We start from the raw sequence: 139,130 nt of genomic DNA, 5'->3' as shown, positions 1-139,130 counted from the left end.
TCTGAAATAAGAACTTTGGGAGGCCCCAGCAATGCAAGTGGGCTTTTGCTCCCGCTGCCTGGAGTCGGCCTTCAGGTGCTGAGGATGGGCTCTCTGGGCAGGAGTTGATGAGGTGGGGGGGCAGGCGGGGTTAGAACTCAATTTGCCATTAGTCTGAGCTGCTTATCCGAGGCAGAGTTGACAGCAGGAGTGACTGATGCCAGAGACACATCGCTTTGATGGGCTGCCCGTGAGAGTCTGTCCTCCCGTTAAGCTCCTGGCTAGTGCCCTCCCAGGGAACCTTGTTGCTTTGTCCACGGGGGACTCCCAGAAAGTACTGGCAGGTTGTAATGCACGGCAAACCCAGCCTGGAGGCAGTCTTCCAGGCATTTTCCATCTAACCCTTGTCAAGCTCTCACACACCCAGAGGTGCACATGACCTGTGCCGAGAGAGCAGGCATGGGGAGAGGTGAAAGGTCTCGCCCAAGGTCACATAGGTAACAAGCAGAGTGAAACCTCTTGGTTTAGGATCAAAGGTGACTTGCAAAAACAATGCTTTTAGTTTGGGAGGAGCTCTGGCCCAATTTCCAGTGGGACCCGGGTCACTTTTGGCTCACCTGGATGAGGCCAGTGTGTGGCAGCTTCAGCCCCAGGTCACTGAGGCCGCACCTTAGGCCCTTTCTGAGAATGGTGACCCAGTTATTCCGCAAATAGTGAGGGCTCTCCCATCACCCAGCCTCCTGCTAGGCAGGAAACAAGGTCACCTGGCTTCCAGCATCGTCCTGAGGGTGCTACAAGGGACCGCCTGCCCCCCTCAGTCCAGCCTCTATAACTGCCAGGACGGCTGTTATACCCTCCCTGGAAGAGCTCATTCACCTTGCCCGTGCTCTGGAAATGATCATCAGAAGTCTCCTCGGCACTTCTGGTTGCCCCTGGGGGTAAAGCTCGTAGCTGCCTGGGGTCAGTGCAGGTGTCTTTGAAGAGGAAGGTCAAAGTGCTGGACTTCTTACCGGTCAGGGGCTTTCCCACTGCCTTCAGACAAACTTTAGATTTAAATTAAACACAAATGCTGAGTTTAGGCCCCCTTATTTACTTTCCAAGACCTAGGTATTGATCTCAGGACAATCACAAGTTGGTAAGTTAATTAACATTGTTCTAAAATGACGTATGCAGGTTTTAACATCCACAGGTATAAGCCTTCTGCTTTGGGACACTTCCTGTACTAGACAGAGAAGTCTTTTATTAAAAGTAGCAGTTCAGTCCAGCCGATGTGGCTCAGTGGTTGAGTGTCGACCCATGCACCAAGAGGTTGCCAGTTCGGTTCCCGGTCAGGACACATGCCCAGGTTGTGGGCCCAATCCCTAGTGGGGGGCATACAGGAGGCGGCCAATTGATTTTCTCTGCCATCGATGTTTCTATCTCTCTCTCCCTCTCTAAAATCAATAAAGAAAAAAAAATGTTAAAAAAGTAGCAATTTAGCCCTGGCCGGTTTTGCTCAGTGGTTAGAGCATTGGCCTGCGGACCATAGTCCCAGGTTTGGTTCCTGCTAAAAGCACATACTTCAGTTGCAGTTTGTCCCCGGCCCTGGTTGGAGTCGTGTGCATGGCAACCAATTGATGTTTCTCTCTCACATTGATATTTCTCTCTCTCTCTTCCTCCTCTCTCCCTCCTGCTCTGTCTGAAGATAAAGGCAAAACTGTCCTCCGGTGAGGATAAAAAAAAAAATTAGCCCTGGCCGGTTTGGTTCAGTGGTTAGAGGGTCAGCCTGCAGACCAGAGAGTCCTGGGTTCGGTTCCCACTAAGGGCACGTACCTCGGTTGCAGTTTGTCCCCAACCCCATAGGGTCGTGTGGGTGGCAGCCAGTCGATGTGTCTCACATCGATGTTTCTCTCTCTATTCCTCCCCTTCTCCTTCCAGCTCTATCTGAAGATAAATGCAAAAACGTCCTCTGGTGAGGAAATAAATAAATAAATAAATACCAATTCAAAGAAACGGGAAGGGAAGGGAAGAAGGGAAGGAAGAGAGGAAGAAAGAAGAGCGAAAGAGAGAGAGAAAGATAAAGAAAGAGAGAGAAAGGAAGGAAGGAAGGAAGGAAGGAAGGAAGGAAGGAAGGAAGGAAGGAAGGAAGAAAGAAAAGAAAGAAAGAAAGAGAGAAAGAAAGAAAGAAAGAAAGAAAGAAAGAAAGAAAGAAAGAAAGAGAAAGAAAGACACAAAAAAGGTAAAACAAAAAGAGATAAAAAGAAAAAAAAAAGTAGCAATTCAGCCCTGGCTAGTGTGGCTGAGTTGGTTGAGCATCATCCCACGCACAGAAGTCACTGGTTTGACTCACTGTCAGGGCACATGCTAGAGTTGTGGGCTCCAGCCCCAGTAGGGGGTTTGCCGGAGGCAGCTAATGTTTTTCTCCCTCTCCCTTCCTCTCTAAAAATCTACAAAAACATATTTTTTAAAAGTAGCAATTAATTGGGTCTGCTTCAGAATGTTTGCTGAAATACTGTTTGGCCAGGTTTGGGTGCATTTTTTTTTAACTCTCTCAGCGCCCCCCCCCTCCCCCCCGCCTCTCATCCCATCTGTTTCATCACTCGTATCCATCTCACATCCATCTGTCTGTCTCTATGGCTGACGTACACAGGCGCACAGACACTCTGTCCCCTAACAGTTGGAAGCCTGACTCAGCTGGTCCTTCATCTTTCAAATCTTCCAACATCACTCCTTTAACCCCACAGACTGATCTTTCTCATCATCCGCTTCTCCCTCCCCCTCCCACTTCTCCTCAGATGGAATGATGTTCACATGACCCCTCCATTCCCTGAAAGGAGGAAAATAGTGGAAGGATTTAGGAGGGGTGGGAGTGGTCACAGATGGGGCTGTGGAGATGTCTTCAAATTACCATGGGCCATGGTCAGAGCCAGAGGGAGGCAGTACTGGGGCTACTGTCTTGGTATCCCCAGCAGCCATGGGCCCACAGTTGCTGCTCTCTGGGCTGGAATTACCAAGATGTGGGCCTGGGGTTGCCTGTGCCTGTGATGGGATGAGTCTTGCATGACCACAGAGCGAGAAGACGTCTGATGGCGTCTTTCAGCAACAGGACAGCCTCTCTCCCTTGGCTCCTAAGGAAACCTGCCTTCATTGGTTTCTGGATCGTTGGTCCCTAAACCCTCAAAGCAATGACTAGGAACTTTAACATAGATCTGAGAGGCTGCCAAGCTCCTCAGTGGATAGGAGAAGGAAGAAGCGTTCTTAGGGGCAGAAAGTGATACTAATGTGACAATCCCAATGATCCAAGGTCAAAGCTCGCTGTGGGTAAGTTGCTGAAGGGCAACTGTTATTAGTACAGGTCTACAATCTTTTACACATCTCACAGAGCCAGATGTGATCCCGTAATTCAGAAATGTTCTGATTTTAGAAGGTAATATGATATGTTCATTATCTAAGACCCCTAGTAGGGTCTGGGGCCACCTTATGTGATCAAATGTATTGTTAAAGAACAAAAATTCAACCAAGTAAATGTGAAGATCTAATTGGCTTTTTTAAGTGATTCATGAACTGGACAGCATCCCATCTAACAACTAGGGAGGTGCTTTAATGGAGGTTTTATAGGCAGAAAGAGGGTGGGTTGAAGAAGTTAAAAGAGGGGATTATTTCAGGCCAGGGCACCTAACCTTAGGGGAAGGCTATGGGGGAAGGAGTCTTATCAGGCAGATTATACCTCGCTAGTGTTGATCAGGAATTCCAGACTAATCTGCTTAAAATTCCACTCCTGGGAGAGGCTGAAACTGCAGTTTGGTCAGTTATTAAGTTTTGGTCTGATGACCTGGCTTAGCAAAAGTGACTCCATTTTGGCCTGTTGTCCCTTTATTAAATAGTACTCATATTTTTGCTGTGCAGTCTGTGAATATCCACAGAAAATGGGACACAAACTATAAAAAGCTTCACCTCAATTCAGATTGAACATTGGCACTAGATAGAGAAAAATTTGGTTTCCAGATTTTTCTTGGATTTTAGATAAAGGACAGCAAGCTTGCATTCCCTGTTCCCTCTCTTCTGCCTTGGGAGGTGTTGAGGTAAAATGCCCAAATCTGTGGAGAACTTCTATAAGAGTTTACTTGAATCTGGCTGGTGTGGCTCAGTGGTTGAGCATTGATTCCCGGTCAGGACACATGCCCGGGTTGTGGGCCAGATTCCCAGTGGGGAGCATACAGGAGGCAGCCAATTGATGTTCTCTCTCATCAATGTTTCTCTCTCTCTCCCTTTCCCTTCCTCTCTCTCTCAAATCAATAAAGGAAACAAACAAAAAAAAAGAGTTGACTTGAGCTGAAAATGATGACAATTACCAGGATGTAAGATCACAAATGCTCCCCAGAATGGCAGTTTTCAGTTTGTTTTATTCATTTGGAATTAAGGAGGGGACACAGGAAGATTACATGAAGATAAGAGAAAGCAAGAAGGAGAGGCATGGCCCTGGCCGGTTTGGCTCAGCAGTTGGAGTGTTGGCCTGCGGACCAGAGAGTCCTAGGTTCAGTTCCTGCTAGGGGCACGTACCAAAAAAAGAAAAAAGAAAAGAAAAGAAAAAACAAGGGGAGGCATGGAAATTACAGGATAGTTAACGATTATGTGCTCTCTTGAGGGTGGTTATGCCTTCCAGGGGTATTCTGGCATTTCAAAAGTCTGTGTACATAGACGCAGAAGAACAGGGCTTGTTTAAACACCTTTCACTAAAGACCTGGGGCATGCCCTAGCCGGTTTGGCTCAGAGGTTAGAGCCTGCAGTCTGGAGAGACTCGGGTTCGGTTGCAGTTTGTCCCTGGCCCTGGTTAGGTTGTGTGGGTGGCAAACACTCGATGTGTCCCTTTCACATAGATGTTTCTCTCTCTCTCTCCCTCCCACGCTATCTGAACAAAATATAAAAAAATGTCCTTGGGTGAGGATAAAAAAAAAGACCTGGTGCATGACTAACCAGCAGGACCTGCCCAGTTAGGAATTTATGGTCAGATCACCCCCTACTTTCCCTTTTTTGTCCACTGAGGTGACATTTTTTTAAATTGATTTTGAGAGAAACATCGATTTGTTTTTCCCCTTTTTTCTGCATTCATTAGTTGACCGGAGATCAAACCAGAAACACTGGCTTAAGGGGACGACACTCTAACCAACTAAGCTACCAGGCCAGGGCATTGAGGTGGCATCTTGAACAGTCTGTTCTTCCAAGGTAGGAGAGGTGTGGTCATAGCTCCCTCTTGTGATCATAAGGGACAAGTCCTGATTTTTATTTATTATTAAAATGATGCTGTCACTTTAAAATAAATTAAAATGCTGCCCAGCCAGTGTGGTTCAGTGGATGAGCGTCAACCCATGCACCAAGAGGTCGCCGGCTCAATTCCCAGTCAGGGCACATGCCCAGGTTGTGGGCCAGATCCCCAGTGGCGGTCAATCAATGCTCTCTCTCATGGATATTTCTAACTCTCTCTCTAAAAATCAATAAAGAATAAAAATATAAAATAAATTAAAATGCTGAAAAATGTCAGCATGTCTTCCTCACTCCAAACAACCCCACCCTTCCCCCATCAGTCCCCTGGGATCCCTTCTAGTACACACATACATATGAATAAATGGTTGGTTTATGAGTGTGTTTTTAAAAATAATTTTTAATTGATTTTCTAGAGAGAGAGGGAGAGAGTGTAACATCAATGCACTCAGCCACCTCCAGCACGCCCCCTACTGGGAATCAAGCCCGCAACCAGGACTGGTGCCCTGACAGGGAATCAAAGCAGCAACCTTTTCGTGCAGAAAGGATGACACCAAACCAAGCCACACCGGTGGGGCAAAGATGTTGTTGTTGCTTTTTAACATAAATGGGGTCATGCTAGATATTATCATTGCCCACCTCACCCTTTGCTTCTCCTTTTTACTTTCCTCTATATCTTGGGGCTCTTGTAGGTCAGAACCCACAAATCCCCCAGGTTCCTGTAATAGGGATGCAGAGTCCTCCAGAGAAGGTGGGGGTGTGGGGTGTAGATGTCTTTGCAGGGAACCCACTGAATCCCTAGGAGAGGATCTCTGATTTTTAAGAAAGGATCTTGGGCCCCTTCAGAAACAGGCTGCTTAAGTGTACAGGTGGTTATCCCCTCCCCAAATTCTACCTTCCTGGGGTTCTGGGGCCTTTTTAAGGGAGAAGTTTCTAAGGAAAGCCTCCTCCATTATTTAAACACATTTCAGCCCTGGCTGGTTTGGCTCAGCAGTTGGAGCTTTGGCCTGCGGATCAGAGAGTCCCGGGTTCAGTTCCTGCTAGGGGCATGTACCAAAAAATAAATAAATAAAAGTAAATAAATAAATAAAGATAAATAAGTAAACACATTTCAGATGAGACAACATTAAATAGCCTGTCTCCAGCTCCAGCCCCAAAACAAGCAGGGGAATGACTGCAGTAGAAACATCCTCAGAGCACAGCCAGGGAAGTGGCCAGGTGCCAGGGGTCCTGCTGCTCCCCTGGCTGATGGGGATGGTTTGGACTTACCATTCTAGGCACACATCTGGTCTTTTTTACCATTAACTGGTGAGCTGCCCTCAGAGCCCCTGTCCATAATGGGAGCTGCTGATGTCCTTGCCATGTCCCCTTTATTGACTGGTGCGCTCAACCTTGACCTGTTACAAGTGTTAGCCGCAGAGGGTTCACAGCTGCCCCCCTCCCCCAGAGAACCTCCCTCAGATGAAAGGAGATGCCTGAGATGTTGTGCCTCATTCTCTTCCTCTCACCCTACGGTTGCCAGATAAAATACAGGATTCCCAGCTAAATTTCATTTCAGATCAGTGAATACTTTTTTAGTATAAGGATAGCCTAATCACTGTTTATTGAAACTCCAATTTAACTGGGCAACCTGTATATATATTTTTCTTGCTAAACTGGCAGTCAGTGACTGACTGAGGGGAATATGAAGGCTTGGCCCCCTTACCTACAAGGCTGGACGTTTTCTCCTATTGTTTATGCCCCAAGGCTCCCATGGGATCAGGCTGAAGCTAGACTTCAGCTGAACCCACACCTTTGTTTAACTTCTCCCCTTGCCCCATCCTGCTTCCCTCCTCCTTCATGAGAGCTTTCCCCCCAGAATCACTCCCACAAAGATCCCTGTCTCAGCTTGGCTTCTAGGGATTGAGAAGCAGTGCTGCTTTTCAAAACTTCCTGTTTTGGTAATAATGCTCAAGGTTACGTCAAAGTCTTACCAGACCAAAGTTCATGTGCCCAGTGCTTCGAAAGGCCAAAACTGAAGATGTCAGGATTCAGAATAAGGAAAGGTTTGTTGATTAAGAAGATGGGAGACCTAATAGTGCCTCAAATCCATCTTGCTCACTAGACTAAGTTAGGAGTTTCTAAGGGGTTAGAGGGGAAGTACTGGCGGGCAAGTTTTAACTGGAGAAACTTGGAACTTGGCCATTTATGGTAAAGGGGCATCAACACTGGATTGTCCTGGACAACAAACCCTTGGCTTCTTTTTTTTTTTTTAATTTTTTCCCCTTTATTGATTTTAAAAAGAGAGAAAGGGAGACAGAAATATGAGCGAGAACATCAATTGGCTGTCTCCTGCATGCCCCCCACTTGGATTCCGGTGTTCTGGTGTTCAAGTTCCGCTTATGTCCAGGTCCTTTGGTTCCGTGAGTGTGAGCGTGAGTGTGTGTGTGTGTGGTGGAGGGGCTTTGGTTCCAGGTGCAGCTGGAGGTCAAAGTTCTCTCCTCTGTGCATGGCACAACTAACTGCATGACTTGTGATTTTGGCCTGTTGTCTCTGAAAAGCAAGGCAGTATTGCACTAAGCAGGATAGGACCATTTCTGAGCTGGTTCTGTGGCTCCAGCATTTTAGGTTCTGGGGCCTCTCATCACCTTAGACAATGACTTATCCTCTTTGAGCTACTTTTTCCTCATCTGGGAAAGGCAATCATAACAGTGACATCCCAGAACAGATGATGGCAAGTGGAAACAGCTGCACAAGCTTTTAACTTCTGGTCATTTTCATTTCCTTTGTCCTGTCATCACAATCTGCTGACATAAGTGGATACGATTTCCATGAAGAATTGTGGTTGTGAATGTTAGGGACTGTCATCCTCCTTGGGCCTCTCTCTTGCCTTTTTTCCCTCCAAGTTGTGAATGCTCCTCAACTTTAGCAAAATCCATTTGGCACCAGTTCATAAGACAGGGAGGGGAGCTGGACGGACAGCAGAGGGGGAGGAAGTGTGAACTCAACTTTCTTGGCTGCCATAGCTTCCAGGAATGTGAAATACTAGCAGATCTGCCCCAAAATGTTGCTCTGAAATGTCAGATATAGTGTCTGGAATGGGCCCTCTTGAGCCAACTGACTCCACCCAATGTAATGCTGGACAATTTTCATCAAGACTGAGAGCGTTATATATTTTTATTTGGAGTAATATTAAGATATACTTTTAAGAAGGGACAGCCCCCTTACCACATTTCTGGAGGACACTTAAGGAACTCATACCAGTGGTTGCTCAAGGAGAAGGTGTGGGAGACTTACTCTTCATTGCTTATCCCTTTATACCATTTGAAAAGTATGCCATAAGCCTAAGTCAACCAACTATTGTTTTTATCCTTCAAAGGTGTCCCTTTTATCCCAAACTCTGAAAGCACTGAGAGAATTCAGGCAGTTTGGAAGGCCCTTCATTTTCAGGGTTTGTTGCAAGGCAGTGGAAATTATCCAATTCTTTGAAATACAAAATACATGATTACTCTGGGTTTTCTCGGTTTCAGCCTGGCAGGATGGGTTTGCCAGGCAGCTGGTTTAGGGAACTCTGTCCCATTCCAGAGTGTTTCCCTGGGTGCCAGATACTTTACAACTATTTTTTCATCACATGTGTGAAGGAGATGATACTAATCTCTTTGTGTGGCAGATGAGGAAGCTGAATAAGTGGCAAAGATGGATTTGAAGTGAATTTTGGCAGCTTCTGAAGCCCAAGCTCTTTTGAGAAAAATGCCAGTGTCTCTGAGTCTGTGATGATTTCCTCTACCTTTCTTGAGTTTGGAACAAGTCCTTTCTCCTCTGAGAGGTGAAGGAAGGGAAGCAGAAGTCGCAGGACTGGAGAACATGGCCACAGCCAAGGGCTAAAGCTTCAGGAAATAGCAGACAATGGGATTTTGAGAAAGGAAATGAGACAGAAGGTGCCCCCTGGCTCAAGCTCAGCTGTGCGAGGCAACCCTCTGCACCCAACCCAGGCAAAATCAGCATACTCATTTATAAACCACTGCTTTCAATAAATACGTGGAGTGCCCAGCAATGGAATGCAGTGGTAAGCCAACACAGACAAGGTCCCATCCTCAGAGGGTTTACACTCAAGATTTGGCAGCCCCAGCCTCTTCCCATGTCCACCCTGGCTCTTACCACACAATTGATGATGATAAGGTGCAGTGTGGAGGGCACCATCTCTGATGGCCTGCTCCACCACTTATAACTGTGTGATTTTGGGCAGGTAACAGCCTCTCCCGCCTCAGTTTCCACCTCTGTAAAATGGGTTTGGTCACAATGATAACTACCTTAGGATTGTGTGAGAGTTCCATGAGATGACATGTGTAAAGTTTTTCTGCATAGTGCCTGCAACTGAATCAACTTACACTTGATAAATATTAGCTGTTACTTTTAAATACAAGCACTATGTTTCCTGAGAACAGCAGCCGTATCTTCTTGATTTTCACCGTGTCCCCAGTACCCAGCACATAACAGGGGCTCAGCAAGTAGCTAATGAGTAAGTGCACAGACAATGTGCTGAGAGCCGCAGAGGCACCAACAGCGAGTCCTGACCTTGGGGAGCGCTGGACACAGGAGATGCTCGGAGAAGAGCTGCTAGCAATACATGCGTTCAATGAATGCGTGCATGGACAAACGAATGACTCCGAAGCCCGAATAAACATGCCTCGAGTCCCGTACCCGACGCAGGCATCTGCACGCGCGGCGTTCTCCGAAGTGGGCACCAGAGGGCACTCGGCGGGTCTCATCCCGATCAGGGTGCACGCCTCGGTCCTCAGGCCTCTGCGCAGTGACGTCACATCCGCTCCTTGCCGTCACATCCGGGGCGGGGGTGGGCCGACGAAAGCCAAAAATAAACATCCCCGGAGTTTCTTGGGCCCAGGCTCCGGCCTCTGCAGAGCGCGGCAGGCCTTGGGCGGATCCTGCTGTGACCAGGAGTCAGGGAGGCGCCCGGCCGGGCGGGCGGAGAGCGGGTAGCGGAAGCCCCCGGCAGAGCGCCGGCTTTCCGGGAGCGGGCTCGGTCGGCCGCGCGGGTGACGCAGGACGTGCGACGCAGGCCGCCTGCGCAAGGCGGGAGCGACGGCGGGCGGCGCGCGGCGAACCGGGCACCTCTCGGCTTCGGCCGAGGACGCGCGCCGGGCGGTGGGCGAGGCCCCGCCGCGAACCTCCCCGGGGTAAGCGGCGGGGGCTGCGGGACTGCGCGGGACCACGTGTGCAGGGCGCATGCGCCGCGCGTCAGGCTGGCACTGAATACACAGCTGTTTGTCGAAGAGAAGTGCTTTTTAAGAAGTCACGGATTTAGTTCAGACACTAAACATTGAGTGAGGCCCTGTTTTAGGTTCTTAGGAAGCGGCGAACAGGGCAGATCCTGTCCTGTGGAGTGCACATTCGGTGGGCGGGGTGGGGGAACACAGTTGAATGAATTACGTAGTTATGCTCGACGTGGGCGGTGCTGTGAGTAGAGTGGAGCGGGTGCCCCGGGCCTGGGGAGCTGCCGTACTAGATGGTCACTGGACCAAGTCGAGGGGTGAGATTTGAGCAAAGCCATCAGGAGGCGAGGGAGTGAGCCGCGTGGCCACCGGGAGGAAGAGTATGCCCGCACGTGGAAACGCTAGGAGCGAGGCCCAGAGCCGGGAGGGAACTGGTGTGTGAAGAGCTAACAGGCCTGTGCGGTGGCAGGAGTTGAGCAGGGGAAATGACAGGAGATGGGGGACTTTGACTTACTGAGTGACATGGTAACCGTTGCAAGGTTTTGAGCAGAGGAATGGCATGGCTTGAATAGGTTTAAAAGTTCACTCTGGCTGCAGTAGAGGCTAGTTTGGGGAGGGAGGGCTATTACTAACAGAAGAGTTAAAGAGCATCCTTGCAGGCAATGAGATGGCTAACTTCAGAGGTGATGAAGACAATGACTGCAGAAATGCTCACAGTTTTGTTAGCCTGGTGAATATGGGTTTCCCAGGAATCGACCTTTTAAACCTCAGGACAGCCTTTAGAGGGCAGTATTTTCAATGACCCGGAGGCTCCCGCCTGTTCAGCCAGAGGTGACTGCTCAACACTTGCTTCTTTTTTTAATAATTTTTTTTTATCCTCACCCGAGGATATTTTTACATTTTATCTTCAGCTAGAGCGGGAGGGAGAGAGGGGGAAAGAGAGAGAGAGAAACATCCATGTGAGAGACACATCGAGGGGTTGCCACACACACCACCCCAACCAGGGCTGGGGACAAACTGCAACTGAGGTATGTGTCCTTAGTGGGAACCAAACCCAGGACTCTGGTCCTTGGGCCAAGGCTCTAACCGCTGAGCCAAACCGGCCAGGGCAATGCTTGCTTCTTAAGTCCTGCTTTTTTTTTTTTTTTTTATTGTACCATTAATTGGCGTTAAGTACCCTCACAACTATCATCACCACTACTCATTTCCAGAATACTCCCTAAGCCCCAGGCCCAGTTTGGTTCCTCTACTTCAGGCAGCCAGCTTGATCCAGGCAGTCAGGAATGCCTAAAAACACCTATCATGTGCCAGTCGGTGAATTAAATAATTGAGGGTTCTGTTCTCCCTGCCCTTTAAAAAAAATTTTTTTTTTCTTTTATTGATTTTAGAGAGAAAGGAAGGGAGAGGAAGAGAGAGATAGGAACATCGATGAGAGAGAACATCGACTGGCTGCCTCCTGCATGCCCCCCACTGGGGATTTGGTCCACAACCTGGGCATGTGCCCTGACTGGGAATCAAATCGGTGACCTCTTTGTGCATGGGTCGATGCTCAACCACTGAGCCATACTGGCCGGGCGTTCCTGCCTTTCTAGTCAGGGGAGAGTAGTGATTGGGAAAGAAGCACCAGATAACCATTGCTGCAGTCCTGACACCAAAGATACTCTTGAACATAGAGGCCTAACACTTGCATCGTTCATCCAGTCATGTATTAAGTAAGTGTTGTATACCTACTCTGTGCTGGACACAGTAAATATTTATGTTTGTCAAATGGGTAATTGGATGTAGCTCCTTGACCCTGACTAATTTTCTCTGGTGGTTGGAACTGAGCGGGACCTACAGAGGTTTTGGATAATGCTGGTCTATAGCTTTGTGACTTTCAATAAATCCCTTTCTTTGGTTGGGCCTCAGTTTCCTGGTCCCTTTAGTAGGGGAACCAGGTATTAAATGCACAGTGTTAAGAGATTGCATAACAAGGGAACCTAACTTGAACAGGGTGTCAGAGAAGGCCTCCCTGAAGAGGTGAAACTCCGGGAAGAGGTGAACTCTAAGCTAAAATTTGAAGGATGAGTAGGAGCTATCCAGAGGGAGAGTGAGGGAGGAGTGGAGCCAAGGACAGGAATTCTGTACATGGACATCAGCATGTTTTGAATTCTTGAGAGTTTCAGATCTGTGAGAAATCGCATTGGGTACCCATTCCAGGAATTCCTCTTCTCAACCCCTTGCTGTTTAAGCTCATTTAAATATGGGCCTGTCAAATAGACCGGCGCCGACCTAGCCTCCAGACTGAGAGGATTTGCACATCCAGCATGGGAGGGGACAGCAGAACTACCTACTTCCTCTCTTCCTCCTGTTCATATTCTGCATTGACTGACTAAACAAGAAGAGTGCCTGCAGATACCAGATTTTACTTCTTTTTGTTTGTTTTTTTTAATTATGAGGCACACCAGAGTGGTCTTGATGGCACTCAGAAGTGGTTAGAATCTCTGTATGCCCTTGGGCAGTTGTTACCTATTTTTGCCAAACCTTGATGTCCTCTTCTCAAAAATGGGAATAATAATAATAGCTTTTACCTCATAGGATCATTTTGAATTTACGACCTAAGACATGTGAAGCATTTAGCACAGAGCTGGGTACTCAGGAGGGAAAAATATTAGGTGGGATTATATTAGAATTAAATAAGACAGTATCTGGCATATTATAAGATATAGAAACTTCTTTGTGTCTGCCTAAGTAACCTTAGTTTGATCAAAATTGGATGAGTTAATGTTCTTAGGAGTTCTTTTAAAAATTCAAATAGGTCAAATTCTCATTTAAAAAGTGAAAAACAGCATGTACCTCGCGAACTTCAAGCCCTCTCTACTCTTTTTTTTTTTTTTTTTTTTTTTTTTTTTTTTTTTTATCCTCACCCGAGGACATTTTTCCATTTTTTTGTTCAGGTAGAGTGGGAGGGAGAGAGAGGAACAGAGAGAGAGAGAGAAACATCGATGTGAAAGGAACACATCGAGTGGCTGCCACCCGCACGACCAACCAGGGCCGGGGACAAACTGCAACCGAGGTACGCGCCCTTAGCGGGAACCGAACCCGGGTCTCTCAGGACCGCAGGCCGACGCTCTAACCGCTGAACCAAACCGGCCAGGGCTCTCTACTCTTAATGTAGGTGTAATCAGCACTGGAAAAGATGCCGGCCCCAGCTGCCACATATGAAAGAATAGTTTACAAAAATCCCTCCGAGTACCACTACATGAAAGTCTGCCTGTAAGTTCTGTCTCCTAAGTTCTATTTTTTATTATTTTTGTATGAATCCGAAGCATGAAATTTAATACAATGTATTTTTTTTTTTCAATGTTTTTTATAGAGAATTTCAAGATCATGGGTTTGGACTGAGTGTTGCACAGTTCAAACAGCTGCTCATTTCAGCCCTGAAGGACCTGTTTGGGGAGGTATGGAATCACCTGCTAGATTGAACACTCCTAAGATCTTTGTAATAAATACTGAAAGAACACTTTTTCAAACGTTTTAAAACTTTGAAACCAAAAATAAATAAATAAAAGACCAAAACAAAATTTTTAAGGCCCTGGCTAGGTAGCTTAGTTGGTTGGAGCGTCATCCCCATACACCAAGGTTTGGGGTTTGATCCCTGGTTGGGTCACATGCAGGAGTCAATCAATGAATGCATCAATAAGTGGAAAAACAAATTGATGTTTCTGTCTGTCTGGCTCTCTCACTAAATTAATTAATTAAAAAAAAAACAACTTTAAAACCATATTTGAAATTTCAGAAGTAGATTTTTAAAAATAATATATATATTTTACTTTATCGATTTTAAGAGAGAGAGGAAGGGAGAGGGGTTTGGCTCACAACCTGGGCATGTGCCCTGACCTGGAATCAAACTGGTGACCTCTTGGTGCATGGCTCAACCATGGAGCCACACTGGCCAGGCAGAAGCAGACTGATTTTAGTGCAGTGCTACTCAAAGTGTGCTCAAGACTGACAACCTACAAACTGTCCTTTTGCCCATTTTGAAGCTTTGTGGCTCACAATAGAATATAAATCAGCACATCACTTCCTTTACTGAGAAAGCCTCCTTATGAAGAAGACTGAGTTGAACTAAACAGCGTGCTTACTGATAATGCTGATGCACTTTCTGATGTAGCTCATATCTTATCACAGACCAGCACTTTGCACAGTCTTGTTTTAGCATTCACTTGAAACAGGTAGTTTTGAGAGAGAACTAAGATGATTTTCAGGAATTTCTTTTAATTCTTTTATTTTATGTTTTTATTTATTTTAGAGAAAGGGGAAAGGAGAGGGAGAGAGAAAGAAATATCAGTGTGAGAAAAACATCAATTGGCTGCCTCCTGCATGCCCCCCACCGGGCATCGAGCCTGGAACCCTGACATGTGCCCTGATGGAATTGAACTGGCAACCTTTTGTTGCATGCGATGATGCTCAACCATCGGAGCCACATGGCAAGGGCCAGGAAGTTATTTCTTGATTCATATTCTATGAAATCAAAATCTGCTAAGCATCTTGTCAAAGTTAAAAACTTTTATTCCACAAAAGACCCAGTTAAGAGGATGGAAAGACAAATTATAGACTGAGAGAAAATATTTGCAAACCATGTACCTGACAAAGGACTAATTTCTAAAGTGTAAAAAGAACTCTCAAAACTCAAAGGATTTTACAAATTTAAAAAGACCAAACAATACAATTAAGAAAATGGGCAAAAGACATGAATAGACATTTCACTCAAAAGGATATACAGTTGGCAAAGAAGCATATGAGTGAAAAGATGTTTATCATTAGCCATTAGGGAAATGCACAATAAAAACACAACAAGCCCTGATCAGGTAGCTCAGTTGTTTAGAGTGTCTTTACAATACGCCAGGATTGCGAATTGGAGTCCTGGTCAGGGCACATACAAGAATCAACCAATGAACGCATAAATAAGTGGAATAACAAATCTATGTTTTTCTCTCTCTCTCCCCTTTCCACTCTCCCTCTCTCTCTCCTTTTCTCTGTTTCTAAAAGCAATTTTTAAAAAAACACAATGAGATATCACTACATACCTATCAGAATGACTGAAATAAAAACCAGTGATAATACTAAATGCTGGTGAGGATGCGGATAAACTGAATTACTCATACATTGGTGGTGGGAATGTAAAATGGTATAGCCACTTTGGAACACAGTTTGGCAGTTTCTTTTTTATTTTGAGAATACCTTTATTAAAGCTGGGGCAATGGAACAAGGAAGGGCCTAGGATAGAAGAAGCAACAAGAGAGCCTAGGCATGACTGCTTTGGCTCTCTAGAAATGTTACAGGAAAGAAATGAGCCTAGAATGGGGCAGCTGCTTTGGCTCACTGGAAAGTCAGAGAAAAGGAGGCCTTGGAGACAGGTTCAAAGGGTTAGCCTGGGACAGACCGCTGCTGCCCATTGCTCTCTTGGTTGCAAGTCTTGGCACTCTTAGAATTTAGGAGATATACACCTGAAAGGGAAGAATGCATGGGTGTACTCCTGGGAGGGAGAGTGTGCCAGCAGTTTCTTAAACAGACTAAATATGTACCTACCATATAACCCAGCAGTTGCACACTTGAGTATTTATCCGAGAGAAATGAAACCAATGTTCCCACAAAATCTCGTATATGCATGTTTATAGCAGCTTTATTAGTAGGAACCCCAAAGTAGAAATAAGCCAGATGTCCTTCAATGGGTGAACAGTTAAACTATAATACTATCATACAATGGAATATACTCAATAATAAAAAGGAATAAACAATTGATACAATATCTTGACCAAATCTCCAGAGAATTATGCTAAGTGAAAAAGCCAGTCCCAAGTGGAACATACTAGGTGATTTTATTTGTATTATGCTCTTGAAATAACATAATGATATAATCTGGAGAAAGATTAGTGATTGCCTGGGGTTAGGGATATGGGGAACAATGGTTTCATTTCTCTAGGATAAATGCTCAGGTGTGGCTTTAAGGGGGTGAAAGGAGAGGGCCTGTGGTGGTGGTGTAGCTCCTGATTGTGGTGGTCACGTGAGACTGCCTTTGTGGTAAAATGCATAGAACTGTGCATATGCACACACACAAGCAAACATATGAGTGCATGTATAAACTGGTAAAATCTGTATAAACTCTGGCTGAGCAATTTCGGTTTCCTGGTTTTGCTCTCATACTATAGTTATACAAGATGTTAACATTGGGCGAGGCTGGGTGAAGGGTGCATGGAACCTTCCTGTACATTTCTTTGCAATCTCCTGTGACTCTAATTTTTGAAAATCGGAAGTTTAAGAAAATACTTGGGTTGGTAAACATACAATATACAGAGAGTGTATTATAGAATTATACACCTGAAACCTGTATTATAAGTTTATTAACTAATGTCACCCCAATAAATTCAATAAAAAATAAAATGATTTTTTAAAAGTTCAAGGAAAAAAATCTGTATCTTCTCTGCTGGGTATAAGACCTGGTTCCTAGGGATATAGCTATAAACAAACACATGACCTCTGTCTCATGGACTAATGGTCTTGGTTGTGTTTCACAGACAACTGTTTTGAGCAGTTAATGGCAGGAATGCTGAGTATTATGAAAGAGGAAACATGTGGGTCCTGTATGAGAGCATAGCAAGTATTGAGCTTAATCTTGGGGATCAGGTAAGGAACAATATAAATGAAGTCTTAAAGGGTGAAGAGGCATTGACAATGCGAAGTATTACAGGAAGAACATTCCAGGCAGGGGAGAGTTATAAATAAGCAGGCCCGTTACTCCAGTATCATTCAATAAAATACTGCTTTTTTGGAGGAGAAAAGCAATTGTCAGGATTAGTTATTAGAGTTCAAGATTGATGATGATAATAGTCTGCTAACACCATTATTTCATACTTAGGTGGATGCTGCCTTACCCTTGGACATCCTAACCTATGAAGAGAAGACCTTGTCAGCCATCTTGAGAATATGTAGCAGGTACAACAAACAACATTTCTAGTATAATGAAGCAGAAGGATGGCTGGGGAAATAGAGCAAAAATGCTCTTTTCTGAGAATAAGAAGAGCTTTATTATTGTTAACTTAGCAGCTTTTGGAAGTTTAAACTGAGGAGAACATGAACATTCGTCTAGCAGGAGCTTGTGCCTTGTGATTTGCGTATAGCCGTAGTGTTTCCCAACTGATGGTCACGGTTGCAGACTCAAATATATATTTTAGAAACATTCCTAATTGAGGTTCATTTTAGCCTCTGCCTATGATATATTATGCTTTAAAGTTTTCGCATTTAAATTAGCTTTTTTGGACAGTCACAAATAAAAGTACTAGGGAAATGTTGCAGGGACACATCTTTCTTTATGCTTTCTTGATTTTTCTACAGTGGTCTTGTCAAATTGTGGAGCTCTTTGACCCTGTTAGGATCCTATAAAGGCAAGAAATGTGCTTTCAGAGTGATTCAGGTAAAGAAAATTCCCTCACACATTCCAAACAAGGCTGAGTGGTGGATCAAACTACTTTTTAGTATGTGTTCCATTTTTTGTGTTTGCATAAATCTAGTTTGGTTAGCATCATCCAGCTTGTGGGGGAGGGGGAAATCCAGGACTTCATTGTTTCTGGGAACATGAGACAAAGCACTTAAATTTTAGATGGTATGGGAGGAGTTTGGGGATAAAACTTAGAACCTTGTGGGAAGTCTTAACTTTTCATTTATTGCATAATGCCTAGTGTCTTATGTATTGGAATGCTCTTTCTGGGATAATCATGATCACTTGTTTATCGAAGGCTACCTCTCAGGATGCTTGTTAGAATGTTACTGCATCAGGTTGGCTTATCCTATAAACTAGGAATGTTTCTACATTGCCCTGTGTTTCAGTGTAATTTTCTCCTGATACTTTGTTAACATTTTGCTTTGTCTTACAGGTTTCTCCCTTTCTCCTTGCATTATCTGGTAATAGTAGGGAACTAGTATTGGACTGAATAGTCTTCAGTTTCAGAAACATATCTTTGCTCTCAAAAGTACTTTTTGTTGCCAGCAAACGTTTGAAGACTGAAGCAGGCCAAGAGCTCCTATTGATGCAATTGAGGATGTTGAAGATGTTCGCAGTAGTTTCCAGCCATCGTCTTTGGTGGGGTGGGCTTCAGAGGAGAATCTGCCTGAACCAGCCAGTGCCAAGCAGGCAGCGCTTTCAGCATGTGCACATCCGAGTTGGAGACCGGGCTGAACTCAGCAGGGCCTTCACACAGAAGGATGTGGTTGCCTTCTCAGAATTAACGGGGGATGTCAATCCTTTGCATTTAAATGAAGATTTTGCAAAAGACACCAAGTTTGGAAAGACAATTATACATGGAGTTCTGATCAATGGACTTATTTCAGCTGTCCTAGGTACTAAAATGCCAGGGCCAGGCTGTGTATTTCTTTCCCAGGAAATTAAATTTCCAGCCCCTTTATATGTTGGAGAAGTGGTTGTAGCTTCTGCAGAAGTGAAAAGGCTGAAGCGGGGCATTGCTGTCATTGCTGTGTCATGCTTGGTAAGAGAGAGTGAAAAGACTGTTATGGAAGGCTGGGTTCAAGTTATGGTCCCAGAAGCTCCCAAGCCCTGAACTAGGGGCTTCAAGAAGCAAGTTTAGGCATCAATGTGACTGTTTTTGAAGAGCCTCTGAGGAAAATGGATTTTTGCTCAACAAGGAATGGCCAGCAGACCCAGTAGCCCATAGTTGGGGATGGGAGCAGGTAGTGAGGTGTTCACATGTCCACTTTCCAATTTGGCCTTATACTTCACACAGAAGTGACTATTTATCCTCTAAGTTTGTAAAATTGAAAAAAATATATTAGGAAAGTTATCATTTAACTTAAGGTCCTACTTTTGGGATTTCAGAGTTAGGTTTGCATTTGGATAACACAAACCTACCTGTATCTGTATAGAATAAATTTCTCATTGAATTTATAGCTAGCTAGCATTCAATTATCGAAGGTAACAATAGAATTTAGCTCATCTTTGAACACCTATCTTTTACCAGTAAATATTCTTAGATACTGTTCTTCAGCAGTTTCTCGGTCAGAGTTTTTTGTACTTTGTTACTATTTATGCCAAGATGGTACCTTTCTTAACCTTAAAATGGTACTTACCTATCAGATGGTTTTCCTGTTATCAGAGAAAGTGTTAGACTCACTTATGTAAACTCCTGGTCTAATCTATAAAATGGGATGATAACAGCTACAACACAGGCTTGTTGGAGATTATAGATACAAATAGCAAAGCACAAGGCCTGGCTTGTAAACAGTAGCTATTACTATTGTTTTTTCTCCCCTGTGAATGAGGTTAGAGGACTAACTGGCCCACAGGTAAACAGGCCATTCTTTCAGGATGTCAACCAATCTCTTGGTATTCTAAACCTGGAATAGATCTTGAGTGCAAAGTTTCTATTTTAGCAATCCAGATTATTTTATCCTTTCCTTAAAAATATTGTGGGTTCCCCCTTTATATAAATAATATATTCTTATTGTAAAAAAAAGTTATAAGAAATAAAAGTTAAGAAAAACTGTGGAGGCCAACTTCTTAAGAGTTAGGAGCATTGAAGAGAAAATGTGCCTAATATATTAGTATTCACTGGACACCCCCACCATAGCTAACCCTTCTAAGACGAGAATCTCTAATGGAACACACACGTGGTCCACCTGTGCTCTGTGGCTTTAGGTGGTACTCTGACCTCAGCTAGATGCTTTGATCAGGAAGGTAAGATCAAGTGTAATTGGTTGGATCAACTCACGTTTTCTGGGAAAAGTTTTTTTCTCCTGCTAGTAGATTAGTAACTAGATTTTTATTTTATTCTTTTTACATTAAGGGGATCAGTTAAATGGTTTACTTGAAAGAATTTATTCTAGTCACTAGAGGGCAGTGATGTGCATAAAGTGAGTATTTTAAACCTGTTCAATATTGTACCATAATCTAATTTGTGACCGGGGTGAAAATAACCAAAATCAACGTGAGAAACAAGGATGCTTTTCTCATGCATTTCAGAATGGGCAGCATTCACAGGTTCAGATCCACCGGAAGAAGGCTTGCTGATAGGTAAAACACACATGTTGAAAATTTGATATAATGTTGAAAATATAGGGCACTTGCACAAAATAGGAACTTGAAGCCATATTCTAATTCTCCTATAGAACTCATTCTTTGTGACTTAGCACCAGTCTTGAAGCTATAAATGGAGTGTGATGATAATCATCAATACTAAAGCTACCATTTTTTTCAATACCTGATGAATCAATTTTCTTCATTAACTAATCTTTTGGACACCTTTGTGAAGTTAAGCTCATGTTGTCCCGTTTTAGAGGCAAGGAAACAGACTCATGCTGTGTGATTGGCCCAAGGTTGTACAGGTCGTGTGCAGTAGAGCTGGCATTCCAATAGGCCTGCCTGGCCCCAAAGCATTTCTTTTTTTCATTACCTTGTGTGTCTTACAGTGTTCCCATTACTGGAGCACTGTCAGAAACTATAGTATCTTTTAAAGATATTTGGAAACATTCTATAGAATTCGTATTCATAATGTTCTAGATCTTACTCTCTGCTACATTTGTAGCTTTTCCCCATATACTGTTACTTTACGGCTTCTACACATACCTATTCCTACCCTCTTTCTAAGTTGACATTCAGTGATTATTTGTCTCCAGAGCAGAATTACTGAAAGGGTTATTCTAAAGATGAAAAATTATGTGCAGGCCAGGTAATGGGGGCGGGGAGGAGGTAGTGGTGTCAAAACTGGTTGTTACCTGATTTATACTGTGTAACTCAAAAGTATTTTCTCAAGCTCATTTCCGTTATTTTTAATCAGCCCTAGGTGTCATGGTCTTTGATCTCTGTAAATCAGTAAAAAAGTTGAATAGGCAAGTAGGCAAGAAGTTAGGGATTCTTCTCTGTAAATGATGACTTATTTTTACTCCAAGCCAAGATTCTCAAACCATCTTTGTTAAAGCTGGCAATAAGGAAAACTAGTGGGTTGGCTTTTTCATCTTGAACCCTGTACGTATGAGCTGCTGGGAAGAATGAGCTGCATGGTAACCCTCAAATTAGGAAATCCTCTCCCAGATACCTGAGAGGTGGCCTTGACTGGATGAGGTCACACATGGAAATGAGTACAAATGACTGACCAAAATAGCAGGCCAAATTGTACTAGTACTTTCCACATAGGGGCATTATAAGACTAATTTATGCAATGTTTGATTTGTCACAGGAAGATAGACTCATCTTAAGCAATTTCAGCCTAATGTACTGGAAAATTGCTTAACAGATTTTTATATTCTATTAGAAACATTTCCATATTGGTAAAATGCCACTTGTGTCTTTTTCTGAGCAGCACATCTTGAGTAACAACAGGGAGAAAGCCTCACCACAGCCAGCATTCATCTTGTGAACTTGTATATTTGTCTAGAAAAACAAGAAATTCCTAAATGAACACCAGTACCTCTCAGGTAGCCACAGGTTTTCATTTTGTGCAAAATTATTAACCTTTTAAAAAAATGTTCTTAGAGTATGATTCAGAGACCAATTTACTCCCAAAGGAAATTGCTGTTAAATTACATCTATTAAATTTTTATATTAAAACATACTCTACCAAGGGCTGACTGTCACTCTGAGCAGCTGTGCCACTCTGAATGCCTCATGTGTTGGCATAATTTATTAACTGACTCTATCTGAACAGAATGGGAACACTGTGAAATTACTCTTGGGCTACACTTGAAAGTCTCCTAGGCCCCAGATGTTTTACTTCCTTTGTTCTTGGCTTGTCTTCATTTGGATTACAGACACAGCAGAAACAAGAATTCTCAACATCGTCAGTGAAATTTCAGGTTGGAACAAAATCAACCAGAAGAAATTTAAGTTCAAGTCACAACTCCCCCCTCCCCCCCCAAAAAACACAAAATTCATGTTGACACTACATAAATAGAACTGGATTGATAGGTGATCCCATAGTCAATTTCTAGGTGGCTCTTAGCTAGAACACTGTTCATGTGACCTTATAAACCTTGGGAACATTCCTCTACAATGTGATGGACAATATCAACACAAAAGAGAACTAAGAATGATCAAATTTGAGTTGAATTGTGTTTTTCTGTCCAGATCATGAATATTTAAAGAAAATCATTTTGGTTTGGGAGGCGATATTGCTTAGGAAGCACTGAGTTTTCTACAAGCTTCTGTGATTTGATTTGTGGAGCAGTTGCCAGGTCTAGAAGCATCCTCACTAAAACTCATCTTCAGCCAATTTGGCCAAACATCAAGTTGTTCGATAGCCTGGGGGTCATCTAACATTTGACAACATATGAGAATATAAATTCTTTTTCTTGCTAGCCCTGAGTAGTAGTGGATGTGGCAAAAACTAAGGCACTGCATACCTTGTTAGCTTTGCCCAGACAGACGAAGCAAAGCTGATTTGATTAAGCTCAGCACTATCTGGGGAGGGTTTTCCCCCATGCTGTGTGAGCCACTTCAAAAGCCAAACAGATGTTGAGGCTATCTAGGGTTTAGGGTCTGGTCTCCAGTAAATCTGGGGATCCAGTTAAGTCCAAGGTCCTCAGGGGATCACTGACAAGGCACTGATTTGAGAAAATGAAAATTAAATTATAAGGTTCAGTGGAGTATTTATTCTGAGGGTCTTAGTTCAGGCAAGAATTTCCAGAGGAAGGTAAAGGCTAGATTGAGAGTTTCTGGCTTCACTCCATCTAGTATCTGATTTCTCACTTTCAGTTTCCTTTTCCTTGTAAAGACTAGACAAGGTTGTTTCATGACTCTTGCAACTCATATTTTTCCCCTAATCATACAGGTAAAATATCTCCATTAGAGACATTTTGAAAAACACAAAACAGCATAAAAATGGAAAGCCTTGTGCTAACACTTTCTAGAGACCCTAGGTAATATTTTGGTGTATTCTTTTTTTCGTGTTTTTCCTATAAATATAATTTTAAAACTTAGGGTCACACAAGTGCATATATCAGTTGACCCTTGAACAATGCACGGGTTAGGGCACTGACTCCCATGCTTTTGACTCCCCCAAAACCTAACCACAGTCAACCCTTGGTATCTCCAAGGAGTTTTGGTTCTAGGATCACCCCCCCCACACACACACACACCATAAATACTCAAATCTTCAGATGACCAAGTCTCTTAACATTAAATTTCCCCCAAAACAGTATTTTTGATCCACGATTGGTTCAATCTGTGGATGCAAAACTGGAGATACTGAGAGTTGACTGTATATTTATGAAAAAAGACCCACAGATAAGTTGACCCACACAGTTCAAACCCATGTTGTTGATAAGTCAACTGTGTTACTTTTTTCACTTACTATTATATGAAGAGCATTTTCCAACATCATTAAATATTTTTTGTTAATCTGATTTTTAAAAATATGTTTTTATTGATATTTTTAGAGAGAGGAAGGGAAAGAGAAACATCAATGTGAGAAACATTAGAGAGGTTGAGTAATTTCTTCAAGATCACACAGCAGGTAAATGGCAGAGCCTTGGAGATCCTGGTCATCTAATTCCAAGTCTAACTCTGCATCATCTGGGATGATCCCTCAGAGAGAGCAGTGTGGGTGGGATTTCATGTTTGTGTGTGGGGAGGGTAGGGGTTGTAAGGGGTGCCAGTATTGTGCGTTGGGTTCAGACAGACTGTGGGACAAATTTGGGGCCAAAAAGTTGGGCACAAAGTTCTCTGGCTCTGGGTTTGAGGTTCTTGGAGCTGGTGCAGTGGGACTGAGGACCCTAAGTCTGAGGGATCTTGTTTGAGGGTTCTCATGGTTGAAGGCCTGTGGACTGAACTAAGAGCTGGGGCCAAGTGTAGAGGCTGGGAGTCCCTGGACCAGTACCTAGTTTTTAGGGTTCCCAGTTAATTCAAAGAGCTTGGGTCTGAGAGTTCTGGAGTCCAAGGGCTCCAATTGTGTGTTCTAATTCTGAGGACCCTGCTCTTAGGCTCTTGGGTCTGAAGAGTGGGGTGCAAAAGTTTCTGTAAAACCTGAATTTGAGGGACTTATGTTAGGAAGTCTCTGGATCTACAGGGTGCAGACTGAGCGTCCCATCCTGAAGGCCTTTTTCCTGGGTTTTAGGGTCTTTGGGTCTGAAAGGCCAAGGTCGAAAAGGTCCAGTTGTAAAGGTTTCAAGTCTGACAGTCCAGCTTCTGAGGGCCTGATGTGAAAATCTAACATTGAGCAGTGTGCTTTGGGAATCTGTGGGTCTGAGGGTTCCTGGATCACGGGGCTGAGGACACCGTCTCTTCGAGTCTGAGGATCTCTGGAGGTGATGGCTTAGGGTGAAGTGTCCGCGGGTCAGAGAGCTGGTGCTAGGTGTACCGGGTGTGAGGTGCATCTGCAAGGACCTTGGAGAAGAACTTGTCCAGGGCTGCGCCCAATGCGGGAGTTTGGCACTAGGACCCCGCGGGAGGCAGCGGCGCGAAGACCGGCCAGTGCTGACAGCGCGGCGGTGGGGCGGCGTTAGGACCCCGCGGGCCGGGCGGGTGGCGGCGGCGCGTGGGGCGGCGCGTGTTGACAGCGGCGGCGGCGGGCGGCTGGAGTCGGCGCCTGTGGTTCCTGCCCCTGGTCCCGAGGCGGTGGCGGACGGGCGTCCCGGGATGGCCTTCATGGAGAAGCCGCCGGCCGGCAAGGTGCTGCTGGACGACACGGTGCCGCTGACAGCAGCCATCGAGGCGAGCCAGAGCCTGCAGTCCCACACGGTGCGCGGCCCGCCGGGCGGACGGACGGCGCGGGGCCGCCCGGGGCCGAGAGGCTGCGGGCGGCGGGCAGGGAAGCCCGGGCGGGCACACGGGCAGGGGTCGGCGGCCCAGGCCGGGTGGCTTTGGGCTGGCGGTGGGTCTGGGACTGGGCCCCGGGGCCCGGGCGATCTCTGAGGTCCGGAAGGGTCCGAGAGTGGGGATCGCAGCCCCCTGGGCCAAAGAACGGGAGGGGCTCGGCGGCGCCCTGGAGGGACTCCGAGTTGGGGTGGTGTTGGGTTCCCGGGCCCACCTTTGGCCGGCCCGGTAACAGACCACTTAGGACCCTCATCCACTTATGTCCACCGCCAGCCTTCTCCTTGGGGCCGCGGAGTTTCCCTTCTTCCCGCTGGGGATCTGAGTGGTGGGGACGAGGGTGTGCAGGGCCAAGTGGAAACGGGACTCCAGAGCCTACTTGATGGGCCAGCAGAGCGAAAGTGGCTGGGGTCTGCAGCCCCGGTTCCAGTCAGGTGCTTGCTTGGCCGAGGCCCGGGAAACCGTGAAGCAGGCTGTCTGGGGTCCTGCTGAGGCAGGTGTATGAGTGTGCTCCCTCCCGAAGCTAACCTGCTATTTAGTGGGCAGTGGTAGCATTCATTAGAGTTTAAAATCCACTGGAGTAGCATAAAGGAGTAATAGGTCCTCGTAGTAAACACAAGCAGAGTTCATTTTTGTTACTTACACTGTCTTTTATGTGGCTTTAAAACCATGGTTGTTTTTATTTGCCTGTACCTTTTTTGGAAAAGCACACTATGCATTATAATTTACAAGTAATAAACCCAAGAACCAGGAAAGAAAACAGGAGCTGCCAGCCAGTGGGACTTTGGGAAATAATGAATGGGAAAAGGGAGATTCCTTAAATTGTAATGTTTTGTTAGGTCACCAAATCAGATTCCCAGCTCAGAGGCTTGTTTGTTTACCATTGCAGTGTGTTTGGGGTTCATCATCTGGAGGCTAAGGCCCCACAATAGCCTTCTGTTTCTCTTTTTGTTCAAGCTGTTCTGGTGACTTCAAAGAGACCTTTCATTCTGTTGTATTAAAGTGGGACTTTTTGAACCTGTTTCCTCTTCTGACAGCTATGCTTTGTAGGGCTTGGATTGTTCATCATTCATTTCCAGTTAGGAAAATGATCGTGTTTTTTAAAAGTACATTTCATTTCATTGTGTATATCTGTAATCCTGTTCCACGGACTTGTGAGAAGGCAAAGTATAGGACAGAATTTGTTAAACCCTCTGTAATTTGTGCTAAGGTAGTATGAGTTGAGGGTTGACATTTAGGGCAGGGAGTCAAGAATAAATTCCTTTTTTCAAAATGTTTTTAAATTTTTAAATTTATTGATTGATTTTAGAGAGAGGAAAGGAGAGAGAGAGAAATATCGATTTGTTACTTGTTTTTGCATTCATTGGTTGATTCTTGTATGTGCCCTGAGGGGGGGTTGAACTCGCAACCTTGGGGTATCAGGACAACACTAATCAACTGAGCTACTGGGCCAGGGCCGAGAATAAATCCAGCAATTAAATTAGATTAAAAATATATTTTTTTCTTTATTGATTTGAGAGAGAGAGAGGAAGGGAGAGGGAGAGAGAGAGAGAAACATCAATGAGAGAGAACATCAATTGGCCATCTCCTGCATGTCCCCCTCTGGGGATTTGGCCCACAACCTGGGCATGTGCCCTGACTGGGAATCAAATGACCTCTTGGTGCATGGGTTGATGCTCAACTGCTGAGCCATACCGGCCGGGCTAAATTAGATGTTTGACTAGTCGGCTCCTTTTTTTTTTTAACTTATCTTTATTGTTGAAGGTATTACAGATGTCCCCCATTTTTTCTCCCATTGATCTCCTCCTCCCCAATCCCCCATCCTGCCTTCCCCACACTATTGTCTGTGTTCATTGGTTGTGCATATATGCATAGAAGTTCTTTGGTTTATCTCTTCCCACCCTCTCTCCCCACTTCCCTTTGAGGTTCAAACCCACAACCTTGGAGTAACAACCAGTTTGTACTTATTAATTTCTTTATCTTTTTCACCCCCCCCCCCATTCTGGTAAGCAACAAAAAGTTCTCTGTATCTATGAGTCTGTTTCTGTTCTGCTTATTCATTTTGTTTGTAGGTTCAATTGTTGATAAATATGTATTAATTGCCATTTTATTGTTCATATTTTTATTCTCCTTCAAGAAGACCCTTCAACATTTCATATAATACTGGTTTGGTGGTGATGAACTTTAGCTTTTTCTTGTCTGGGTAACTAGCTTTTTCTTGTCTGGGAAACTATATGGCCATCGATTGTAAATGATAGTTTTGCAGGATAGAGTAATCTTGGTAGTAGGTCATTGCTTTTCATCACTTTGAATATCTCCTGCCACTCCTTTCTGGCCTGCAAAGTTTCTTTTGAGAAATCAACTGACAGTCTTATGGGAGCTCCTTTGTAGGTAACAAACTGCTTTTCTCTTGCTGCTTTTAAGATTCTCTCTTTGTCTTTAACCTTTGGCATTTTGATGATAACGTGTCTTGGTGTGGACCTCTTTGGGTTCATCTTGTTTGGAACTCTTTGTGCTTCCTGGACTTGTATGTCTGTTTCCTTCACCAAGTTAGAGAAATTTTCTGTCATTCTTTTTTTCAAATAGATTTTCAATTTCTTGCTCTCTCTCTTCTCCTTCTGGCACCCCAATGGTATGAATGTTGACACACTTGAAGATGTCCCAGAGGCAACTCTATCATCATTTTTTTGGATTCTTTTTTATTTTTTCTGTTCTGATTGGGTGTTTTTTGCTTCTTTATATTTCAAATCGATGGTTTGTTTCTTGGCTTTACCACCTCTACTATTGATTCTTTGTAAATTATTCCTTATTTCAGTTAGTGCATCCTTCATTTCTGACAGGTCCTTTTTTATGATGTTGATGTTCTCACTAAATTCCTTGGAGTTCTCCTTAAGTTCCTTGAAGTTCTCACTAAGTTCCTTGAGCATCCTTATGACCAGTGTTTTGAACTTTACATCTGATTGATTATTTATCTCCATTTTATTTAGTTTTTTTTCATGGAATTTTGTTATCTTCTTTCATTTGGGACATGTTTCTTTGTTTCCTCATTTTGGCTGCCTCCCTGTGTTTGTTTCTATGTATTAGACAGAATTGCTATGTCTCCTAGGCTTTGTAGGGTGGCCTATTGTAGGTGTCCTGTAGGGTCTAGTGGCACATCCTCCCTGGTCACCCCAGCTGGGCCCTCAAGGTTCACCCCTAGCGTGGACTGTATACCCTTCTGTTGTAAATGAGTCTTGATTGCTGTTGGCACGTCAATGGGAAGGATTTACTCAGGCTGATCAGCTGCAAGGACTGGCTGTGCCCACTGACCACTGGCCTCTGACTACCCTGGAGGATCAGCTGTGTAGGGGCCCACCACACAGAGCAAGACTTACTTCATCAGGGCTCTGGTACGCACTGAGTCCACTCATGGAGTGTATCACTTGTGGAGGTGGTTAGATGGTATTGTTTTGATGTGGTCTGAAGCTGTTCACTGGGTGTGCTGGCTCTGGGGCAAGGTCAGCCACTGCCTGTGTTCTACCCAGGGCCACCTGGCATAAGCTACAAAGTGATCTGCTGATGGCTGCTTCTTGTGCTGGGCTTGGAGGTGCCCAGGAAAAGCCAAGTTGTGAACCAAGGCTGGCTGCTTCTAGTGCTAGGCGTGGGGCCATTTAACAAGAGGTATGGGGCTCGCTGAGACCAGATGCTGCTTGTTTGAGAGATTTCAGGAAACTCTGAAGCAGGATCCAAGACAGGCCAATCCTATGGTGAAGCCATGGGAAACAGTTTTGGTAGGCCCAAAAGTTGGGTGGGACAGGGCCTCAGGGAATCACCAGGGCCAACAGTGTGAACCAGGTTGTTGGAATTCCAGATATGGCGGCTGGAACAACAGCCTCTCTGACAGCAAGTCTGTCCAGGAGAAAGCTGCCCCTCCAGGTCTCACCTCATTGCCAGACAACTCAGTTCTTCCCCGTATGTCTCTGGTGCCTTTCAAACTGCCTCCCCTATGCTGGAGCCTAGAGGGTGTGAGTCCGAGTAAGTCCATGTGTGGGTCTTTTAAGAGGAGCTGCCTGGGGCTCCACCAGCCTCAGTTCCCACTGTTTTTTACAGCCAGAAGGTATGGGGACTTCTCTCCCTGGCACTGGAACCCTGAGCTGGGGGCCTGGTGTAGGACGGGGACCCCTCAGTCCTCAGGGAGGACCTTCCCAGCCCAGGTATCCTTCTGATTTTTATCCGCCACACTTGGGTGTGGGACCAGCCCATTTGCGCCTCCGCCCCTCCTACCAGTCTCCATGTGGCTTCTTCTTTAATTTCGTAGTTTTATGACTTCCATTCAGCTCAATTTCAGGCAGTTCTGAATGATGGTTGTTCTATAGTTTAGTTGTAACTTTGATGTGGTTGTGGGAGGACGCAATATTGCCCTTACCTACCCGCCGTCTTGACCTGAAGTCTGGAGTTGAGTCTTTTAGGTTTATTTTGTACTGGGGTTAAAGAGAGAGATGCTTATACATGCTCACAGATCACTTCTTCCAGGAATAATTCCATGATGGTTACTGCCCAAGCCATGTGCTCACCTCCACCTTCACATTGATCAGTTTATTTTGTAATTTGTTAGTTTTCCTCCTGACCAGGCTGTGAGAGGAGGGACATTTTGTATTCATTTTTTTAGCCCCAGGCCCTGGCATCTGATAGGATTTCATATGTGTTTGTTGAATAATTAATATATGAATTGCAACTTTACTTTGCCTCTCCTTCTGTTTGTGTAAAATGGTAGTGATGAAAATTGGACAGCATGGTATTTGAGGCACTAAGTTAAGAGGTCAGTGCTGCAGCAAGGTGAGGAAAGGTATAATAGAATCCCTTTTCTATTGCAGAGCTTTTCTTTAAGAAATAAAAAAAATAATCGAGGGTAGAGAGAATGGCAGTTCATATAATGATGACTGAATACAAAAGATAGTGACTCACAGGAGACTCATAGAGGCAAATGTGTTGGAGTAAAAAAAAGTGTAGCATTGTCTTGCATAATTTTTGACTCTTGTGTTCTTGTCATCTTAGCTGTAAAATCAGACTGAAAAATGTTGCATTAGCCTTGTACTTTATTGAGAAAGTCATGCTGATGCAAGTCTTTCGGACTACTAGTGCCCTCTGAGTAAGTTTCTTTAAAACAGGAACTGTTGGAAATTATTTTGGAAAGAAATAGTTATTGAGGGTGGTATATAGAAGAAAAAGGCATTGTTTCCTGTGGGAAGGTTGAAGATGGCTTTCTGGCTTGTCAGCTGAAAGGAGGTGGTGTTCCAAAAGTCAGAGGGGCATCTTCTCTTTGAAATGCTGAATCTCTAGGAAGTTGGTCGTTGGCTATAGGACAGAAACATACAGAGAGTATATAGTAGACAGCCTTTGGGTTGGAAGAGGCAAGATCTTAATAGGTAGGGGTTTGGACTGACACTTGCTAGTCATGTGACATTGGTTGGGTAAATCACTTAACCTTTTTGATGTTTAGTTTTGTCATCTGTAAATGGGTTAATAAATGCCTTCCCTGCCTGCCTCTCAAGGTTGCTACCATGCACAAATGAAATAATCTTTATGAAGTACTTGTAAAGTGCATTCCTTCCTTCCTTATTCTGTCTATTCACTCCCTGGTGATATACATGCAAAGGGTTAAACACATTAAAATGTTAGTATTGCAAGTAAACTAATTTCTGCCCATAGTTCCTTTCATTTATCAAGATTGGTTAGTCTTGGGGAACAGAATTTATAGCAGAAAATTTTAGGTGACATATAATTTAGGCTTTATGGACTGGAGAGGGGAAAATGTTGTCAATTGGAAAATAGAGATGCCAGAAGGATGAAGGGAACACATGGTCACCACCAGAAAGGCATGTTGGGATGCCCTGGCAGAAAGGGTGCAAGCTGGTAAGTGATTCTTTGCCTGACTGGTTTGAATGATTTTATTTTTACTTTTATGGAGCACAGTGAATTTAGCTTCAGGAAATAGACAGGGCCTCTGCCTGGTCTATAAGGAAATGAAGCTTCTATAAAATCAGAAAGGACAGTACTTAAGGAAAGGGTGCTTTTAACATTTAGAGGGTAAGGAGAAAAGGGAAGGATTTTCCAAACAAAAGGAATTCTGGTAAAAAGCCACATGGGTAAATTGTGGGAAAGTCTAGGAGGACTGAAAGAGAAGACAAGGAAAATCTGTAAGTTCTTGGCTACATGAAAAGGAAAACTTTTAGTCAGTTGGCTGAGAAAATGCTTACTTAGCTGAAACAGAAACCAGAGGACACTGACAGTTTTGGAGAGGGTTGTTATCAAATATGCACATCCAATTTTTGCTGATCAGTGTATGGTGGTGTGAGAGCTCTTAACCTCAGTGTTCTCCTTGTTAAATATTTTTCTCTGAGGTTCATCTGAATCAGGGACCTTTTTCTCTGCATTTGGTGCATTTTGTTCTTGAGAAACAAAAGATAATTTTAGTGATATTTAAGCATAACAGAAAAAAATTTAAATCTGTGGCAAAGATAATATTGTGTTAAGATCTTGACTGAAAATCGATCTCTCCTTGAACCTTTGACTTTTAGAAACTGCATTCCTGCACAGTTTATTTATTCAACAATACTTACTCATCTAACAGAAATGTATTGAATGCCTGCCTATTACGTGCCAGGCACGTGCTGGAGACATGGTGGTGAACTAGACAGCTCCTGCTTTCGTGGAGCTTTTATTCTATCAGATTCTGAGGTCTTCCGTTTTACAAAGTGCATACAAGTCAATCAGGATCTTCACCTGTCACAACACAGATGTTTTGAAGTTCCTCTTGTGGCTTGGTTTATTGAGCTTCAGCTTCTTAATCAGTGACCTTTTATAATAGTCTTTAAAACTTTATTCATGTATTACCAAAATACCTATTCAAATGTGATGCCAAATTAGGAGACATCACTGTCTTCAGATGCTTTAAGGCAATCCAGTGCTCAGTAACAGAATCTGTCTGGTCTTCCCTTTGGGATGCTACTTGGAAGTTTATAGTTCAATTTATACTGAATACTTAAAAAGTTTTTTGTGAAGATGTTTGGAAACAGCCACCCAGTGTATACAGTTTCCATATGGATTGTGATCCTGAGATAGTTCAAATGCAGATAGTATGGTAGTTAACTTGTAGCACTTCCACACATCATAATAAAATAATAATCGTTATTTTCTGGCAATCAATCGTTTTCAACTTGAATATGTATTTTTCCTTGAAACCTGGGATGGATGCATTCAGAAAACTGAGTTGAAAGCTTTTAGAGACTGGTAATTTAGAAATTGTAAGTACATAATCTCTTCCTATGGAAGAGGATAATTTTTGCAGCCTGATTTAGGGTCTGGTGATTCATAATCCTCATATATCACCTCTGTTGAGGGTTATCACATTAGAAGGTTTCCTGCGGTAGAAGTACAAATAAGAAGCTGGCTATAGTTACTAGGAGAAAACATAGGATTCTGGGGCTGAAGTTTTTTTTATGTGAAAAGATAGTTATATGCTTTGCTCTCTAGGGGAATCCTGGAAACAGCCACCCAGTGTACACAGCTCTCATATGGATTGTGATCTTGAGATTGTCCAAAATACAGAGTTTTGATTGAAGGTCATTTGGAGCAAGTAATACAAACCCACTGCAAGCAGGTAGTGGTTCCTTTTCAAGCTGCTAGAGGTTTCTGGCAGCTTCACATGCAATGAAACTCCTTTATGTTCCAGCTTTTGGCATCCTAAAAATTGGAGACCTGGCCCTGGCTGGTTTGGCTCAGCAGCAGAGCTTTGGCCCGTGGACCAATGAGTCCCGAGTTCGATTCCAGCCAAGGGCACGTACCTCGGTTGTGGCTCATCCCCAGCCCTGGTCGGGGTCGTGCGGGAGGCAACCAGTTGATGTGTCCCTCTCATGTCGATGTTTCTGTCTCTTTCTGTCTCTCCCTCTCTCTCTACCTGAAGATAAATAGAAAAATATTCTCAGGTGAGGATTAAAAAAAAATTGGAGACCTGGACTGAACATTGTTTTAGAACTCAGAAGTGCTTAAGTGTTTGGAAGTGTGGTGGGAGAGAGAGCAATAGGCTTTTCTCATTGCCCTTTCCCCTTCCACTGGAAGTCGTCCTTGTCAGTGACTTCTTCCTTCACTAGTAGCACGCACATGGTAGGGGGAAAGGAAGGTGTGACTGGGGGCTATCGTTTTTAATTTGAAACTTTTGACTAAGGAGTATGGGACAAGCTCTTATTTGGGGTAAATACTTGGACTTCAGGAGGGGAACAATTTGTGCAGATTGACCATTTAGTCTCAAGCTGTCCTTGCTGACTACCAAATTTGTGGTTAAGTCTGGCTGCTTCTGGCTGAAGATCAAGATATCGAGTTGCTTCCTGCTTACTAAAAGGGTGCAGTTGAAAGCAAAAGGGAATTCCATTGTCATTGTTGTCTTCAGATAATCAAGTAGTTGTTTTTTGATGGCCAAGAGAGTACTCTTCTATTAACATGTTAGTTTGGGGAATTCTGCCTGGAAGGTTTTTTTTTGTTTTTTTTTTTAACAGCTTTGTATAATGAACATACCCTTCATTTTACTCATTTAAGGTATGCAACTCACTGGCTTTTAGTGTATTCACAGAGTTCTGTATCTTTCACCATAATCAATTTTATAACCTTTTCATTACTCTGAAAAGAAACTTTGAACCCCTTGGCTTTTACCCTGTAAGTTTTATAACATTGCAGGAGGCTAAACTCAGGATATATTCTAAGTGCAAGTTCTTTAGCTCTTCAGATCCAGCTCCTTTACGGATCTCGCCAGAGGAACAAATTCTCCATAAACACTCATATACGTTTATGTAAGCTCTCAGAACCTCCCTGACCTACATCCTACTCTTAGGCTGTGGATCACTGTTGGAAAAATTGTTAAGAACTGTAAACTTGGAGAATTACTTATTTTAGTTGGTGAGATATGTGTATCGTAATGCGGTACACAACCACAGACACCCTATTTTACAAAAATTCTATACTTAGAATAATAGATGAATTATGTCCTGTTAGTGTGAAAAAAATTGCTATAGGTTGCAGCTTGCCTAGTGCACTTAGGTGTGTGTGCCCAGCTGACTTATTAGAGTGCCGGAAATCAGGGTGCCTGAGCCCCCGCCAGGGTTCCGCCTGCTTATCACAGCACCTCTGTTTATGAGAGCTAAACAAGGCTGCCCACATTTCTTTGACACGGCTCATCAAAAACAGGTCATTTCTCTCCTCATTAATTCAGTTGAGACTTTTTTTACGGTAGTGGAAAGAGGGGATGAATGGAGTGTTGGTATGGCAGAATCCTGGATGTAAAACTAAGAACAACCTGCAGAGGTGAAAAGGAAAGTTGTGTTCATCCAGGGCCTTCCTTTGAGCCTGCCCGTCCCCCAGGTGACAAGTGATTCCTGGGCAGGGACTCATTGCACTTTAGTCACGCACACGTGCATTCACACATGCACCTATGCTTTCCTGTTGGCCCAAGCAGAAGGAAATGAACCCTGAACTGGGCCTGCTCACACTAGACCTCTAGTGTCAGACCAGGAGTCTGGCCAGCTTGGCAGCACCCAGTGACCCACCAGAGCACAGGGAATGGCTGGGTGGCACATTGCCATGCTCTAGGCATCTCTGCATGTGACCATGTAGATCTCCACATTCACTGGCAGCCTTGTGCTCACTTATTCCATGAGGACTTCTCGAGCTCTGACTCTCTGGTGGGCGCTGTGGTTGGCTCTGGGGACACAGTGGTGAGCAGCCCTGCTCTATGCAGTCGGGCTGCTGAGGGTGGAGAGGTGGGTCTGTGCATGGAGGGCACACTTCTGCCCCTTCCCACTCCTTAGATGGTGAGCGCCTATGGGCACCTTGTTCACCTCTGTCAATGTCTTTCTCTGGGATATTTTTGTTTTTACTCTAAATCTGGCCTTTTACGTTTATGTTTTGATTCCTAGTTTGATTCAGTTTCAAACTAGCACAGTCCCTGGCACATAGATAGTAAGCATTCAGTCGATATTTGTAGAATGAGTGAATCTGATGGGTGAATGCAGTTATTTGAGGTGCTTCCTGTAGACTGGTACCTACTGTTTTACCTACCAGCTGGAAATTGTTTTCTTGCCTCTGAAGGTCCCATTCAGCTTTGGCTGAAAGTTGCAAGCATTTTCCACAGCCGTTATTCTTACTGCTCTGTTTTCTATTTTGCACACCCCTGTGGCACAGGTGATACTAAATAACTGGAGGAGAGACGGTGCCTTAGTGACCTTGGACACATTGCTTAATCTCTCCGGCCAGTTTCTTCATCTATAAAGTGGGAATAGCATGGGCTGCTGTGAGGATTAACTGAGCTCATTTACGTGGAGCATTCTGAAGGAGCTCAGCACATAAGAGCAGTTGTTTTGTTGTTTTTACCTTTGTGTTTGCCAGAGCACAGGCGGCTTTTTAGTCACTCAAGTATGTTGCATGGAAGAAGTTTGTCTCACCATCAACTATGAGCACTTTTGCTAACAGATGGCAAAAAAGATCAGTGACATCTCAAAGGGCAACCCCTTCCCCTAGTTCCCCCCAGAGGAACACGTCTGGACAGCCAGGCTCAGAGGGAGGCAGCACAGGTGTCCTGCCCCGCCTGCCTGGCTGCAGGGCTGGCTGTGGACGTCAAAGGCTGCGGAAGAGGTGGGAGAGGCAGGTGGGCCGGTGTGGGCCCTGCCACCGAACTGGCAGATGAGCTCCTGGAGGCCAGGCCCGAAGAGAGGAGGCCACTGGCAATGCCCGTTTCAGCTCCTCACCTCCCAGCTTTTGTTCATTGTGGAGAAACCCTGGCATTGGGGCATACACATTTGACCTCTGGCTGCAGAGAGAAAAATAAAGTAGAAAGCCCTCTACTTTGTTCTTGCCAAATGACCATGCTGACATTTGTGAGGTGGGGGGGTGGGAGGGCTAGAGGGGTGGCTGACATCTTCAGAGTGCTGCTACCTGAGAAAGGCACTGTGTTCTCTGTAGCCCAGCTGACTTCCTTTCCCCTAAGTGGACGTGCATGTACCCTGGAGGTGCACACAGTTTTCTCTGTGTCTGTGTCAGAAAGCCTCTGAGGTGCTGGGAACATGAGCAAGCACCTATGACAGTCTCCTGTGTGTCAGGCACTGTGCTGTGTATTAAGATAAAACAATGAATGAAACTGGAAGCTTACATCCTTGTAGAGGCAGTAGACACCTAAACCAAAGGTGAAGGAGGGTGTTGAAAGTGCCACTGGTGTTCCTGGGAGCAGCGAGGTCACAGCTCCCACTATGGGGTTTACGTCCACCCAGCTCCCTGTGGGGTTTAGGGAACTAGGAAAGGCTTAACAGAGCAGTTCAGAGGACGTTCTAAATCCCACTCCCCCTGTTTTTCTTTAACTTATAGACTCCTTTCACAGTAATACAGTATTGAATTGTAAAAACCCCTCTGGAAGTAATTTTAAATCAAAAGTATTCTATTCAGATCAGTGCATTATTAAAAATTATATTAATCTGTGGGGTCTGAATTAAACTGGTTTTTGCAATTTAGAGACAGTAAGAATTGTGATAAAATGACTACAATGTAAAGCACTGATAAAGAGCATTTCAGACAATTTGCAGAATTACCACTTTTATGATGATTCTACTTCTCGTATTTCTAACTTCTCACTAATTCATGTTTTACTGTCAGCATTCCTTAGGCCTGCCTTTAGTCATGGTCCACTATGGGTGTAAATGAAATCATATGTGACAGAGAGCAGAGTCAGTTAAAAATCTGCATAATGGTCAAAACCATGATAAACCAGCTAAATCATAAACCCACTCGTCTGATCTCTCTGACACCTCCCACACTTCCTGAGTGTACACTGTTCTCAGTTAAAGGGAGAAAATATAATTATTTTACTGATAGATTAAAAAAAAAAGTAGAAATAAAACCCAAGCCTTATAGCCTTTAACACATAAATCCTGAAACACTTCCAGTGCTCCTGGTTGTTCCTCTGTGTAAACTGCTGCGAACCCCAGAGGCAGATGCGGTGACCGTTGTCAGCTCTCCCGCCTCGGCCGCACGGGAGTGGGGTTCATTACCTGTAGTGGAGGCCTTAGGGCAGTGCTGTCCAGTGGAAACATAATGCAAACCACGTACATAATTTAAAATTTTCTAGTGGCCACATTAAAAAAGTAAAAAGAAACAGGTGAAATTAATTTAAATAATATCTACTTAATCCATTATATCCAAAATATTATCATTTCAACAGGTAATCAGTTTTAAAATTATTAATATGTTTTATGTTCTTTATATCATACAGAATTTTTGAAATCATGTATATTTTACAATTACAGCATAGCTCAATTTGGACCAGTGCTCAGTAGCTTGAGACTACTATATTGGACAGCACAGATATAGACATTAAAATTAATGTCCAGATCACCCAGCTGGTGTAACTCACTGATTGAGTGTCGACCCATGCACCAAGAGGTTGCCGGTTCGATTCCCAGTCAGGGCACATGCCCAGGTTGTGGGCCCGATCCCCAGTGGGGGGCATGCAGGAGGCGGCCAATCAATGTTCTCTCTCATCGATGTTTCTATCTCTCTCTTTTCTCCCTTTCTCTCTCTCTAAAATCAATAAAGAAAAATGTTAATCTCTAAAAAAATAATATCCAGATGTATGGTTATTAATATGGAAAGAGATTCATGTTATATTTTAAGTGGAAATAAAACAAATCATGTCCCGGCTGGTTTGGCTCAGCGGTTAGAGTGTCAGCCTACAGACCGGAGAGTCCCGGGTTCGGTTCCGCTAAGGGCACGTGCCTCAGTTGCAGTTTGTCCCAGGCCCTGGGTTGGGGTCATGTGGGTGGCAACCACTCCATGTGTCTCTCTCACGTTGATGTGTCTCTCTCTCCCTTCCTTTATCCCTCCTGCTCTATCTGAAGATAAATGCAAAAATGTCCTTCGGTGAGGATAAAAAATAAATAAAATAAATTTTAAAAAAATCATAGCACAGTGTTTAATATTATTACATTTTTATAGATATCTATGTTTATATCTGCAAATAAGTAGTCTATATTTGTACTTTTCGGTACTGTAGCCACTAAACTTCTTTAACCAAATAAAATGTAAAATTCAGCCCCCTTAGTGGCACAGGCCACATGTGAACAGTAGCTGCCATATTGGTCATTCCTTTCTTTTTTTTTTTTATCCTCACCTGAGGACATTTTTCCATTTTTTGTTCAGGTAGAGTGGGAGGGAGAGAGAGGAAGAGAGAGAGAGGGAGAGAGAGAAACATCGATGTGAAAGGAACACATCGAGTGGCTGCCACCCGCACAACCGACCAGGGCCGGGGTCAAACTGCAACCGAGGTACGTGCCCTTAGCGGGAACCGAACCCAGGTCTCTCTGTACCGCAGGCCGACGGTCTAACCGCTGAGCCAAACCGGCCAGGGCGGTCATTCCTTTCTTTAAACTGCTGAACTGATTGAGGAAGGCTGAGCTATAGAGAGGACCTGCTAGTCCTGCAACTAGAGGGCTTTTAACAGTAAGACACAGGGAAGAGGCTCAGTTATTGTGCAGCTGTTGTTAGATTTTAACAGGAGCTTAGTATTGAAGCAAAACAACCTACTCAAAGACCCCATTCCATTTTGGCACAACCGAAATTAACTGCCATTCAAATTGCTGAGTACTCCATAAACCTAATGTCTACTTTAGGCATGTTCATATAAAAATGCTCCTTTCTGCTTCTCCAGAGCCTGCCTAATGTTCATGGTGGGGCTTACTGAACATGGTGAAGAGAACATCGTTTCCTTATGTGTGCTCAGCTTCTATGCAGTGCCCAGGTCACATTCAGCCCAGATTTAGACAGCAGTTTGTGTACATGTAGTAAAAGGGGGGTTATGTGGTGTGGGGACATTAACGTCAGGAGACTAGGCTGGGCGGTGTTCTGAGAGCTTTACAGCTGTATTAGCTCATGTTACCCCAGCCTGGGTTCCTGTCTGCGCTCTGCCCCTCACTCTCTCCAGCTTCTTCCTGACTTGATGGACTGGTTCTGCCTGTTCAGCTTACCTCTGTTCATCAAAATGAGGGGGTGTATGATGTGAAAGCATTCTGCCCAATGCTGCAGAACAGAACTGTAGGAACTGCTTTGCCGTGGGTCACACAGGCCCATGGTGAAGTCCATTCTTAACACAGCAGAGTGTACTTGTTTGAGGCATGGGTGGTTTGAGCCTTGGGTTCTTGTAAAAGAGGGATAGTGACACCACCAGGTGTTGCTGGGAGATGCAATGAGCTAAAGGCGCAGAGTTAAGTACTCCATAAACAGCAGTCGCTACCTTGAGCGCTGAGGATATATACAGCAGCATGGCATGTATAGTCACAGGTTGGTTATGAATTGGAACTGGTGTCTCAGGAGAACACTGCGACATTTTTATCTTATGTAGAACAAATTTATGTGTCGTCAACCTGCTGTTATCCTTAGCGATGGTGACTGGCTCTACTATAAATTATTGAAACCAGTAGGGACACTTCTTGCTTGACTTCAACTTATACTTTCAAGCCTTTTTCCCACCAAATGCCGTCCCACCCCTGATGCCAGTGGAAGGGTTAATTTATTTGACTTTCATTTTCTGGTTTCCCAGTTTCCTCAGTGAAAGTGCTGATGAGTCATAAAATGACTAAAAGTTCCCTTGCCAAAGGAAAAAAGCTGATAATTTGCATTTCTCATTGATAATATACTGTGCCCTTACCAAGAGCAGATCATCTCAAACCTTATCATTCAGGATTCCTATGTTAAAGTACATTTTTAAAAATTAAATGTGTAGCAAACCAAGGAACTTTTTTTTTTTTTAATTTGTTTTTCCTGATTAGAAAAGTAATATATGCTCACTGGTCATATCCTGAAAAATATTGAAAAATTAGCTAAGAGAATTTAAACCACACATATTTTATCTCCAGAGACAACTGCTGTTATCTGTCAAAGTTATCACACAATTTTTATCCTTTTTTTATATTTAACATTATAGCATACACCTTTCCCCATGTAATAAAAAATTACTTTAAAATACCCTTTTAAAGGCTTGCATATTCTTCCACTAAAAGGATAAACCATAAATAACTGACCCATTCTCTTATTGTTGATATTCAGGTTATTTTAGAGGCAGGCTTTTTTCTTAAGAGGGAGAGAAACATCGATGTGAGAGAGACACATCGACTGGTTGCCACCCACACAACCCCAACCGGGGGACAAACTGCAACTGAGGTATGTGCCCTTAGTGGGAACTGAACCCAGGTCTCTCTGGTCCGCGGGCCGATGCTCCATCCGCGGAGCCAAACCGGCCACGGCTGGGCAGACTTTTTAATTAGCTCACTTTGATAGTGGGCTAGAAGCTGGGACAACAGAGGCTGGAGTAATGGCACCCCCTGTTAGAAGTCAGAGATGGACAAGCAGATGTTCAGAGAGAACAGCTGCTTTTTATTTTCCTTCAGTGCGCTTCGCAGTGCTGCTGTCCCTGTGCTTGCTTAAAGCCGTGATACAACCCCTGGCAGACACCTGTGTTTGCTGATTTCTTAGCAGAAAGTTACGAAGCTGGTGTTTGTGCCCGATGCTCTAAATATATGACTCATCTGATCTTCACCACCCTGCTGGAAAGGTATGAGTTTGCAGATGAATATTCTGAGGCTCGGAGAAGTTAGGTCACAAAAACTAGTAAGTGGCAGTTGGGTTTAGCTGTACATGGAAAGCTGGTGCCCTTTCCTCTGGGGACTTGTGAGGTGCCATGGGGGATGGTGCACATTGTGGGTGGTCATCACACAGTGACCGGCTCCTCCTTCAAGCTCCAGAAGGACCCCTCCTGGCCTGTCTTCGGGGCAGTGGCAAATGGGCAGACGGAGAAGTGGCCCCAGGAGGAGGAGCACTTCAGTCCCAGCAGGTACTGGGGTTGGTGCCAGCTGAGGGCCTGAGGGATGGGGTTGGCCACCTTAGCTACCAGAGCTCACATAAAAATCAATATTTCCAACTAGATTGGAGTTTGTGTGTTGAACTGTCTTTTTTAGCCAGTTAAATATGTGGTGGGTGGTTCTCTGACGTTATGTTCACTGCATCTGTTTCTACACTTTTAGGGTGTTGGCCCAAGGGACAGGAAGATTGTTGAACAAATAAAGGTTATATTTCATTTTTAATTACTATTTAATTGAGCCTCTTTTTTTTAAATTGATTTTAGAGAGAGAGGAAGGGAGAGGGAAAGAGAGACAGAAACATCAATGAGAGAAAACATCGACTGGCCGCCTCCTGCATGCCCCCCACTGGGGACCAGGCCCACAACCTGGGCATGTGCCCTGACTGAGAATCGAACTGGCGACCTCTTGGTGCATGGGTTGACCTTCAACCACTGAGCCACACCGGCTGGGTAAGCCTCATTTTTGAGGTTTGTTTGTTTGTTTGTTTGTTTATTGCTTTGATGTAAGATGGAATACTGGGTTCCCATCTTACAAATTATATAATTTGCTTTGGCATCATTTAAGGGTCATTGTACTGTGGAATGCTACAGGAACTGCTATTTAAAATGCTGTATCCATTCTGTAGTCATGTCTGAGGTCAGAAGGATTTGTGTGCTGCTTTGCAGTATTTCTCCTCGTTGGAACATTGGCTGTCTTTGAAGTTGTGGTGGAGACTAGCTCCCCTGGTAGGGCAGGAACCTGGCCCACAGAGAAGAGTGTTGACTTCAAAAGCGGGGAGAAGGGCGAGGACTGAGCCGTGGCGGGTAGGGCCCTGCCTCACACTGCAGGAATCCAGGCAGGCTTGTGCTGTGTTCCTGTCCCGTGTGTGAACACAGAGTGGAAAATGGAGAATTTGTTTTGCATAAAGATAAAGCACACAACTTCTGTGATCCCATGAGTTAGATTTTAAATGAAATTTATTTCAGTCGAAAAGGAGATACACTTGGCTTCCCTCACCTGCCACAATGTAGGTCAAGATAATGGTGATTCTTCAGATGCTTTAAAAACCCTTAATGTTTTCATTAGTTTGGGGTGGGGGGTTGCACATTATTGGATTACACAGCAATTAAAATAAAACAAAGGTATATTTCAGCACTGAAAATCTGCAGATGAGACAACAAAAAATACTGAATATTTAGCAGAGCAAGGAGTGATCATGAATTCTAAGTGAGATATTAAGGACTGAAGCAGCCAGGCAGGTGGCCAGTGAGCTGAGCACAAACAAGTCCTGCAACACGGAGAATTTTCCCCAGAGACCTTGCTGCCCTTCAGGGTGATGCTGCCGTGAGCTGCAGCTGTTGTGCTGTGTGGTGCTGTGGGTTTGAGTATTGAGTTTAGTCTGAGGGCTTGGGAGATCACATGGAGGTGGCCTGGAGAGTACTCTTTGACCTGGATGGAGACACGTGAAAAAGAGCAGGACGGTTCCTCCTCGCCAAAGGTGCAAGCGTCAGTCAGCAAATGTTCATCAGTGAGTGGTTGTCATGCTTCTACTATTGGCCTGACCTTGTGCTGGCTGCTGTTTGGAATACAAAGAAATGTGTGATTCCAGCCAATGAAGAACTTCATCCGGTTGGAGAGATTCCCCAACACAGACAGACATGGGGCAAAAATAGCAGTAACATGATTTAAAGGCTGAACTTGGTTTTGAATAGGCAGAACAGTAAAGTAAGGGCAGTAAGAGTGTTTAGATACAAATGTCTGACTGGGTAGAGAAGGGTTGGAGTAGAAAGAAAGAGTTAGGACAGTGTGGTCAGGTGGTAGAAGAACATGGAAGCTAGGCAAAGGAGTTTGGGTTTTATCCTGTGGCCAGTGGGATCCCTGGAAGGTTCCTGAGCAGGGAAATAGCATAGTGTTGGATGCCCAGCAAGGTCACTTGTGCTCAGCATTCTTTTGGGGCTTCTGTTGGAGGAGGAAGCAGGTTTGGGAATGAGCCGGAGAAGTGGTGTAGTTAGTGGATCCTGGAGACACACCTGCCCTCCTGGCCCAGCCTACACTCTCCAGTCAAGGATCTGTGCTCTCTGAGACTCATTTCCCCAGATGTAAATGGGGTAACGGCTCTTCCGTGCTCACCTCAAAGGGTCATTGACAGACTGGGTGAGTGGTGTCTGTGGAAGCCACTGCTACAGGGCCCAGGGTGGGGGATCCCTTGAGGACTTGGGATAGATACTTACTATGCCAGACAAGACAGGAGAGCGGAGTTCTCATGAAGAGGCAGGGAGGTATGGGGGTAGAGGAGCTGAGGTGTGGTGGGTGCTTGGTTCATTTGTTTCCTTCCTCTCATGAGAAGGTTTTTATTTTTGTAGTGTGAAGGTACTTCCTATTTAAGAGGCTTCAGAACCATGATTCTCACCCCTGGAGTGCAGTAGAATCACCTGGGGAAGTTTTAAGACCTACTAATGCCTGTGCCTCAGCTTAGACAAGTTAAATCAGAATCTCGGGACAGTAGGGTCTAAGTAGGTTTTTTTTTTTTTTTTTGATCCTCATCTGAGGATATTTTTACATTAATCTTCAGATAGAGCTGGAGGGAGAAAGGGAGGAAGAGAGAGAGAGAAACATTGATGTGAGAGAGACACATCAGTTGGTTGCCACCCACATGACCACAGCTGGGGCTGGGGACGAATTGCATCCAAGGTATGTGCCCTTGGCCGGATTCGAACTTGGGACTCTTTGGTCGAGGGCAATGCTCTTACCGCTGAGCCATACCAGCCAGGGCCTAAGTAGGTATTTTTATAAAAGTTCTCTAGGTGCCCTGGCTGGTGTGGCTCAGTTGGTTGGAGCATTGTCCTGTACACTTAAAAGTTGCAGGTTCCATCACAGTCAGGGCACATACCCAGAGGCAACTGGTCCATGTTTCTCTCTCACATCGATCTCTCTCAAATCAATAAACATTTTTTAAAAGTCCTTGCCCTGGCCGGTTTGGTTCAGTGGTTAGAGCGTCGGCCTGCAGTCCAGAGAGATCCGGGTTTGGTTTCCGCTAAGGGCACGTACCTCAGTTGCAGTTTGTCCCCGCCCCTGGTTGGTCGTGTGGGTGGCAGCCACTCGATGTGTCCCTTTCACATCGATGTTTCCCTCTCTCCTTCTCTCTCCCTCCCACTTTATCTGAACAAAAAATAGAAAAATGTCCTCTGGTGAGGATAAATAAATAAGTAAGTAAGTAAATACCAGCTACTGTGCAGCAAAATCTTAACTATCTTTTCAGAAACTCAGGGACACTAAATGCCAATAAGGATGCTTACTTGGCAAACAGCCTGTGTTGGGAGCGCTGATCAGTGGGGTGGCAGACAGCCCTACCCCCACATTCTCAGTTCAAGAGTCCATCATCTACACCATTGGGGATGAACCACCCGTCTTCCACTGGCTAGTGAGGACCCCCGTTTTTCATGGCTACAGAAGGGCTCCCCCAGGGCACTGGGGAGTTACCAGCCACTAGCAGATTGGAAGGTCGTAGAGTCAGCCACTTGGGTTCCAATCCCCAGGCATCTGCTTCCCCACTGTGTGACCTTGGGGGGCTTACTTTATCTCGCTGAGCTGAGTGAACTGAGATCTCCTCCCTCTAGGTGGCTGTGAGAATTGAATGAGAGGTATTGAGTAAGGAACTTAGCAAAATTTCCTGGCACAAAATCAGTGCTCATTTTCCATTAATTCTTTTACTTACGTCAAAAATCACATGGTCCTGGTGCGTTTCCAGTTCAAAGAACTTTAGCATCAGACCATACTGACTTGCCAAAATGCCCACATGCTTGGGCTTGACAAGCAGCCACCCTGCCCCTCCAAGTCAAGGGGTGTGGCGTCCTGAGGAGGATTGGGAAGAAGGCCTTTGGGGAAGTGGCAACAGATGGCGCATTTTAGGGGCAGGCCCAGATCTGTGTGACTCAGGGCTGCCCTGAAGGGCTCTTAGCCCTCCCTTCTGTGCCTGACGGACCTTGGTGGTTTATACACACGCAGGTTCTGTTCCTCATCATAGAGGGTGGCAAAGATGGGAATGATCCACTGGGGGGTTCAGGGATGCTGACTCCAGCTCAGGAGGTGGAGGCCTGACTTCTAAGGTGGGGTTTCTCCTGGTCTCCAGGCCCTCTTCTCTCTGTGTTAGTAAGAGCTACAGTTCAGTTGTCAGCAATGGACAGCTATACTATGTTTTTCAGTTTATAGCATTGGAGAGAAAATATTTTCTTTTGGTCAGGCTAGACAGTGGTGTTAAGCAAACTAAAATAATTCAAGTGTTTTATATTTAGGGAATAACTTGCCCCATTGAAGTGGAATAAACATATTTCTGAACAATATCACCTTATCTTATTTCCTGTTGTCTTTCTGTGTCTGTAACCATAGGGTGGCAGATGGCATGGGGTGGGGTCGGGGGCTACTACACTGGAGCCTCATTCTTTTTTGTTGCTATTAGTCCTCACCAGAGGATATTTTTTCATTGATTTTTATGTAGAGTGGAAGAGAGAGAGAGAGACATTGATGTGAGAGAGACACATTAATTGATTGCTTTCCACATGACCCCAACCAGGGCTGGGCATCAAACCTGTAACCCAGGTATGTGCCCTTGACTGGGAATCGAACCTGAGACCCCTCAGTCAGTGGGCTGACTCTCTAACTGCTGAGCCAAATCGACTAGGACTGGAGCCTCATTCTTTTTTTTTTTTAATCCTCACCCGAGGACATTTTTCCATTTTTTTGTTCAGATAGAGCGGGAGGGAGAGAGAGAGAAACATCGATGTGAAAGGAACAGATTGAGTGGCTGCCACCCGCTCGACCAACCAGGGCCGGCGACAAACTGCAACCGAGGTACGTGTCCTTAGCGGGAACTGAACCCGGGTCTCTCTGTACCGCAGGCCGACTGGAGCCTCATTCTTAATGTGTTTTACAAGCAAAACACAATGGGTGGTGCTTTGAGGCTGCCGGTAACTAAGGGCACCTTCTAAGCGGATGTGCACATTACATGTGCTTTTGTGTGTGGAGTCCCAGTGGGCCGAGGCCAAGGGTAGATGAGGAAGTAACCCCACCAGCACCCCACATCCCAAGCTCCCATGGACTAGGATGACCTGTTGTACTCAATGCACTTGAACCTGGGTTTCTCAACCTCTGCACTTGGGGCCAGAAGTACTTTGCTGTGGGGGCTGTCTTGGGCTTTGTAGGTATCAGCAGCATTCCTGGTCTACTAGATGCCAGTAGTCACCCCCCACCCCTTCCCTGTGGCAATCTAAGATGTCTCTAGACACTGCCAGTTGTCCTCTGGGGACACAATCACCCTTTTTGGAGAACACTAAACATAGAGTGTCTTCTCAGAAACACTAGTTAATGTGTTGTTCTGGGATATTACGGTCTGACACCAGCACCCAGCCAGGCCCTGTCTTGTAGCTACTGCTTCCTTTCTGCCAAATGCTTTTTCCAAACACTATCCTGTGCTGTTTTATAGCCAAGTTTAAAAGAAAAATCTAAAATAGGTGTCTACACAGGGAATCAATGGAGTTAATTCCCAGCATGAATGAAGCACAGGGGTTAGAACATGGTAGGTGCTTAGTTGATGTTTGCAATTTTGGCAGCAACATCTCTGTAAAACACAGGTCCAAACTTTAAACTTTAGAAAGTATATAAAGTATAAAAATACATGTAAAAGTATATAAAGCAGGACAGCAGATATTTATTTAGCACCTATCGAGTGCCTACATTAAGCTGAAATTTTAAAAATTAATATTATTCTTCTGGCAAATCATAGTGAAGCAATGAATGAATGCTTCAAGTGGTTTTTGAGAATTAGCATTTCCCCCAACTTTAGACATCAAAAAAAACTTGTCTATGCGTTGTTGCTTGGATTTACTTAATTATATGTGCTATTTCATCTCTACTATTAGGATATAAAAGCCCCCAAAATTTGCCAGTAAGACAATTCTGAGGAAATTCCAAAACTAAAGGACTGATCCCAAAATATAAGAATGTCATGTTTTTAGCATTTTGTCTTTACTATTCAGAAATAAGTGCATCAGCATATTGCTTAAGAGATTTGCCACACTACACAAATCCATTTTGAAATACTTATTTTATAACCCACATGAAACCAACTAAGCATGGTGCCAGGCTCATCATCACTACTCATAATTGAGTGGATATTGTTGAATGTATTATCCTTAACATATTCCAGAGTGAGCTAAAATTCCCGTTTATATGGGTTTTATCAGCCTTTGCTAAATAAACAGAATGGAACAACTGTGCAGTGAGATCTATTTTTAAAGCCAATGCTTATTTGGCTTTATTTTCTAAATAACCTATTTAAATTAATTCAGTAAACAGGATTTGTTGAGTACTGCGTTGATAAGCATTTATTGAGTAGTGACTATGAATAGTGCCTAAATCATACCATCAATTGATATTAAAACAATTCTGAGCATTGAAGGAAAAATGTTAACAATTTTTTTATTTTTCCTCACCTGAGGATATTTTTCTATTTATTATCAGATAGAGTGGGAGGGAGGGAGAGAGAAAGACAGAAACATCAGCTGGTTGCCTCCCACACAGCCTGACCAGGGCTGGGGATTAACGAAACTGAAGTACGTGCCCTTGACCGGAATCGAACCCATGACTCATTGGTCCTCAGGCTGACGCTCTAACTGCTGAGCCAAACTGGCCCGGGCAACATTCTTTTTTTTTTTTTTTTTTTTTTTTTTTTTTTTTTAATCCTCACCCGAGGACATTTTTCCATTTTTTGTTCAGATAGAGCGGGAGGTAGAGAGAGGTAGAGAGAGAGAGAGAAACATCAACGTGAAGGGACACATCGAGTGGCTGCCATCCGCACGACCAACCAGGGCCGGGGACAAACTGCATCCGAGGTACGTGCCCTTAGCGGGAACCGAACCCGGGTCTCTCTGTACCGCAGGCCGACGTTCCAACTGCTGAGCCAAACCGGCCAGGGCCGGGCAACATTCTTTATATGATTAAATCTATACCCTTGTTGCAGTGAAACAGCACCAGGTATTAGACCAGTAGAGTCTGACCAGACCTTGATTTAGCAACCTCAGTACTTGAGTTCTGTCTGGTTAGGAAAGAATTCAGAGCCAAGACTCAAACTACAAGAGAACATTTATTTAGAAAGTCACAGAAGTAGAAGAAATGGGCTCAGGAAGCAAGTTACCGAGGCAAAAACAGGGTCCTTGGAGCTTAGGAGAAAGATGCAAGGAAAACGAGCTTGCGGGAAGGGGGAGGGGAAAGGCAGTGCTCCATGGAGAGAGCCAGACTGGGTCCCGTCTTAGGATGTTTATCTGGAGGTCTCATGGGAGGATCCCAATAGAATATTCATCCGTTTTCCAGGTGTGCCTCCTCAGGGTCATGGTATCTACTGACTGGTGGGCACCAGGGCAGGGTGTCATTACTCAATGCAGCTGGTCCTGAGGTCAGCCATGGTGTCACTAGTCTGGTTTTGCTGCTTTTCTGAGCCTGGAACTGAAACTCAACTGAGGCCTTGATGTATTTGATGTTAGGACCTCATTGTCCCAAGGGCTTAATGCTTAAGGGCTCTTCGCCAGCCCCTTGTTTGTTCGCTCTCTAAGGAGGTCTAACCCACAGGACAAGCAACACACCAGGGGAGGAAAGGTCGGGGGAGGGTCTGAACTGAATGACCAGTGATATGAAAGGTCAGGGGGTCTGACCACATGACCAGCAATATGCTAGGGGAGGAAAGGTTACCCTGGGGGTGAGGTCCTTATTTTCCCAGTTTTTCCCACTGCTAGGCACCCAGGGCTTTCCACCCTGGTGACCTTCTAGCCTGGCCCATCTTGCTCTGCTCTTGTCTAACTGCCTACCACACCTTCATCATAAACTGTGTATATAAGTATAAGGCTGGACTAGGTTTGTGTTTCCTGCTTACTTAAGAAGTACCTGGCCCTGGCCGGTTTGGCTCAGCGGTAGAGCGTCCACCTCAGACCAAAGAGTCACGGGCTCGATTCTGGTCAAGGGCACGTACCTCGGTTGTGGTTCGGTCCCCGGCCCCAGTCGGGGCCATGTGGGAGGCAACCAATCAATGTGTTTCTCTCCCGACTCTCCCCTCTCCCCATCTGAAGATAAGTGGAAAAATGTATCCTCAGGTGAGGATTTTTTAAAAAGTAAAATAAAAAAATAAAGAATTACCTGGGGAGGCATTAAAACTAATATTTCAGAGCAATTCCATATATCCATTACCCAATTTCTTTCAATGATAATATCTTATAAAACTGTAGTACAATATCACAACCAAAACATTAACATCAATACAATCAAGAACATTTCCATTGTTGGGGAGAAAAAATTTTCTGTACCCTTTAAGGTTCTTTTGGCCGGCCTAATAATCAAATTGACATGAGACACACTAGCAGGAGAAAAACAAGTTTAAGTTTAATAACTATGCTGCCTGGAATACCAGGAAAACTGAGTAACTAACCAAAATGGCAGAAGCCATCACCCTAAATACCACCTTCAGCTAAAGACAAAAGAAGATGTGAGGGTGGGGAGTAAGTTGTAGATGGTGACAGGAAAAGCCCAGTATACAAGGGTAGATTGTGACAGATTGAGGCCCATGCCTTCCCACTGATTGTGAAGGCAGGCTGTACAGTGAGGGAGACCCTTACCCGTGGAGATTTCCCTTACAAATGTGAATGTGCTTTACAGAGGGTAACTTCTACTTGGTTATTCAGAGCTGCTCTCGTCTGCTCTTTCTTAAAATTAACCAGCCTAAAATAACCAATATCCCAAAAGAGGCATATTTTAGGGTGGCAAACTCTTCTCCTTCACCATCAATCCAAACATCCCTCATGCCTTAGTCCGTTCAGGCTGCTGTAACCGCACCATAGACTGGGTGGCGTATACACAACAGACATTTACTTCTTAGTCTGGATGCTGGAAGTCCTAGATCAAGGTTCCAGCATAATCAGTTTCTAGTGAGGGTCCTTTTCCTGGTTCGTAGCTGGCACCTTCTCGGTGTCCTCCTGGTGGAAGAGACAAGGGTCCCTCTGGAGCCTCTTTGCTAAGGCACTAATGCCATTATGAGGATTTCACTTTCATGACCTTAGTACCTTCCAAACGCCCCACCCTTAATACCATCATATTTGGCAGTTAGTATTTCAACATAAAAATTTGGGGGGACATAAACATTCATTCATTCATTCATTTATTTATTTATTTATTATTTAATCCTCACCCGAGGACATTTTTCCATTTTTTGTTCAGATAGAGTGGGAGGGAGAGAGAGGAAGAGAGAGAGAGAGAGAGAAACATCGACGTGAAAGGGACACATCGAGTGGCTGCCACCCGCACGACCAACCAGGGCCAGTGACAAACTGCAACCGAGATACATGCCCTTAGCGGGAATCAAACCCGGGTCTCTCCAGAACGCAGGCCGATGCTCTAACCGCTGAGCCAAACCGGCCAGGGCAGGGGACATAAACATTTAAACATAGCACCTCACTCTGCCCTTCTGTTATCAGACTAAAGGAAGTGGTTATTTTTAGGAAGTGGCCCTCGCCCAGAGTTACAGGTGAGCTAATCCTCAAAGCCCTGGCTCCTCCATGGCTGCCAAGGATAAACTGTACGGGGGAATCATTAATCATGGTGACTAACGGAGGCCAGTGTAGTGATCTCTACCGATTGGTGGGTGCTAGGGTAGGAGGTCAGGGGTTTGTTGATCAGTACACCTGGTCCTGAGGTCAGCCATGGTGTCACTTCATCTGATTTCACTCTGCTTTTCTGGGCCTGGAACTAAGACACAACTGAACATTTGATGTTATCTCTAGTTTGACTGAAACTCTGTCTCTGGGGTCAACAGACACGTGGCTTTGTTCCTAAGGTAATTGATGGTGACCAGAACCTCATTGTCCTGAGGGCTCAGTGATTAAGGGAGTGGGTGTGCACGGAGAAGAAAGCAGGTGAGTCAGGATGGGGCCAGTTTGAATCAAAAGGCAAGAAAGGAGAAAAGATCATATTAAAGAAATGCAGTTTCTTCATGGTTACACTTCTATAGCCACACACATTTCCCTCCCATATGTATACCCTGCTATCCCACAGCCTTAATTCTTGACAAACACTAATCTGTTCTCCATATCTATAATTTTGTCATTTCATTAATGTTATATCGATGGAATCATATACAGATGCTTCTCAACTTATGATGGGGCTGCATCCTGGTAAACCCATTCTAAATTGAAAAGATTGTAAGTCGAAAATGCAGCTAATGCGTCTAACCTATCAAACACCATAGGTTAGCCCAGCCTACATTAAACATGCTCACAATATTCAAAAACCGCTGGCAACGTAGTACATTATAGAGTATCTGTTATTTCCCCTGGTGATCCCGGGGCTGACTGGGAGCTCACAACTGCAAGCCAGCATCATGAGAGAGTATCACACCGCATATTGCTAGCCTGGGAAAAGATAAACATTTAAAGTTTGAAGTAGGATTTCTATTGAATACTATTAATTTCACACCATTGTAAATTTTTTTAAAAAATGATCAATTGGAGACAGTCTGCAGTTTATAATCTTTTGGGATTGGCTTTTTCACTCGGCATAATTCTCTGGAGATTCATTAAGATGTTGCATGTATTAACAGTTTATTCCTTTTTGTTACTGAGTAGTATTCCATGCTATGGATGTAGCAAGGTTTAACCATTCACCTGTTAAAAGACATTTGGTTTGTTTCTAACTTGGGGTTCTTAAAGTTGTTATGAACATTCACGTACAAGTTTTTGTATGAACATAAGTTTTCATTTCTCTGGGATAAATGCCTAAGGGTACAATTGCTGGGTTGTTTGATAGTTGCGCGTTTAATTTTTTAGAAAAATGCCAAACTGTGTTTCAGAGTGGCTATATTATTTTACATTCCCACAGACAATGTATGAGTGATCCAGTTTCTGTGTCCTAGCCAGCATTTGGTGTTATCATTATTTTTTGTTTCAGCCATTCTGGTAGATGTATAGTGATATCTTATTGTGGTCTTGATTTGTATTTGCTTGATGATTAGTAATGTTTAACATCTTTTCATGTGCTTATTTGCCATCGGTATATTCTCTTGAAAAGAATGTGTATTCTGTTGTTGGATGGAGGGTTCTAAAATGCTAAATAAATCTGTCGGTTGAAGGTATTGTTGAGTTCCTCTGTATTTTTACTAGTTTTTTATTTAGTTCTATCAGTTGCTGAGAAAGGGGTGTTGACACCTCCAGCTATAATCATGGATTTGTCAGTTTCTTCTTTAAGTTCTATCAGTTTTTGCTTCACATATTTTGCATCTCTGGTGTTTGGTACATACACAGTTAAGATTGCCATGTCTTACTGGTAGATTGTCCTTTCTTCTTTACGTATGTCCCTCTCTGTCTCTAGTAATTTTCTTTGCTCTGAAGTCTGATATTTTCACTTATTTTTGATCCTCTGATTTGGGGTATCTTATACATGAAACTCTTTTTCCCCTCTTTTTTCTTTAGGAATATATCATTCGGGTGCAAAGAGGAATTTCTGTAGAAAACAGCTGGCAGGTAAGTATTTTACCATTATCATTAGAAAAGTTTTAAACTTTTAAATAAAATTCTGACTGTGGCATCTAAAAATCTAGAAAAATGGGAACATGCAAAATATAAATCATATTTCTTTTAGATATAAATCTTTAGCTTTAAGATGTATGTTATAAAAGGCATTTCCATTGCCAGTTATTTGGTTTAATTTGTGTATGCTGTTACCATGGAGAGTATCTAGGACTTTGTGCTCTGGGTAGACCCAGAGTAAGTAGGATAGGCAAATTACTTGGTTTGTTCCTAGTAATTCAGACCTCATCCTGTGCAGCCTTGGTTCGGGTAGGGGAAGTTACAGTTCAGTCCACCAGGTGGAAAGGTGAGACAGTGCCCTAGACTTCATACAGTTTGGACACTGCATTTCAGGACTTCCAAGTTCACTCATGGGCAAGTTCTGGTGCTGGTTCCCTCACAGACCATAGGTGGGGCTCTGCTTCCCTTAGTGGTAGCCTCAGAGATAAAAAAAACTTCCTGCATAGATCCAGAGGTCCTTCCGGTTGACTTGCAGGGGGTGGCTGAATTCTGTATAGAGGCTATTTCTTTCCTGTTTCAGTAATTACAGTTACCTTCCTCATCTCCATCTTACCTTGTCCTTCACAGCCCAGCTTGAACCGTACCTCTGTTAAAGAACACAGGTCTCCCGGCTGGTGTGGCTCAGTAGATTGAGCATTGTCCCATGGACTGAGGTCCAGGTTCGATTCCCCATCAGGGCACATGCCCAGTGGGGGGTGTGCGGGAGGCAGGTGATCTCTGTCACATTGATGTTTGTCTCTCTCTCCCTTCCTCTCTCTCGAAAATATCATGAAAAACATTTTTTTTAAAAAAAGAACACAATTTCAACTGAGTAAATTTGAAGTCCTAATTGGCTTTATTAAATGATTTATGAATCAGGCATCCCATTTAGCAACTAGAGAGGTACTCTGATGAGTTATACAAAAAGGAAAGTTTTTTGTTTTTTAATCCTTACCTGAGGACATTTTTCTATTTACCTTCAGATAGAGTGGGAGAGAGAGAGAAACATGATGAGAGAAAGACACGTCGACTGGTTGCCTCCCACATGACCCCCTACTAGGACCAGGGACAAACCACAACCGAGGTATGTGCGCCCTTGACTGGAATCGAACCCGCGACTCTTTGATCCAAAAGCTGACGCTCTAACCACCGAGCCAAACCAGCCAGGGGAAAAAAAGAAAGTTTTCATAGGCAGAAAGAGGGTGGGACTAAGAAATTGAAAGAGTGGATTATTCCAGGCAAAGACACCTTTCCTTAGGGGAGGGCTGCAAGTCTTATCAGATAGATTATCTCACTGATGTTGATTAGACAATTCCAGACTAACTGGTTTAAAATTCCATTCCTGGGCCCAGGCTGGTTTGGCTCAGTTGGTTGGGCGTTGTCCCAGGTCATGGGTTCAATTCCCGGTCAGGGCACGTGCCTGGGCTCAATCCCAGTAGGAGGTGTACAGGAGGCAGCTGATTGATGTTTCTCCCTTTCTCTTCCTCTCTCTCTAAAATCAATAAAAACATATTTTTTTTTTTAAAAAAAATTCCATTCCTGGGAGAGGCTGTAATTGCAATTAGGTTAGTTATTAAGTTTTGGTTTGGTGACCAGGCTTAGCAAAAGTGGCTCTATTTTGTTTTGTTTTGTTTTAATCTTCACCCCAGGATATTTTTCCATTTATCTTCAGATAGAGTGGGATGTGGGGGGGAGGCACAGAGAGAGAAACATCAATATGAGAGACATACATCGATTGGTTGCCTCCCGCATGACCCTGACCAGGGCCGGGTCCAAACTGCAACCCAGTTACTGGCCCTTGATCGGAATCAAACCTGAGACTCTTTGGTCCTCAGGCTAATGCTCTAACCGCTGAGCTAAACCGGCCAGGGCTCCCTCCCCTCCCCTCCCCTCCCCTTCCCTTCCCTTCCCTTTCTTTCCTTTTCTCCCTTCCTTCCTTCCAACACCTCTCACCCTAAGCAGTCTTTGACTGCAGTGGCCCATCTTTGGTCTTTCCTTTGCCTGAAATTTCAAACTACTGTCTGTTTGAATAATTATAATATTTAACATCTATTGAGCATTTATTGTTAGGCACTGGTTGAGGTGCAGTAATTCATTTAACCCTTTAAAAAGAGTTTTATATACCCTGGCTGGGTGGCTCAGTTGTTTGGAGCATCGTCCCATACACTAAAAGACTGCGGGTTTGATTCCCAGTCAGGGCATATTCCTAGGTTGCAGGCTTGATCCCCAGTTGGGGCGCATATGGGAGGCAACTGATGTTTCTCTCTCACATTCATATTTCTCACGCTCTCTCTTTTCCCTTCTTTCTGTCTAAAATCAAGAAACATTTTGACAAGCAGGGCCAACAGCAGTGTTCTACCAGAAAAACCAGCCCTTGATGGTTTTCTAGATTCATTAGAATCCCAGGAGATAAGTAACAAAAATGTAGACTCTTGGGCCCCACCCTAGACTTATGGAGTCAGATTCTCAGTGGTGGGGTCCTAGGTGATCTCCAGGTAATTCTGCACATTAGTATTTGAGAATCATCAACAATGGTTGAAGTCAAACTATTCAAAAGTAAAATAATTTCTTACCCAGAGCCTGAAGAGCTAGTAGAAGTTGGCAATGGCCTAATCCAGCGATTTTCAACCAGTGTGCTGCAAGAATTTTTAAAACATGCAGTACCTGACTATTTAGTCAAGGGCACTGACCTCTGACAACAGCCAACACAACAATAGCCATCCAGTGTGAATGAATCAAAACTATACCTTTTTTTTGTTGTTGTTGTTGTTTTTGCCAGATCAGCAAAAAATATAATATGTTTTTTGGTGTGCTGCAGAATTTTGGTAATTAGTTTGTGTGTGCAATGGGATGAAAAAGGTTGAAAATCGCTGGCCTAATCAATGGCATCAACATAACTAAGAAAGAATGTCTAGGCAATGGAAGGTGGACTGTCTGCCAAAAGGGGAACTGGGAATCAGGGGGCGGGTGGGCTGTCTGCCTGCAGGTGCGGACCAGTCTCCAGAGGGGTGGGGCCTCAGCTGGGGAAAGTTTATCTAGTCAAGGATGAAATGGCCTCAAAACTGGCAACCCCCTTTTACTTTGATTTTATGTTCAGTAAAACTTTTTTTTTTTTTTTTTGGTAAAGCATTAAGTCATCTTCCAGGTGTCTGATTAATAAGAAAGATATATAAATGGAGATTTACCTTTAAAAAAAAATGTCATCACTCTCTCTTACCTGTTAGCATCTTGTGAGTTTGGCTGGTGTTAACCAGCTTCCTGTGGCCCAGCCAACTCTGGCTCACTGGTAGGTCTGTTTTCTGGGCCTGTCAAGTTAAGCAAGCTAAGGACCAGGTATAAGCCCTCCTATCCTTAGTGCAAGTGCCTTGGCTCTAGAATGCCAATAAATATTAAATTAGGAAATGGGAAGAGATGGTCTTTGCTGAATTAAAACACCACTGTCTTGTCTCTTACAGATTGTTAGGAGATACAGTGACTTTGATTTGCTGAACAACAGCTTGCAGGTAAATATTTTAAAACACGAATGATACACACGGCTTGCTGGGGGTGTCTTAGAAACCAGTTGGAAATGGCACTAATGAGAACAAGAAATTAGCAAATTTCCCTGGCAAAGGGAACAGCTGATGTGTTGCTCTAAGTATGAACTTTTGGGGACAAACATGTGAGTTACAGTAGTGACCCTGCAACCATGTATCTTTGTGCCCTGCTGCATCCTCACCGCAGTCATGGGATGGGTATCCTCTCCTCTTTCCAGGTCAGGAATGAGGAGGTGGGTTGCTAGAGCTGCTCACTTCAGTGGAGCTGGAACTCTCTCAGATGCTTCCCACCAAATGAGGCTGCATAGTCAGCACTGCAGATCAGTGTTCCGCAGTAACTAGAAATTTTTTTGGTGTAACTTGTTCTCTTAATACATGTTTCTAAATCCCTTTGACTTAAATGTTCCGAATGTGGTGGCCATAATGGAAAGAGGGATGAACTGCAAAGTCTTTTTCTGGAAACACAGCCAGTACTGGCAATGACTGAGGGGTCCTTAGAGGGGCTTTAGTACTATGGGAAATAGTGGCAATTGGTAGATTGGTCTTCAAGTGCCATGGATCACTGAAGACCACTGGGCTTTGTCATAGTTCAGATTTGATTGGTCATACAAAACCCTTGAAACCTGAGCCAGAGCACTTGGCTTCTTCCCAGCTCAGCTGGGAAGTGAAGGACCCCTCCCTTCATTGGTGAGCTAGCCATTGTCACTTAGTCTGAGTGACCTCTGGTCCTGTCCATAAAGGACAGGAGGACTGCTGTCTGGGAGGGAGCATAATGCTTCATTTCCATCAAAAGGCCATGTTTTATTGACCAGACTTTGGAAAAGAACATTTGTAGAGTCCACACATAACATTATTTACAACACTGCTAAAAGTACAACTGTCTTGTTTTCTTTACATTAGAATTGGCCTAAGTATCTGCAAACCTTATGTAATTGCCATATGGCCATGCATTTGTCATATGCTTTTATTTATTTTTTTGTTTTATTTTGTTTTTAATCCTCACCCGAGGACAATTTTGCATTCATCTTCAGACAGAACAAGAGAGAGAGAGGGAGGGAGAGAGAAACATCCATGTGAGAGAGACACATCTACTGGCTGCCACCCACATGACCCCAACCAGGGCCGGGGACAAACTGCAACCAAGGTACATGCCCTTAGCGGAAAGTGAACCCAGGTCTCTCTGGATCGCAGGCCGACGCTCTAACCGCTGAGCCAAACCGGCCAGGGCCATATGCTGTCTTTTAAAATATTAATTATAGTGTCACCAATTTAAATCTCCAGATAGAATATTGGCAGAGATTGAATTCTCCTCATAGATGGGTTTAGTTGGTTTCATATATGGATTTTAATAGCATATCCTTTACTCTAAGACAAAAGCTGGGCCTGTGATGACCTTGTAGACAAGGCACCAATGTGCAGTTCGTTCCAGCCATGGATAGTCCCCACAGTCCCCCCAGACAGTTCCACAGTGGGGTGAGCATTTGAGAGTTAACATCGAGCCTACTGTGTGTTTTCACCTATATTCGCAAGTGAACCTTTGCCCAGTTTTAAAGAAGGAGTCATCATCTTTGTGAAATATTTTTCAACCAGGGCTGAGTAGGAATAGTGGGAGAAATATTTCTCAAATTGAAATTGCCCAGCCCCTAAGAATGGTGGTGGGGAAGAGGGTTTTATCTCCTATTTGTTCTTACTTTGGGGATATAAAGTTGAATCTCTGTGACTATTTAATTATGGCCTTTTTAATATCATAGAATTTTATTTTTTGCTTCAGTGTAATTTTTCCTTTTAAAATGGGAACTTTCAATGTGCATCTTATTTCAAATGCAAATGTGTATTGATGTTGGCTTGTGTTGGGCAGGATATGGCCAGACATCATTTCAAGTGGGAGGTGTTTCTGGATCCAAGTAAACAAACAGGAGAAAGTACATACAGCTTTTTGGCAACAAAATAATTTCAAAGCAGCCTCTATAAAACAGACCAAAAGTATTCCAAAACCACAGAATAATACTCTGACCATGATTTTCAGTGTCTGATTACCCTTCTGACAGATAATGAGTTCCTGCTGAAGAAAGAGAAATATAATACACATATTCAGAGTTGTCTTGAGTTCAACAGGAAAAATGCCTGAGTGGAAAAAAACAAGATGTAAAATTATACATGCAACATAATATAATTACATGAAATGTTTAGGAAAAAAGACTGGAAGGACATATGCCAAAATGTTAACAATGGTGAACCAAGGTGGTAGGATTATGAGTTATGTTTTTTTCTGATTCTTTATACTGTTCTGTATTTCCCAAGTTCTCTACAAACAAGCACATGTAAGCTATATAAACAAAAGAAAGAAAGACAAAAGCTGCACTCCCCTACTTTTTATAGTGAGCATATTTTGAGGAAATAAGGGAAGAAAAATCACCACCTTATTTGAAAGGCAACATCAAATTAGTGATCATTGAGGACAGCGATTTTCAACCAGTGTGTCACAAGAATTTTTTAAAAATATGTTTTTATTGATTTTTTTAGGGAGAGAGGAAGGGAAGAGAGATAGAAACATCAATGCATGAGAGAAACATTGATAAGCTGCCTCCTGCACACCCCCCACTGGGGATTGAGCCTGTAACCCTGGCATGTGCTCTGATCTGGAATTGAACTGGGATCTCTCAGTCTGTGGGACAATGCTCAATTCACTGAGCCATACTGGCCAGGCAAGAATATTTATTTATTTATTTATTTGATTTTAGAAAGAGAGGAAGGGAGAGGGAGAGAGAGATAGAAACATCGACAAGAGAGAACATCGATTGGCCGTCTCCTGCATGCCTTCACGGGGATCGGGCCCACAACCTGGGCATGTGCCCTGACTGGGAATCGAACCGGTAACCTCTTGGTGCATGGATCGATGCTCACCCACTGAGCCACACCGGCCAGGCACAAGAATATTTGAGAGAGAGGAAGGGAGAGAGAGAGAAACATTAGTTGGTTATCTCCTACAAGCCCCCGACTGGGGATTGAACCTTCAACTCGGGCATGTGCCCTGACCAGCAATCACACTGGGGACCTTTCAGCACACAGGATGACACTCTAACATCTGAGCCACACCGGCCAGGGCTCCATAAGAATTTTCAAAACATGCCTCACCCAGCCAGTGTGGCTCGGTGGATTGAACGTTGTCCCTTGGCCTGAGAGGTCCCAGTTTGATTCCTGTTCAGGGCACATGCCTGGGTTGTGGGCTCTATCCCTGGTAGGGGGTTGGTGTGTAGGAGGCAGCAGATAGATGTTTCTCTCGCATCGATGTTTCTATCTCTCTCTCTCTAAAAAAATCAATAAAAATGTATTTTAAATTTTTTTTCTCACCCTGGCTGGTTTGGCTCAGCGGTTAGAGCATCGGCCTGCGGTCCAGAGAGACCTGGGTTTGGTTGCCGCTAAGGGCACATACCTCGGTTGCTGTTTGTCCCTGACCCTGGTTGGGTCATGCGGTGGCAACCACTTAATGTGTGCCTTTCATGTCGATGTTGTGCTCTCTCTCTCTCTCTCTCTGTGTCTCTCTCTTCTTCCCACTCTATCTGAACAAAAAATGGAAAAATGTCCTCGAGTGAGGATAAAAATAATGTTTTTTCTTTATTGATTTGAGAAAGAGAGAAAGAGAGAGGGAGAGAGAGATAGAAACATCGATGAGAGAGAACATCAATTGGTTGCCTCCTGCATGCTCCCCACTCTGGGTTGGGCCCACCACCTGTACATGTGTCCTGACTGGGAATCGAACCGGCGACCTCTTGGTGCATGGGTTGACGCTCAACCACTGAGCCACACTGGTTGGGCACTATAAAAATGTATTTAAGCCCTGGCTGGTTTGGCTCAGTGGTTAGAGCATCAACCTGTGGACCAGAGAGTCCCGGGTTCGGTTCCCACTGAGGGCACGTACCTCGGTTGCAGTTTGTCACCGTCCCGGTAGGGGTCTTGTGGGTGGCAACCAGTCAATGTGTCTGTCTCACATCAATGTTTCTCTCTCTTCCCCCCTCTCCCTCCCGCTCTATCTGAAGATAAATGCAAAAAAAAAAAAAAAATGTCCTCGGGTGAGAATTTAAAAAAAAAAAGTATTTAAAAATAAATAAATAAAAATAAAACATGCTTTACTTGACTAGTCAGGGTCACCGACCTCTTTTTTTCTTACATTGTCAAATTTAAAAATTACAACAGCCAACACAATAATAGCTGTCTGATGTGAACGAATCAAAATTATTATACCTATTCTTTTTTGTCAGATTGGCAACAAATATATTTTTTGGTGTGCCACAGAATTTTAGTAATTAGTTTATGTATGCCATGAGAGGAAAAGGTTTGAAAATCACTGATCTAGAGAGACAGCATACAAGAAGGAACAAGTAGGAAGCAGGAGTTGAAATGATAGGAACTAGGTAGGGAACCCTTAGCCTTGGGAAGGAATCCAGGCTCTGCCCTTTACCACCTTGGGTTAGTTATTTTCCTCTGTGGCTTCTCACTTTCCCCATCTGAACCAAAGGGTTGAACCAGATGACTTCTCAGGTCTGTTGGAGCACAAAGGTTTTGTTTTTTGAACTTTACTGCTCATTGTTGACATAGGAGAGACTGTTATATGAGACTCTGTTGTATATACTGCAGGGAAATTGGGAGAAATTAAGGCTCTGTTGAGAGTTTAGAATTCCCTAGAATATTTGCTGGAATATGGTTGAAGGCAGTGTGTAGATTTTTCAGATCTGATACCGGAAGTGAGAGATGAACAGATTCAGAGATGAAGGTTTTCCCTCCAGACAAAAGCTAGTTTCCTTGAAACTGTGATATAGTTTGTTACATAATTTAGAGGTTTCTACTAGGCTAGCATGGGGCAGATTATGGGCTTTAGACCCCATTTTGTGAACATCTTCCCTTTGCATTGTCTCTCTGCAGGTGCTATGAATGGAATTTGAGGGACTTCTCTGCTGGCTTTCTTGTTCTCTTTTCCTTATACAAGGAACTCGAGAAGTAACCCACAGAGGACGCTAGAGAGGAAGGCTGTGGTAGAGGGACGATGAGGTGTCATGGCTTCTAGGAAATCACTGGCTTAGACCTGATCCGTGTGCTAGTGTTCCCTTTCCCTCCCTTCTCATTAGCCACCGGAGTTCTGAATTTTATATTCTGAGATTGGTAAGCATTTTAGAAATTTTAGCAGAAAGCTGAAAGAGGAAATAATTGTCTCTTGAATGCTGACCTTTTTTAAAAGACAGGATTTAACAATAACACACACATTGCATAGTGTCGGTACTGCTAGAGGTATTTATTGTGAGATCTTACAGTAGGCAGGAAAAGACCTTAGTGTGTCTGACAGGCTGACACAGCAGGGACACAGTGATTGCGGCTGCTGGCCAAGAACTCTCCGTTTACCCATGACTTGGAAGAGCTCATGGTATGTGGGGGCAGATCGATACATTTTCCTAAAGTGAAATGGAGTTTGAAAAAATAGATTAGTTGAGGCTTGGAGGCCACAAAGTTTGAAACAGATACCTTATCAAATTCATTTTCACATCCCCACTTTGAATGAAAAATAGCCCCACTGAGGTTTGAATCCAGTATGATGTGACTCTATTCTGAGAGATGTGGAAGTCCCCTGGGTTTGCTGTTGGGCAGGTAGTACAGGCAACTGTGCTGATATTAGTTAATGGCATTTAAAAAAATCTTTGCTGTGTATACGATCAGCTATATAAGCAAAAGGTTTCTCTTTACTTTTTTCATTGAAAAACAATAATGAAGTAATTGGCTTAGATGTATCATTGGCCTAGTGATGTGCTTTCTTCATAAGTATGATTTATTTAGCTACTAAAGTCTAATTGTATGAATGAGGAAAACAACCTGAAATTTGTGTCTTTTCTGGCAGTGAATTATGCCGTGGTACAAAATTCACTCTAAACGTCCCCCTACTTACTTTCTTTTTATTTTATTTTATTTTTTTTTAATCCTCACCAGAGGACACCTTTCCATTTTTTTGTACAGATAGAGTGGGAGGGAGAGAGAGGAAGGGAGAGAGAGAGAAACATCGACGTGAAGGGACACATCGAGTGGCTGCCACCCGCACGACCAACCAGGGCCGGGGACAAACTGCAACCGAAGTACGTGCCCTTAGCGGGAACCAAACCCGGGTCTCTCCGGACCGCAGGCCGACGCTCTAACCGCTGAGCCAAACTGGCCAGGGCCCCCTACTTACTTTCATGGTTGGAGAAACAAGCAATTTAGAATTGTCAGGCAACCTTTCATCTTGTCCATTGTCAAGTTCAAGGTCTTCTTTGTTGCTTGAAAAATACAGAGTGGAAAAGGCTAAGTTAGGTTTGCCCACATGGGTGGTTTAGATTACAGCCTTGTCTGAATTCTCTTTAGACCTTTCTCTCAATCAATACGCATGCCACTTGGACTGCCCTAATTGAAGCACAAGTGTAGACTAGCACTGCTCTTTGAAAGTGATTTTACTCATTAAATTAAGATACTAATCTGATGCTTTGTTTTTTTTGTTTTTTTTTAAATTGGAAATATAGACTTCAAAGTTTCAAATCATCTGGAAATGCTAGTACCTTGAGCACCTGCATTTATTTTTCTCCTCTTTTGAAGCCACTCTTAAACAGTAAATTGGTCTTACACACTCACACACACACACACACACGGACAAATAGGAGAGGAGAAAACTATATATAGCAAAATATTTGAAGTTGAAAATTCAGTGGATGAGATGAGAGCTAACTAATTAATCAGATATGGGAAGGCATTCTGACATGGGGTGTGGATAATCCCACTGGGTCCAGTTTATCTCACAGAACCTCCAAAGTTTTTTTTCTTTATTTTTAATTTTATTTTTGTTACAGATATTTCTCCTTTTTTTCCCCATTGGCACCCTCCTCCTCATCCCCCCACCCCACCCCATCCCTGGCTTTGTTTTCTGTGTCCATTGATTATGCTTACATGCATATAAGTTCTTTGGTTTATCTCTTCCCCCCCCCCCCCTCTTCTGAGAGTTGTCAGTCTGTACCCTACTTCCACGTCTCTGGGTCTACCCTATTCCTCAGACTGTTATATTCATTATATTCCACAAATAAGTGAGATCATGTGGTATTTGTCTCTTTCTGCTTGGCTTGTTTCACTTAGGATAATACTTTCCAGGTCCCTCCATGTCGTCTCAAAGGATAAGAGATCTTTCTTTCTTACAGCTGCATAGTACTCCATTGTGTATATGTACCACTGCTTTTTTATTCATTCATCTACTGATGGACACTTGGGCTGTTTCCAGATCTTAGCTATTGTAAATAGTGCTGCTATGAACATGGGGGGCACATATTTTCTTTCTGATTGGTGTTTCAGGCTTCTTAGGGTATATTCCTAGAAGTGGGATCACTGGGTCAAATGGCAGTTCAATTTTTAACTTTTTAATGTAACACCATAGTGTTTTCCATACTGGCTGCACCAGTCTGCAGTCCCACCAGCAGTGTACTAGAGTCCCCTTTTCTCCACACCCTCGTCAACACTTGTTGTTTGATGAGATCTCCAAAAGTTTTAGCAATTGACATGACATGTAGCTGCCTCCAGTGTGTGGCAAGGTCAGGCTAAAATCAGGAGCTGAAAGTATATTGAAGAAGCAGCCAGATCCCCAGATCTTCCCCACCTGAACAACTTATGCCTGCCCTTCTCCCTCCAGCAGAAAACTGGAAGTTTACTTCCTGGAGTGGGCAGAACAGCCTTTGGACTGGAGAATGCAGGCACGGTTGAAAATATTCACATAACAAACAGCTGCATGGACCTCAGCCCCAAACCCCTCCTCCCCTCCCCAAGTGCCTTCTTCCTCTCAGCTCCCAGAATACTGGCAGTTAGGCTTAGACCTTCTAGGCAGATACTGGAAGACTCTTTGGAGGGATCTGCCCAGCCTAAGAGGAAAGAGCTAAAGACTCTTTCTCAGACTCAAGAGCAAGGCCACAGGTTCTCCCACTGAAGCAGCTGAGTGAGGTCATGCGCTACAATCAGGCCCACAGCAGACAAGCCACAACCACTTACCCAGAGCTTCTAGTCAGCTTCGGTTGCTCCGCTCTTACGTATGAGCAGACAACCCAGGATCACCAGATTTCTAAGGAACACTTTTAATAAGAAAGATAACGACCAAAACAAACAGGAGAACAAAAGAACCTTCAGGAAGCAGAATGTGTGCAGTAAGAACATTTCAGGCACTTCAGAAAAATCCTTTCATAATCTTCGAGATAGAAGAAATTGCATTACATTCGGGGTGTTATTAAGGGTGGGGGAAGAAATGCCCTGGCTGGTTTAGCTCAGCGGTTAGAACGTCTTATTGGCCTGTGGGGTCAACTGAGGGGTCTTGGGTTTGATCCTGGTCAGGGGCACATACTTGGGTTGCAGGTTCAATCCCTGGCCCCGGTCAAGGTCATGTGGGAGGCAACCGATCGATGTTTCTCTCTCACATTGATGTTTCTATCTCTCCTTTCCTCTCTCTTTAAAAAAAAATCAATAGAAAAACAGGTAAAGGGAGGGGGAGGGAAAAGAGTGCTTAGAAATATAAAAGATAATAGGAGAAATGAAAACTCTTTAGAAGGGCTGAAAGATCAAGGAAATCCAGAAAACCTTTCAGTAGGAAAAAAAAAAAATGTTTTCCCGGCCAGTGTGGCTCAGTGGTTGAGCATCGACCCATGCACCAAGAGGTTGCTGGTTCGATTCCCGGTCAGGGCACATGCCCAGGTTGTGGGCTGGATCCCCAGTGGGGGGCATGCAGGAGGCGGCCAATCGATGTTCTTTCTCATCGATGTTTCTCTCACTCTCCCTTTCTCTCTCTCTAAAAAAATAAAGCAAGAAAGAAAAAGAAAAAAAATGTTTAACAAAGGTAGAAAATAGGAGAGAAAAGATAAGAATAGAGGATCAGCCCAGAATGTCCAATACTGGAAAATAGGAATTCCAGAAAAGGAAAGCAAAGGACATGGAGGGGAAGAAGTTAGGACCTAATACAAGAAAATACCAAAGAATGTAAGGCTATTATTGATTTCTAGATGGAAAGGGCCGAGTACTCATCACAGAGGATGAAGGTAGACCCACCCAAAGGCACATGGAATTCACAAACTGAGGTCAAAGAGACCATCCTAAAAGCTTATACAGAGGAAAAAACAAAAACAAAAAACCCAGAATCAAGAATCCTTTAACAACAGCACGGAGACCACTTATGCAAAGAGCTGAGATCTCAGCATATTGCTTGCTGCTGCCAAACAAACAACCTGGAGGACTGGCTGTGAAAGACAAGGGTTTATTAGGACTCACCTGTGCACTGGTGGCGGCAGGGCAGGGAAGTTTTCTGCAACACAGGCTTTACCAGCATCGGGATATGCAGAGTACAGAAACAAAGCAAACAGGGCATGAGGGGATGGGGGAGGGGGGTGCGGAGGGGGAGGGGTGTGCTTGAACAGAAGCTGTGTGAGCTCAAAACGCTAGCTGTTTCTCTGCGGTTGTTTACAGTCCGGGTTCACATCTCGAAGCAGAGCAGTTTCTCTTTGGTCATTTCTTGACTGAGGGGCTGGCCAGGCTCCCAGGGTTAGTCCCACAGCGCTCTTACAGATGACCTTCACTTTTTCCCACAGGGTGGGAAGGGGAGTTGGAGCTTGGGAAGGACCCATGTTCTCACATACCATACAACAATAAAGTAGTTCTTTTTATTATTTGTTTATTTATTATTGTTGTTAATCCTCACCTAAGGATCTTTTCCCATTGATTTAGAGAGAGAGAGAGAGAGAAACATCAGTGTGAGAGAGACACATCGACTGGTTGCCTCCCTCATGACCCAAACTGGGGCCAGGGATCAAACCTGCAACCCAGGTGCATGCCCTTGACTGGAATCGAACCCAAGACCCTTTGGTCTGCAAGCTGACACTCTAACCACTGAGCCAAACCAGCCAGGGCTTATTTTTTATTGTTAACAGTATCACAGATGTCTCCCATTTACCCCCCTTTGCCCCTCTCCACCCAGCCCCTGACTCACCCCAGGCCTTCACCACACTATTGTTTGTGCTCATGGGCTGTGCATATATACAGTATGCATATAAGTTCTTTGGTTAATTTCTATCCATCCCACCATCCCCCTCCCCTCATGAGGTCTGTCAGTCTGTTCATACATCAATAAAGTAGTTCATAAAAATTCTGAAGAAAAAATATTTTCAACTTAGAATGCCACATCAAGACTCGCTATCAATTAAGTGTGAGGCTAGACTAAAGACACATTCAGACACACAAGCTTTCAAAAACTTGCCCCTCTTTTAGAAAGCTTACAGAGGATATCTCCACTAACAATAAGGGGAACCTCTAAGAAAAAGGATATAGAAATGGGATCAGCAGGAGAAAGACAAAAGCGTCTCCAGAATGATGGTGAAGGGAGAAGGGAGGCCCCTGCAGGCCAGTTTTGCAGCAGGTGTAGGGACCATCAGTCCTCGAAGCAGGTTGGTGGGTTCTGGAAGATACTTCGCCAGATGAAATTAATGCAGCTCTGTATGTGAATATGTTGAGAAAAGGCGTAGGCAGAGTGTTTGGAGTTGAATAGAAAACTAAAAATATAGGCTGCCAGTTGCTAGAAAGGAAGCGTGTTAAGCATAGTAGGTGTGGCTTATTGGCCCCGTTGCGTTGTAAACATAAGTACTGCACCAAATGAAATTATAACTGTATTGGAAGGATTAGGAACAGGGTTGTATGGGGTGAGGTCAGGATAGTAAAGGAGAACCAATCCTCATTTCCATAGTAGGAAATTTATAGATAATTCCTAAAAATGAAAAATCAAGACATAACAATATCAACATTCCCCAATGCCAAACGATTGGCTAAAGAATTGAATATGGCTGTTTAGGGACTGAGAAACGAATATGTCATCTGGTATCAGGGGTGGTGGTGGGGGAATGTCATGAGACTTTGAATAATAATGCAAGAAGAACTGTTTGACTCTTGAAATTATGTTCATGTGTAAGTTTGATAAAAATAAAAACACTAAAAAATTAAGTTTTATAGTTGCTATACTTAATGCAGTATTTTATGAATTCTAAGATGCAGTTTTTTCACATTTTCATATAAAAAAATTAGTATGCGTCTTAAAATCTGTGGTATCTTTGATTTAATGAAAATGGTGGCTCAGGACTCTGGTATTGTATCTTATGTGGGAATGGTGTGAGTGTAATACTTTTTTTTTAAATTAAAGATTGCAGGCCTGAGTCTACCTCTTCCTCCCAAGAAACTGATTGGTAACATGGATCGTGAATTCATAGCCGAGAGGCAGAAAGGTCTTCAGAACTATCTCAATGTTATTACCACAAATCACATCTTGTCTAACTGCGAGCTGGTTAAGAAGTTTTTAGATCCCAACAACTATTCCGCAAACTACACTGGTAAGCAGAGGGAGCTGTGCTTTGCTGGAGATCAAATATGTGGGAGAAACTCTATTTCCAAGTGGGCAGATGTGTATATTTGTTATAGGGCATTATTCATTTTCTAATTCTTACCTGATTATAATTTACTGTAGATGTATAAAAAGAAAATAACATCTAAGATGTTTGTAATGTCTGTACAGAAAAATCTGGAAGAGAAGTTATTGTGTCTGTGTCTTACAGTCTTGTCTTTGTTCACTCCCCTGACAGAAGAGAGAGTAAATAATCCACGGTAATCTGTACAGTCATTTCAATGGATTTGTATTTAGCTCTGTTTTTGTGTTTGCAATTATACGGTGTGTCTTGTTTTTCTCAAATTATTTCCACAAAACAGTGATTCAGAAGGGTCCTCTCTGTGTTTCCAGTTGTTTGCCAAGACCCACTAGGTACAAAGCATACGGAGGGGGTAGTTGTCTTCCAAACCTTCCTGGATCGGGATGGCAGCCAGGGACAGGGTACCGATTCCACATGGAGCTGGCACTGATAACCTAAGCCTGGTGTCAGCAGAATGGGTGATTAAATATTGAATACACTGGTGTGGACTTGAGGAGACCAAAGGAAACCACTGTAGGACTGAACTAGTGATTAGAATTCAAATGATTTGTTAAAGCTAAATCATGCTTACAGTCTTTCTAAGTGGAACTCTGGGTATTATTAATAAGCTGATCTCCTTGCTAAGAGAATAGATTGTTTACATGCTACTATTTGGGTCCTCAAAATGCTGCTTTTGAAGCCATTAGAGGGAGACACTTTCATTCCTGTTTCAGAGAGAGGGAAGTAGAGGTCTGCTTGGCAGGCACCAAACTTTTCTGCATAATAGAATCACCTGGGAGCTTTCAGAACCCTGAGGCCGAGGCTGCACACCTGTCAACTAAATCGGACTCTCTGTAGGTGTGGCTCGTGGTTTTGTTATTGTTTTTATTGATTTTAGAGAGAGAGAGGAAGGGAGGAAGAGGGGGAGGGAGGGAGAGGGGAGAGAGAGAGGGAGAGGTTGATTTGTTATTCCACTTATTGATGTAGTCACTGGTTGATTCTTGCATGTGCCCTGACCGGGTATTGAACCTGCAACCCTGGTGAATTGGGACGATGCTCTAACCATCTGAGCTACCTGGCCAGGAATGGTTCATGGTTTTTAAAGCTCCCCAAGAGATTCCAATATGCAACTGAGTTTGAAAACCACAGCCCTTGTGCCTTACTACTCACAGTGTGGCCTTTTGGCTAGCAGCACTAACATTATTGGGAATTTGTCAAAAACGCAGAATTCAGGCCCCATCCCAGACCTACTAATCAGGATCTGATTTTCACAAGGTTCCAGGTGAGCCCTGGCCAGTTTGGCTTAGCGGTTAGAGCGTTGGCCCACGGACCAAAGAGTTGTGGGTTCAATTCTGGTCAAGGGCACATACCTTGGTTTTGGTTTGGTCCTGACCCTGGTCGGGGTCATGGGGGGACAACTAGTCGATGTGTCTCTCTCACATCGATGTTTCTTTCTCTCTCTCTCTCTCTCCCTCCCACTCTTCTGAAGACAAATGGAAAAATATCCTCAGGTGAGGATTAAATACAAAGCAAAGACAACAAGGTCCCAGGTGACTGGCATGCACATTGCAGTTTGAGAAGCCTCACTCTAGAATGTACCTGCCATCTTCTCACAAAAACAGGAGAAAAATGTCTTTCCAGATTGCTACGGAATGAAGGAAAGTGTATTTCAAATTCACGTTGACTACAGGTTACAAGTTGGACATTGAGTTGTTAGCAAGGCTACCATTCATCCCCCACCTGTCTTTGGTTCACACAGGAGAAGCAGCAACACAGGGCAGGGCTCGGGCACACCCGCGCTCACGGTTGCACCTCTCTCGGCTTTCACTTCTCCAGGCGGCACCTCAGTTCCCCAAATTGTCCGAGGGTGGGCCGTGTGGATTGACTTACCAAGTCAGTCCCAACCCAGCCCCGTTCATCGGTTTGTCCACCTCGTTCCCTGCTGGTGTCCTGAGGGCAGGCATCAAGGCGGAGTGCACATGAGACGTGCTGAGCATCCCACAGACCTGGCCTGTGGTGCGCTGGCGGCGGGCTGGCTGTGGGGGGTACAGGCTCGAGGGATACACTCTCCCTGCTCTCAGGGAGCTTGTATCAGAAGGACATCGGGTCACCTGGCGTCAGAGCTGGTCGGGATCTCGGAGCAGGCACATCGAGATTTACCCTCTCATTTTATAGATGAGAGCCCCTCCTTGCCCCCGCAGAGGGCAGGCCTTACCTGGGGTGGCACGTGTGCATGATTGTCTAAGTGTGTACGTCTGAGTATTTTCCAATTAAAATGCTGCTCAGACCCTGAAAGGGAGTCTGACCCCTGCATTTCCTTCTGCACCTCTCTCACATGCTTCCATTGTCCTTGATCTTCCCCTGCTCCCCCAGCAGGGTGGACAGTCAGGAGTCCAAGCAGGGGAACAGGAAGGCCACCAGAGACTCCCCCCAGAACCCAAATGCTCAAGGAGCCACCACTTGAGCTAGAGGACACTGCCCTGTAATGGAACAGTGGGGATGGCTGCTGTTTTCAGAGGTGCTGATTTACTTCTCCTTTGAGTGAAATGTCTGAACTTGTCTGGGCTGACTCACCAGCAGTCTCAGGAAAGGGAAGCCCAGGAGCCCAGGCCTCCTCTGCACCAGCGTGATGGAGCCCTTCCCCGGAAAGCCAGGCGGGCTTGTCCAGGCTTCCCAGAACTCAGCGTGGCTCATCAGCCTGTGTGGGGGTTGTGAGATGTTCATTTGAATTAGAAAGGCTAACTGAGGACCAGCTGTTGTACATGGAAAACAGGTATCTCCCGGTCATGAGGGGTTTGTGCACACGCACATACACGCACACATGCACACGCACACACATGCATGCACGCACACTCAAATATGCCCCCCACTTACTCATTTTATTAACCAGGTACTTCTGTCATGTAAATGCCTCACTACACTGTAGCCATCTTCCCACCTCAGACTTCCAGCCCCTCAGTTTAAGGGGTTTAATGTCCACATAGAAGTAGGTTGGACCAGGAATCAGGAGGTCGGGATCCTAGTCCCAGCAGCATTTCCTCTCTGTGGGCTTCAGGGTCCAGGCCTATAAAACAAGAGTCGGGGAACGGGGTAGCGGACTGGGGAGTGTTGAAGCTCCCTTCTGGCCTTAAAGCCCCAGGAATCCCTTGAACAGGTTGATAGTGGTGGGCTCCAGGGTAAAAAGAGGGAAGGGAGATAGGAGCTGAGGGATTATATTCAGAACAAGGGCGGGATGCTTTGAAGAAGTTGGAGGCTCATGTCCGGCCGTTGGATGTACAGGCCTCTGTAACGCCACTTCCTGCAGTAGCTTAGGGACCTGGAGCCAGCTGCAGGACGAGGGGTCAGTGTTTGTTCCCTGTAGCCATCCCATGGGGCTGGGATCTAGCTCAAAGGCTGCACAGTGGGAAGCACAGGACCAACTGGAAGGCTTCGCTCTGCTTTTCCTCTCTTGGGATTGTTTATCTGCTTCGACTGAGTCTGTATGTCCCCGCATGTGTCTGTTGGTGCTAAAGAAACAGGGCAGATGCCTTCCTTTTCATGGCTTTCATGTCCTAAGGGGAGAGAGCATCCACACTCAGTGAACACGTACTGAACCCTTAGTTCTCCCTACATGGAATATTTACTGAACACTTACTGTGTGCCAGATGCTGGGAATAGGACTACAGTGACAAGGGAGGAATAGTAGCCCCCACCCCTCCCCTAGGCACTTTTGCAGGGAGAAGACTATGGCAGGGTAAACATGGGGCAGCACTTGGGGGTGCAGGGGGTGTGGGGGAGCAGTAGGGTTGCAGATGATTTAGATCTGAAGATGGAGGAAGGCTTCCCCGAAGAGCTGATACCTACATGGAGATCTGAGGGGTGAGTAGAAGTTAGCCAGGTCCAGAGGCAGGAGCACTGCTCCAGGGAGGAGAGTATTTCCGTGTGGCTTCATCCAGACTAAGATGTGTCCTTCCAGCCAGAGTTTCTGGTCTAGTGAAAAGAGTAGCCCTAGTTCAGGACAGTCTGTGAGTGAGTCCCACAGGAGAGGGATGGATGTAGCACTGGTCGGGTACCAGGAGGGAGGGAGGGCTCCTGGCTAAGGGACAGCAAACTTGGACTGAGCCGCAAACTTGGACTGATAGATGGGCAAGAATGGAAAATGCTGAGGGGTGGGTCAGGCCATCTTCGGGGCCGAGGGAGGCAAACCTCAGCGTGAAGAGTGGGAGACAACGCCAGAGCTAGGCTGTGCCTGGGCTTAGAAGCTTGGTCTTGCCTTGGTAAGGAGGAAATGGGGCACCAATAAAGGCTTCTAAGCAGAGGGATGGATTCTTAGGATTAAATTGTTGCCAGAGTCTGGGTGGGGTGGGGGATTAAAATTGCAGCACAGTAGTCACGTAATTTACTTGACAATAAATCAGAGTGTAGTGGAAAGAAATGTCCTTTCTGCAGTTCCCTGGTCCCTGGGGCATGAAAAGCTATTTTCCAGTCCTCAATATATCAGCAACAAACCTCGCACATTCCATTGCTTCACAGCTGTTACCCCCTTTCTAAAACAATGTCCAGTACATAGTAGCAACATGGTAAATATTGTTGAATAATGAATTTGTGGAGAATTATGACTCACTGTTAGTTTTGAACAAACTGTCCTTCACGGTCCCTTAGAATGACATTGTATTGCATTTAGAAAATTATTTGTCATGATCGCTCTCAAAGTTGATATGAATGATCTTCACTTAAATAATTTCCTTTTAAGTTTGTTGACATTCAAGTTATTTTGCAAATGCCAAAAGCATGTTATATCAACACTAGTTATGGAGGAGCTACAGAGTTCCCAGTGTTGATACTGGAAATGCACCTGCTCCTGTGGCTCCCGGTCGGTCCCTCCAGGTGGGCTATCACACTGGCGCACTCAGAGCACATGCAAACGGAGGCAGTTTTGTATTTGTCCCTCACGGCTTTTCTTCCGTGTGGATAGACTGTCACTTTACCTATTGAGTCAGTGAACACATAGCTAGTGGGTTTTCTTCCCTGAGTATCTTAACTCATAATGTGCTGTAAAGTACATCAAAATGATACCATGTCTTGACATGGTAATTCTTACTAGGTCATTTTGACACATGGAGAGCATTTCTGCCCAATCCCCGTACCTCCCCAGTCTGCCTGGAAGATAATTAATGCAAGGCAGAGGCGAAATTCCACAGTGAATCTGCGGGATTTCTGTGCGCTTTCAGGAATCAGGAGTAGCTTCATTTACTCACTGAATTGAGGAGAAATAGCAAATTACAGATGTTGCGTTTTGTGGGAACCACAAAAGCATCGTTATTCTATAATTTCTTAATACAGTGCACTTTAAAGAACTTCCTCTTCTCATTGTCTTCTTAAAAGAAGGAAACATTCTCGTGATAAATGAACACAAAAAGAAGGATGGCTTTTTCCCGGTAAACAAGCACACCACCACTTCCCACAATAGAACCGTGTTGTCGCTGTGCGTAGATGTTTTTCTAAAATATTGGCTTTTATTTCCAGTATATATTTAAGGCTAATCACTTCTTTGTTGGTGAAAGCTATAATTCCATGAGAAATGACAATGGGATAAATATCACTTGGAGCAACACTGACTATTCTTCTACGCTGACCTTAGAACACATTTTGAATTTTGTGCTTGGGTTGGGGGCTGGTGCATGGATTGAATTCTTGGCTTACACCAGCTAGTCTGTCTACCCTTTTTTTTTTTAAGTAAACCTTTTACTTTGAGATAATTTTAGCTGTATAGACAACTGGCAGTGACAGTACAGAGTGTCCCTGTGCCCCTCACCCAATCCCCTGATGTTAGCATCTTACACAGCCACGGCGCAGTTACCAAAACTAAGGAATTAGCTGTGATATATTACTATCGACTACAGATTTTATTCAGATTTCACTAATTTTTTTCACTAATGTCTTTTTTCTGTTCCAGGATCCAGTCTAGTATCCCACATTGCATTTAGTGTGTGTGTGTGTGTAATTAAGTTGGTTTCTTAAAATATTTTTTATTGATTTTTTTTTTTTTTAGAGAGAAAGGGAGAGAGAGAAATATTGATGTGAGAGAGATATTATTGATTGTCTGCCTCCTGCACGCCCCCTACTGGGCATGTGCCCTGACTGGGAATCAAACTGGGCCGTCCCAGTCCATGGGACGATGTTCAATCCACTGAGGCTCACATGGTCGGGCATGTAATTTTTTTAAGATGGTCATAGACTATAAGAATTTCACTTGCAAGAATAATATCTTAAGCATATGATACTTTCCTGATATGTTTGACTAATGAGTTTCTAAAATGTCTTTGCAGAGATTGCCTTACAACAGGTTTCCATGTTCTTCCGGTCAGAACCAAAGTGGGAGGTGGTAGAACCGTTGAAAGACATAGGTGAGAAACTGGCATGCCCATTCTGTTTAAAAAGACACATCCCAGAACTGGATTCTTTGTCATGCTTTCCTGAATGTATCCCAGGAGAGCTCTTAAATGCAGGTGATTTCTTTTTCTTTTTCCTCCCTGTTGCTTGAGGATGCAGTCCTTAACTTTTACTACTTAGTGAATCTTGGTTAAAGCCACATCTGAGGATTTTAATGGTAGTAACTTATACTTTCAGCATGGTTTCATCATTCATTCCTCAGCTGTCTTTTTCACTAGATCTAAAGTGAAATGCTGTTTTCCTCTTTCTGTGAATAATGTAATTTATTTGCTGTTTTCTTTGTTTTCGTTTTTTTTCCATCCATTTTTAGACAGAGTAGAAAGGGAGGGAGGGAGAGAGAGAAAGGGAGAGAGAGAGAGAGAGAGACATGGATTGGCTACCCCCACACAACCCTGACTGGGGGCTGGGGATCGAATCTACAACCCTTGACCCTAAGTGCCCTTGACCAGGACCAAACCCAAGACCCTTCAGTCTGTGGGCCGAAGCTCTAACCGCTGAGTTAAACTGCTAGGGCTGCTCACTGTTTTTTTTTGTTTGTTTGTTTTGTTTTTTTAGTGCACTCTTTACCATGTCAACATTACCAAATGGTTGTTTTACTCGTGCCTGTGTAGCTATGGATAATATTGTCAAACTTAATTTTTATTAATTACTCAGTCAATGAAACCTATCAATTGGTGTAAAAATTATGTAGCTATAAACACGCTTCTGCTTTTATGGCAGGTTGGAGGATAAGAAAGAAATATTTCTTGATGAAGATTAAAAATCAGCCAAAGGAACGGCTAGTATTAAGCTGGGTAAGCTGGTTTTTTGTTTCAAATTTCAGGGACCTTAGATGGGTTAATGAAAACAGATATTGACAAGAGAATTATGAAATTATATTGTGCTCCTGAGTGATGTTATGAAGGCCTTCTTCATCAGAGGAGAGTCATTTTAAGTTACTTTGCTTATACATTTTGGTTATTTATTTATTTATTTATTTATTTATTTTGTGGTATGTGCCCCTAGCAGGAACCAAACCCGGGACTCTGGTCTGTAGGCCGACTCTCAACCGCTGAGCCAAACTGGCCAAGGCCATTTTGGTTATTTTGATGTGATTATATTTGATCAACTAATAAACATTTGGAAAGAAAGAGGAATAGCTTAAAATAGTTCTCTGGGACCCCTTTAGGGTTGGCAGTTTTGCAGTTTGTTTTAAAGAAAGTACTCGGGCATTACTGTGTTCTCTCACTTTGGGAGTTCTAGTGATACATTTGATTAATGGAATTCTATAAGATTACAATTAAGTTCTGCTTTTTGTGTTTATATTCTATCCCTCCAGAAAGGCTTTGAGGCAAGAAGACTTAGTTGGTTTTCATTCTTTGGTTAACATTTATATATTTGGATAAACAAAAAAAGAGAGAGAAAAGTACAAGGAATCTTTCTCTCTCTCTCTCTTTCTTTCTTTCTTTCTTTCTCTCTTTTTCTTTCTCTCTCTTTCTTTCTCTCTCTTTCTTTTTCTCTCTTTTCTTTCTTTTTATGACTAAAGGTAGCACCTTGATGTTGTCTTCCATGTTTTTAGGCTGACCTTGGCCCCGACAAGTATCTGTCAGATAAAGATTTTCAGTGTCTAATCAAACTTCTGCCTTCCTGTTTGGTGAGTACAAGTCCTTCTGTTCTTGGTGCTGATGACAGATTCACAGTGTTTTCTGTAGACAGAAAGAGCTGGGTATACCAAAAAAATGGAGCGGTACACTGGATTTCAGATCAGACTAAAGTTGTTGCACAGAACAACTATGGCTAGTCCCTTAGATTACAGGCCATTTAAATGGCATTTATAGTGCACAACACATGAAATGTGGTCATTTAAATGTAGACTTTGTATTTAAGCAAATATCAGAATAGAAACTAGCCACTTGGTTGTTGGTGAAGGTGTTTATATCAATGGAATTAAAGGATCTGTTCTAGTTTGAGAAAACAGAACTAATATGGATTTAGGTAAATTGGATGAGGGAAAGTCAAAATAACCCTTTTGTGGTCTGAGTTACGATTCTCACAGACTAACCAAGTGGTGTTTAGGAATACCTGGCATTATTTATGTTAATACACAATTCTAATCCAAGGCCTTTGGTGGAAAGGACCACATCAGTATATTTCTTTTTTTTTTCTTCCCCTGTATTGATTTTAGAGAGAGAGGAGGGGAGAGGGAGAGAGAGAAAGAAACATCGATGACAGAAAACATCGATTGGCCATCTCCTACATGCCCCCCACTGAGGATTGGGCCCACAACCTGGGTATGTGCTCTGAACGGGAATCGAACCCATGACCTTTTGGTGCATAGGTTGATGCTCAACCACTGAGCCACACCAGCAGGGCCACATCAGTATATTTCAAAATAAATGCAGGATGTCTTCAGGAAAAGACTGATCTGGCCAGGAAATTGGGTTAGTGTTGATGTTCTTTATCTGTGGTCTGCATGAGGATGTGGGACCCTAGAGTGAGTCAGTCATGGACTGAGCACAGTTATGCTGACCTGTCCAGTCGGGTTGGCAAGTTTGTTTTTGAAGATAAACTGCCCTGTCAAACTAGCAAAACCAGGCTTTTAATGAGGTGTGATGTGTAGCCAACAAAAATGCTGTGGTCTTTGAGTTTGATTAATTGTGTGACACAGGCTGTCAGCACTCAATTCTAAATTTCTTTTAATGGATATGCTTTTTAAAAAAGATGGTGGTGCAGACAAGTGATACATATTCATTACAGAAAAGTCAGAAAACACAAATAAGCCAAAAAAAGGAAACTCATCCCTAATTCCAACTAACCAAGAAATACATTACTTTTGTAGAATTTTATATTATTTAAATATATATATATTTTTTAAAAGTTGTTTTATTTTTGTGACTAGTATACCATGAATATCTTTTATTGTTAATAAATATACCATACCATTATTATTAATGGCTACATAGAATTATCATTGGTTGTACCTCAGTTTACTCAACAAATCTAGATATTTAGATCACCTCTCGTTTATTTTTCTTAAAAAAAATCCATAGTGAACAATTTTAGCAAAATGTTTGTATCTGTCCTTATTTTCTTAAGATAAATAACTAGAATTAATAAGTAATTATAGGGAGATATTTTGAGTCTATGTAAATATTCCATTCTTTATCAAACCCCCTAGTTTCAGCACTCACTGAGCTTGCCTGACCGCATCACCCCTCTCATATTTATTAGTTGGCATTCTACTATAAGGAAGGGCTTCCTATGTTCCTGTCTTTATTTATATCTGTAGGGACTCAAGCATTTTTATTTTGTTTTTTGGGTTCCTTTTTGGGGTGATGAAATGTTCTAAAATTAGATTGTGTGATAGTTGCACAAGTCTGAATATAGCGAAAACTATTAAATTGTACACTTTAAATAGGTGGATTGTAATGCTAAGTGACTTATATTTCAGTAAAGCTATTAAAATGTCATCAGCAACCATATTGATGTGTTGGTCAAGAGAAACTTTATGATCAATTACTATATTTTCCTGGGCACACCCTTTCTCCCCTCAACTCACTCAACCCCTGCCTCCCAAATCTTTGCATAGTTCAGCGTCCTTGCATTGAAATGTTCATGGTACTTTTTGAGCTAATGGACATCGTAACACCTTGTCTGGAGCCAGCTGGTTCATGTAACCACAATTTCAGGCCAGGATGAATACTTTCCTTTCAGTCATTAATAATTTGTCTTACTCCCCACCCAACTTGGTTGACGTCAGTCCCCGTCTCAGGAGGATACTGTGAATCATCACACTACATCTTCCAGAGAAGGACAGGAAGATTCATGCTAGCTGCTTTGGAAAACAGCCAAGATCCCCAAAATGCAGCTTTTGCTTGTTTTCTGGCTGTCATGCTCCCTGTCTTGGCACCATGAAGCAGTGTGGAATGTTAGGCAAAGCTGTGAATGAGGACACATTTACCCTGCTCCCCACGTGGCTGATTTAGGATTCGGCTGTATTCTTTACCAATTTACAGAGGCAGAATATTAAAACACTATTCCAAAAACTCAGACTTCCCTGCCTTCCATCGCACTTTTGCCTGAACTATGAGAATATGCATTCCAAAGCAGATACCCTCCATGGAGAGCTGATCACATCAGGTACCCACCCCTTTGTCAGTATTGTTGATGTCCCTTCTCTCGTTTACAGAATGATGTAAGAATTGCTCATCTAATAACTTGAAAATGCCGTGTGTTCAGAGAATATGCACACATTTGTATGCAACTAAACTACCAAGATGGTCTTGACTGTGCATGACCAGATCCTGGATGTAAAAGGACCTAGACGCTGATGCAAATAAATGTGAATTTCTCTCTTGTTTTGCCAGCACCCTTATATCTATCGGGTCACCTTTGCCACAGCGAACGAATCCTCGGCATTGCTTATTAGGATGTTTAATGAAAAAGGAACTTTGAAGGACCTGATCTACAAGGTACTTACTTGTTTTGCAATGCAAGTTCACATCGTAACAAAGTTCTCAAGTCCCTTTAGAGCCTGTAATGGACACTTGATCCCAAAGGTTCCAGAAGCGAGGCCGTGAGGATGTTACTTAAATTTTTATCTGGGATTTATTTTGAATTTAGTAATAAAAACTACCCAGTTTGGCTAAAAAGCATGTTTTTCCCCACATGAGGGAAGGTTGAACATTTAATGATTATGTTTGTGGCATTAGGTCAGTTTTAAAGTTGTGTCTTTCATTTAACAAAGCAATACCAAACTATTTCCAAGTGGGAAAAAAAAATTTTTAATAATAGTGAAAAATTCTAACAGTACATATGACTTTGGGATCAGCTAAGGCCAAGACTAGACACATCTTCACTGGACTAGAGAAGGGATGAAACCTAGGTCTGCCTCTTTCTGTCACTGCATAGCCTGTTGTATTTTTTATTTTTATTTTATTTTTATCGTCACCCAAGGACATTTTTTGCATTTATCTTCAGATAGAGCAGGAGTGAGAGAGGGAGGAAGAGAGAGAGAGAGAGAAACATTGATGTGAGAGAGAGACACGTCAACTTGTTGCCACCCACACGACCCCAACTGGGCTGGGGACAAACTGCAATGGAGGTACGTGCCCTTAGCAGGAACCAAACTGGGACTCTCTGGTCCCCGGGCCCACACTCTGACCGCTGAGCCAAACCACCTAGTATGCATGTTGTATTTTTAAAACCCACCTCCTATAGGCTGGCACCCCTAGTCTCTGTAGAGTCCTGCTGTTGGGGAGCCTGTGTGCAGATGCTAACCCCTCTGCTGCTTTCTTATGTGCTTTTTGTTTTTCTCCAAAGTCAAAACCAAAAGACCCATTCCTAAAAAAGTACTGCAACCCTAAGAAGATTCAAGGCCTTGAACTCCAACAAATAAAAACATATGGGCGGCAAATATTAGAGGTAAGAGATATTTAATTTTTAAGTTGCATTGGAATTTCACTCAGTATTCTAGTATTCTTTTTTTTTAAAATATGTTTTCATTGAATTTTTTTTAGAGAGGGAGAGATACATCCATCCACTGCCTCCTGCACGCCCCCTAGTGGGCATGTGTCTTGACTGGGAATTGAACTGGAACCTCAGTCCATGGGATGATGCTCTATCCACTGAGCCACACGGGCCTGGCAGTATCCAGTATTCTTTTGGGAAAGTTTTTAAGCAATATCCAAAATAGTTTAAGTTGTTTGACTGTTTATAAGCTGATGACATTGCCATATTTTATTCCAAAAAGCAAATATATTTGAGACTAAGCCTAATTTACAGCTATAAAAATTCCAAAAAGCTTAGCTACTAGAATTTCATGTCTGATTTTTAAGACCTTAAATGTGTGGGCATCAGCTTTTGTGTTATTTTTGGTTGATCTTTATATTTGTGCCAAGATTCTTGATTTTGTTACATCATATACGTAACCATATGGCTCCCTTGCAGAAATGTAATTAGCATGAAAAGCCTTTCCCACATCACCCTCTAAGCAGTAGTCTCCAAGATTCTGGGATTGTGCAATCCTACTAGTGAAAAGAATTTAAGCATAACCCCCCTAATGTCGTATATATTTAACTATTTCATACATGCACTACTACTAACATATTGTATACATTATAAATAAAGAATGAGATTAAAAACAAAACAAATAGAAAGAGAAGTTGTATTTTTTTCCCAGTTCTCAATGGATTGTCTTGGGCACCTTTATTGCTGGGTAAACCACTGTTTATTAAGTGGCAGCTGAAAAGTTTGCTTCCTTTTGTGAGAGTCTGTCATTTGTGTCTGTTAATAAACAGCCAAGTATATTCTAAGGTGAGATTGCCTAGGGATGTTTCAATTCAGCTTCTTTTCCTGAACAGCTGGCCACAGCACTGACTTGCTAGCTTCCTCCTCCAGGACCACTGACTTGGCCCTGAGGAGGGCTTGGCCTGTTGAGATGAGTAAGTCCTTAAGTAGAGGCTTTGGGCATAAAACTGTTAACCCCAGACAGACGCAGGTGGCTTCTCTGTTCTTCAGCAATGAGGGGGCTTGGTGTGGCATCTCACAGCTGGAGAACATTCAGCAGCACTTCTTTGTCTAAAGAAATGGAGAGAGGTGGCAACTTTCTTTAGGAGTCTCCCCAGTGACCTGTTTGATTTTGTTTCAAAATATATTGACTTAAAAGCAAAGTTTAACCTGTCTTATATCTGAATGAGTTGGGAGAGTGGGAAATGTAACCTGTACATATTTTTTTAAAGGTACTAAAGTTTCTACATGACAAAGGATTCCCTTATGGGCATCTTCACGCCTCCAATGTGATGCTAGATGGGGACACTTGCCGGCTGCTAGATCTTGAGAATTCCTTACTGGGCCTTCCTTCCTTCTACAGATCTTATTTCTCACAATTCAGAAAAATCAATGTAAGTTGCTGAAAGTAATGAAACGGCAGGTACATTTTGGGTTCTAAATTATCCCCATGGCCAGACCCCATGATCTGCCCGTGTATGAAATATGCACGAAGCAGTGATAGGTACATTTGGGGTAGGCCATGCCTGATGGCCCGCTTCTCCCTCAGAGCATCGCCATGTCTCCGAGAGGCTAAGCTGAAACAGTAGATGGGACAAGGGGGGCCTAGGATCACTGATTGGAAGACGTGGAGGGCAGGACCGAGACCTTTGGTCAGAGCAATGCCTCGTGCGTTTTCACTAGCAGTGGGCTCACCCCAGGCCTTGTTTCTCAGTGGAGGCCAAGGGCAGGGCGCTGAGATTCACAAAGCCGAGCTGAAAGAGGAACGTGCCACTGCTCTCTTCTTCCACAGACATTAGAAAGCGTGGATGTCCACTGCTTTGGCCACTTGCTGTATGAAATGACCTACGGACGACCTCCAGACTCAGTGCCCGTAGACTCCTTCCCTCCTGCCCCATCTATGGCTGTGGGTCAGTATGGGGTTTGGGGCGGGGGGGTCTTCTGGGCCCAGGTAGTCTGCACAGCTACTCACCCCTTTCCAGAGTCCAGGAAAGACCCAGTGGAAGTTGTCATGCTCCAGAGCCCGAAAGTCTTGTCCAATTTAAGAGCAAACCAGATCTGAGTAATTTACTTAAATGCTTTTCACTGAAATTCAAATGGCTTGTCCATTTATCGGGCTCTCTGAGTCAGGGGAATCTTGGTCATGGCATCAGAATCTTGAAAACAGGAGTATATAAAGAGAAGTGTGGCAGACTGAGCCTGATCTAGAAGCAGAAGTCAGGGTCAGGCCATTTGAAGCCAGTCTTGAGGGCTCAGGCAGGTGTCAGGAGTCAGACCAAGGCTGGAGCGGGACCTGCAACAACAGGGGAGCCGAGGTGGATACCTGGGGGCCAGGAGGCCTGGAGCTGGGAAGGCAGACAGGTGAGCAGACACCGGCAGCTGGATTCACGAGCTTCCAGCATCCCCTGAGGGCCCGAGGAAGGTGGGGGACGGCGGAGGTACCTTAGGAAGGAGGGATGTAGGGACGATACAGACTCATCAGGCACCTTTCATCCCCTCCGCAGCCCGCTCAGAACTCACTGCTGGAGCAGAGAGGGGAGGGCAGGTGGCTCTCGGGCCGCTGAGCCGGGGAGGAGTACAAGTCAGCCCTCCGCCAAGCGCTAGTTCTGTGTTACATGAGTTGGTTCAAGAGAACAGGCCCCGAGATTACCTTGTGTGGAGTTTGAACAGCTGAAACTGAACAGTGACCTGTGAGGAGAAAAATCTGGCTGCTTGTGTTTATATCAGCCAAGGTGTCGGATGATGAGGTATCAACAATTGGCATTTTGCGTGCTGGTTTTGATTAAAAGCAAGCAAGCAGCAAAATGCCTTTCAAATTCAGAATTTTTACTTCCGTTCAGTGTTTACTTCTCTTTTCAGAGAGCAAACACTTTTATGAATGATATCTGGAACCCTCCCTCCAATTCTCTTTGAAGTATATTTAGTTCACTGTCAGCCTGTGGTTCCTAAACTGCTTAGTGTGAGTCATTGGTGACAGTGTTGCCAGCATTCCCCTCCCCACGTGGCCATCTGTCTGCGTATGGGAAGTTTCCACACCGTCCTGATCGGCCTGCAGACAGTTGTGGCAATGGGTGTCAAACTCTTCATCACCAAGTGGACTTGCCAGCATGTTCTGTGGAACTAAAATGTGTATCTGTTCATTTCAAGTGGCCGTGTTGGAGTCTACGCTGTCTTGTGAAGCCTGTAAAAATGGCATGCCTACCGTCTCCCGGCTCTTACAGATGCCGTAAGTCACTCAGATGCCTTGGTTGTTATGTTCATCACTGGTTGAACACTGACCACTAACCCAAGTGCCTGGTACCGTAGAAAAGACTCAGTTGCAGAGTCCAAGTGACCGCTTTGCTGACAGTCACTTGCAATGTGTTATCATGACCTTTCCTGTGACCCCTCTCCTACCTTAGTCTGATTGTTCTCCTTTGACCTCAACCTCGTTTTCACGTGTGTCTCCCTGTCGATGTTAGCGTTGTGCATGTGTCCATGTGGCAGCCCCCACTTAGGCAGTACCGAAGGAGGGCCCTGTCAGGCGGCTGTCCTTCATGACCCTGTTTCGGACACCAGTTGGGCCACAGCTGTGGCTAGTTCACAAACCACTGACCTTGGAGGGTCAGCCCTCCATGAGGAGAACAGTGTGTGTGTTCAGTTTCTCACTGGGTAATGTTTATTAAACATCTGGCATGTACCGGGCACGGTGCTAGGGGCTTACAGCTAGGAAGACATTCCCTCTTAAATAGGATTATAAATAGGTAATTCGGGTGCTTGAAATAGTGCTTCGGGGCCTTCCCTTTAGGTGCATTTTCTGTCCCTTCATGGAAAGGCAGCTGGTAGGGAACAAGGCTGTGTCACTCCTGCTGCTGCTTCCACCCTGGGCCCCTCCTTGTGTCACTGTCCCCACCTTTAATAAACATACCCTCGAAAGAAGAAGAAGAAGAAGTCTGTGTCTGAGATTAGTTAGACCTGGGGGTGGACCCAGCCTCACCACATCCACCTGGGTGACCTTGGGCAAATTTCCGAACCTCTGGAAGCTGAGTTTCCTCACCTGTAAAGTGGGGATAATAATAGTCCCCATCTCACAGGGTTGTGGGGAGGGTTTAATGAGATGATTGCTAGAACAGTGCCTGACACTCAAGAAGTGCTTATTAAATAGTAGTTATGATGAATATTGATTCAGCTTTTATTTGTGAGCACCGTGTGCCATGTGATATACCCAGTGCTTGGTCTGTACCAGCTTGTTGTAAACAGATCAGCTGTACTGAGGAAACAGATAGGAGAAACAGGCAGACGACCAGCTTGAAGTGTATACAGCCAGAGTCCGGAGAAGGTAGTGGGAAGTTTAGGTTGCTTGTGGAGGGTCTGCTATAGCCCAGACGCCGTTCTAGGCCCGGGGACCCCGTGAGCAGCAGAGCAGCCCAAGCGCCTGCCCATGGATGTGACATTCTACGGTGTGACTGACATTGGCAAGTCCCTCTCTGAACCAGCCACTGTTCATAACAATGTGAACATGGGAAAATAGACCCAGTTAGGGAAAACAAAACCTTTTCACAGACTTTAGAACAGAATGCATTTGTAGTCAGGAAACAGCCTGTATCCACGTTGAGTCACTTGGGTTTGTATTTATGACCCCAGAGCCCTTACATTTGCTCCCAATCTTCCAGTTCTAAGGTGAATCCGAATATTATTTCCTTAAGTTTCTCTGACCTGTGGGCTTCAGCCTAACACTTGGAGAGTGTGAACTGTGTCCAGTTCAGAGGTGCCGTCTGGAAGCAGACGGACCTGTGGCCTCGGAGGGGAGAGTTATGTCTCCACCTCCACAGCCTCCCGAGCTCGGTGGGGAAAGGGTGACCCTGTCATTGCTCTGGGTCACGTAGTTCCTGATTTTTAAAAAGGGGAACTGTTCAAGGAACGACTCACAGACATGTGGGCACTGCCCAAACGACCGTTTAAACTCTCCGACCTGTTCAGCCAAAACAGTTCAGAATTCCTCAAGCTATTGTTTTTAATAACATAGTTTTGAATAGAGAGTAGATATACTCTAAAAGCTGCTATTTCTTTTTTTTTTTTTTTTTTTATCCTCACCAGAGGATATTTTCCATTTTTTGTACAGATAGAGTGGAAGGGAGAGAGAGGAAGGAGAGAGAGAGAGAAACATCGACGTGAAAGGGACACATCGAGTGGCTGCCACCCGCACGACCAACCAGGGCCGGGGACAAACTGCAACCGAAGTACGCGCCCTTAGCGGGAACCGAACCCGGGTCTCTCCGGACCGCAGGCTGACGCTCTAACCGCTGAGCCAAACCGGCCAGGGCATGCTATTTCTTTTTAAGAAAGCAGGAGAAACACTATTTTTCTTAGAAGAAAATTATTTTCTCGTTAGATTCTAATCAGAACAATTCCTTTCTACTAACTTGCACGTTTTTATTTTATTGAGCGCTAGAATAAATTTTATTCTTCTCTGGGACAAAAAAGAAAAACCAGTTATTTTATTTAGAAATATTTACTGCATGTATTTTTTGTAATATAATGTGAATAATAATATAATAAATAATCATTTGCAGAAATAATTCTTTTTAAGTGTAAATGACTTTACTACATAGCATGAAGGGACTTTTGCCCTTCGGTGGAGAAATAACCTCCAGTATGCAGCTGACCCAGCGCCCCTGGTAACTGGCTGGGGGTTTTCCCAAGCTTGTCCTGGGCGGCCCGTAAATGTTTTGTGTTGATAAACATGAACTGGTGGAGTGGGTCAGGCAGGGGGATGTGGGGACTGCATGGGCTAAAGATGTCTCATCTGCTTTGATCATCTTCTGAGAGTGCACCTGTTTTAAGAAAGATTTTTTTTTTCTCTTTATAGATTATTCAGTGATGTTTTACTAACCACTTCTGAAAAGCCACAGTTTAAGGTAAAGCAAATCATATCATTTTTTTTGGTTTGTGACATAAATAAGTTGACTTTGAAAGTTAATGCTTTTTTAATTAAAAATTAGAAGGTCCAGTACTTATACCAAGGAAAATTTGAAAATAATCTAAATATCCTACAATTAGGGAATAATTTAATAATTAATAGTATATCTAGTTGATAGAATATTTTTATGTAATAAAAGTAACATTTATTAAGATACTGCAGTAGCATGAAAAATGATTATTGTTTGGGCTGAGGAGGGGAAAGGGATATAAATAGAGCGTGTAAAAAATTCCTGTGTCAGACTGGAAGTATCCTGGGAAGCAGCAGTATTGTGTGGTGTGGAAAGAGCTGGGGCTTTGGAACCCCAAAACACCAGGTTGATGCCTTACTTAGCTTTTATCTAAGGAGGGTTTCTCAGCCACAGCATTTGACGTTTTGGGACAGACAGTTATTTGTTGTGGGGGGCTGTTCTGTGCATTGCAGGATGTTGGGCAGCATCCCTGGCCTCTACCCACCGGATCTGAGCAGTACGCCCCCTCCACCCCCCACATTGTGACTATGAAAAATGCCTCCGGCCCTGACCGGGTGGCTCATTTGGTTGGAGCATTGTCACATACACCAAGAGGTTGTGGGTTTGATTCCCTGTCAGGGCACATATCTAGGTTGTGGGTTCGATCCCTAATCGGGGCACATATGGGAGGCAACCCATCGATGTTTCTCTTTCTTCTCCCTCACTCCATCTCTCTAAAATCAATAAACATATCCTAGGGTGAGGATTAAAAAAATGCCTCTGATGCTGCTTGATGTCCCCTAGAAAGTGGAGGGGACAAAATCACCCCCATTTGAGAGCCACCGATCTATGGGCAAGTGCCTAATCTTTGGGTGTGGGCTTGATGAGTAATACCTGTCTGCTGTCATAGGACAACTAAGATAGTATGTGAGCGCCTCGTTTAGGGCCTGGCTGTGCTCACTATTAATGTGTTAAGTAGTAGAATGAAGGGTAATTCTCCTCCTCCTCTTTTTTTTTTTTAATCCTCATCCGAGGACATTTTTCCATTTTTTGTACAGACAGAGTGGGAGGGAGAGAGAGGAAGAGAGAGAGAGGGAAACATCGACGTGAAAGGGACACATCGAGTGGCTGCCACCCGCACGACCAACCAGGGCCGGGGACAAACTGCAACCGAGGTACATGCCCTTAGCGGGAACCGAACCCGGGTTTCTCCGGACCGCAGGCAGACGCTCTAACCGCTGAGCCAAACCGGCCAGGGCTCCTCCTCCTCTTTATAGTACCAAAGAATATGTAATATTCTTATGATGAAATTAAATTTAGACAAAAAAACCAAAACAAGGTCAGGTCAGATTATATAGATGACAGGCACTTTTCTCTGTCTTTTTTATTTTTTTTAACCAGTTAGAGGCATTCTGACAATAATAGCTTCTTTGGATCTGAAGTAGGAAAGAAAAACATTTAAATTAATTTATTTACTGAATCTCCTCAGAAAATATATTCAGCCTTGTAAATAACTATGCTCTCCTCCAACCCTGATGCTCCAGCCCAAAGATTATTATCAGACCTCAGCTTTCCTAAGCCAGAGTCCATGCGGCAGACAGTATGCTTTTAAATCCAATGTTAACTCCCGGTATATGCATTGACCTGGAAAGGTACACGAGAAACTGGCGACACTGGTTGCCTCCATGGAGGGGAACTGGGTGGGAGACGTTTTGCTGGGTATGCACCCTTTTATACCATTTGACTTTTGAACCATATGACTGTATTACCTACTCAGAACTTGATTTAAACTTATATTTTTAAAAGAGTAATAGAGATAAAAAGCATGACCTGGGTGTCCATTTTCCAGGCCTGACCTCTCACGGTTGGAAAAACAAATAAATTAGGAAAGGAGAGGCTCAGAAGCATACCAGGCTAGTAAGTCTTTTAGCAGGAATAGCTTAATCTTTTGAAATTCAGAAAGTAAATCTTTGATAGAGAAAATCCCTCTGAAGTTACCAAATATTATAATTACTTGAATGTATATGTGTTCCAATAAGTTTTATATATTTTTTAAAGATTTTTTTTCTTTATTGATTTTAGAGAGAGAGAAAGGGAGAGGGAGAGAGAAACATCGATGAGCGAGAACACGGATTGGCTGCCTCCTGCATGCCCCCCACTAGGGATCAGACTCACAACCTGGGCATGTGCCCTGACTGGGAATTGAACGGGCAACCTCTTGGTACATGAGTCAATGCTGAACCACTGAGCCACACTGGCTGGGCCATATATTTTTTATTTTTTATCATAAAAAACAATGTAAAATTTATCCTCTTAACCATTTTTTAAAAATATTTTTTTTCTTCTTTATTGATTTTTACAGAGAGAGGAAGGGAGAGGGAGAGAGAGATAGAAATACTGATATAAGAGGACATTGATTGGCCACCTCCTGCATGCCCCCCACTGGGGATTTGACCCACAACCTGGGCATGTGCCCTGACTAGGAATTGAACTGGAGACCTCCTGGTGCACAGGTCGATGCTCAACTACTGAGCCACACCAGCCAGGCCCTCTTAGTCATTTATAAGTGTATAGTTCAGTAGTGTTAAGTATATTCACATAGTTGTGTTAAATGGATCTCTAGAGCTTTTTGGTCTTGCAAACTCAACCTCTAGACCCATAGACTGACAACTGGCCATCCCCCCTCCCCAGTCTTGGCAAACATAGTTCTACTGTTTGCTTTTGATGACTCTAGCTATCCCATGAAGTGGAACCATACAGCATTTGTCCTTTTGAGACTAGCTTATTTTACTCAGTATAAAGTTAAATTTTATTCATGTTATGGCACGTGACAGGATTTTCTTTTTTAAGGCTGAGTAATATTCCCTTGTGTGTATATACCACATTTTGTTAATCCACTCATCTGTTGATGAATATCTCACCTCTTGGCTATTGTGAATAATGCTACAGTGAACATGGGTGTGCTTTGATCCTGCTTTCAATTCTTTTGGATATATACCTAGAAGTTGCTGGATCATGTGCAAAGTTCTATTTTTAGATTTTTTTGAGGGAACTTCCATACTATTTTCCATAGCAGCTGTACCATTTTACATTCCCACCAGTGGTGCATCAAGGTTCCAGTTTTTCCACATCCTTCCCAAACATATTTTTATTTTTTCCCCAGTAGTGACCATTCTAATGTGTATGAGGAGATATCTCATTGTGGTTTTGATTTTATTTCTCTAATGATTAGAGATGTTGATCATCTTTCATATGCTTTCATTAGCCATGTGTATCTCTTCTTTGGAACAATATCTATTTGGGTCCTCTGCCTGTTTTTGTTGTTGTTGTTTTCCAGCTTTATTGTGGTATAATCTATTTTTAAAATTTGGTTACTTATGTTTTTGTTGTTAAATTATAGGAATCCTTTATATGTTCTGGATATTAATCCCTTATGAGATACATGATTTCCAATCATTTTCTCTCATTCCATAGGTTGCCTTTTCACTCTGTTCATTGTTTCTATTAATGTGCAGAAGTTTTAAGTTTGATGTGGTCCCATTTGTGTATTTTAGCTTCTGTTGCCTGTGTTTTCAGTGTCCTATCCAAGAAATCACTGCCAAATCTAGTACATGAAGCTCTTCCCCTGTGCTTTTTTCTGGAGTTTTATGGTTGTAGGTCTTCAGTCCAACTTTGAGCTAAGTTTTGTATGTGGTGTAAGGGTCATTCTCTTCCATGTAGACATCCAATTTTCCCAGCATCATTTATTGAAAAAACTGTCCTTTCCCCATTGTGTGCCTTTGGCACCCTTGTCAAAGATAATTTGATCATATACATGAGGGTTTATTTCTAGGCTCTCTGTTCTGTTCCATTAATCTATATGTCTTTCTTTATGCCAGTATCACAGTTTTGATTACTGCAGCTTTGTAATATGTTGTGAAATCCAGAAGTGAGAGGCCTTCAATTTTTATCTTCTTTTCAAGATTGTTTTGGTAATTCAGGGTCCCTTGAGAATTAGGTGAAATACTTGAAACATACATCATGTCTATTTTTGTATTAATTTTATATATTTATTGATACGAAATACTAATGAGTTGAGTGTGTTGGCGATACCAAAAGTGGCCAGGACAGGATTCAAGTGGACAGCTTAGAACGGATTTTGTTCCAGATGCCCTCCTTCTTGATAACCAACAGCTCCTTCCTTAAAACCAGGATTTGGGAGAATCTCCAGCCATTTTCCTCAATAGATTCTGTACTTTCTCCTCTTTCAGATCCCCACGAAGTTAAAAGAGGCACTGAGAATTGCCAAAGAATGTATAGAAAAGAGACTAATTGAAGAACAGAAACAGGTAAATTGCACGTAGTTTCTTCTTGTCCTTCGATCTTTCAGTGTTGTCATCCTCTGCCTAGAATTCACGGTGATTTACTTTTAACTGATTGTTCAGGCCACAAACATTTCTCCCACAGTGGCTCTGAACCAGGCTCCAGGCTCAGTGCTGGGACACAGCTGAATCTTTCCCTGTCCTTCCCGCGAGGAGCTCAGCCTGTGGGGAAGCAAACAGGTCCATAAAGGGTGTTGATCCTTTATGATGGGGCAGCTGGGCCATGGTGAGCACGCCTGGTCCCCGCTCTGAAGGTGCTGGGGACCACACTCCTCTCCTGTAAGAGAAAGAGGCCGGAGGGAAGTGGGGGGCGTGAGGAAGGGCCTCACCCTCAGGCATGCTCTCTCCCAGGCATCCACACCTGCCCTGGGAGGCAAACGGGCTGAGCAGGGAAAGATTTTCCATCCAAGTAATTTGATTTGGCAAGACACCTTAGATTTCGTTAGTGAAGGATATGCTTACACTTGTGGTGAACTGTGTTCTCTTATAGATTCACCAGCATCGAAGACTGACAAGAGCTCAGTCTCACCATGGATCTGAAGAAGAAAGAAAAAAGAGAAAGATTTTAGCTCGAAAGGTAAGCCTGCTGCCTCTCTGAACTCTCTCCGTGTGAAGTAAACGTTCTGGATTCTACGTGAAGAAAGTTCTGTGTCAACGGTGCACATTTAGTTAATGACAGATTTTGTGCTATATCTCCTTGAAAGCTAAAACTGTTTGCAGATAACTGGTTTGTAGTTTTTACAAAAGGAGCTATATAATATCAGGAAAGAAATGGGCCATATAGCTTCCCGGCTTGCTGGGCTGATTTTGGCCTAATGTAACTGGGGGGAGTGATTGGCCTGACATAATAGTCAGCATGTCGGTTTTATTTTCCCCTTTGGCTTTGGCTTGTGACTTCGTCACTGTATTAAGTTATGAGGCCAAATATGATCTTGTGTGTGGATAGTTTAACTGTGTGCCTAGAAATATTTGTATTCTAACTTTCAACTTCAGTGTGTTGACTCTTTGCCCCCCTCCCCTTTATTTTTAAAGAAGTCAAAACGATCTGCTATTGAAAATAGTGAAGAACATTCAGCAAAATATAGCAACTCCAATAATTCAGGTAACTGGTAACTGGTTATATTTATAGTGGAGCCCAGCACCCAAAGACCAGGAATGGGAGTCTAGTTGGTCAAAGCATTTTGGGTTCTGGTATCTAAAGTGTGGTAACAAATGTAGAAAACACAAGAACTCTGTCCCTAATGAAGGATTACGATAGCATCCACGGCTCCCAGGACCCTAGCGCTGGAAGGGGTCTCAGCGGTTATTGGGTTAGCCAGCCTCTTCACTGATGGCAGGACTCGATCAACCAAAGATGAGCATTATCCACGGGAAAAAAACAACCCAACTTGAAATTCACGGTGTCCTGTTCTTCAGTGGAGCCTGCTTGAACAGAAGTGGTCCTAAGTCCTGTCCTCTGCTCCAGTCACCGTGCCCCATGGAGTTTAGGAAAGTGCAGTAGCAGTTGATGGAAATGTGCAGGTCATCTCCAGACCCTCTGGACTCATAAATTCAGCCTTCTCCCCGTTAAAATCTATGTTATCACTGCCAAGCAGTATGAAACCAGGATGGGTTGCGTTTTACCTCCTTTGCCGTAAAATGCCTCTTATAGTTTACAGGGAGGTGAGAGAATATTGCAAATAGTGGAAAGGAGGCGGTGTGGTTGAAGTAGGACATGTCTCCTCGGGCCCGGTGTCCAAGCCATGTCAGCAGGTCCTGTAGGTAGTGGGTGAGGGGATTGGAGGCTTCCCCAGAGCAGCTAGTGGTTTCTCTGGGGCGTGAACACAACCCTCCCTGGAGTACGGTTGACCCTTGATAGGACCTCCGTGTGGAGGAGGGGTCTTATGTAGGAACCTCTGTCTGCTCATTGGGCGACTTCCATGTTAGGCCAGCAGGATATATTCTGGGGATTCTGAGCACTAGGGAGATGGTGAGAACTTGGGAATATTTGAAATACAACGAGGTGACTGGGTACAGGAGATGCATACAATATATGGGAATATGTACATTGTTTTAATGTAAATAAGGGTATTGAATTTTAGGTAAGAAAGGCCTGGGAAATCCAACTGAATAGGCTGACCCTATCTAACTGAATGTACCCACTGAGAAAATGAGACTTCTACGTAGAGCATTGCTGGGGCACTGTCATTTGTCATTTGTTACTCGGGGATAGGGGTTGGGTCAGGAAGAGGGACTGCTACCAACTGCATAGCTGTTGACTTTGCAAAGTTGGCTTCAAATAAGCAAGCTGTGGGGAGCAGCCCAACCCTAACCCCAGCCCTGTCCTGGAGTGGAAGCCTGTGGTCATTGGTCCAGTCCCTGAATTCTCTGTCCCTCCTCAACGTTTACCACCAGGCCCACACCCTGACCCAGAGCAGATTCTCAGACAGTGGTGGGACCCAGCTTGGGCCAAATTCCAGATGTCTTTCCTGGTCCCCATGCATGTTTCTGTGTTTTCTCTTAGCAGGATCTGGGGCCAGCTCACCTCTCACATCCCCGTCATCGCCAACTCCACCTTCCACAGCAGGTTAGTGATGGAGGCACAGTAGCCTGCCTTCCCCTGGCTCTCCACGAACAGGAGGGGGAGCAGGGCTTTCTCTTCTCAGCTGGGCCCCAGCCTGTGGGGGTTAGATGGTGCCAGCCTTCTCCAGAGAGCCGGTGGGAGTGCACGGTAGCAGTGCCCCTGGGCGGGTCTGGGCCTACAGACTCGGTTTCCTGGGAATGAAATAGTTGGTGTCAGGGTCACTAACCACCCTGTACCCCAGGCTTGCTGTCTTGCTCTCTGCCGAAAGCCTCCTGCAGGGCTTCGCAGATCAGAGCTCGTCTGGGTGCAGTCGTACTGCTGCCCAGGGGCCCGGCCCTGCCTGAGCTTTCTCCTCAGGGAACCCAGCTTTAGTGTTGGTGTTGTCACAGCGAAACTGGTGAGATGCCAGGTGTGGGTGTGAATAACCGCCGATTTCCCATTTCCTGGTAACTCTTGTGGTCTTTTCTGCTCTGCGATGCATTTAATCATCTGGGTAGTCTTCTGTGGCTAGCCTTTGTTCACCTTTGTGAATTAAATCAGATACTACGAGTTTTGTTGGAAAAATGTAGGAAAAAATCTATCTCGGGGAATACTTATAAAAAATAATCTCTAAGTCTGTGGTGTGGCCTCATAACGCTCTCTTCCCTCCTTTTGTTTTGAACTGATATCTCTCTCCTAACCATTTTGTAAGCCCCATAAAAACACACTGGAGTGCCAGTATCTTCTTTGTTAAATGAACCAGATGTTTTAGATGTAAGAGGAGCTGATTCTGCCACTCAGAGCTTGTCACTATACGTGGAAGTTGCTGCAGCTGTCTGAAGGAGAGTCATTGGCTGGGGTTGGTAAGGAGTTGACATCACATTCATTAAGGTTTGAGGCGGCACCCGGGAGCTAGCAAGTACATCATTGTCCGGCAGCTCTCATGCTTCTAACTGACCTTCCTAAAAAATACAAGCAGATGTAAGGGGACCCGCTGAACAGCTCGCTCCTGGCTGGTGGGTTCATGCCTGCTGGCTGAGGACAGCTGCTGGGGCTGCGTGAGCCGGCTGGAGCCACCACCTATTTTGAGTAGCAAAGTGCCTGGCTCATGGGGATGATGTTTTTTTCCCTGTCTGACTTTGTCAGCAGATTTTTACAAGAAAGCCCCCAAATATTGATCAAGACAGAAAATAGACTTCTGTGTCTTTTGTAGAGGTGACCTGTATAGGCTGATCAGAAATTTCTGGACATCTGCTGCCTAGATCATGTTGAGCCGTTTTCTAGTAGACGGGGTATTAATTCCACACCACTTAGACATGTAAGGACATCGGAGAGAATGAATAGAGAGATCCCATGAACCCTCCTTTAACAGGCGAGGTGTCTGTTTAGCAGTGCTTGGCATGCACACTAGGTGTGGTTCTGGGGAGTTAATGCCAGTTCTCTTTTGTCAACACCTTGGGAAATTCAGTCTATTTGTATTTGTTGTTGTTAATCCTCTCATTTACCTGTGGTTTGAAGGGGGCTATCTCATACATAGCCAATTTTCATGAGGTGAAGTAACTTTTAGAATGAGAGGAGAAGTCATTAGAGTCAATGTCAGAAAAACTGTCTGAGGTGAGTGGGAGCAGTTGGGAGCATTACTGTGAATTTGATAATAATCTGTCTTGAAGGGGAGTCATAAGCATTCAGAGGGAAAACATATATGAGGCCTCAAGCATAATGCCTGGCAGACATGAAATGTTCCCAGCAAATACTAGCTCCTTTCCTTTAATGCTTTGTGGATGGAATTATCAACTGGGCCCCCCAGAGGCACTTCTCTGACCTCTGCTGGGCATTTATTGTAATGCATATCATGAAAAATGATAAGCAGCCCTTGCCTGTCAACCCCTATGTGGGGCACGCACAGTGAGTTTATTCATTCATTTACTCAAGATGCATTTATTGAGAGCCTGCCATGTGCCTGGCACTGTGCTTGGCCCTGGGTTACAAAGATGATCAGACAGGCAAGGCCCTAGCTGGCATGGAGTCACTTTCCAGTGCCTGTTGGAAGCACCAAAATGATAGACACACTTCAGCAAATGCTTTCTCTGGGGTCCAGCCATGGCAACTTTTTCTTACAAACTGTTTCCCAATTGTTCTCCTTAAATAGAAAATCCACTTGAAAAACGAGTCCACCAACAAGCAACATCTCAAGCTTCTGTTCTGTGCAAGGCCTCAGGTGGTAGCCCTCGTGCTCCTATACTGTGGGAGGTGCTCGGTAAATCCTTGTGGGTGATTTGCTCGGACTTGCTTTGCCTTCAAGGCCTCTGCAGGGTGAAAGCAGAATCTCAGCCCAGGGGGGCAACTTCTGGCTCATCAGTGCCTGCTTAGAAGGGTCCTCCCTTCCAGGGCTGGAGGCCGGGCTTCTCATTGGGCTCGTCTTTCTCGCTGCCTCTCTGAGTGCTGCCCATCTTGTTGCTGGAATCATTTACTCCAATGTGTGTTTTTACTTCTAGGCCAAGTTTATGGTCTCTCTGGGAACTAAATTAAAGAGCCTTTCAGCTTTGTGATGATACGTAGTTTTCTCAAGAAAAGAAGGAAAATTCTTCTTTCTCAAGGACTAGGATTTAAAAAGAATCCCCACTAAAAGTGGCACCTCAAACACAACTCAGTGTGGGAGCTCTTGGGAAGTACACCTTGGCCCAGGGAATGTACACTTAAGAGCCACCACTTGCTAGTTCTGGGACCTTGCACAGGATGCTAAAGCTCCCTGTGTTCGGGGTTTGCTATTTGTAAATGAGGATAAGGAGATGCCTGCTCAGGGTCAGGGTTAGCGAGGGGATCAGTGAACAGGAGGTTAGATCAGCGTCTGCACACAGCAAGCCCCGGCACCCTGAGTTACCAGGAGACCTCGAATGAGTCACTCTCCACGTTTCCTTACCTCCTCGGGGAAAGGGGAAAGGGTGGGAGTTAGAGGAGGCTGCTCACAGTTCCTTCTAATCAGGCATTCTCTACATCTGCAGTGGGCCTGCCTTTGACGGTTTGCTGAGCACAGATCAGCTTCGGCAAATTCATTTCCACAGCTTTGCCTTTTTTCCTGAAAGAGTCCGTTTTAAGCACATTCCTGGTAGTTGAGGGTGGTCTTAAGCTCAGTTACTTTTAGGATGGGGCAGAAGTGACAGGTGTTTGTAAGTGAAGTGGTCTTACCCTCATGAGCCCTTTCCAGCATTTGTAGGAGGTCTGGGGCCCCTCCTGATTTATTGTGCCTCCATGCCCGGGCCTCTTCTTGAGGTCCTTGCCCTAAGTCTGCTCGAGGTTCCTTAGGTGGGGTGGAATGCTCTAAACCTCTTTTTCAGTGAGAACATTCCTAGCACTTTATTTTGTGCTAAAGGTTGTGTTTCCTGCCTCTAGAAGGTCACTCTTTCAAGAACTTTAAAATTCTTTATCCTGACTTATTTCATGGTACATGTCACCGACTACTGTTTCCACTCTAAATTCAGAGAGATGAGTGGTTTAGAAGGTGCCAGTTTACAACACAAATATTCCCTCTCACTCTCCCTTTGGAGCAGGCAGGCCTCGCTGTTGTGTTTTTTATTTTTTTTAAACAGGTTTGCAAAAGAGTATTTAAGGGAAGTTAAGTGAGCAGGAGGTCCTAGGTTCTTGTCGTTTTTCCTGTCGTCTGTAACACATCTTGAGTGCTTGCTTTGTGCCAGGCTCTAAGGGACGTGCGGTCATTTCATGTGATCCTCACGAATACCCTGCGGTCCAAGGAGCGTGGATTCTTCTGGAGCTCCATGGTACAGACAAGGAAACTGAGGCTCTAGTGGGGTTGAAGGGCTTTGACCAAGGTCACACAAGTGGGGGATGCTACTGCCAGGGTTAGACCGGCGGTGTCATTGCTCACCTACCCCCGGGGCACACTGCATGGCCTGTGCTTGTGAACACGGTGCTTGGTGGCAGGAGAACCCCGAAAGCAGAGTCAGAAACGCCAGGCCTGGTTTGTAGCTCCACCACTGGCCAGTGTGGAGAAGTAATTCGTACTCTTTAAAGCTGTCTTTTAAAAGATTTCCTGGTCTTGCCCGGCCGGTGTGGCTCAGTAGATTGAGTGTCATCCCATGGACTGAGAGGTCCTGGTTTGATTCCCAGTCAGGGCACATACCTGGGTTTTGGCCTCAATCCCCAGTGGGGGACGTGCAGGAGGCAGCCAATCCATGTTTCTCTCTCTCTCTCTCTCTCTCAAAAGTCAATAAAAACATTGGAAAAAAAAGATTTCCTGGTCTTTACTAGGTAGATAATGTACATGACAAGGCTTTATAAGCAGTAAAGTGCTATCAAGTACAAGCCACGAATGCCCTGCAAGAAAATTCTAGCCCTTCTTGCTTACTGTTTATCATTTTAAGCAAAAATTTTGAAGAGAGAGAGCTGACATTTTGTAGAAAACCCAGTCTGCAAAAATGCCTGGAAAGAGAGGGAATTTTCGTATCTGGACAGGAGCCGGAGGGAAAATGGAGCCTTCTGGGCACAGAGTGCCTGAGGGCTTGAATAACAGGGTGGAGGGTTCAGAATAAATAAAGCACACACAAAAAAGATGACACTTTTAGAATGTTAGCGTGTCCAGAATTTGTGTAGCCAAATCAGAGTCTGAAAGCCACTTTAGGCTCAACATTGATGTCTCTAGCCATAAGAAATTTTTTCAAAACCTACAGAGACACAGAGCAGTCTCCGTCTTCGGGATGAGCAGGACTTCCCTGGACGGCGTGCTGTCTGCCCTCCTGCTCTCGCAGCCCTCCCCACCGCTTTTCAGGCCCCAGTGTGCCGGCTGCTCCCTAGCCCTGCGGTGGGGTGGGGGCGGGGCGGGGCGGGGCAGCGTCCCCAGCATCCTCCTGCTGCACCATGTGACCCACCCCACAGGGCCTCACTTCCTGTTGGCAGTGGGCAGATTGGTTCAGGAGGGACTCTAGGGTTCACCATCCGGGAAAGGGTTATCCTTGGAATTTCACCTGGAATCTAGACAGGAAAAACGTTTGCCTCGTTTTGTTTTCGTCTGTTTATTTGTTTTAATGGTTGTATGGCCTTACGTAAGCTAATGCCACAAACTGCCCAGTTCAGCCTCCAGCCCTTGAAAGACATGCCTCCGTTGTGTACAATAGAAGCGTCACCTGGAAAAAAGGGAGGAGGCCTCCTTTTCTCCCCTCTTGATAAACTGCCCTTATTCGGTAATAGACAAGGGTACTCCTAGTACCCACGGTACTTTTCAGGGGGGGGTAAGACCTTCGTGGGTCTTCTGAAGTGACTGTTGCCCTTGTAAATAAGTAAAAATAGCACCTAACTGGCTCAGAAAAAGGAAAAAAAAAAAAAGAATGTGAGGAAGAAAGTGGCTCATTGGTTACCACGTTAGTATGCTTGCCGTGTTCTACCAAGGTCACGCTCGTGTCTACAAACCAATGCGTTTCGTGCTGAATTTACATATCTCCTGGTTTGACAGTGAGCATAATCAGCATGTGACTCAGACTAATATTTTATTGTCTCTTACTATGTGATTAAATGGCACTAAAATCTGAATAATGACTGTGTCCTCTCTCTCTCTTTGCTGTTTTCAGTAGAGCATGCGCCGTACTGAACGTGAGTTCTCGGTAAAGTACGCAGTACTGACTCCTCGCACTTTAAAGATGCTGTTTGTGATTGTGAATGTGAATTGGGACCTAGCACGTCCAGTCACCGAAGTGATGAGCAAATGGGGAAGCAGATTCAAAACTATTTCCTATCTGAACATTTCAATGAAAGACAGCATCTTTAAAAAGCACCCCAGCAACTTCATTTACATTCATTTCATTTCCATCATGACCTTCAAAATCTTCATTTCACTAATTTTAGTTTTAAAATACAACTCTAAAGCCTAAAGATCAACTGTATGGCATTTTGGTGTGGTTTAATTTTGGAAACTAGGATCTCAGAGTCCTGTTGCTGCAAAAATCCTGGTTCCTTGTTATCTGATGAAGGGGAGAGGGTGCTAGGCAGTTGAGTTCTTGGTTACAGAGAGACAGCGTACTGGCTTTATGACGGACAACAAGGAAAAGCAGTCATTTTTTAAGCATTCGTAATAATTCTTGAGTTGGGACACGGGTGCAGCCTCCTCATCTAACTGAGACAAAGGGGAAGGCAGATCCCAAGAGCTGGGTGCTGCCTGTCTCCAGGGGCCGCTGCTCTCCATTCCCTCGAGGGTAGCTGGCGGTCTGGTGTGGCCTCCCCACCGCTGTGGGGACAAAGGAGCAGACTTCCAGAGACCTGTAGATCGCTAAACTGGCCCAGGGAAAGGGGACCCTGAGACGTCCTTTCCACAGGCTGGCAAGGATGCTTCTCCTCTGTGCTCTTGGTGCACCAGTCAGGGGCCTGTCCCAGGGCCGCAGCTGGACTGTCAGTTTCTCATTTGGTTTGGGAGACGGGATTCTGGGCGGACACAGTGGCTGGCTCGTGGGGGTTTTGTCTAAGGAAAGTGAGATCGGAGAGATTAGGCCTGACCAGGTTATAACCGTGAACGAGCCGTTCTGGAGCCTCACTCCTCCTGCGCTGTTACAGAACAGCTTTCATAGCTGTGCGAGTTCAGTTAGTAATCACCTAACATGGAGGCTGTCTGGTTCTGTCTGTGGCCTGGGCATGAGGGCTGTTGGAAGCCTCTTGTTGGGGAGGAGCTCGTTCACATTGGAGGAATGGGGGCGCTCAGGAATTAGGTAGTTCTCAGGTTTGTCGCAGGCCCAAGAGCCAACTCTGGACTGGGCCCCGTTACCCTTCCTCCCTCCTCCCGTTGTTACCAGTGTTGGAGCTGAAGCCGCAATGAGCCTGTAAAGGAAGTTGTGGACTATAGAAAAGGCAAAAAGAAAACGCAAAAAAAAGTTGACGGGCCTGTAGTCAGAGACTGCGAGTCCCAGAATCTGTATTCTTGCCTCCTCCACAGCTGACCTTCTGACTCCTGGTCCTCCTCTCCCCCCAGGGTGCTCTGAGCTGGCAGTTGCGTTCCCTTGTCCTGACCACACCCCCAGGATCTGCTCTAGTGGCTGCAGGCACGGGGAGGAAAAGTGGGTGTCGGGGCACAGCGCAGTGAATCCAGCCCTCTGTGAGCGGACATCGTGGTGACCTTGTGACCTTGCTCTCTGCCCCTGGATGGGCAGTGTCTCCTTTCGCACAGCCCTCAGCACCCCATTTGCTAACAGACACAGGTTACCCTGTGGCACTTTGGGCGGGGTATTTGTTTATACTACCTAATATTCCAAGAAATTTCCTGAAAGTGGTGAAAATCAGCCTTTACTTAGAAAATGAAGATTCATTCACTGACCACCACCCTCAACTCCCAAATGCTGTGGTAGTGAATTCACACTTTTAATTTTGAGCTCCTGGTGATGAAGCCACAGTCAAGGGTTTGTTCCTTGTGCGGGTCGAGCAGTTTTGCCTGAGGTGACAGCCCATACCCAAGCCCAGCCCCCGAGGCCCATTTCTAGCCTCCCAGAATCCTGGGCTGGAGGGGGCCGTCTCCGGGTGGCCAGTTCCCTGGCTTCAGGACACAAGTGCTGTTGCAGCCCAGAGCCTGTCTCCTCACCTGCAGCCCTCAGGGACTGTTCTGCCGGGCTCAAAGCTGGAAGGCAGAGACGCTCATGCTCATCTGTCCATGTTGGGCCCTGAGTGTCAAGTCCAGAATCTGCTGCCCTTTTCTGGTCATTGGATCAAGGTGGGGGGTGCCTGCTCCTCCAGGCTCCCTGAGCCTTCAGAGGTGCCGTCGCCCCTCCTCCGGGTTTCACTGGTCACTATCCGGAAATGCCTTCCAGAGGATTGCTTATGTCACATCCCCGCTCTTCTCACCCAGCCCCCATTTTAGGTTTAAAGTCCTTCTTATCTTTGTAACCCTGAGACGTAAAGCCAGGAACATTGTCCACATTCCACCCTGGCATGGAACATAATCGAACTTCATTCATTAGTTATTGTATAGAACCAACAGAAATTACATTTTCTTCATTTGTCTGTTTAGTGCTTATTTGTATTGCTATATCATCATTTGAGAATTCCAAGACTGCAGAGTATGAGTCTGTGTATCTGTGTGATTCTTTAATTTCAGCTGCCTTAGGTTTGGGTAAAGATGTAAAGAAAGGTAAGTGGTTTTCTGTGAAACCCAAGATTTTAACCATTTAACCGTTGTCTGTCATGCACTTACCCCTAAGTATTTTATTGGCAATCCTGAACCACTCATCCGTATAAAGACACGAGGTGATTGGTATGTTTTTACCTGTTAGCACCTCAGCTCAGTAGCAGTTTAGGGGGTAACCACCTAGCAGAATGTCTCCCTTGTGTAGCCCTCAGAAGGGTTAGAGGGTAAGGCTAGAAAACAGATGGGTGGTGTCACCAAGAGCAGCAAGGTTCACAGGAAATGAGGCGACGAACTCAGTGGCACAGGCACGTTCCCTAAGGAGGGCTTTTTCTGTACGCAGTGTTTATTTTTTCCTGGGAGAACAGTTCATTCATTCATTCAGAACTGTAACATTCAAGTACCAAATGTTTGTGTGCCTGGAAGCTAAGGGAAGTTTTAGACACCCGTCCAGTTCCCTTCTCCTTGCCCACGAGGGCAGAGCTCGGCATCCAGTCTCTCCTGATGCTTCAGCGAAGATGTCGCGTTAGTGTAGCTGCATTGTTCCTGGGTTGGGCCACAGTGGAAAGACTCCTCCCTACACCATTGTTGGAGGAAGAAGCCCTTTGCCCTCTATTTGCATTGCAATAATTATTAGTTTTTTATATTTTTTTAATGCATCCTAATAGGAAATGGTTATTCAAGACAGGTGCCCCTGGGGAACCCATAACCCGGCAGGCACTGGTTCTTTGCCAAGAATATGGAATGGTTTGTCATTTTATATTAAATCACATCCTTCAAATATTGTGTGTGTTGGAGCATCTAAAGAACTGTTCATCCCTTATTATTAATTGGTATTCAGGCAGCCCAACTCTGCATACAGATGTCTACCTTTAATTGCTACCTCAGGAGTAGGTGGAGCTGTCCCAGACCTTGCTAATGTAGCTGGTTAGATTTTCTTTGGGGACATTACTAAAATTTGGAAATGGACTTAGAGCCTCATCTATGCTGAGAGAATGTCAGTATGTGATATTTGTTCAGTCTTTTCTCACATGACTGTTATTTGAGAGAAATGGCAACCTTTATTTAAATTCCCCCTTTGATGCTTCTAGCTTGCCTGTTCATATTTAAAAAATCACACAATACTGGGCATGTTGGTCCCTCTGAGGGAAAACACTTGCAGTCTCACTAAAGTGTGTTCTGCCCAGGACTGAGCAGTAGCACTATGCAGGGTGTTTGGAGGTGATGCTGACTGTCCCCTTTTTCCTCTGCAGGGACTTCCACATTACCTCCACCTCCTCCACCTCCGCCTCCACCACCAGCAGCTCCCTTGCCTCCTTCGGGCACAGAGGTGGCCACACAGCTCCAGACCCAGGCTGTGAATGGCGTGAGCCGAGGGGCCTTACTCAGCTCCATCCAGAATTTCCAAAAAGGAACTTTGAGGAAAGCCGAAACCTGTGATCACAGTGCTCCTAAGATTGGTTAAAGCTTCGTGTTTACACTTGGAGGGAAAAGTTCTTTTCTGTTTTCTGTGCTCCTCCAACCACTAAAGTCTCTTCCTAGATGAACAGTTGCTGAGCCAGTACAGCCACACCCTCTTGCAGATGCTCATGCAAGGGCTTTTCAAGAGGGAGATATCTTCAAGGAGATTGAAATCAGGCTGGCGTTGCTGCCTTAAAAAATATTTTGCTCCTTTATCACTATTTCAAAGGAGTTGTTCATCCTCTAATGGGCATCTTTGGGGGGCAGCTGCATATCGGGATCGATAGTTCTACCAACTGAAGAAAATGGACAAAAACAAAAACAATAAGATTCAGTCACAGCCATGAATGGCCTTTGTGTTGCAATCCTTCCATGTCATCAGAAAGCTCCTAGAAACATTCCTCTCATAGTTTATTTCTTAGAGCATTTTCTGGTTATTTCTTAGATCCTAACTCCCATTTCTGCTACGTTAATTTCATCTGCGGCATTAACACTGCAGCCCAAAGTGTAGTTGTATCGCTGAGTCAGAGAAGCAACTCGTAACATTCTCTAAGGGGAATACTGTTGTGGTTTCGAAACTCGGGACTGCTGAAGCACTACTCTAGACTCATAGTTCCTTATAGTTAGAATGCATTGAACAGACAAAAATAACATCAGAGAATACTCTTGCCAATTAGAGGATCTTACTCCTCAGCAATTAAGTTTGTATTTTGTGGGGAATTATTGTTACAACACAAGTGAATCTGGCATTTATAGGATTCTGATTTTTTTTAAAGATTTATTCAAATACATCATCTTTAAGTGTTACTCATTTATTAGAAAAATCCTTTATCCTATGATTTGCTTAAATCCTTAAACTGCACTTTAAAGGATTATAAGTAATCCATTTAAAATTCAAATACACACATCAGTGTTGGTTACTATGCAGAGAATGTCACTGTCTATAGTTTCATGTAATCTGTGATAAATATGTTCAGCTGTATTTTTTATTAAAATAAACCATGTCAAGAAAATTGGTTGTCTGTATCTTGGCTAATCTTTTCAATGGGAACTTTTTGTAGTACCGTTTGTAAATAAAGACCAGATCCACAGTCTTTCTAGTTTTCTTCCCACCTATTCTATCTCTATTCCTTCTGTGTCATATTTTCCCTCTTAATGAGCTACCAATTCTGTCTTGCTGTTTAAATTAGGCACCATTTGGGCCCTGGCCGGTTTGGCTCAGCGTTGGCCTGCGGATTAGAGAGTCCCGGGTTCTGTTCCTGCTAGAGGCATGTACCACTAAGTAAATAAATAAATAAGGCACCATTTGTATGCTTTTGTAACTAATTTATTTATTTATTTTTATCCTCACCCGAGGACATTTTTTTTTTTTTTTTGATATTTTGTTCAGATAGAGTGGGAGGGAGAGAGAGCGAGAGAAACATCGAGGTGAAAGGGACACATTGAGTAGTTGCCACCCGCACAACCCAACCAGGGCCGGGGACAAACTGCAACTGAGGTATGTGCCCTTAGCGGGAACCAAACCCGGGTCTCTCTGCAGACCGACGCTCTAACCACTGAGCCAAACCGGCCAGGGCTTTTGTAACTAATTTAAACCTGTCTTTTCCATCTCAATTTCTAAAGAGGACAGTGTATAGCAAGAGGTCTGTTTTCTTGACAATGGGAAAATACCTGACATGAATTTTGCTTTCATTTTAAAGGAAACCCTATTAGAATAAGCATTTGAAGAGTATGGACAAATTCCTGTTGTAAGCGTGATGTGATCTAAGCAATTAATGATTAGTTCCTGATGACACTAATTTCTTAGTAGAATGTTTAGACTTCCACCCACATTTATTTTCAAGAATATAAAAATACAATTAGTTAGTTACAGGCATTCCTTTATTCCTTATCAAAATAATCCAGCAGTAAATGTAGATCATATGCTTTTTTTTACATACAAATTGTCATTTTTTTATACATATCTTTCATCAGGACTCTGCCACACTCCTACCTTGTCCGTCTAGTGAGGGGGTAAAATTATACATTAATCTTATTCAAAGAAGTGGCAGTTGTAACAGATAAAACGAGGCATGGAGTCTAGGGCAGTAAGAATGGAGTTTTTCCACGTACAATCACATTTAAACTTCCCAGTACAAAAACATTTATGAATAATAAGATCTTACAGTTCAATCCAGGTAGTGTCAGCAAGTATTTTAAATAAATCCCAATGACTTGATATTCAAGTCTAAACTAGATATTCAATGTTTTCTTTATTGCAAATATGATGTCTTTAACCTGAGGCACAGAGTTGTCTTCCAGAATCTTTGCATAAGGCATAGGGACATCAGCACCGGTGACTCGAACTGCAGGAGCATCCAGGAAATTGAATGCAGGCCCTAGGAGAGAAGGAGCAACTGAGAGAGGCAAGAAGAGCCAGCTGAACACCAACACCTTGGCACAAACGGTGTGGCTGCCCAAAGACAAGAATCTGAAGGAATGCTAATTACTGGGGATTGTTTCTGGTTTTGCTTTGTAAAACATTTACCCAAAGAAAAATTGCCAAGCTGACAAATTGAAAATTCAAGTCATTTGGCCTCTTTTAGCTTTTAATTTCTTTATCTAGTGTCCAGGTACACAGTGTTTATTTTAATACACCTTAACGATTCTAAAACCAGTTTCTCTGAAATACCTTCCATGATTCTGGCACAAATTTCAGCTCCTACTCCAAACTGTGGCCAGCCTCCTTCCACAGTTACGAGGTGGTTGGTCTTCATGACACTGGCTTCTATTGTTTCAACGTCCATTGGTCTGATGGTTCGCAAATTTATCACCTAAACAGATAATGTAATAGATAAGCTTTGCAGAGTAACTGCATCATAAATATAGTCTTATCCCCATAATACCACTTTTGGTTTCCTATTAATCTTTAGGTCTAGGAAAATCTAATCTGCCTATTCATAAAGAAGATCTAAGAGGGGAAATTTAATTAAAACAAAAATCTTGATCTCTACTACAAGCAGCTCTTGTTAACTTAATCCTCCCTTGGCTTTAACTTCCTTCTCACCAACATAGTAACTAAGATTTGACTGCTCAAGTATAATTCTCACAACCACCTTGATGGGACAGGAAACATACTATCCCCATTCTCTGGAGCCAGCGCTCCCTCAGCTGTTCTTTTTTAAAAATATTTTTTTCATTGATTTTTAGAGAGAAGGGAGAGGGAGAGAGAGAGAAAAACATCAAAGTGAGAGCAGAACATTGATTGGCTGCCTCCTGCACGCCCCCTACTGGGGATCAGGCCCGCAACACAAGCATGTACCCTGACCAGGAATTGAACTAATAACCGTTAGGTGCGTGAAATGATGTCCAACTGAGCCACACCGCCAGGGTCCTCAGCTGTTCTTTCTAAGCTCCTGTCACTCCAAATCTTTTGAGATTTAGAGTACATAACTTGCCCAAATGTAACTAAGAAGTAGTAGGTCCTTGTTATGAAAGGATCAGACTCTTTTTTTTAATCCTCACCCAAGGACATTTTTGCATTTATCTTCAGATAAAGTGGAAGAAAGGGAGGGAGAGAGAGAAAGAAAAACATCAGTGGTTGCCACCCACACGACCTCAGCCGGGTCCAGGGACAAGGTGCCCTTAAGGGAACCGAACCTGGGACTCTCTGGTCCATGGCCAACACTCTAACCACTGAGCAAAACTGGCCTGGGCGGATTAGACTCATTGATTTCTTAGTTTCCCCTTCTCCCAATCTCCAGCTCCAACATTGGATCTTAACTTTAGAAAGCAGGTACTATTCTAAAAGATCAAGAACCTAGATGGTAAAAAGATACGTATTTGGGGGGAAAAAAAGGTTCCCAGCTTTAAGCAAAGGCAGAACTGAGTGACAAAGCAAGATTATAGTTAACCTACTATAGAACTCAAACTCCTGTTTCTGGGTCTTAAATTTAAAAGGAATCTTTCAAATGTCCACTCACCTCACATTCAATTCCCTCTTTAGATAACACTGTCGCAGCTTCTAGACAGTGGCCCACAGGCCTTGAATGGGCAACTACAGTTATATGTGTCCCTGAAATAAAGTGGTCACAGATCAGAAGTCAGGTTGAAATTAAGTTCATTTGTAAAATCTTCAACTCAGCTTCATTCCAGTTATATGAGGAATGTGGCAATCTTTTTAGAAATGAAATACAAATATACTGGATTAAGACTTAGAAAAGCACAAGGGTATGAGCAATTAGGCATGACACATTCTTATCTTGAACTTATCCTGTACTTCCCTAGTCAAAGGGCAATACAGTCTAGACTGATCCGAATAACACAAATAAAAGGGGTTAGATTACAAACAATGTCTAAACATATACTAAGTTCTCTTACCTTGCCTTTCTATTTTGGCTTTTCCAATAGGAATCAGAAAATCTTTTGACTGAGCTTCTGGGGGAAATTCAAAAGGAACTCCATACATCAGTTCATTTTCTAGCATCACCACTGCAAAATAAATATTTAAACAAAAGTAACTAGATGACAAAATGTACACACACTTTTTTTTTTTTTATCCTCACCTGAGGACATTTTTCCATTTTTTGTTCAGGTAGAGTGGGAGGGAGAGAGAGGAACAGAGAGAGAGAGAGAAACGTCGATGTGAAAGGAACACATCGAGTGGCTGCCACCCGCACAACCGACCAGGGCCAGGGACAAACTGCAACCGAGGTACGCGCCCTTAGCGGGAACTGAACCCGGGTCTCTCAGGACCACAGGCCGACGCTCTAACCGCTGAGCCAAACCGGCCAGGGCCACACACTCTTTTTTTGAGAGCACGTTTATTAGAGCTAGGGATAGTGAAACAGGAAGAGGTTAGGATAGAAGCATCAGGAGAGCCTAGGCGGGGCTGCTTCGGCGCTCTAGAAATGTCACAGGAGAGAAATGAGCCTAGGAGGAGCTGCTTTGGCTCACTGAGAAATAAAAGTCACAGTGAAAAAAGTGAGCCAAGGAGGTGCTGCTGTCAGCTCACTGGGAAGTCAGAGCAAAAGGGGCCTTGGGGACAGGTTCAGGGGGTTAGGCTGGGACAGGCTGCCACTGCCCATGCCCCGTTGGTTGCAAGTCTTAGGATCCTTAAAGTTTAGGAGGTGCACTCCTGAGAGGTAGAGCGCCACTATCATTCATTCTGTGAACAGTTTCACTGTGCTGAAGCCTTGTGTCTATTGTGTCCAGTACCCTCAAGGATGGTTTAGGTACTGACATTTGTAGTTTGATCAATCCTAATTTTATCTATGAGGTTAAACCAGCGTTGTAGGTATGTAGTAAATGTCTCCTTTACCTAACTGGTCCCCATGTAGTCAGAAGAAAAACAATATTTTTTGCTATCTTTACTATATTTATAAATCATGAACATTTTATATATTATGTCTAACTAGAAGTTTTCATTGGTGCCTTCCATGCAAAGATTTCATTTTAGTTCTTTAATGTTCAAAAGAGACCCAAAGGTTACTCTGCTGACCTGGATTGTTATCCCGAATGGCTGATTTAATAAGTCCTTTGGCATCCTCTGAATTCCAGGGGCTGACCACCTTTAAGCCTGGGCAGTGCCCATACCAGGCAGCAAAGCACTGCGAGTGTTGGGCAGCTACGCCTGCTGAGGCACCATTGGGGCCCCTGAAGACAATGGGTACACACTGAAGGCCCCCAGACATGTAGTAGGTCTTGGCAGCTGAGTTTATAACCTGGTCAATGGCTTGCATAGAGAAATTGAAGGTCATAAATTCACAAATGGGCCGCAACCCAGCCTGTCAAATGAAAAACACAGATGTTAAGACTTAAAACAGCAGTGAAGAGGGACAAATAACCACTCTGCTCCTCCAACATTCAAATAATGTTTTCAAAGGTCATGTTAAAATCTCTTTGGATCAGGAAAGTCAAAAATTCATACCATAGCTGCACCTACGGCAATTCCAGCAAAGCCCATCTATAAGATAAAACACAAACATGTGAAAACCCATACAAATGACAACAGTGTACACTTTAAAGGTCTGCTTCCTGATGGAAGGGCTTACCTCAGATATGGGTGTGTCTATAATCCTCTTGTCTCCGTATTTCTTCCACAGGCCTCGACTAACCTAAAGTTAAGCATTGACGTCATTACTTGTAAGTGTATCTGGAGGCAGATAGTCACCTCAATTTTGTATAGCTTTCTTGTATCTTGGTTACCTTGTAAGCCCCATCATATTGTGCAACTTCTTCCCCAAGCAGAAATACCTTCTCATCTCTTTCCAGCTCCTCATCCATACCTTGATTTATAGCCTCACGAACTGTCACCTGTCACAGGTATGGGAAAAGTCAGTAAGTTACAGTATTATTTAGGATACTACTGAGATTCTCCCCTTTATAATTACCTAAGCTGCCCACAGAAAAACTATCTTTTTTTTTTATCCTCACCTGAGGACATTTTTTCCATTTTTAGTTCAGATAGAGTGGGAGGGACAGAGAGGAAGAGAGAGAGAGAGAAACATCGACGTGAAAGGGACACATCGAGTGGCTGCCACCTGCACAACCAGCCAGGGCCAGGGACAAACTGCAACCGAGGTACATGCCCTTAGTGGGAACCGAACCGGGGTCTCTTTGGACCACAGGCCGACGCTCTAACCGCTGAGCCAAACCAGCCAGGGCAAAAAACTATCTTTAGAATAGGCTTCTCTTTAAAAGGTCAAGGACTTCTAAAAGTATTTCTATCCACATAGCTAGCCTTTGATTGGGTGTGTTAATGAGAAGTTTACTGAACACTTCACTTGATGTATATACATACCTAGGCTTCAGGGATCTGCTTGCTGACCAGACCAGTTCATAGACAAAACTTCGTAAGAAGAAAGTATACTGGGCTGTTTTAACTTCCACACTTAAGAGAACTGTTAAGGAAGCCTAAATAACTACGTTTTGAGCACTCAGCTAGGTACCAGGCACTGCCAAACACCATGCCTTCAGGATCTAGGAGTTATTTTACTATATAGGTTGGTAGAATCCTCTAGTAAAAAAAAAGGGGAGGGGATCTTCAAAAAGTTGAAAATAGAATTACCATATGATCCAACAATTCCCCTTCTTGATATTTCCCCAAAAGAATTAAAACAGAGCCCAGCCGGTGTGGCTTAGGGTTGAGCATCAACCCATGCACCAAGAAGTCACCAGTTTGATTCCCGATCAGGGTATATGCCCAGGTTGTAGGCCAAATCCCCAGTGGGGGGTATGCAGGAGGCAGCCAATCAATGTTTTCTCTCATTGATGTTTCTATCTCTCCCTTCCTCACCCTTCCTCTCTCTCTCTAATATCAATAAAGAAAAAATATTTTAAAAGAAATTAAAAGCAGAGATTCAGATTCTTGCACAATGTTTATAGCAGTATTATTTACAAATCCAAAAGGTGGAAACATCCCAAATGTCCATCAACAGATGAATAAACAAAATGTGGTATGTATGTATACATATATACACACACAATAGATTATTCAGCCTTTAAAAAGTATGAAATTGTGACACACACGTGTTCCAACATGAATGAACCTTAAAAACGTTATGCTAAGTCAAATGAGCCAGACATGGAGGGACAACTATCGTATGATTCCACTTACAGGGAATACTTAGAATAGACACAGAAGGTGTAACAGAGGTTAGCAGGGGCTAAGGGGAAATGGAAAGTTAGTGTTCAGTAAATGTTCAAGTTCTGGAGATAGATGATGGTGATCATTGCAAAACATGGTGAATGGAATTAGTGCCAATGATTCCACAATGATTCCTACTCACTTTAAAACGGTTAATTTTGTTACGTATATTTTACCACAATAAACGGGGGCGGGGTCAGGGAAAAAGCGTCAAGTCTAGTGTCCTCAGATCGCCCATCGGATTCCAAGGAGCCTCGAGGGGATACCATGCTGGGGTTGGGCGCTGGGCCGCCGCGCAGGCAGCAGAGTCCCAGCAGGATGCTGGAATCCCCAGACTCCAAGGCCAGAGGCCGCGTCTCCCCGCTCAGCGCCCACCCGCCAGCGCGCAGGCGCCACCCCGGCCTCCACCCATCCCTGCCCCGGCTAGGGTCCAGGCCAGGTACCTGCAGCGCTGCCGGCGCCGTCCGGTGGAAGCGCCTCCTCAGCAGCCCGGAGACCTGGCGGGGAGAGACAAAGGGTGTTCAGAGGGAAGGCAGGGTGGGCAGGGATCGCGCAGGGTCATCGGGCCGCACGCCGCTGCCTACCTGCTCAAGGGGTCTCCGCACCAACCCAGACACCGCCATCTTAACAGTGTCCTCTACCGGCGCCGAATGACAACACAGCAGCACTGCGACGTAGGGTCCGCCTCCCCGCTGCCGCGGGCCAATGACAGGACGCAGCGCCTGCGTGCCCCGCCTCCTCCCCGGAGATGGTCCCGCCTCTCCGCCTGGGGTCCACTCAGATCCACTCTGTGTTTGAGAGCCGGCTGTGGCGGTGCGCGGGCGCCGGTGAGGACGCGTTTTTGGCTGGTGGTGCTTGAAGCGCGGGACCAGAAATCAGACTCCGAGAGCTTAACTCGAGACTGGAGGGACCCCAAGGCCTAGGCCGGCCTTCTGCGGGCACGGAAATCCTTTGGGCCCCAAGTAGCGCTTGCACACTCTCGTGACAGGGAATTTAGCACCTTAGGGGCGAGGGTAGCCGTGGGCAGCACGGTGTGTGGGTTCCTGAGACTGCGAGCAAGGGCTTCCATGGACGCATTAAGCGCCTACTGTGTGCTGTGATAAGTGCTTTATAGCTCAATTATCACAAGAACCCTCGCAGGTGATAAGTGTTGTTATTGTCTCCATTTCACAGATGAGTAAACTGAAGCAGAGATTATGTAAACCGGGGTTTGCTTTTGTTTTTTCAAATGATAAGAGAACGTTTGTTTAGAAAGTTATAGACGTAGTAGAAACGAGCCAGCTGGGCTGCGTAGAACGAGCCAGGATTTGAATTTAGGACTGTCTGGTTTTAAAGAGTAGGCTTTTCTCACTGCTTCCCAAAACAAAAGCTGGGGTCCTGCCTGTCAGGAGGTTCACAACAACCTGCGTTTGGAGAAGGCTTTATAGGGCCAAACACCTGACTAGAAGCCTCTGGAAGCTTCTTCCCATTCGTCTCACTTTGACCCCTGGGAGTCAACTGGGATCACTGGGGAGTCAGTCCCCACTCCTCCGGAAGACAGTCCAAAGAAAACCTTTCTGTGGGCTGCAGTCTGCCAGTCTGCAGCCTGGGAGTTTGAGTTTACTCTAGGGCTGGAAACTGCTACAGCAGGGAGCGACTAGATCACTGGAGTGTCTGGTTGCTGAGTGAGAATTGGGGCGGGGGGCGAGGACAGAAGCAGCAGAGAGCTGGACTAGGGGTATCTTGGGGATGTGAAGAGAAGGGGACAAGTTTGAGATCTATTTGCAGCCGGAATAAATAGGATTGCTGTGAAGGAAGGGGAAGAGTTGAAGATTTGGGGGGTGTGTGTGTACAAAAGTGGGGGAGAGGGGAGCCTGGGGGCAGGTAGGAAGAGTCCATTTTGAACCTCCTGAATTTAGATGACTGGGTCATACCTGGGTTGGATGTAGAAGCCTAGGGCTAGAGATACAGACTTGGGGACAGCTTCATAGAGGTGGCCTTTAATCTCTGGGCCTCTGCTTCACCATCTGTTAAATAAAGAGATGTTCTCTAAGGTATGGAGTCAAGAACTTCCAAGACCCTTCCAGTTCTTGGCAGGAAGCCCCAGCACTTCCCAGACAGCCACAGCATTCCCGAGAAACCCCTGAATTTGAGGTGTTAGCCCTCAGGGATTTCTGGATTCTGTTTAGAATGAAAATGTGTCAGCTCTCACACCACCCAGCACGGAAAGATTTCAGGATTAGAATTACAAAGCAAAGTAAAGTAAAGGGAGACCTCAAGTGAAGGAACAATGACCAAAGGTTCAGACAAAGGACTGTAGTCTTGGGCCTAAATACATAGAGATCCAAAAAGCCAGGAACCCTGAGTCTCTGGCTAGTCTGGCCAGCTGAGTCACAAAGGCACTGCAACTCCTCAGGACTCGGCTGAAAATTTCCTTTTCAGGTAACAATTGTGGACATTTCAGATGCATTAGGTACATTCATTGATACATGTGCTTTCCTTTCAAACTGTATAAATGGCCAGTTTGGAAAAGCCAGGCACAACTTTCTGTTTAAAAGGCACAAAATTTAAAAGTGCTGAATTTTAAATCTATAATCTTTACCAGAACCAGTCTACATTTATATGCTGCAGATTTTACAGAAAGAAATTGGATAGTGTAAATTGGCCAACTAGGCCACTTCTCTCTCAGAATTAAATCTTTCCAAAGTTATAGGAACACTTGACCTCGAGTCACTTTAGATTGTCTGAAAGTCCTTTATCCAAAATATTCTATCTCTACAGGCTTGACCAACTATGTGTGTGTGCAAGCAAGGTTTATTAAAGAGGGCTTTTTGTCCCCCTGCGCGCCCCCTCCCCAGCTTTTTAGATGTAACTTAAACACAGTAAAATGGACATTTCCACTCCCCAGAAAGTTCCCTTATATTTCCTCTCAGTCATTCCCCACACATCACCTCACAGGCAACAACAGATCTGGTTTCCCTCATCATATTTTAGTTTGCCTGTTCTAGAACTTAAAGGGAACTATAGGATGTGTATTCTTTTGTATCTGTCTTCTTTAGCTCAACAAAATGTTTTTGAGATTCATCATATTTATTTTAAGCATTTTCTTTTTTTAACTTTTTTTTTCCTTTATTGATTTTTAGAGAGAGAGATAGAAACATCCATGAGAGAAAACATCAATTGGCCGTCTCCTGCATGCCCCCCACTGGGGATCAGGTCCACAATCTGGGCATGTGCCTTGACCGGGAATCGAACCAGTGACCTCTTAGTGCATGGGTCGACGCTCAACCATTGAGCCACAGTGGCTGGGCAGGATTCATCATATTTTTAACTGTATTAATAGTTTACTGCTTTTTCTCTTATAATTTCTTTTGAAAGACTTTAAGACTCACAGAAAGTTGCAAAAACAGTAGAGTTCATCCAGCTTTGCCCAATGATAACATGTAACCATAGCACATTATCAAAACTCCCAAATTGACATTTGTACAATACTATTAACTCAAGTAGAGATAGACTTTATTCAGCTTTCACTAATTTTATATGCATTCTTTTGTGTGCATAGTACTATAGAATTTTATCACACATACAGATTCTTGTAACCAGCACCACAATCAGAACACGATTATTCCATCACCACGAAGAAGCTCCCTCATGTTACCTCATAGTCACATCCCCTCCCCTGCCCCTAACTCCTGGCAACCACTGATCTGTTCTCAAGCACTATAATTTGTTATAGCAAGAATGTTTTACACATGGGATCATACAATATGTAATTCTTTGATATTGGCTAGTGTCACTCAGCCCAATGCCCTCGGGATCTATTCAAATTCATTTCATTCCTTTTTATTGCTGAATAGTTGTATGATAGTTGTAATCAGTTTGTCATTCATCCATTGAAGGACATTTGGGTTGTATCCAGTTTTAGCTATTACCAGTAAAGCTGCAATGAACATTGGTTTACAGGTTTTTGTTCGAACACAATTTTCATTTCTTCACCTAAGTACCCAGTAGTATGGTTGTACGGTAAGTGTATGTTTAACTTATAAGAAATTGCTGACTGTTTTTCCAGAGTGGCCGTATTATTTTGCATTACTTCCAACAACGTATGAGACATCCACTTGCTCTGGATCCTTGCCAGCACCTGATATTAATTTTTTATTTTATTTTAGCGTTTCTAATATATAGTGGTATTCTTCATGACTTTGATTTGCATTTCTGTAATGGTTAATTATCTTGAACATCTTTTCATGTGCTTACTTGCCATCCATCTCTGGTGAAGTGTCCAAGTCTTTTGCTAACATTCCAATTAGATTGTTTTTTATGGTGATAAAATATGCATTATGTAAATTTACCATTTTAACCATTTTTAAAAATATATTTTTACATTATTTAATCATATTATAAGCATCCTTTAAAATATTTTCATCGATTTTTTTTTTTTTTTTAGAGAGAGGGGAAAGGAGAGAGAGAGAAAAAAACATCAATGTGAGAGAGAAACATATCCCATATCTACCCCAACTGGGGAACCTGCAACCCAGGTATGTGCCCTGACCTGAAATTGAACCAGTGACCTTCTGGTGCATAGGACAGCGCTCCAACCAACTGAGCCACACCTGCCAGGGTTTAACCATTTTATTTTAATCCTCACCAGGGAACATAGTTACTGATTTGAAAGAGAGAGGAAGGGAGAGAGAAAGAGAGAGAGAAGCATTGATGTGAGAGAGGAACATCAATCAGTTTCTTCCCATACACACCCTGACCAGAGATTGAACCTGCATATTAGATGTGTGCCCTGACCTAGAATCGAACCTAAATCCTTTTGGTGTACTGGACAATGCTGCAACCAATTGAGCCACACCAGCCAGGGCCATTTTAACCATTTTTAAGTTAACAGTTTAGTCTCATTAAATACATTCACATTGTTGTTCAACCACCACCACCATCTTCAAAACTTACTCATTTTCTCAAAAGGAAACTCTATATCCCACTCATAAGTAAAATATTTCCTATAATTTTTGCATATATTCATATGCACTTACATCTTTATATAATTTTTAATTTAAAAAAACATTTCTGAATAGGAAATTTATCCTATTGTTGAAAAAAATTTCAAGTAGTACAGAGAAGTTTAAAGTAATCTTTCTTCCCATCCATGAACCGCAGTTACCCTCCTTCCTCCCCCTGCCATGGCAACCACTAGTATTTATTTCTTCTGTGTATTTGCAGAGAAGAGTTATTTGTATATAAGCATATATGTCTGTATTTTCATTTCTTTACGTGAATGTTAGCTTTTTTTTTTTTTAATCCTCACCCAAGGATATTTTTTTATTTATCCTCAGACAGAATGGGAGGGAGGGTTAGAGAGAGAGAGAGAAAGGAGCATTGATGTGAAAGAGACAATCGACTGGTTGCCTCCTGCATGACCACGATCAGGGCTGGGTCAAACTGCAACCGAGGTACGTGCCCTTGATCAGAATCAAACCTTCCACTCATTGGTCCATGGGCTGATGCTGTAACCACTGAGCCAAACTGGGTTGTGTGGGAGGCAACCAGTCAATGTTACTCTATCACATCGATGTTTCTCTCTGTCTGTCTCTCTCTCTCTGTTCCCCCACTCTATCTGAGGATAAATAGAAAAAAATATCCTCAGGTGAGGAATAAAAAAAAGAATATTTTTAAAAATGAACATATAGAAAAATTGTGAGCTCTTTGAATTTTCAAGCTGGTATAGATTTGGGTGATGATAACTACAATCAGGATACACAGTGGGCCTATGACTCCCAAAACTCCCTTCTGCTGTGCTTGTGAAGCTACCCCTCCACTCCTAATCACTCACCACAATTAATCTGTGTCTCTGTTGCCGTACTGTTGCTTTTCTCAGAATGTTAAATAAATAAAATCATACAGTATATAACTTTTTGAGACCGGCTTGTTTCACTCAACATGTTGCCTTTGAGATTCATCCAAGTTATCAAAGTTTTGATAGTTCATTCTTTTTTTATTGCCAAGTAGTATTCTGTTATGTGCATCATGTACCACAGTTTATCCATTTTCCTGTTGAAGGACATTTGAGTTGATTCTAGTTTTTGGTGATGAATTAAGCTAATATAATTTTTTTTTTTTTTGAGAGAGAGAGAGAGAGAGAAACATCAATTTGTTGTTTGATTTATATATGCATTCATTGGCTGATTCTTTTATGTGCCCTGACTGGGGATTGAACAAGTAACTTTGGTGTATCAGGATAATGCTCTAACCAACTGAGCTACCTGCCTGGGGCATAAACATTTTTGTAAAGAATGTTGTGTGAACACACATTTTCATTTCTCTGTGGTTTGGAATTAGGCTTGCAGAGTCATAAGATAAGTGTATATTTAACTTTTAGGAAACTGCCAAACTGTTTTCTGAGAGTGGCCCTACTATTTTGTATTCTCACCAATAATGTATGAGAGTTCCAGTTGCTCCGTATCCTCACCGACAATTGATATTATCATTTACTGTTTTGTTGTTGTTGTTTTGTTTTTGTTTTTTGTTTTGCCTTTCTAATAGGTGTATAGTGATATCTCATCATGGTTTTGACTTGCATTTCCCTAATGGCCAATAATGTTGAGCTATTGGCCATTCATATATGCACATTTTTCGCCCTGGCCGGTTTGGTTCAGTGGTTAGAGCGTCGGCCTGCGGTCCTGAGAGACCCAGGTTCAGTTCCCGCTAAGGGCGCGTACCTCGGTTGCAGTTTGTCCCTGGCCCTGGTCGCTTGTGCGGGTGGCAGCCACTTGATGTGTTCCTTTCACATGGATGTTTCTCTCTCTCTCTCTGTTCCTCTCTCTCCCTCCCACTCTACCTGAACAAAAAATGGAAAAATGTCCTCGGGTGAGGATTAAAAAAAAAAAAAATTGCCCTGGCTGGTTTGGTTCAGCGGTTAGAGCGTCTGCCTGCTGTCCGGAGAGACCCAGGTTCAGTTCCCGCTAAGGGCGCGTACCTCGGTTGCAGTTTGTCCCCGGCCCTGGTTGGTCGTGCGGGTGGCAGCCACTCGATGTGTCCCTTTCACGTCGATGTTTCCCTCTCTCTCTCTTCCTCTCTTTCCCTCCCACTCTGTCTGTACAAAAAATGGAAAAATGTCCGCGGATGAGGATTAAAAAAACAAAAAACATATATGCACATTTTTTATTGGATTTTTGTTTTCTTAAAGTTGAGTTATATACAGGATGGCGCAAGAGTAGGTTTACAGTAGTTAGTACATGCAACGGTTTATTCTTGTATTATTATTTATTAATTATTGTATTATTTTCCATATAAATAACTGTAAACCTACTTTTGCCTCACCCTATATATATTCTGGATACAAGTCCTGTGTTGAATATATGATTTGCAAATATTTTCTCCCAGTCTGTGGCATATCTTTCCATCCTCTTAAGAGTATCTTTTATAGAGAAAAAGGTTTAAATTTTGATGAAATTCAAGTTATCAGATTTTTCTTTTATGGATTATGTTTTCATGTCAAATCTAACACCAGATTGCAGTTTTTCTTTGATGTTTTCTTCTCAAGTTTTACATTTGTATGTATGTGGTCAATTTTTAGTTATTATTTTTTTTATAAGGTATGAGGTTTAGGTCTAGGGTTATTTTGCATATGGATGTGCAATTCTGTCAATATCATTTGGTGAAAAGACCATCTTTTTTCTCCATTGAATGCCTTTGCACCTTTGTGCAAAAATCAATTGGCTGTTTTGAATGAGTCTGTTTTTGAATTCTATTCTGTTACTTTGATCAGTGTGTTTATCCCTTCTTCAGTATTACACTGTAGCTGTACAGTAATTTTTAAAATCAAGTAGTGTGAGTCCTCCAACATTACTCTTCTTTTTCAAAATTGTTTTACAACTGTTTTTTCTGCCTCTACAGAAAAAAAAAATATTGATAGAATTTTGATTGGAATAGTGTTGAAGATGTAGAACATTTGGGGAAGTACTGACATCCTAACTATATTGAGTCTTCCAACCTATAAGCCCAGCACATCTCTCCATTTTCTTTGGTTTTCTTTTATTTCTTTCTTGGCCTTTTGTGGTTTCCAGCATACAGATCTCACACAGATTTTAATAGATTTATGCTTAAGTGTTTATGTCCTTTTTAGGCTATTATAAATGATGTTTTTTTTAAATGTCAGTTTCTCGTTGTTTACTGCCTGTACATACAATTGATTTCTAGCTGTTGACATTATGTCCTGAATCTTTGCTAAAATCATTTATTACTTCTAGGATTTTTTTTTGCAGATTCCATGGGATTGTCTGCATAGATAATTATTTGTTTGTGAAAGAGATCATTTTACTTCTTTTTTAATATGTATGTCTTTTGTTGCCTTTTTTTGGCCATAGTACTGTCCTTCTAGTACCGATTTGGAATAGGAGTGATGAAAGTGGACATAGTTGCCTTGTTCACTGTCTTAGAGAGACAGCATTCAGTCTTTCACCAGTAAGCGTGATGTGTCTTTTAATTTTTTTTTTTATCCTTGAGGACATTTTTTGGATATTTTGTTCAGATAGAGTGGAAGGAAGAGAGAGAGAGAGAGAAACATTGACTTGAAAGGGACACATCAAGTGGTTGCCACCCACACGACCCAACCAGGGCCGGGGACAAACTGCAACTGAGGTATGAGCCCTTAGCAGAAACCAAACCCAAGTCTCTCTGGACCACAGGCTGATGCTCTTACCGCTGAGCCAAACCGGCCAGGGCTCTCTTAATATTTTTGTGTAGATATCTTTATTCAGGCCAAGAAAGTTTCCTCTGTTCCTAGTTTACTGAGTCCTTTTATCATGATTGGTCACTGAATTTTGTCAAATACTTCTGCATCAATTTATATGATCATTTGACTTTTCTTCTTTAGTTTCTTAGCAGTGTGGATTACATTGATTGATTTTCCCATATTGAACTAACGTTGCATTCCTATACACCCCACTTGGTCATGGTGAGATACACACACACACACACACACACACACACACACAGTATTGTTTGATTTGATTTGCTAATAATTTTGTATTTTGTTGAGATTTATGTCTGTGTTCATGAAAGATAATTGGTTTGTAGTTTTGTTGTATTATCTTGTCTGGCTTTAGTATCAGGGTAATGTTGGTCTCAAAATGAATTGGGAAGTGTTCCTTCCTCTTCTGTTTTCTGAAAAAGATTGTGTAGAATTGGTTTTATTTCCTCTTTAAATATTTGGCAGAAATTATAACTGAAACCTTCTGAAGATTTGTTTTTTAGGGAGCTTTTAACTGCAAATTCCATTTCATTAACACATATAGAATTATTCAGGTTATCTTTTCTTGGGAGAATTGTGGTTGTTCGTATTTTTCAAGGAATGGGTCTGTTTCACCTAAGCTGCCAAATTTATGTGTGTTGATTTGTTCATAAGGTTCAAGTTTACAGCCTGTGGGGTCTGTAGTGATATACCCTTTTAAAAAAAAAAAAATTTTTTTCTTTATTGGTTTTAGAGAGAAAGGAAAGGGAGGGAGAGAGAGAAAGAAACATCGATGAGAGAGAACATCAGTTGGCCGCCTCCTGCATGTCCCCCACTGGGGTTTTGGCCACAACCTGGGCATGTGCCCTGACCGGGAACTGAACTAGTGACCTCTTGGAGCATGGGTCTACGCCCAGTCATTGAGCCACACCAGCCAGGCATAGTGATATACCCTTTTTCATTCCTGAAATTAGTAACCTGTGTCTTTTCTTTCTATTTCTCTGTCTGATGAGAGAATATAATGTTTACATTTTTCACAAGTAATCCAGAAGGTTAGGTTCAAGTTGCAAGGTTCAACCTGTCTGCTTTGTGTGGGCTGTGATTCCAAAGTCACAGTTTTGAAAACATTTGCAGTGCTATTCATATCAGTCCCACATGTGCGCTACTCAGTGATCAGTCAGGGACCTTGTGGTTCAGTTGGCAAAGCCTTTGGTATGTCGTTTAAGGTCTGATAGGCACATTCAACCTCTGGGTGAGCCTAGGAGTTTACACACAGGTTTCTGGATATCTCTCTTGATTTTCCTCATTTCTGTGATCTCCCCAATACTTTCTGATGTGCTAGAGTCTCCCTTTCCAGTCCTCCAACCAGAAAGATGGGTGTATTAGTTTGCTAGGGGTGCCATAACACAGTACTACTAACTGGGTGGCTTAAACAAAGGAAATCAAATTTTTTACATTTCTGAAGGTGGAATCCAAGATCACGGTGCATGCAGGGCTGATTTCTCCTCAGGCCTCTCTCCTTGCCTTCTTGCTCTATTGGTACACAGTCTCTCCTATGTGCATGTACATATCTATGTCTTAATCCCTTTTTATAAGGACACATCATATTGGATTAGGGCCCACCCTAATGACCTCATTTTACCGTAGTTACCAATTATAAGACCCCATCTCTATCACATTCTGAGATACTGAGGGTTAGGACTTCAACCTATGAATGTGAGGGAAGGCTTTAGTTTCCCTGCTCTGCTGTGCACTTCCCACCACTTTTTCTGCATCTGGGACCAAGAGAAGACAGGAAGAGAAACAAGGCAATGGGATTCTCTCCAGACTCTTAGAACCACAGCTTCTCTAGCGTTTTAAGCATCTGCTCATGCACTGTTGCCACCAACACCAAGGTGTTGCCTGCAGGCTGGGGCAGGGGAGAACAGAAAAAAACAAAACCAAAATGGAATATTCCCAGCCCAACCCCTACCCCCAAACACACACACACATGCACCCCTGCACCCCCTCAGTTCAGGAAGAGAGGGCTTCCTTTGGAGCTCTTTCTGTCTGTACCTGATGAACCCTCCTGGGTTTTGAGCAGCTGCCTTTGAGTCCATTTGGGCAATAATGAAGGGAAGAAAAAAAAGTGAAGTCCCTACCAGTTTGGTGCATCTTTGGATTCTAGTTTCCGTCCCTAATTCAGCATCCTTAGATTACTGCTCCGTGCATTCTGAAAGGATTTATAACTGTAGTCATCATGATAGATAGAGTGGACTCTGTTTCCTCTATTTTCCCTAAATTGGTACCTGGTACTTTGACTTAAATGTTAGCTTTTAAGACATACACAATGCTCTGTGCTTTGTTTTTCGTTAGAAATACATCTTGTAGGACTTTGCATATCAGTATAAGATTTCCCTCATTCATCTTCATAGCTGTATAGCATTTTAGTGTGGCTGTATCAGTTTATTTAACTGATACCCTATTACATTATGCCCTAGTCTTCTAGTCTTTGTTATTCCACCTATGGTGCAATGGAATGCGTTGTAGATATGTCTGCACACTCATGTAAATGCATCTGAATAATTTCTAGAGGAAGAATTTCAAAGTAACTGTGCATGTTAAATTGTGTTCAATATTATCATACCTTTCTAAACAATATCTGCAAGTGCCTATTTCCTCACTCTTGCCAATATAGTTCATATGCATGTTTCTATTTTGAGATCTCTATTACAAGTGGCATCTGTATCTCAGCTCTCTCACCTATTAAATGGGTGTATTAGTCTGGGTTGGCATAGATTGATAGCTTCTGAACAACAGAAACATTTCTTAAAGTTCTGGAGTCTAGGAAGTACAAGATCAAGGTGCCAGGAGATTCAGTGTCTGGTGAGAGCCCGCTTCTTGGTTCATAGATGGTTGTCTTCTTGATGTCCTCACATGATGGGAAGGGTGAGCTCTCTGGGTGCTCTTTTATTAAAGACACTAGTCGCACTCATAAGGGCTCTGCCCTCATGACCTAATCACCTGCCACAGGCCCCACCTCCAAATACAATCACATTGGGGATTAGATTTCAACATATGAATTTTGGGCGGACAAAACATTTAGTCTCTTGCAATCGGGATAACAGTACCTCATAGAACTGTTATGAGGGTTAAATGAGTTAATGTTTGTAAAACTGCTTAGAACAATACTCTGCCATATAGTGTCATATAAGTGTTAATTAATTTTTTATAATAAATTAAGGTCTTCTAAGAGGAATTCACCAGAAGGGCAGGGCTCAAGTCAGGGAGCAGTGCCTACCTTGTAGAGAGAGTAAGATGATAAAATTAAATGCAATAATGTATTGAAAGTATTTTGCACACTACATGCTACACAGTAAATGCTCAATATCAACCATTATTTTTTAAAATATATTTTAATTGATTTTAGAAAGAGAAAAAGGGAGAGGGAAGAGAGATAACAACATTGGCTGCCTCCTGCTGGGGATCAAGCCCACACCCTGGGTATTGGTGCCCTGACCAGTAATCAAACCAGCAACCATTTGGTGCATGGGCTGATGCTTAACCACTGAGCCACACCAGCTGGGTCCAACCATTATTTTTGTTGGGGTTTCCCTACTTTTCTTTGTGGCTGTGAATTGGCACCCAGAACTAGTGCATCCAATGCAGGGCCTCTTCTCCTCTAGAAACAGTCACACTTGAGCGGGGTTGGGCCCTGAGGAGCAGCCTCCCAGCAATGGAGAAGCATACATAACTTTAAGGGCCCTTCTCTCACTGGTATCCAGCAACAGAGACAGACCAGTTAAAAATAGGGCCCTTGAGGGGCAGGTGCATTCCCCCATTCTATCTCCACAAGGATTGGAGTAAGTCTGGATTCATGAGCAGTTGGAAGGAAGGCCTGATGGCCCAGAGAAACATTGATTGTGGTTAACAGAGTAGGTGGTGACTCAGCTGGTTTACCTAGAAAAATAAGAGATGGGATTTATGGCCCTTGGCTGGGAAAAGGGTTAGTCTGGCCAAATATAATTCAGTATGTGGTAAAAACCAAGTAGTTAGAGATGCTAACTAGGTCTGTAAGTAAATTAATTTTAAAAATCTTTATCATACTATATATGTAATATAATATGAATGTGTAGTATATATAAATGTAACATATGCATTGTATTTACATCTGTATGTATAGAAAGAAAGAAACCTAGTTAGCCTAGAATTCTAACTACTTGATTTTTACTACATACTGAACTGTATTTTATATTTGTTATTGGTAACATATATTACATGTTAATATCTATATATTATACTAATATAGGTATATTATATCACATATGTATATTATGAATTAGATATATTACATATAGAGAAACCTAGTTGGTATCTCTATTTGGTGCTTAACAAATACTGAATTATATTTTATATTTATATTTTCTGATATCAGAAAATAGTGAAACTTATCACAAGATAGTCTGTTGGGAAATGGTGGATATCTGTAGACATGAAGCAGTTTTCCCGTACCCGCCCAGAGGCTTACGTACCATGGTGGCCTTAGGCCTCTTCCCTGCTTCTTGGCCTGCTTCTAACGGTAGTCTGGAGGCCCTGCCTTTCCTGCAGGGTGTGATTATTCCTCCTGCTCTGGGCCTGCTGGGAGCCTTTGAGAAGTTGACAGAGGTGTGGAAAAGTGGAAAGAAGGCTGATTGGAAAAAGGCCCAGATCCAGGCCTGTCTGGGGACCCCTTTGTTACCTGGCTGCCTCTGACTTACCGAGCTTTTTGGAGCCCTGTCTGCAGCCCTGTCCTGTCCAGGCTGCCTACCTCAGAGTGAAATCCAAGGCAAGGAGTTGATTGTGGGACGTAAAAGCAAATGATGGGAAACCTGAGAATGACCCTGGTTAGCTTTACTGTGCTTGGCATTGTGCCAGCTAATTTACATCTCATTTAATCCTCACAATTCCTCTCAAAGATTATCGTTATTAATAAATTTATTTGGATACATGATATATACACAGTACAAAATTCAAAGATTTTACTGTGAAATGTGGGTCTCTAATGAAATATCAGGCAAAGTTATACAGAGATAAAGCAAATAAGGCAAATGACAACAGTTGTAATCTCAGTGGAAAATAGATGGGAATTCACTGCACCGTTCTTGCAACTTCTCTGTATGTTTGAAAGTTTTTCATAACATGAAAACTTCGGGGGAGGGAAGTGAGTCTCTCCTATCTGCATCTCCCTATGACATTCCCCTCCCAGGAAGCCAGCACCATTACTAGTTGCCTGTTTCTCCTTTCAGAGATACTCAGATGTTATGGGTTTGTACACATGCACGCACTAACATCGATTCATTAGGTTATTTCTGGTACCGCACTGATGGAATTAGTTTCTGGAAGCTTCAGAAGCGTAGCTGTTTAAGAAAGGCCATCCAGGTTCATTTCCACAGCCCATTTCCCAGGTGTCCTGACGATTTTGTTCTGAAGCTGACCCCTAGAGGGCGCTCGCTCCACTTGGCTGGCTGCAGCAAATAGCAGGAGGCACAGAAACTGACTCTCAGGACCACCACCATGTGACTTATGGGAGGGGTGGGGAGTGGTGGAAATGAGGCCTTCAAAGTATAAATACTTATGTTATTTGGCCTTAGCCACATGTTTTGTGGGTTGCAAAACTCAGAGCCCACATTTTGGCTTCACAGCAGCAAAGGCTAAAAGAGGAAAAGGTTGCCCAGAAATTTTCACCCACATGCTGGTATCATGAACTTCAGAGGATGAATAAAACGCCCCTTTTCCAGGCATGAGACATTTCATAACATCTCAAACATTTTGATGCTGATTACTTGACTAGATTTATTTAAAAAATTTTTTTTTTTTTTTTTTTTACTAAAGGAAATCCATTTTGTTTAATATATTAGAACACATTTATAACATGGGGGTTGGAAATGTTTTTGAATTAATAACACCAGCCTTATTCTATGTATATAGTTATATTTAGGGAGACAAGATTTTACCGCATTATCTCTGAATCTATAAAAATGAGCTGTATCATAATAATAAGTATGTAACTTAAAAAAAATTTAAGCCAACACCCATAGATAAATGACTAGTTTAAATAAATCAAATAGGAAAGTTGTTTGTTGAATATGTATACTAACTTGAAGTAGACTAAAACATTTTTGGCATTAAGAATGTATATATAAAAATACAGATTAAAAAAAGAATGTGTATATGAATATCTCATATTTTCAGAAATGAGGCTCTTTGAAAAAAATTTTCTATGTTGCTTAATATAACCATAAATATAGACTATAGCATAGTTGTTAAGATACCAGTTTTGCCACTTGAAGCAATTTGTACTTCAAACATAGTCTGAAAAGCAGTAGGTGAAATAAGATGATTTGTGGTAATTATTTATGATAATGCTTATAATAACTCTTTACAATAGCAAAAAAAATGGAAATAACCTAAATATTCGTGGGTAAAGTTCTACATTAAAAAATACATATGGCCATGAAATGGAATATTAAGAACCTGTAAAAGGCCCCAGCCCGTTTGGCTCAGCGGTTAGAGCGTTGGCCTGCAGTCCAGAGACCCACTAAGGGCACGTACCTCAGTTGCACTTTGTCCCCGGCCCTGGTTGGTCGTGTGGGTGGCAGCCACTCAATATGTCTCTTTCATGTCGATGTTTCTCTCTCTCTCTCTTCCTCTTTCTCCCTCCCACTCTACCTGAACAAAAAATGGAAAAATGTCCTCGGGTGATAAAAAAAAAAAAAAAAAGAACCTGTAAAAGGAATAAAGAAGTTTTCTGTATATGAGAGTTTTCTGTATATACCTATTTTTCCACCTTATTATAATTTCTGCAGAATGGTTATGAAGGGAAATTTGTGAAATCAGGTGATGCTTTCAACCACAATTTATTTATTTCTATTTTGAAATAATTACATAGTCACAGGAAGTTACAAAGAGAACAGAGAGAGAAGTCCCTTGTGTCCTTCATCCAGTTTCCCCCAATAGTTATAGCTCAGAGAACCAGAGTATCATATCAAAACCGGGAAATTGACATTGGTACAATGCATATGTGTGCTGCTTTATCACCTGTGTAGGATTGGGTAACCACACTGCAGTCAAGGTATAGAAATATTCATCACCACAAAGATCTCCCGTGCTGCCCAGTAATAGTCACACCCACCCTTCCTCCCATCATCTCTACCCCCGGCAACTACTAATCAGTTCTCCATCTCTATAATTTTGTTGTTTTGAGAATATTATATAAGTGGAGTCATACACCATGACATTGGTTTTTTTCCACTTAGTATAATGTCCTTGAGATCCATCCAAGTTGTTGCCAGGTTGTTCCTTTTTCTTACTGGATAGAGTTCCACGGTATGCGTGTACCACAGTTTGTTTAATCATTCACCTTTTGTAGGATACTTTGGTTGTTTCCAGTTTGGGGAAATTATAAATAAAGCTGCTATGAACAATTATGTACAGGTGTTTTGTATGGACACAGTTTTCATTTCTCTGGGATAAATGCCCGGGACTGTGATTGCTGGGTTGTAGGATAAGTGTATGCTTAGTTTTTAAAGAAATTGTTTTTCAGAGTTCTGTACCATTTTACATTCCCAACCACAGTTTTCTTTTTCTTTTTTTACATATTTTAAAATTATTATTATTATTTTGATCCTCACCTGAGGATATTTTTCCATTGATTTTTTTTTTTTAGGTAGGGTGGGTGGGTTTAGGGAGGGAGAGAGAGAGAAATATCAATGTGAGAGACACACATTGATTGGTTGCCTCCTGCATGACCCCAACCAGGGCCAGGGCCTGAACCCACTGCACCCGAGGTTAGTGCCCTTGACTGGGAATGGAACCCTCACCAATTTGGTCTGTGGGCCAACACTCCAACCGCTGAGCCAAACCAGCCAGGGTCACAGGGTTCTTTTTATATAAATTTTGACTACTGTTAGCACAGTGGCACTAGGCCAAGGGCACATGAGAATCTGAGATCCTTTTAATTTCTAGAGAAAATATATTTACTATATATTAGATAAAAGAAAAAAAAGAGAGGTCAAGACTCATCTCTTTGCTGGCCCACAAGGTTTCATGTTTATGTCTCAGGTTTTCACAATGACTTTTCCCATCCCCAACAAGCTAATCATTTGTTGGAAAGCTATAACACATTGCATCGGCCACTTGGGTGTACCTTGGGTTGTACTCTGTCCTAAGTTTCCCCCTGAAGGTTGGGCTTATTTCTGGAATGTCTACTCCCAATAACAATCATTCAGAGAACTTAGAGAGTCATTTCAGAACCATCCCCTTCCAGGGACCTCTGTATCTACACACCTGCCCCCAGACTCCTAGCACTAAACAGCATTAAAACTGTTTTGACTATGTCTGTCCATCCCCCCACCCCACCCTAGTTTTAGTTGTCAGAGTACAGGCGTGAGGTCACACTCCCCTGTGTTAGGAGTGCAGCTCCAGGGTCATGGACATGCTGCCCTTCCTGATGTCCTTGGACAAGTAACAACTCCTGAGCCTCAGTTTCTTCACCTGTACATTAGAGGTGATAGATAATAACAGTACCAGCTAATGGGGCCTTTCATTTATTCTGCAGATAGTTATAGAGTGTGTGCTGGGCCAGCTGAGGATACAGCACTGAGTAAAGAGGAGGCCCTGCCCTCAAGGAGTGTAATTAAAGAGATAACCTAAGTACAGTGTCTAGCCCAGCCTCTGGCATGTTGGCCTTCAAGAAACATTATATAATAATTATTATTATTTAAAAAATAATTTTTTTCCTTTACTGAGTTTAGAGAGAGCAGAAGGGAAAGGGAGAGAGAGATAGAAACATTGATGAGAGGGAACACCAATTGGCCACCTCCTGCATGCTCCCCACTGGGGATCTGACCCACAACCTTGGCATGTGCCCTGACCAAGGATTGAACCAGCAACCTCTTGGTGCATGGGTCAGCGCTCAACCGCTGAGGCACACTAGCCGGACAACTATTGTTATTATTATAGTCAAACTCAATACTTGTTGATGGACTTGAATGGAATATGCTACTAGTGTTACATGTTTGGTCTAGTATATTCTTATTCTTTGTAGTCAGACATTAATTAATATTAATTGTCTAATTGTCAGTTGTGCTGGTCTCATCCCATTGCTAAAGTCAGATCAATGGCTGACCAAGGGCATTCCAATTTGTGCTTAAAACTTTCAAATTTAGTAAGTGTCTCTTGCTGTAAGCATACAACTTTGAAGACTTTTTTTTTTTCCTGCAAAAAGTTTTATTGTTTCCATTTGGTCCAAGGCATGGGAGAGAGCTCTAGGGTGGTTAAAAGGATGCTTGGTGGTTGCAGGGAGAGGCCCAGGCAGAAGCCCGACACCAGGGGGATGCAGAGGGGCCTCTCAAGGGCTTCTGGGCTCCAGAGGCCCCTGGTTGTGCTTGAGGTTGAGCCTTTCGTAGAGATACTCACCCAGCCCAGCCTGGGGCCTCCAGCCTGCGGAGGTTTGTCACCTCCTCACCCAGGAAGTGGTTCTCCAGGAAGTCACAGTGATGAGTGTGTGTGTGGGTAGAACCCAGGCACTCAGAGCCACAAGGGCCTGGTTCAGGTTCTTCTCCATGATCATGGCAGCTTTTTTGGCATCCTGAGTTTTACCCCACTCATCTTGGGAAGGCTTCTGCATGCCCTGGAAGAGAGTACGGCCGCCGGGCTGGTTTTGCATCTTCAAGAGACGCTTGACACCCTGAACCTTCTCCTCAGCCAACTCAAGGATGAAGTGGCCCATGCTCTCCAGAGCCACATCTTCTCAGTCTAAAAAGAAACCCAGAGAGCCCAGCTGGTGTTGCTCAGTGGCTGAGCATCAACCCATGCACCAAGAGGTCACCAGTTCAATTCCTGGTCAGGGCATAGGCCCAGGTTGTGGGCTCGATCCCCAGTGGGGGGCATGCAGGATGCGGCCAATCGGTGTTCTCTCTCATTGATGTTTCTCTCTCTCTCTCTCTCTCTCTCTCTCTCCCCTTCTCCCTCTCTCTCTCTCTAAAAATAAAGAAAAAAAAATTTTAGGAAAAAGAAAACCAGAGAGCCCTGGCTGGTTTAGCTCAGCAGTTAAAGTGTTGGCCTGCAGACCAAAGATGGTTTGTTCCCCAGCCCTGGTCGGAGGCATGCAGGAGGCAACCAATCAATGTGTCCTTTTCACATAAATGTTTCTTTCTCTCTCTCTCTCTCTCTCTCTCTCTCTCTCTCTCTCTCTCTCTCTCTCTCTCTCTCTCTCTCCCTCTTTCCCTCCTACTCTATCTGAAGATAAAATGGAAAAATATCCTCGGGTGAGGATTTAAAAAAAGGAAACCCAGAGAGTTAAGTATAGGAGGCCCACAGGGGCAGCTTGACCAGGCGGTTGATGGTGGCCTCTACCTCGATGGAATAATTCTGAAGAATTGGGGAGTTCATGGTTGCTCAACAATAAGGAGTTAAACTAAAAAAAACGGTGTTGGCCGGTCTCTGATGGCTAAGATGGTTCTGAAGGTGGCACCTGAAAAAGAGGTTGGAAGGTGGTTGGAGGCTGGGAGGAGTGTCCCTGGGTCTGTTCCATCCAAACAGTGTTGAAGCCAGAGACAAATCGGGGGCCACCCAGGACACTGCCTGAAGAAAGAGTCTTTACACAGACTTGCAAAAACGTCCCTTACAGTTTCAAAGTTCACATATTATCAAAAGATGCCCACAACAATAAAAACGATTTCATTGTTTATAAAAGGCGACACATTTCATAAATAATTAATTAGAAATACAAAATTTTGCAAGGGAAAAAACCCTTAGAAGAAATTAATTTTTAAGTCTGGAATTTTTTTAAATTGATTTTTAGAGAGAGAGGAAAGGAGAGAAGGAGAGAGAGACAGAAACATGGATGAGAGAGACACATCAATTGGTTGCTTTCCGCATGACCCCAACCAGGCAGGGCCAGGGACGAACCTCAACCAAGGTACGTGCCCTTGACCGGAATCGAACCTGAAACTCTTTGTTCTGCAGGCAGAAGCTCTAACCACTGAGAAAACTGGCCAGGGAAATTTTTTGTCTATAAAAATGCCAAAAATGTGGCAAAAGAATGTGTGTGTGTGTGTGTGTGTGTGTGTGTGTGTATAGCAGTTGGATGAATGCAAAAATACTAAAACAAGGCCTGAATTTTAGGCAAACTGTTTATTATGCAAATTTGTCATTGAGTGACCTGGTCACCAGGTAAATTTACCATTAGGGTATGTGGCTCTGGTCAGAGAAGTCTGTTTCCAGGGCAAAACCAACATGGTGGTCATGGGCAGATAAGATATTACAGTAGAGCTACATGGGAATGTCCTGTTGGCTCGGCCCTGTCTCACATCCCTGCTTCCAGGAAGTAGGGAGAGGGTTTTGAGGGCTCTCTCACTTCCACAGGGGAAGTTGGGGCCCTGTTCCCCCTATGACCTACATAACCACAGAGGTTTCTAAACAGTAACCAACAAATGTTCATTATAGTGAATGAATAGACAGAGTCAGGTAACATGGACTTCAGTCACAGTTCATCGACCATCTAGCAATGTGACTTTGCAAAATTCCTCTCATTTCTCCTCAGCCTGAGTTCATTCCTGCATACAGTGACAGTGGATGTAGATGGTGGCTACAGTTCTATAAGCTCTAAGATGTCCTGAGATGTCCCTGCTGTCAGAGCTCCTCCCTAGTCTGACCTTTCCAGGCTAGCATGGAGATCAGGAGTACCTTTCTTTGATAGCCCTTGAAGAAAGGTTAATGTTCTGTGTCTCAAAGATCCGTTTCCCCAGGCTCTCAGAATGTCATTGTTAAGGTGATGAAAACAGTGAAATCTAGGTCTGGTTCCTTTGAGTTGAGCTGCTCACCCTTGGTGGTGCAAGCCTGGAGCTGAGGGCCTCCTCTTTGGCCTGAAGCTTCATGAACTTGGGTTTAGGCTGTCAGCACTGATTTAAAGAGATTTGTTCATTCAGTTTGCTTCTGAGAAAGAACTGACATTCACAGCAGGCTTTGGGGTCCAATAATGAAACCTGAGCTGGCTTCTCACCCCCTGGAGGAGCAGTCAGATGTTTGCACAGGAGGCTGTGGTGTCAAATCCACACATTCACAAGCCTGTAAGCCTTAACCACTTTAAACCAGAAAGGTGTCACAACATAACAGTTTTAACTGCTAAACCCCAGCCACAAACAGAAATCTCTGGATTTACCCAGAATAGGGTGGGGAAGGCTGAGAATGGTGGTAGTTTTCTGCCAGCTGCGTTAATCTGTTCCTCCTCTCCCTCATTCGCTTCCTTGTTTGTGCCCAAGCCCAGACCAAAGGCCGCTGGACGCCTGCCACCAGTGCTCTCCTCCCCGTGATGGGCCTGGCCTGGCGGCCACAGGTTTATCTTCGCTTCCGTTCTTGCTGGAATCTGTGAACCTTGTGTCCACCCCAGTCTCCTAGGAACAAGCAACTTGGGATTCTTCTTGCCGTAGCCAGTATGAATATTAGTCCATGACTTAGGAGGACAAGGAGCAAAGTTTTCTTTCCTAGAACTCCACTCTAAGCGCAGGCCTCTGCCCTGTTAAGCTGGTTCAATCCTCTGACCTGTCTTTCTGGGCACACACTCCCATTCCTCAGCCAACACACACACACTGAGTGTCACGCAGGTCTCATGATCCTGGCTCTGGGTCATCTGTCACATGGTTGGCCGAGGGATCTGTTGGCCCTGCCCATGTGGCCCCCTTTGCTCCAGGGTCCTCTGCTATTTTCCTGCCGTAGTGGGACCCTGGGAATCTTTTTTTTTTTTATCCTCACCCGAGGACACTTTTTCGTTTTTTGTTCAGATAGAGTGGGAGGGAGAGAGAGGAAGAGACAGAGAGAGGACCCTGGGAATCTTTCTGAGGTTGTTCCAATGGCTGACTGAACCACCTTCCACAGTTTTCTAGACTACAGACAGTGTTCCCAAATGAGCTCCCTTCTTGAATAAAGGAAGGAAGAAAGGAAAGTATAGGAAGAAGCAGGTGGATTAACACCCTCTGACATAATGCAGGCCAGCAGCCAGCTCTCCCTTTTACTCCAGCTCTGTGTTTATCCGTGGGAGAGCATAGGCACCTACTTTTCCCAAAAGGAATAATAAAATGATCAAAAGTAATATTCTCTAATTCTATTGAGTACACTCTGAACCTGGCATTATCTGATTTAATCAGCACATTGCCTTTTCAACTAGGTACAATTATTTTGATCAGAAACCTATGGCTCAGGTCAAGGTCACGCAGCAAACAGTGGGAAAGCAAGGATTTGAATCTCAGTCTTCCTGATGCTAGAGTCCAAATCTATTTTTTAAAAATATTTTAATTGATTTTTAGAGAGAGAGGAAGGAAGAGGGAGAGAGAGAGAAACATCGATGTAAGAGCAAAACATCTATCTGCTGCGGCCTGCACGCCCCCTCCCAGGGATGGAGCTCGCAATCCGCAATCCGCAATCCGGGCGTGTGCCCTGACCGGGAATCACACCACAACCTTTCTGTGCACAGGACAACGCCCAACCAACAGAGCCACACCGGCAGGGCTAGAGTCCAAATCTTTACTTATAAGCAGTGTTCGACTGCAGTTTAGATGCCCTGAAAAAAAGCCAGACCTATAAGCCTAGAGTGGCTTTTAAAAATTCTATTTTTATGGAGTTTGCACTGTGCTCTGGCCTCTCGCTCAGTGGGACAATAAAACAGCACCCAGCAGTTTGCTCCGGCTGCTGGGTTATGAGTTCAATAAATATTTGTTGGCTGATTGATTGTACATCTCACACACAATTTTGCGTTTTCAAATACTTTTGTGTCTGGTTCAGATGTAGCAGAAAAAATGAGAGGTTGCTGGTGGAATTGTCTTCTCTAAAAAATAGGAGAAAACCCTCTAGTTCTACTTTTCAAAAAAATTGCCTACTGAGACCTCTTCATCTCCTCCTTTTCTCAGCTTGCCAGCTCCCAGCCAAACTCATTCAAGATGGGGTGCCCAGTAGGATTTTGGCAAGATAGTCAGACCTAGCTTCTAAATCCTGACTCTGACACTTGTTGTTTGTGTGACCTGGGCTGGCCACATATCTCACTGAGTCTCCACAAATATTCATAAAATTAGAGCAACAACAAAACCTACCTCGGGATATTGTATATAGTAGGCAGCCAATGTCTATTTCTGATCTGTTAATTAAATCAGTCTCATCAGAGTATTCTATCAGTTTGAACATTAAACTTAAGATCCTCTGAAAGGCTGGCCGGTGTGACTCAGTGGATGAGCGTCGACCCAGGCACCAAGAGGTCGCCGGTTCAATTCCTGGCCAGGGCACATGCCCAGGTTGTGGGCCAGATCCCTAGTGGGGTGCATGTAGGAGGGGGCCAATCGATGTTCTCCCTCATCGATGTTTCTATCTCTCTCTCCCTTTCCCTTCCTCTCTCTCTAAAATCAATAAAGGAAACAAATTTTAAAAAAAGATCCTCTGAAAACTCTTGAAGTGGAGGATGCCATCCCTTTGGATGGATTTCAGAATTCACGTTTATCAGTACAGCTGAAAGATGATGTATCCATAGCGTGTTTTCAGTTGCAAGGAAGAGAAAATGCCAACCCAAATTGGCATAAATAAGAAAATACATTATCTTAGGGTGTGAGCATTGATTCACTGGTGATATAAGGACCCAGATTTGCCAGCTCTTTCCCTTCTAGAGGAGGCTATACATCTACTCATCGTTACTGGTTAACTGGAGCAGCAGGTAAATAAATGCATCATGTCTCGACACAGCAATATCCAGAGGTAGAACAGGGGGCTTTTATTCCAATGCCCTCTTCTTAGGAGCCAGGAAAGCTTTCCCAGAAACCTCCTATCAGATATATCTTAACATTTCAATGGGCAGAACTGGGTTGCATGTTCTTTTCTGTTCTGCTTCTGCTGTTGCTAGAACCATCCTCACCTCTGCTCTGCCTAAGTTCCACTCTCCCTGGAGCCAAATTCCTCATCATCCAGACACACCTTCTTTCCCTTCCCTGAATTCTGGTTCTTCTTATCAGCCCCGAACCTTGGTCGCACCTGCTGCAGGCGAGCACATAGATGACCACACAACCCCTTGCGTCTCTGGGTTTAAATCATCAGATTTCTTTAAAATGCAACTCCTTTCTGTACTTATGATGTAAACACAAAAGGCAGTTTCACTAAACTCTCTCAATGAACATTTTTCTAGCATCTAGACATAGAAGGTACTTAATAAAAAAGTGTTGAAATGGTCAATAAAACACCCAAATGGCCTTAAAGTTTAGATTGATATGCAGAGAATTTCAGGGCTCATGGAAATAATTTCTCTTTTTCAATCAGGGCACTATTTTACTGGATTTAATCATTTGGATTTACCTTTACAATTTTCATGTTATCTTTGCACTATCTGTGTTATTACTAATATGTTTTGTAAACTGATTAGTGTTTACACCTACTCTAGATCTAAGCAATAGTATCAGTGACCTCAGGGACTTGATGTGCTAGTCATTTTCATGTATCTTAGAAAAAATATAAAATTAAGATATCAAATAATTGTCTACAAGCCATTGAAAAATTATTTTATATGCCACCTTTGGGAAACTCTAATCTGCCCATATTCATATCTACATAGTTTATGATTTTAAAAAGTCATGACAGAAAAGACTACTCTTGGATGGTTTTATGTATGCTGAAAATATGAACTTTTTAGTACAAGCAAAACTCTGAGATGAAGCAGACCAATGGCTGGCTGGGTCCAGGGATGGAAGGGGGGGATTCACCTTGAACGGGCACAAGGGAAGTTTGGGGATGATGGGAGCATGCCAAAACTGGCTGGTCATGATGGCTGAATAACTATGAATTCAGAGAAAGTCATCAAACTGTACAGTTAGCATGGATATATTTTGTAGTTGTAAATTGCATCTAAAGAAGGAGGAGGAGGAGAAGAAAAAGAAAAAGAAGCTATCATCCAGGAGGGGACATGAGGGGTTTCTGGAGTCCTGCTGATATTCTTTCTTTTGATCTGGGTGTTGGTTACAAGGGTATGTTCACTCTGTGAAAATCCATGAAGCTGGTCATTTATGCCTTGTGCACTTTCTGTATGAACCTTATACCCCAGTAACAAAAAGGAAAAAATAGCCCATGGGGACACCATTTCCTCCCAAGTAATAAAACGTATTGCTTTCCTGTTTATTATTTTGTATAATTATATCACCCTGCCAACTTAGTTTCACGATGTTAGAGGTGTAGGTTTTGTGTGTCAATACAGAAGGGGTTACGAGAAGATATATTTAGCTAATCACATAAGTGCTGTAAGAACGTCAGTGGATGCCATTGTTCCTTAATTATTCATAGCAATTATAATCGTGGACAATATTCAACTTGCAACCAAAATAAATGGATGTTTTAAAAGGACTTGGTGGAACAATCAAATCATTAGCCTCAAAAAGTCCCCTCTGTCTCAGCCTGGTCCTCCTGCTGTCTGCCAGAGTTTCAACTCTATATTTATCTTTCAAATCAGCAGTATAGCAATTAGTTATTATAATAAGAGCTACCAATTTATTGTGTGCCGTCTTCATGCCAGGCACTGCATTATCAGAGTTTTTCTTACTTTGATTGCCTAATTTCACGTCACAACAACGCTGCCAAGGAGTTGTTTTATTCCATTTTACAGTTGAGGAAATTGAGGCGGGGCAACTGAGTGGGTCCAAGCCTCCACTGCCGGTGAGTGACAGCCAGAGAGCGAGCTGGAGTCTAACCCAGAGTGCTCTGCTGTGTCTCAGGACCTGGAAATAAGTGACATGTGTAACAGAATCTGAATCTCAAATCATGGCTCTTCACCAGGTTACTATAGTTACTTCTCTACATGATGTTCTCCTTTTTTTTTTTTTTCTGGGATAACAATGGATCCACTGTTAACCACTGAGGTGTTGAATCCCCACCATCATCACAAAACCCAAGAGACATTATAATAGGTTTAAAATAACATTCCTGTCTTTTAACCATACCTCTTATTTCAGAAACTCCTGGAACATTAACAGATCCTGTACTATGACAGCTTCACAAATATTATTATTTGTACCTTGTGTAAAACATAGAGCTCACTACAGGTAATACAACCATATTTCAGTGTTCCTTAAACTCCTTGACAAAAGTGATGCATCTGGGTGGTGGGGTGACGCATGGGTGCTCCCTCACTGGGTAGCCGAAGGGGGTGGGCATCCAGGCAGGAAGGTGTGTGGAAAGAGGGGCCTTGAACCTGGAGAGACCCAGCCTAGGAGGGGCAGGACAGAAGGGCAGGCGCTGTGCTGTCTTCGCAGGTGAATCTGGCTCTTGCTAAACTAGCAAACAAATGCAGACAAGTGGTTTGGATTAGGAATGGGCAGGACAACCACGCACTAAAACATATTATCGCCCGGCACTGAGACACTGAGCTGCCAGGGAGGATGAGGACTCCAAATCAGGAGCTGTCTTGCCTCCTGCGTGCCAGTCGGCCATGCTGTGGCCAGGAAGCTTTATTCCCTCTTCACATATAAGGATTCCCGAGTCCTGTGACTTCTCAGATGTGGCGCACCGAGACACTCATGGGACTAAAGACAGAAGCCAGAGCTGCTGATTCCTGGTCAGACCCATTCTCTCTAATTACAGAGTCATAATGGTGAAGGGGATGATGACATCCAAGGACAACCACAGGGCCTCTCTCTCAGCACTGGTGAGAACCAGATTCCTCCCCCTGGTTCTGTAGCTCCCAGCAGAGTTCTGGAAGCTGATTAAAGAGAAGATCCGAAATAATAGGTAATTAGAAACCTTATAAAAAGGAAAAATGCTCTTGTCCGACTCACCAGAGCGTCTCCATGGCTGGAAGTGGGGGAGGGAGGCCCTGGAAACTGCTGGCTGCGGGGGTCACTTCTGCCAGAGGCTGGGGCAAGTGTGCAGAGGGACGGGGCCTGTCCCCAGGGGTGGGATGGGGTGGGGGCACTGGTTAGAAATGTATTTCCCAGGCAGGGTAGCCAGTGAGTAAAAGGCCAAGGAACGCCTTTTATCAGACTCAAGAGAACCTCTGCTTGGTGAAACCAGTGGCACAAGGACTAAAGGGGACTGAAGGGGAGAAAGGGAGAAACACACACTCACACACACAGAGGGGGGGACAGAGAGAGGGAGAGGGAGAGAGAGAGAGAGAGAGAGAGAGAGAGAGAGAGAGAGAGAGAGAGAGAGAGAATCCACCACCAAGAGCAGCAGAGGAAGTGGATTTCTCCACTGGCCAGGTCCTTGCCTGTTCAGAATACTCCAGGAGGGGTGGCTGGAAGGAGCTCAGCAAAGTCTTGCGTTCAGATAAGCCATGCAGTTAGCCACCTTAGGGTCCCTTACCTTCTGGGGACCATCTCTAACTTGGGAGGGGTTGTGGGGGAGGTAACTGAATGGCCACAGATGGGCCGAGTGTAGGTTCAGCCCTCGGATGCTTAAACTTTAATAGTTCTCTGAGCAGTAGAGCCGCACCCCCAAATTTGGGGGCACCTCCCTACCCAGAGGGTCCTCACTGCCTCCAGTCCATGGCTGAGGCTTACACTTCTACCCTGCTCCCCACAGGCCCTCCTGTTTGAATGCTCAAGAGGCTGTTTTGGAAAAATCCCTAAAGGAACACGGACTGCTTCTTTTTGCTTTCCTGCTCTGCCAATCATAAGACACCCCGAGGCTGAAGTGTGTGGGGGTGGAGGGGAATCAAAGTGGGGTGGGAAGGGTAGCTCCCCACTGCGGGTAATCAGCCAAGATTCATCCCATTTTCTGGGTCGAGTTTCATTTGCCAGTTCCTTTCCCCGTCTTGTTTACTTTTTTCTCGTTGGTGCTCTTTCATTTCTCTACTCAGTTAACCACAGTGACCATTTCCTGGGCCAGGGTTGTCCCAGGTAAGAAGAGACGCTCTGGATGCAGACAGACACAGTTTCCTCCGTCAAGGAGGTCACATTCTAATTGACACGGACAATTTCAAAACACAGTGAGCCTTCATGCTGAGCAGGGGCAAGCAGGGGAGTGGTCTGGGAGCCTGGGGATGGGGGTGAGCAGACTAAGGGGTTGGGGGTACAGGCCAGGGAGATCTCTCAGAGGAGGGCGTAACTGGTGCTGGTTCCTACTGGGGCTGGCAAATAAAATGCAGGATGTGACATGCTTACATTAAAAACATTATTTGTTGTTTATCTGAAATTCAAATTTAACTGAGCATCCTGTATTTTAGTTGCTAAATCTGGTAACCCTGGTTCTTGATGAACATACAGGAATTAGCTGAGTAAATTGGAGGACGGGAGGGAAGGGCATCCCTGCCAAAGGAACAGCATGTGCAAAGACCTGGAGGTGAAGGATCCATGCTTCTTACGGAACTGAGCACTGTCCGATGGCTGGAGCACGGTGTGCAGGGGGAGGGAGGCAGTGGAGAGAGCGCAGCAAACCTTCGCACAGTTGTCGATTATGTGCTGAGTGCCAGGCACTGTGAAGTTCTAGGGTGCTGTCGTCAGCCAGACAGACAGACACAGCTTCTGCTCTCAGAGGGCTCACAGTTCAGCTGAGGAGCAGTGAGGTGAGGAGAGAGGATAGGCACAGTGGAAACTATAGCCGGGGGACATCAGCCTGGCTGGGAGGTCAGGAAAGGCCACTCTGAGTAAGTGACATTGTGCTGAAGGACGGGGTGACAGGCATGCCAAGAGCTTGCGGAACAGTGTTCTAGGCTAAGGGAACAGCATAGCAAGGCCCTGAAATGAAAAAGATTTACAGTGGGTCGCAGATACTAAAATGTGGCCAGAGGAGGCAGGGTCCCCAGAGAGAGAGAAGTAGGGCAGAGGCAGAGGCTGGACAAGGGGAAAGGGGCCAGATCACACCGGAGGGGATTTGGGCTGGATCCTGAAGGCAATAGGAGCCGTGGAAGGAGTTTAAAGCTGACAGAATGACACACTAGCTTTGTGTCCTTAAAGGCGACTCATGCTGGAGAGAGGAGAGCGGATGGGCAGTGTAGGGGCAGAGAGAATGAGGGAGACCGGGGTGGGGGCTACTGCGGATATCCTGATGGACAAGTGGGTGGCTTGGCCCAGCGTGATGGAGGCAGAGATGGAGGGAGAAGGAGAGGTAAACCCAGGCTGCACTGAGGAGGAAGACTTGGCAGGGCCAGGGTATCTGGCACTGGGAAGTGAGGAGTGGGAGTCATGACTCAAAGCTTCTGGGCTGGACAGATGGGAGGATGGTGGCACCATGTGCTGAGCTGAGCTGAGCTGGGGACCTGGGAGGCTTGGCGGTGGTGAGGCGAGAGGGTTCAGGTTTGCACATGATGAAGGTGAGCAGGCTGGTGGCGGACCATTGCAGGATGGACTGTGAAGGCAGAGAAAACGTGGGGAGCTGGGCAGAGCTGTGGTCAAAGCGCTCTCCTCACACTTGGCTGTGTGGCCTTGAGCAATGGCTTCACCTCTCCTTGCCTGTTTTTTGATCTGTGCCTGGGATGATGTGGGTAATCAGCACTCAGTTGTGAGGTTGTGGTGGGCAACCTCCAAGATAACCCTAATGATTCTCACCTGCTGGTGTTCACACCCTTGCGTAGTGACCCCCACACTGTAATCGGGCTGGTCTGTGAGACCACAAGACTCTGGGCATGTCCCTTTCAAGGCGGGGTGAGAAAAGACCTTGTGGCTTCTTGTTCTCTCTCAGTTAAATCACTCACTTTGGGGGATGTCAGCTGCCATGCTGTCTGGAGAGGTCCACGTGAAGAGGAACTACTGCTCCTGCTAAAACCGACATGAGTGAGCTT

The 139,130-nt window shown here is 43.9% G+C and overlaps 4 protein-coding genes across 27 annotated transcripts; 3 read left to right on the top strand and 1 right to left on the bottom strand.

The window, feature by feature from the left end:
• The first annotated feature begins 5,138 nt into the window (after nucleotides 1–5,138).
• On the top strand, nucleotides 5,139–19,464 carry RPP14 (ribonuclease P/MRP subunit p14). Of its 5 annotated transcripts, none has more exons than XM_036267452.1 (6): nucleotides 5,139–5,181; nucleotides 13,585–13,682; nucleotides 13,783–13,867; nucleotides 17,326–17,402; nucleotides 17,802–17,880; nucleotides 18,341–19,464. In XM_036267452.1, exons 2-6 carry the CDS (start codon nucleotides 13,606–13,608, stop codon nucleotides 18,395–18,397), a joined length of 375 nt encoding a protein of 124 aa, XP_036123345.1. In that variant the 5' UTR covers nucleotides 5,139–5,181; nucleotides 13,585–13,605; the 3' UTR covers nucleotides 18,398–19,464. The 5 variants fall into 5 exon arrangements, with proteins under 5 accessions (XP_036123345.1, XP_036123344.1, XP_036123343.1 ...); XM_036267451.1 differs by lacking the exon at nucleotides 5,139–5,181 and adding an exon at nucleotides 5,711–5,788; XM_036267450.1 differs by lacking the exon at nucleotides 5,139–5,181 and adding an exon at nucleotides 10,126–10,190.
• On the top strand, nucleotides 18,473–19,464 carry HTD2 (hydroxyacyl-thioester dehydratase type 2). Its single transcript, XM_036267446.1, has one exon. The coding sequence runs from the start codon at nucleotides 18,494–18,496 to the stop codon at nucleotides 19,019–19,021; it is 528 nt and encodes a 175-aa protein (XP_036123339.1). The 5' UTR covers nucleotides 18,473–18,493; the 3' UTR covers nucleotides 19,022–19,464.
• Nucleotides 19,465–24,954: 5,490 nt separating this feature from the next.
• PXK (PX domain containing serine/threonine kinase like) lies at nucleotides 24,955–103,012 on the top strand. Of its 20 annotated transcripts, none has more exons than XM_036266265.1 (20): nucleotides 24,955–25,149; nucleotides 52,628–52,678; nucleotides 56,179–56,226; nucleotides 67,478–67,664; nucleotides 74,045–74,122; nucleotides 74,889–74,962; nucleotides 75,727–75,801; nucleotides 78,515–78,619; nucleotides 79,470–79,571; nucleotides 80,888–81,049; nucleotides 81,448–81,565; nucleotides 82,803–82,881; nucleotides 85,504–85,552; nucleotides 89,815–89,892; nucleotides 90,416–90,502; nucleotides 90,958–91,027; nucleotides 92,432–92,491; nucleotides 93,857–93,878; nucleotides 100,572–100,583; nucleotides 101,831–103,012. In XM_036266265.1, the coding sequence occupies exons 1-20, from the start codon at nucleotides 25,048–25,050 to the stop codon at nucleotides 102,015–102,017; spliced, it is 1,746 nt and encodes a 581-aa protein (XP_036122158.1). In that variant the 5' UTR covers nucleotides 24,955–25,047; the 3' UTR covers nucleotides 102,018–103,012. The 20 variants fall into 20 exon arrangements, with proteins under 20 accessions (XP_036122158.1, XP_036122157.1, XP_036122145.1 ...); XM_036266264.1 differs by having other exon boundaries at nucleotides 92,429–92,491; XM_036266252.1 differs by lacking the exons at nucleotides 93,857–93,878; nucleotides 100,572–100,583.
• Nucleotides 103,013–103,901: 889 nt separating this feature from the next.
• PDHB (pyruvate dehydrogenase E1 subunit beta) lies at nucleotides 103,902–110,306 on the bottom strand. The gene is made up of 10 exons (XM_036266581.1): nucleotides 110,250–110,306; nucleotides 110,109–110,162; nucleotides 108,225–108,332; nucleotides 108,071–108,133; nucleotides 107,947–107,982; nucleotides 107,518–107,803; nucleotides 106,398–106,508; nucleotides 106,001–106,092; nucleotides 104,710–104,851; nucleotides 103,902–104,416 (listed from the first exon to the last, which is right to left on the bottom strand). Exons 1-10 carry the CDS (start codon nucleotides 110,286–110,288, stop codon nucleotides 104,271–104,273), a joined length of 1,077 nt encoding a protein of 358 aa, XP_036122474.1. The 5' UTR covers nucleotides 110,289–110,306; the 3' UTR covers nucleotides 103,902–104,270.
• Between the last annotated feature and the right edge of the window lie 28,824 nt (nucleotides 110,307–139,130).

This window comes from Molossus molossus, unplaced genomic scaffold, assembly GCF_014108415.1.
Source record: "Molossus molossus isolate mMolMol1 unplaced genomic scaffold, mMolMol1.p scaffold_m16_p_18, whole genome shotgun sequence".
Taxonomy (NCBI): domain Eukaryota; kingdom Metazoa; phylum Chordata; class Mammalia; order Chiroptera; family Molossidae; genus Molossus; species Molossus molossus.
The sequence above is the reverse complement of the archived record's forward strand: the minus strand, read 5'-3'. Positions and strand labels throughout refer to the sequence as shown.

Coding starts and splice junctions, on each gene's coding strand:
- RPP14 (XM_036267452.1), top strand. CDS start 13,606: ATGCCGGCCCCAGCTGCCACATATGAAAGAATAGTTTACAAAAATCCC. Junction 13,683..13,782: donor CACTACATGAAAGTCTGCCT/GTAAGTTCTGTC, acceptor TGTTTTTTATAG/AGAATTTCAAGATCATGGGT. Junction 13,868..17,325: donor TGAAGGACCTGTTTGGGGAG/GTATGGAATCAC, acceptor TTTCATACTTAG/GTGGATGCTGCCTTACCCTT.
- HTD2 (XM_036267446.1), top strand. CDS start 18,494: ATGCAATTGAGGATGTTGAAGATGTTCGCAGTAGTTTCCAGCCATCGT.
- PDHB (XM_036266581.1), bottom strand. CDS start 110,288: ATGGCGGTGTCTGGGTTGGTGCGGAGACCCCTTGAGCAG. Junction 106,509..107,517: donor CATTCGGGATAACAATCCAG/GTCAGCAGAGTA, acceptor TTTATTTTGCAG/TGGTGATGCTAGAAAATGAA. Junction 104,417..104,709: donor TTGTGCCAGAATCATGGAAG/GTATTTCAGAGA, acceptor CTTCTCTCCTAG/GGCCTGCATTCAATTTCCTG.
- PXK (XM_036266244.1), top strand. CDS start 40,967: ATGGGGGATGGTGCACATTGTGGGTGGTCATCACACAGTGACCGGCTC. Junction 81,566..82,802: donor TGCCCCATCTATGGCTGTGG/GTCAGTATGGGG, acceptor GTTCATTTCAAG/TGGCCGTGTTGGAGTCTACG. Junction 85,553..89,814: donor CTGAAAAGCCACAGTTTAAG/GTAAAGCAAATC, acceptor CTCCTCTTTCAG/ATCCCCACGAAGTTAAAAGA.